The sequence below is a fragment of the Nerophis lumbriciformis genome, linkage group LG35 (assembly GCF_033978685.3).
Source record: "Nerophis lumbriciformis linkage group LG35, RoL_Nlum_v2.1, whole genome shotgun sequence".
NCBI lineage: Eukaryota > Metazoa > Chordata > Actinopteri > Syngnathiformes > Syngnathidae > Nerophis > Nerophis lumbriciformis.
This window is the reverse complement of record NC_084582.2, coordinates 25782002-25907074: the sequence shown is the minus strand read 5'-3', so window position 1 is coordinate 25907074 and position 125073 is coordinate 25782002. Positions and strand designations below refer to the sequence as shown.

Genomic DNA, 125073 nt, shown 5'->3' with positions numbered 1-125073 from the left:
TACCGATACCGATACCGATATCAACCGATATATACAGTCGTGGAATTAACACATTATTATGCCTAATTTGGACAACCAGGTATGGTGAAGATAAGGTACTTTTATGAAAAATAAAATAAAATAAAATAAGATAAATACATTAAAAACATTTTCTTGAATAAAAAAGAAAGTAAAACAATATAAAAACAGTTACATAGAAACTAGTAATTAATGAAAATGAGTAAAATTAACTGTTAAAGGTTAGTACTATTAGTGGACCAGCAGCACGCACAATCATGTGTGCTTACGGACTGTATCCCTTGCAGACTGTATTGATATATATTGATATATAATGTAGGAACCACAATATTAATAACAGAAAGAAACAACCCTTTGTGTGAATGAGTGAATGGGGGAGGAAGGTTTTTTGGGTTAGTGCACTAATTGTAAGTGTATCTTGTGTTTTTTATGTTGATTTAATAAAAAATAAAAAATAAACCAAAAAAAGGATACCGATAATAAAAAAACCGATACCGATAATTTCCGATATTACATTTTAACGCATTTATCGGCCAATAATATCGGCAGGCCGATATTATCGGACATCTGTACTCCTCACTGCTAGTTAGCGTAGCGAATGTCACAATAAACCCCATAAACTCCATTGTTCGCTAGTAGTATATGACTAACTACACTTTACAAAATGTTGTTTTTCTAAACATTGGAATGAAAAAAGTGAGTGTGAAGGACAGTAGCTAATCATGAAGTTAGCATTAGGTGGAATATAAAACATCACTTGATGTGTAAGTTGAAAGGATCAGTGTTGCACCATGACAACCTCCACATACACAAACATTTTCACTCTTCTACACTTTCGGTTTCTCTTCTTCGGTCCTATCGGTGGCTAACGCTGCTAGCTAGATAGCCACGTCATACATTATTGGATGTAGCCAGCTTCTGGTTATGATCATGAAGCAGCACCTATTCACACATTGATTCAAAGCAGTGATTAGCTCCTTTTCGGGCATCTTGAGTATAATATATCTTACGTTGGCCATGACGATATTTGTTAGCAATAATTTGTGTGGCTTTTTGGGTATCCTAGCATGTGTTGTTTCGTCATAAAACTACTATAGTTGTAGTAGCATCTATTATACTGTTTATCATACTGTATACCATGACTTTCTACAGAGAGTGTAATGAATTTTGATGAATAATGAAGCGGGGCGTATGTGAGATAGCAGGTGCTTGTGTCTGCCGCCTTTCTACGGAGAGGAAAAGTGGCCGAGAGATGTTTTAATTGAAACTGTGTCCCTTTTACAATAAAGTAGCTGCAGCTTCAAACTGAAATAACAAAGCACAAAAAAGTTCAGTGCCTCACCAGCTATGAACCTAACCGCACGTCACTGCTCTAAACCTTGCTTCACTACAACGCGTCAACAGAAACCACATCTCTGACCACTTGATACTGATATGTTTCTGGCAAAAAGAGCTGCAGTGAAACCAGACTCTTGTTTGTTTTTTGACTTAGTTTGTCTCTGGCATGACCAGAGGAAAGGTCAAGGTTAGCATAACACATGCTTGTATACACCTACTTTTTTAAACTAGGGGTGTTCAAAGTGTTTTCAAAGAATATACATATCTTGGGGAGTTTTCTGCTCAACGCCAGGCTTTTTTCACTCCATCACTAACAAAACAAAAAATGTATTCATTTTCCTTTTGATTATCGGACTTATCTTAGCACTGTAATAAAAAGTCTTGTGGCGTCACCCAGATTCACCAATGCCAGTCACTAAACCTTGATCATAACAGTACATATTAAAGGGGAACCCATCCATCCAAATGCAAACATTTTTTTATACCAGTGTAGTATAGGTTTCAGATCAATACTAGTGTGATCGGATTAATATTTTTCAGTTTTTCCTGTTTATTTTCACAAATATATATTATACTGTATGTGATTTTTATTAAGAAATATTGTTGATATATTCTTTAAAAACTCAGGGATTAAGTCTTTATGACAGGAGTGCATGGAAGGATTTGAATGAGAGCCTTTCTTGACTTATTTGGCAATATTGACCTTTTTTTTGTTGCTCAAACTATTTTTGTAATAAATGCAATTGATAAATAGGAGTGTGTTTAAGATTGAGATTAGTTTATTTCAAAGGGGACAATGCAAATTCATAAAGCAAATGACTACACATGGTTAAAAAATCCAGAATTAGCCAGAAGGCTCGTTTTTATCTGTAGTCCCTTGGCCATGATGTAAAAAAGGCAGTAAAATGACAATTTCAAAAGGAAAGAACAGAAAAAGAGAGAAAAAGAAAAAAAGCACACAATACATTTAGGATATAATAAAAAATAAAATACAACATCACAACATAACATTTATCATAGCATCAAAACAAGCTCATCTTTTAGTGCTGGCAACTGTAGACGTTGATAACCCACATTTTCAATTTTTGTGTAAACTATTTGTTTTGTTCGGATTGTAATCATGATAAATTAATAAAATGCAAAAATCAAGATATTATTTAAAAGATCTTTAAAAATCTTCAATGAGAAGTGATATTGGTATCAGTAATGGTATTGGCGCCATGGCCCTATTTACTTGGGAGATACAAAAATTGATACTAAAATATTCTCTAAATGTATTTATTGTTTGATACTAATTCTTGGCAAATACTAACCCCATTTAGTCTTAATTTTATTTTAAAGTGTAATAATAATAACGCCACTAAAATTCAAGGTTTCAAGTTGGCCTATAAAAATATAACAGTGGGCGTGATACGACAACAATGTGACACATGCATGCTGCAGGATTCATGAGAGGTTGAGTCAGGAAAAGATTAGATTATGAGGACATGTTTTTCCGTCAGAAACTCGCCATTTAACCCACATTTGCATTTCCTCCAGCCAGGCGACACTTTGGGAAAATCCCAACACTGCGTCATCCTGCAGGGGGATCAGATTAGGATTCAGGCGTCAGAGCAGGTTTTCATGGTGAATGTTGTACACATAGCGACATCTGCTGGACTAAATGGACACATGCAGACCAATTACTCATTCAGGGATTGAGAATTTAGTCGACAGGCCTCTTTTAAAACATATATAAATGAATACAAATAAAACATAGGTAAATAGGAAAATACAAATAAAAAAACAGTTAATAAAACAACTTTTTTGTACTATAAAGATCAGTGTTCTGCCATAGGTCCAGTTGTAGCAGAAAGGCTACAATTGTCGAAACAAGTTTTTAGACTATAGGTCTCAGGAAGTACAATTAAACAACAGGATAGACTAGAACTGATCTAAGTATATGAGGACAAAGTGATGAAGCCTACTCGGATGAGACAAACCGAACAGATGTGATCGATTGAATGCCCTGAGATGACAATGACCTGGATGAATGAGAACATTCATAGACACTAAACAACAGGATCTATATGCTTAAGTTGCTCAAAAAGGTTAAAGTACCAATGATTGTCACACACACACTCGGTGTGGTGAAATTATTCTCTGCATTTGACCCATCACCCTTGATCACCCCCTGGGAGGTGAGGGGAGCAGTGGGCAGCAGCGGTGGCTGCGCCCGGGAATCATTTTTGGTGATTTAACCCCCAATTCCAACCCTTGATGCTGAGTGCCAGGCAGGGAGGTAATGGGTCCCATTTGTATAGGCTTTGGTATGGCTCGGCCGGGGTTTGAACTCACAACCTACCGATCTCAGGGCGGACACTCTAACCATTAGGCCACTGAGTAGGTTCATTATTTCTTCTTATTCATATATTCTTTTAGCCCATATTTGTCGGTATATTAGATGGAATCTTTACCTGACATGTTTCAACTGTCATCTGCAGTCTTCTTCAGAAGGGTCACCTGACCACTGTGACGTGTTGCCTATCAGCTGTTCTTATAGGCGTGGCCAACCAGGTAGACCTGTCAAGTCTACCTGGTTGGCTAACTTCCCGCCGCTTGATGGTTAATAGAGGAGGGAGTCCCAGGTATGCGAAAGCATGAATGCTCCCTCATCCCGATTGATGGTTCCTTAGTTCGATCGCCTCCTTAATCCATCGTTTGAATTTGTTACTTTCAGTCCCGATGATTTTGCCGTTGTCCCAGTCCATGATGTGGTTATTTATTTTGCAATGATCTGATATGGCTGATTTTAAGATTTCCTGTTCGGATTTTTGTTTTAGGCTTCTTATAAACCTTCCTGTTGTCTCTTTTTCGCATTCTTTCTGATGTTCTTTCTTCGTAGATGACAGTGCATTAGTTGTCTTGTTCTATTTTTTCAGCATGGCGAATCTGTGTTGGCCCTGTGATGAGGTGGCGACTTGTCCAGGGTGTACACCGCCTTCCGCCCGATTGTAGCTGAGATAGGCTCCAGCGCCCCCTGTGACCCCGAAGGGAATAAGCGGTAGAAATGGATGGATGGATGGAAGTTGGGAGAGTGGCCGTGCCAGCAATCGGAGGGTTACTGGTTCAATCCCCACCTTCTACCATCCTAGTCACGTCCGTTGTGTCCTTGAGCAAGACACTTCATCCTTGCTCCTGATGGGCCTGGTTAGCGCCGTGCATGGCAGTGTGTGAATGTGTGAATGCGTGTGTGTGAATGGGTGAATGTGGAAATAGTGCCAAAGCGCTTTGAGTTCCTTAAAAAGGTACAAAAGCGCTATACAAGTACAACCCATTTACCATTTACCATATTTTGTCTTTTGGATAGGGATGTCCGATAATGGCTTTTTGCGGATATCCGATATTCCGATACCGATATCAACCGATACTGATATATATAGTCGTAGAATTAACACATTATTATGCCTAATTTGGACAACCAGGTATGGTGAAGATAAGGTCCTTTTTAAAAAAAATAAAATAAAATAAAATAAGATAAATAAATTAAAAACATTTTCTTGAATAAAAAAGAAAGTAAAATAATATAAAAACAGTTACATAGAAACTAGTAATTAATGAAAATGAGTAAAATGAACTGTTAAAGGTTAGTACTATTAGTGGACCAGCAGCACGCACAATCATGTGTGCTTACGGACTGTATCCCTTGCAGACTGTATTGATATATATTGATATATAATGTAGGGACCAGAATATTAATAACAGAAAGAAACAATCCTTTTGTGTGAATGAGTGTGAATGAGTGTAAATGGGGGGAGGGAGGTTTTTTGGGTTGGTGTACTAATTGTAAGTGTATCTTGTGTTTTGTATGTTGATTTAATTAAAAAAACAAAAAAAACAAAAAAACGATACCGATAATAAAAAAAACGATACCGATAATTTCCGATATTACATTTTAAAGCATTTATCGGCCGACATCTCTACTTTTGGATGTACAAGTAACTGTCTTGTTTTTGTGTGAGGTATAACTGTTGTTTATTTTGTGTTTTTTCATCACCCACTATATTGGTTCAGTTACTCTCCTAATGTATGGTAAGGTTATGACCTCTTTGTTCTTTATTTCAGGTTTTTCTTTGAGATTCTTCTTTGTTCTCTTTTCCTTGTTTTTTACTTATTGTTCCCCTTTTTTGATGGCCCAGGTGGGGTATTGGCAGTTTTTGAGTGCATTTTTGATGTGTTTCTCTTCTTTTTTTCTATCTTGTTCTTCTGTTATGATGTTGGCCCGTTCATAGAGTGTTCTCATGGCCGATAGTTTGTCGTGCTGTGGGATGTTTGGTCACAGTGGTCAGGTGACCCTTCTGAAGAAGACTGCAGATGACAGTTGAAACATGTCAGGTACTACACGGTCTAGCTCCAGCCTATCTTGCCGATTGTGTTGTACCATATGTCCCGGCAAGAAATCTGCGTTCAAAGAACTCCGGCTTATTAGAGATTCCCAGAGCCCAAAAAAAGTCTGTGGACTATAGAACGTTTTCTATTCGGGCTCCAGTACTCTGGAATGCCCTCCCGGTAACAGTTAGAGATGCTACCTCAGTAGAAGCATTCAAGTTCCATCTTAAAACTCATTTGTATACTCTAGCCTTTAAATAGACCCCCTTTTTTAGACCAGTTGATCTGCCGTTTCTTTTTCTTTCTCCTCTGCTCCCCCTTCTCCCTTGTGGAGGGGGAGACACACAGGTCCGGTGGCCATGGATGAAGTGCTGGCTGTCCAGAGTCGGGACCCGGGGTGGACTGCTCGCCTGTGCATCGGTTGGGAACATCTCTGCGCTGCTGACCCGTCTCCGCTCGGGATGGTTTCCTGCTGGCCCCACTATGGACTGGACTTTTACTATTATGTTGGATGCACTATGGACTGGACTTTCACAATATTATGTCAGACCCACTCGACATCCATTGCATTCGGTCTCCACTATAGGGTGGGGGGGGTTACCCACATATGCAGTCCTCTCCAAGGTTTCTCATAGTCATTCACATCGACGTCCCACTGGGGTGAGTTTTTCCTTGCCCTTATGTGGGCTCTGTACCGGGGATGTCGTTGTGGCTTGTGCAGCCCTTTGAGACACTTGTGATTTAGAGCTATATAAATAAACATTGATTGATTGATTGATTGATTGAGGTAAAGATTCCATCTAATATACCGAAAACTATGGTCTGATTACAAGAACATTTGAAAGAGTATATGCTTAAGGTTAATTCTGAGCTTGCTCAACAGTGTTACATTCAACATTGTTTACACCTGCACCATTCACATATCCAAAAAGAAGTATGAAGAAGCAGACTTGATTTATTCCTAATCCCTTCTTCATGCCACAGCAGTAACTGATGGTTTGTGTACTTCCTGTTCGGGAAGAATAAGTACTCATGATGAGCTGGGATAATAGGAGATAACAAAAAGCTGCATGGAGTAGAATATCAAATGTAAGGGAAATAAATGAAGTGTTGCTATATGGGGCCCTGGATGGCTAATCTGGGAACTGTGGGTGTAAGAACCCCTTTGTCAACCTGCAAGAAACTGTTACTTGCATGCATGGAAATTCTAAAACAAAAGCTTAGTGCTATTACACCTCTAAAACCATAGTCATAGTTACAATATTGTTTTGGTAACATAATGTGTTTATGATTTCATTAACAGAAGCTCTCATTTTATTGCTGTTAATTGATTCCAGGCCTGACCATGGTAAAATAATTTCCAAGAATCAGAATCAGAAATACTTTATTAATCTCCGAGGGGAAATTAAGATTTTCAGCACAATCCCATTCAAGAGCAGACAAACATTACAGGGAGACAGAACAGGATCGCCGACAGGTCTGCCAACTTCCGGCATCCCTTACAAAAAAGGTGAGAAACAGGTAAACAGGTAAAATAAAATAACATCAAAAATACAAACAAACAAACAAAAACATTTACACTATGGTGGCCTCTGCGGTGTTCCACACCATCATCTGCTGGGGTGGGGTGAGCATGGCCAGAGACAGGAGCAGACCCAACCAAGCAACCAAGTCAGAATTATGAATTATATATGAAATAGTTTCATGTTGCTACAGCATAAAAAACAAACAACCAACAAAAAACATCACCGACATTTCAAATATGTTTTTTGGACACAATGCGAGCCCTCTCGACATAAAATAACACCCACATCATCACCTTTAAACTTGTTTAATCCAATATGTTGCCTGACGCTGGGCCTATCAGTGGAAACAGCGGGTCCTGACTGGTTTGGTGTCATTCAGTGGCCAGCACTACTGTAGTATTAATGTTTGTTGTACATTGCCATCGCTATACTGGACAATTCTTAATTTAGGCCAGAAATGCAATAATATTCTTTAAAAAGTCTGCAACAGAGCTGCAAACTGTATATTTAAAATTATATATTTTTCTATTTGTTGATGATTTTCCTTTTTTTTATATAGTGAGATACATGATAATACTGTTCGAGTCAAAAGACTCATTTTCATTTATTAGAATGAGAATGTGTGTTTAAATCTTCGACTCACATTGTATATTTTGAATCTTTTTATTTCTTTTATTATTATATCTAAATGCAACCAATTTCAAGTAAACAATCGGTAATAATTTCAGATTATCCTGCACGTTACTTTTTAAATTGTTATATTTCCATTTTTCTTATCCTGTGGACGTGGTCGTGCAGTGTGTGTGAGCAGAATGGAGAACAAATCCTACAACCACCTCCTGCTCTCCATTTTTAGTGGCAGTCATGAAGAATCAGTAACATTTTCCACACTCTTGACCCAAATATGCGTAATCGGATGGAAAGAAATCTCAGAACAAAAACCTCCGACTCCGTTTTATTTCTGACATAAATTAAAGACTCAAATGAAATCATATCTTGAGTCATAATAACACAACAAAAACCTGGTAGCTTATTTTGAACATTACTTATCTGTCAGTATTATAGTTTGAACATGGATCTCTCCCTCTGCATTGGCAGAGTTCTGTGTGAGAAATATTTGTGGTTAAACATTCCATAAAGTACCACTTTAGTGGTCCAGATGTTCTAAATGGTTGAAACATCATACAATGGTGTTCAGGTGGTCCTTGTTTTACAACGGTTTCTGGTTACATCACACCTCCATAAATTAGTAACACTGTGCAAAAAGAAATAGAGACATTAAATGGTAACTTGGCTTTTACTACCTGTTTCAAAAGGTCTGACAAAAAAACAACATTTCTCCCCATTAAAGATCATATTAATCTAATGATTTGATCCAGACACACACATATATTAACATGAAACACATTTTGTAGAGTATAATTATAATTCTAAACAAATTAAATGGACAAAACAGAAGATCTATGCTGGGACAATAACACTGCTTCTACAGTCGGAAAGGCCCAACAACGTCTTTTTTTTTTGAGGAAACTAAAATGCGCAAACATTCCGCAGAAATCAATGGTCAACTTTTACAACTGTGCCATCAGCAGTGTCCTCACTTACGGATTTTTAGTGTGGTTTGCTAGCTGCACTAAAGTGAACCAACAGGCCCTCCAGCGAGTGGTTAAAGCGGCGGAGAAAATTACAAGGACGATACTCCCAGAGATGAGTGCCATGTACACAACTCGCTGCCTAAAGTGAGTACACAACATCCTGAAGGACAGATACCACCCAGCACATGGCCTCTTCAACCTGCTACCCTCTGGAAGGAGGTATAGATCGATTCACGCCAGGACCACCAGAATGTCTCACAGTCTGTATCCCCAGGCTGTGAGACTGCTAAATGAACAGCCTGCCCCTTTGCTGCCCCGGACCATCTTATTACCTCACTCTTCACCACCTCAATAATTGTGCTCTGGACATTGCATTGCTGCAACATCAACGTAACACCCATCAGACATCTGACTGTTCCCACCCCCACGTCCCTCTTATCGCGATCTTCCTGACAATGCTAAAATGCTAAAATGTAAACTATTGTCAACCTGCACATCAATGCAGTTTCTATGCCACTGGACAAAGCTCAAACAAAATCTCGTTGTTCATGTATGACTTAAGTGTTATTATGACAATGACAATAAAGGAATTGATTGATTGATTGATTGATTAAAATTAACATTTAATATCACTTTTACCTTTGAAGGGAACCTAGTATTTTGGAAAATGGAGCTTTCTAGCTGTGTCCCACACATTTCCTCGCTTATATGCCGGCAAATAAACATTATTTCTTACATGTAGCAGTATCACTGGATGAAAATAAGACAAGGAACAGCTAAACATGCTACAGTAAACACACCGTAGGAGGATACACAAAAAAGAAGAGCTAACCGCTTAGCTTGAGCTCTTGACATACTTGCCAACCCTCCCGAATCTTCCGGGAGACTCCCGAAATTCAGCGCCTCTCCCGAAATCCTCCCGGGACAAATATTCTCCCGAAAATCTCCCGATTTTCAGCCGGAGCTGGAGGCCACGCCCCCTCCAGCTCCATGCGGACCTGAGTGAGGACCACAGGGTGACAAAAACTAAATCATCCAGACTAGATATAAATTGTATTATTATGTTTATCTTACCTATAAATAATTATATTTATTAATTTAAAAAAATAACTAAATACATTTTTACTATATTTTTCTAAAAAACATAAAAATTAATTGTATTTTTATTTGTATTTTTTCTGACTCCTTATTACATCCAGCCATAGAATTATAAATAAAATAAAAATAAAATAAACATATTGGAAATAATTCATTTTAAATGATCATAATAATTAATTTAAAATGACCATATTTAATTATTGAAATAATTGTTTGTTTATCAACAACTTTAGCATTTTATTCATTACATTTTGAAGCTCTCAGAAGCCAAGTTATGTTATATTCCTTAAGATTTATTTATGCAAGTTTGAAGTATCAATTATCTAAACACAGTTTTGTTTGCATATTTTCAGGATGTAGATATATATATATATATATGTATATGTATATGTATGTATATATATATGTTTGAAATACTTGACTTGGTGAATTCTAGCTGTCAATATACTCCTCCCCTCTTAACCACGCCCCCACCCTCAACCACGCCCCCGTCCCACCCCCGACCACGCCCCTCACCCCCCCACCTCCCGAAATCGGAGGTCTCAAGGTTGGCAAGTATGGCTCTTGAATGTAAACAAGGGTGGGCAGATCAATACAAATATTGTCAGTAATGATACCAAGTACTGTAACGTATTAGTATATGGTTGGTACTACAGTGATTAGATCAGTGGTTCTTAACCTTGTTGGAGGTACCGAACCCCATCAGTTTCATATGCGCATTCACCGAACCCTCTGTTTTTTAAAAATTCAAGACAAAGTTATATGTTTTTGGTAACACTTTAGTATGGGGAACATATTCTAAGTAACAAAGACTTAATTTAGAGGATTTGGACACTAGGGGAACATATTCTAAGTAACAAAGACTTAATTTAGAGTTATTTGGTTAGGGTTAGGGTTCGGGTTAGGGTTAGAGGTTTAGGGCCAGGGTTAGAGGGTTAGGGCCGCAGGGTTAGAGGGATAGGGTTATTATAAGGCCATGCCGAATAAGGCATTAATAAATACTTAATAATGACTAGTTAAGAGCCAATATGTTACTAATTTGCATGTTAATAAGAAACTAATTAATGGTGAATATGTTCCCCATACTAAAGTGTTACCATGTTTTTTTACTGGTGCACAAAATGTGCACATCACCTTGTTCAAAGAACAAAACCAACACAGTGCATAAACTCACAAAAAATGACACACCTGCAAATCAGTGTGACTTCTGCTGTTGCCGTATCCGTAATACGCCGATAGGGAGAAGTTTTTATTTACACGATGAGTCGGGTGTGTTTTGACCTCCGCCGAACCCCTGAGCCCGACTCACCGAACCCCTAGGGTTAAGAACCACTGGATTACATCAATATTTTTGTATGACAACATTGTTTTTGTTATTGTTTACAGCTCAGGAAATAAGTCTCTGGATGCTGGAGTACTTTAAGTGCAAAAAGCAAAGGATTTAAATCCCAGCCAAAAGCAGTTTTTGATTTTGTATAATTATTTTACACTATTGACTTTATCATACATTTTGTGTGTAATAAAATAGAATAGGGAAATGATTTAAGCATTGATTGATATCGATGGATGGATGATATCGTTACACCACCATCCGGTTTTTGTAATATTACAAATGTAATCAGTTAATGATCCTAACATTTTGGCCAAAAAACTATGGCCAATACTACCCCCTGTAAATGTTTACACCCATATGATACTCAGATTTGTAGTACCGCCCAAAACTAATGTAAGGTGTCCAAACAACAGAAGAATAAGTGCTTATTAAATTTGAACAGAGGTGTAGATAAAACCATGTTACAACGGAAAGAAACTAGATATTAACAGTAAACAAACAAGTAGATTAATAACAGTTTTTGAGAAAATAATACAACTGGAAATGTGTTACTGCATATGTCAGCAGCCAAAATAGGAGCCTTTTTAACCTGTTTTGAAATGGTTGTATTATTATTTACTGTATATGCCAAATAGTATATCGTGATAAATATTGTTATAGCAAGAGGCTGCAGTATATATTGCAATATAGATTTTAGGCCATACCACACATTCATAAGTGAAATTAGGCAACGTAAAATGCTCGGTATGCAAAACATTGAAGTATTAAAACTGTACTTTTAAACATGTGAAAGGGTCAGCTCCTTTGAAAAGGAAAAGGTGGAAAGTAAGCCCCATAGTGGTCACATTATTGAAACTTCCTCCTCCCAATGAGCCTGTCTCTCTCTCCCTTGTAACGCCCCTTCCAGGTAATGCTCCTTCCATTATTAATATCCACTGGTATTATTTTTCAAACATCATGATAATATCATTTCTTTGGAAATCTCCACAGCAGGGGTGTCAAACTCATTTTAGATCGCGGGCCTCATGGAGAAAAATCTACTCCCAAGTGGGCCAGACTGCTAAAATCACGGCACGATAACGTAAAAATAAAGACAACTTCAGATTATTTTCTTTGTTTAAAAATAGAACAAGCACATTCTGATATTGTTGTTGTTTTTTTACACTTACATGTTGCGGTTAATAATATTCTAACTTTATTTGTCGTTATTTATATTTTCTGAATAAATTATGTGATAATGTTCATCAGTCAACTCATTGGTGTTAATTTTCAGTCTATCAAGATACATTTTTTTTAATCAAAATCAAATTATAGTATGTTATTCATGTAGTGCTCTTGCTCACTGCTCCCCTCACCTCCCAGGGGGTAATCAAGGGTGATGGATCAAATGCAGAGAATAATTTTGCCACACCTAGTGTGTGTGTGACAATCATTGGTACTTTAACTTTAACTTTAACATCATGTGGTTTATTTTGTACATATGTAGCATCATCTACAAAGATACAAAGAATTGCTATTGCGACATCCAGTGGACACATTTAGAACAGCAGTTTCTTTCATTCAAAAATTTCAGGTACATTTTTATACTTAACAAACTCATCCTAACCTGACTCTCGCCAGATCCTTGTAGTTTGCTGAGCTCCACACAAGGATCTGGGACTTCTCAATAGGAGATTTATTTCAGAAGGCGGGGCCTTGTAAAAACTTCATTGTATGTGATTGGATAAATCACTTGTCCGTTATCTTGAATGACGTGCTACTTTAACCACTCACATGGAAATCAACCCGTGACGCTGGGAAATCCAAACCCGGTCGGAAGAAGAGCCGAAACATCCTTGCCACCAATAAATGCCTTCAAAACCTTCTCTGTTCATATTTTAAATAATTAATATTCGAAATATTCCACAAAACAGTTGCAATAGCAGAATCAGTGTCAGCACACGACATTGATTCTTGTTTGAATACAAATAGTCGCTTCGGCGCTATGTCACATCTACGAAATCCCGCCCAGCGATCCTGATTGGTTCATTATTTGTTGCTATCTGGAAGGAATTTGCAATGCATTCGATCCCAGACCCTTGTGTTGAGCTCAGCGAACTACAAGGTTCTGGCGAGAGTCAGGCTAAACTCATCCCGCGGGCCGGATAAAACCTGTTCGCGGGCCTGATCCGGCCCACGGGCAGTACGTTTGACACCCCTGCTCTACAGTGTTGATTATTATTAATGGTTATTGGATGAGGTGCAGACCAACAATTAGCCAACAAGTAAGGCAGGATGCATGTTTGAGTTTGTTCATCAGCAAGAATTAGGGATGTCCGATAATGGCTTTTTGCCGATATCCAATATTCCGATACTGTCCAACTCTTTCATTACCGATACCGATATCAACCGATACCGATATCAACCGCTATATACAGTCGTGGAATTAACACATTATTATGCCCAATTTGGACAACCAGATATGGTGAAGATAAGGTACTTTAAAAAATATAAAATAAAATAAAATAAGATAAATAAATTAATAACATTTTCTTGAATAAAAAAAGAAAGTAAAACAATATAAAAACAGTTACATTGAAACTAGTAATTAATGAAAAGTAGTAAAATTAACTGTTAAAGGTTAGTACTATTAGTGGACCAGCAGCACGCACAATCATGTGTGCTTACGGACTGTATCCCTTGCAGACTGTATTGATATATAATGACATATAATGTAGGAACCAGAATATTAATAACAGAAAGAAACAACCCTTTTGTGTGAATGAGTGAATGGGGGAGGAAGGTTTTTTGGGTTGGTGCACTAGTTGTAAGTGTATCTTGTGTTTTTTATGTTGATTTAATTAAAAAAAACAAAAAACATACCGATTATAAAAAAACGATACCGATAATTTCCGATATTACATTTTAACGCATTTATCTTGCAAGAATTGTTCCTGCAACATGCGTCATGTCGACCATGTATTCTTGGTTTAGTCAGCCTTTGGCGCTGTGGGACTAATTCAAGCTCATGGCTGAAAACAGTTGCCTTCCATACAGCTGGATCAACACTGGAAAAACAATTGTAGAAAATGTACAAGCTGAAGGCCAAACAGGAGCGCGCGTGTGTTGGCTTCTTCTTCGGAAAGAAAAGCGGCAGTGAGGTATTCCTCCTATTTCCTGCAGCACACTCTCTAGCTCCTTCAAATGTTGCCCTGTCAGGGGTCTGAGTTTGCTGGAAATTGGACGCAATTCACGCACACACAAAAAAAAAGCATCATATTTCGAGTGGATTCATGTCGAATCATTGAAGGAAAATGTTGAATGATACCCTCTCCACCTGTGTGTCAGCATGCATTTTCCAAAACTGACAACTTACCTGTACAATTGAAAATACTACCATAATTCCATATTTTCAACTTGGCATGGGAGTACTGAGTGCGGTGCTGTTGTCATGGCGACGTGTCAGTCTGTTGACCCGGCTGCCCGGCAAACCCATAGCTGGCACGCATGCCTCAAACACACATTGCACATTCTGTCATTATGTTGGCAGGGTTTCCCATGTTTGTCTGTCTGGCAGGCTCTCTCACACACATACCCCCTCACGCCCCCCTCACACACACCCACACACAAGCACATGAAGCCGTATGCACACTGTAAACAGAAAGTCTCAACGCCAAGTGGTCACAGGTGAAAGTGATGGATGCCTCTTGACGACCATCCCCCGTGTATCTGCCTCTGTCCAATAAGGCGATGTCCTGTATGTCATTGTTACCTACTTTTTCATGCCTGTAGATATAATGACCTAGATGAGACACACACACACACACTTGCACACACTAACGCTGACAGGCAGTGTCCTCTTCCATGACAATGACGGCTGATGAGGCAGTCAGTGGAGTCCAACACAAAGCAGCTGAATAATCGTCAGTTCATACTGAATGAAGTCGTGGTGTGAGGCAAAACACGGTCATTGTTATGCTGATGAGCCACACTGCAAAACACTTAAAGGTCATATAATGTAATAAAACTATGTTTAGTGTTATTGTAGTAGTAATAGTAGGCCTACTGTATATAGAAATAACCAGTGTCTTTTATAGAAATTAGTTTATAGTGTGATTTTTTAAAGAACACCTTTCAAACTAGAAACCAAATAAAGGCTTTTATAAATGTTCTCAGTGTTTTGCATTTACATGAACATTGAGACTTACATGTAAAATAAACACCATCAGACATACCGTATTTTTCGGACTATCACATAGTTTGGCCGGGGGTGCGACTTATACTCAGGAGCGACTTATGTGTGAAATTATTAACACATTACCGTAAAATATCAAATAATATTATTTAGTTCATTTACGTAAGAGACTAGACGTATAAGATTTCATGGGATTTAGCGATTAGGAGTGACAGATTGTATAGCATGTTCTATATGTTATAGTTATTTGAATGACTCTTACCATAATATGTTACGTTAACATACCAGTTGGTTATTTATGCCTCATATAACGTACACTTATTCAGCCTGTTGTTCACTATTCTTTATTTATTTTAAATTGCCTTTCAAATGTCTATTCTTGGTGTTGGGTTTTATCAAATAAATTTCCCCCAAAAATGCGACTTATATATGTTTTTTCCTTCTTTATTATGCATTTTCGGCAGGTGTGATTTATACTCCGGTGCGACTTATACTCCGAAAAATACGGTATTTATCTTCGACCCAACTCTCTCGTTTGAGTCACACATTAAGAGTGTTACGAAAACGGCCTTCTTTCATCTCCGTAATATCATTAAAATTTGTTCCGTTTTGTCCACCAGCGACCCTGAGATCATTATTCATGCGTTCGTTACGTCTCGTCTCGCTTACTGTAACGTATTATTTTCGGGTCTCCCTATGTCTAGCATTAAAAGATTACAGTTGGTACAAAATGCTGCTGCTAGACTTTTGACAAGAACAAGAAAGTTTGATCATATTACGCCTATACTGGCTCACCTGCACTGGCTTCCTGTGCACTTAAGATGTGACTTTAAGGTTTTACTACTTACGTATAAAATACTACACGGTCTAGCTCCATCCTATCTTGCTGATTTTATTGTACCATATGTCCCGGCAAGAAATCTGCATTCAAAAAACTCCGGCTTATTCGTGATTCCCAGAGTCCAAAAAAACGTCTGCGGGCTATAGAGCGTTTTCTGTTCGGGCTCCAGTACTCTGGAATGTATCCTGTAACAGTTAGAGATGCTACCTCAGTAGAAGCATTTAAGTCCCATCTTAAAACTCATTTGTATACTCTAGCCTTTAAATAGACCCCTTTTTAGACCAGTTGATCTGCCATCTCTTTTCTGCTCTGCCCCCCTCTCCTGCGTATATTAAAAATACAGTATATAATATATACTGATATAAGAGGGGAGGAGTATATTTACAGCTAGAATTCACCAAGTATTTCATATATATATATACAGTATATATATATATATATATATATATATATATATATATATATATATATATATATATATATATATATATATATATATATATATATATATATACTGTATACATATATATATATATATATATATATATACATATATATACTGTATATATATATATATATATATATATTTTATTATATATATATATATATATATATATATATATATATATATATATATATATATATATATATACACATATATATATATATATATATATATATATATATATATATATATGTGTATATATATATATATATATATATATGTATATATATATATATATATATATATATATATATATATATATATATATATATATATATATATATATATATATATATATATATATATATATATATATATATAATAAAATAAATATATATATATATTTAAGCGGTAGAAAATGGATGGATGGATGGATATATATATATAGCTAGAATTCACTGAAAGTGAAGTATTTTCTTATATATATATATATATATATATATATATATATATATATATATATATATATATATAAATATATATATATATATATATATATCAAGAGGGACAGAGACAGCGCACAGTGCATGTGGATCACATGAAAACATGGAGAGACTGCCAGTTATCTGGTCTCCACCAGTTGCAGAAAATGTGCCATCAGTACAACTGGACAGTGCTGTTTTAGTTCCATCACCAGGACCATCAGTGAGTCAGACACAAACTAGTCTCATCATTGAACCAGATTCAAGGGCTGCTGAGTTGCCATCATCAGAACCCAGATCACCCACAACAAAAACCCCACCAGTGATCCGCAGGTACCCAGAAAGGTTTCGAGTACCACCAACAAAAATGAATCTCTGAAGACAGTATAAAAATCTGTGTTAAAGATGTACAAATACTGTTTGTATAATAAGCATGTTATTATTTACAAATGAGGGTTAAGAGTTCAGTACTAAAAAAAAGAAAAGAATGTGGCTTAAGTACAGTTTTTTAATTGAGCTGCTGCATTTTTTGGTTAGGTTGTTTATTTCTTTTGAGTAACTTCTACAATTCTAAAAGGGGAGGAATGTAATAGAGTGATCTATGCTTGTCTGACGCCATCTCCTGGTGAATGTTGGCTAGAGCGTACTGGGGTTACTTTTTGGTTGGCCAACGATTTACGTGGTGTTGCGCACCTGACGTCAAGTGTGTGAGTCTGTTCTGAAGTCTACAGTAAAGAGACGTACAGTACTTCATCACCTCGCCTGGTTATTGCCTCCAACTCAATATATTACAACAACATTGCTCCATGCAGACCCTCCAGGTCCGCATGGAGCTGGAGGGGGCGTGGCCTCCAGGTCCGCCTGAATTTCGGGAGATTTTCGGGAGAAAATTTGTCCCGGGAGGTTTTCGGGAGAGGCGCTGAATTTTGGGAGTCTCCCGGAAAATCCGGGAGGGTTGGCAAGCATGCATTTGACCCATCACCCTTGATCACCCCCTGGGAGGTGAGGGGAGCAGTGGGCAGCAGCGGTGGCCACGCCCGGGAATCATTTTTGGTGATTTAACCCCCAATTCCAACCCTTGATGCTGAGTGCCAAGCAGGGAGGTAATGATAATGGTAATGGTAATTGTTATGTCCAAGCTAGTAAAAAAGCCAGAAGTGGTGCAACAAAGTACAAGTGGTGTGTTGTCGTGCTTTTTGTTTCTTTGTTTTTCATGATTTCATATTTTTTTCCTCAGAATTGAGTGATTCCATTTTTTTTTTACTCTGTTTGATCTAAAAATGTTATTACCACAATTTAGAGTTTCTTAAAGCCAGAATGTTGAAAAGAACTTTAAACTAATTATAGTTTTATGTCATCTATTTATTTATTTACTTCATCATATATTACCAATTCACTCTTGCTGGAGATAGAATAGACCAGTGTGTTACAAATTGCTATCTGCTCCTTTCTGCTCCTGGAAACATGACACATTATATTGTAATTTTATGCATGTACGAAACAAGCTAAAACCGTAACCATAACCAAATATGTTATCTGTTTTTTTTTTTACAAAATGAAACAACTAAATACACAACCTCCAAGTCTGGTGATTCCATAATTTTTTGCCTCGGGGTTGTACTGTTGCATTTATCTTAATGTAGACTGGAGACGTACTTGGTTTAGCCTAGTGATGTCTGCTGAACATAGGATAAGCTTTCTGGGCTTCTTGTTTACACTCTTTACAGCAAACACCTCTTTCTAACAGAATGGCCAAATTATGAGTTTTATTTACGACATGGAGCTAGCGCTGAGCGCCGAGACGGACAAGCTTCACAGTGTCTTGGCTGAATGAGCAGGTATCGGACACCTCAGTCTCCTTACACCAGGGGTCGGCAACCCAAAATGTTGAAAGAGCCATATTGGACCAAAAATACAAAAACAAATCTGTCTGGAGCCGCAAAAATGAAAAGCCATATTACATACAGATAGTGTGTCATGAGATATACATTGAATTAAGAGGACTTAAAGGAAACTAAATGACCTCAAATATAGCAACAAATGAGGCATAATGATGCAATATGTACAGTGGCCTAGTGGTTAGAGTGTCCGCCCTGAGATCGGTAGGTTGTGAGTTCAAACCCCGGCCGAGTCATACCAAAGACTATAAAAAAATGGGACCCATTACCTCCCTGCTTGGCACTCAGCATCAAGGGTTGGAATTGGGGGTTAAATCACCAAAATGATTCCCGGGCGCGGCCACCGCTGCTGCCCACTGCTCCCCTCACCTCCCAGGGGGTGATCAAGGGTGATGGGTCAAATGCAGAGAATAATCTCGCCACACCTAGTGTGTGTGTGACAATCATTGCTACTTTAACTTTAACTTTAATATAGCTGGCCTAAATAGCATGTTAGCATCGATTAGCTTGCAGTCATGCAGTGACCAAATATGTCTGATTAGCACTCCACACAAGTCAATAACATCAACAAAACTCACCTTTCATGCACAACGTTAAAAGTTTGATGGACAAAATGAGACAGAAAAAGAAATGGCATAAAACACGTCCTAGAAAGTCGGAGAAAGTTATACATGTAAACAAACTACGGTGAGTTCATGGACCGCCAAAATTAGTAGGACAAAACGGCGCTCGCCAAATACTCTAATCAGTGAAGCATGTTTAATATAAACAGTGTGCTTTGTAACAATTAGGGAGGCTTGTGTCATGTTTGTCCTCCTACAGAAACCATATTAAAACAAAAAATAGATTTTTTTCCCCTCATCTTTTTCCATTTTTCATACATTTTTTAAAAAGCTCCAGAGAGCCACTAGGGCGGCGCTAAATGCGGCTCTAGAGCCGCGGGTTGCCGACCCCTGCCTTAGACACATCCTTGCTCATCCATGCAGACTGGACACTGGCCGAAAGTTAGTGGGCGGCCGAGGGTGGAGTCGGCTCTCTTGGTTGTTTTGTTGGGTCTGCTCCTGTCTCTGGGCATGCTATCCCCACCCCAACAGACGATGGCGTGGAACACCGCAGAGGCCACAACAGTGTATATGTTTGTTTTTTGTTGTTTTTACTTTTGTAGCTGTATGTAGAAATGTCTGGTTGCATCAGCTCTGCTCTTTTAATGTCTTTAATGTCATTTGTGTTCTTGGATGTTTGATGTTTCACTCTTACACACATGCTTATGTGTGCTATGGCTATGAGTTGTTTTTCTTCCTTGGCCTCAATCTGGACCCCCTCTCGTGTGGCCTAGGCTTAGGCCAGCGTTTACCTGTTTCTCACCTTTTTTGTAAGGGGCGCTGGAAGTTGGCAGACCCGTCAGCGATCCTGTTCTGTCTCCCTGTAATGTTTGTCTGATCTTGAATGGGATTGTGCTGAAAATTTAAATTTCCCCTCAGGGATTGTAAAAGTATTTCTGATTCTGATTCTGATGTGGCTCATAGAGACACATACACACATACATGCACACACACACACACACACACACACACACAGTAAAAACACATACATTTTTCTTCTTCAAAGTCAGCAGATAAATAACGATTTACACAGAAGCACACTAATCTATATAAAGTCTGTATGTGTAGACATGCATGCGCACTGTGTGAGTTTGTGTGTTTGACATATTACTGTTGCGTGTCTAGTCTGCCTCAAACAACTCCCTGTTGTTTGGCCTGTTGTGGCAGACGGCTTTAGAGCATTAATCATCTTGGACAGGTGCTCATTTGGAGGATTCTCTCCTCTCATTTTCCATCAGTATTCACCCATCTTTGTGAGTGAGCTTCTCCTCAGATATGTGTGTACGTGTGTGTGTGTGTGTGTGTGAGGTATTGTTAAACTGTGTCCACTTGGTAATAATTTTCTGTGGTGTCGAACCAACAACCTTTTAACCTTGGCGTTGTTGGTGTACATAATGTTGTTGTTTGAGCACATAAGCCTATTGATTTGTCATTCCAACAGCCTGCTTCTTTTACTGATATGATGACAAACACACACACACACACACACACACACACACACACACACACACACACATTCTTGTATTTGTTACCTTCCTGAGACCTCCAAAAAATGCCTACCTCTATTGGACCACCCTTTCTAGATATATAAAGATTTGTATTTACAACAATAATAATGTATGGATACTATTCAAATATAAAAACGCTTGTTGTGAAAAATGAGTTGGAATTTCACAAGAAAAACTTTGAATTTTGGCAGTATTATAATAAAAGTCGCATTTTTACTCAAAGCATGTCAACATTTTAGGAGAAAAACTGAACATTAGACTTAGACTTAGACTTCCTTTTTATTGTCATTCAAATTTGAACTTTACAGCACAGATAAGAATGACATTTCGTTACATAAGCCCATAGTAGTGCAGTATAAAAAAGCAATAAGGTGCATATATAAATAAATAAATATATATAAATAATATATACATATATACAGTATATAAAATAAATAAATATATATAAATATACAGTATATAAATAAATAAATAGATTACTGTACAAATAAATATATTGCACTTTTTCACATGCGTCCACGTTTATGGATGTATGTTGTATTGTCTTTTTTTATTCCAGCGAGTTAATCCATTTTGGGGGGAGTTCAGGGTATAATAAACATTTGTGCAATGTTATGATAAAAGTTGGAATTTTACTCAATAACAGTCGCAATTTTACAAGAAAAGCTTAACATTTTGACAATTTTATGAAAAGAGTCGTAATTTTACTCGACAAAAGTCACAATTTTATGAGAAAACTTAACAATGTTGCCAATATTATAATGATAATTTGAATTTGTCTTGGCAAAATTATGACAAAAATCAACATTTTACTCAACAAATGTCACTATTTTACAAGAACAACAAAATAATTGGCAATAATGTGATACAAGTCAGAATTTTATATGACAAATGTCACCATTTTGCATTAAAAAGTCATCATTTTACATAAAAAAGTAATAATTGTACGAGAAAATATTGCAATATTACAGAAACAGAAAGAATATGAGAAATTGTTCCCAATTTTATAAGAAAAAAGTTGACACGTGAGGAAAAAAGACTGCTTTTAGGTCATTTATTTTAATTTTTTATTTTTTTGTTTGTAATTTACTTCAAGTTATTACAGTACGTCTCTATATACATTTTTTTTTAAATTTTTTTAATTAATTTTGGCCTAGGGGCCGCATTTCAATTTCTTACACACGCTTTTTATTTCATATGTTGACCAGAGGGGGAGCACTTTTAAAACCGACACACAGTCAATTTGAAAAATTCCTTCTTTTTGGGACCACCCTAAATTTGATAGATTTCACCACCAGGGGTGCAAATGAGACATTCTCTATTAGACGCAATGGTTTTCCGTATTGGGACCATGATTTCGGTCCTAACTTGTTCACCGGTCCTCATATGGAAGGTACTTTTCCTTGTGGATGTCTCAAGAAGGGTAGGAATACAAGAACCCACACACACACACACACGCGCACACACACACACTTACACATTTTCTTGTATTTGTTCCTTCCTGAGACCCCCCGGAAAATGCCTACCTCTATTGGACCACCCTTTCTAGATATATAAAGATTTGTATTTACAACAATAATAATGTATGGATACTATTCAAATATAAAAACGCTTGTTGTGAAAAATTAGTTGGAATTTCACAAGAAAAACTTTGAATTTTGGCAGTGTTATAATAAAAGTCGCAATTTTACTCAAAGCATGTCAACATTTTAGGAGAAAAACTAAACATTTGTGCAATGTTATGATAAAAGTTGGAATTTTACTCAATAACAGTCGCAATTTTACAAGAAAAGCTTAACATTTTGACAATGTTATGAAAAGAGTCGTAATTTTACTCGACAAAAGTCACAATTTTATGAGAAAACTTAAAAATGTTGCCAATATTATAATGATAATTTGAATTTGAATGACAAAAGTCAACATTTTACTCAACAAATGTCACTATTTTACAAGAACAACAAAAAAATTGGCAATAGTGTGATAAAAGTCTGAATTTTATATGACAAATGTCACCATTTTGCATTAAAAAGTCATCATTTTACATAAAAAAGTAATAATTGTACGAGAAAATATTGCAATATTACAGAAACAGAAAGAATATGAGAAATTGTTCCCAATTTTATAAGAAAAAAGTCGACACGTGGGAAAAAGACTGCATTTAGTTCATTTATTTTTATTTTTTATTTTTTTGTTTGTAATGTACTTCAAGTTATTACAGTATGTCTCTATATACATTTTTTTTTTAAATTAATTTTGGCCTAGAGGCCGCATTTCAATTTCTTACACACGCTTGTTATTTCATATGTTGGCCAGAGGGGGAGCACTTTTAAAACCGACACACAGTCAATTTGAAAAATCCCTCCTTTTTGGGACCTACCCTAATTTTGATAGATTTCACCACCAGGGGTGCAAATGAGACATTCTCTATTAGACGCAATGGTTTTCCGTATTGGGACCATGATTTCGGTCCTAACTTGTTCTCCGGTCCTCATATGGAAGGTACTTTTCCTTGTTGATGTCTCAAGAAATACAAGAACCCACACACACACACACACACACACACACACACACACACACACACACACACACACACACACACAAACAAACACTTCTCAGTGTTTTTTTGCGTGACGGCACATATTCCTGTCATTTCACAACACACACACATACTGTATGATGTGTGCACCATCATAACTCTAATAAAACCAAGCTGTTATCTTTTCTCCTCATTCAGCAATAACTCCTTCCTCCATCCCGTTGTCACATCAGGGATTTCCAGTGTTCCCAAAATGTTTCCGCTGTCATGGTCCAGCAGATGTCACTTAGCAGCAGACGCACCTCTTTATTTCGCCATCCATCCATCCGCCTCTCTAGGGACGAAGATGAGGGAGCTGGGAGTGCATCTGTGTGTGTGTGTGTGTGTGTGTGTGTGTGTGTGTGTGTGTGTGTGTGTGTGTGTGTGTGTGTGTGTGTGTGTGTGTGTGTGTGTGTGTGTGTGTGTGTGTGTTGCTGCAGTCGGGGGATGGGAGACCAGCAGGTTAATGAATTAATAATTAGGATTGACATTGCGTCTGCAGTGGGCTTCCCCCAAACTATTTCTTCAATCTCATCACTCTCTGGTCAGCTGTGCATCCTCTCTTTGTCATCTCCAACCCAACCTCCCATCAATGCTCTCTCCATCTCTTGCACTACTGCATCTTCTCCATCCACCCCCTGCTGTGGCCCTATACCATGTGTCCCATTGCCTCTCTAACCTTCTTCTCCCCTTGTCTTCATACACACACACACACACACACACACACACACACACACACACACACACACACCTCTTTTGTTCTGTCCACATCCCCCTCAGGACTTGATATGCCCTCTTCTGCCCTAATACCTTGCTTTCTCCTCACCACTGCCTTATTCCGTCTCCCTCTCATGTGGTATTGATCATAATATATCCCTCGATCGGCTGAGCTTCTTAATCCATTCAGACTTTACAATAAAGCCTAAGACTCTGGGCTGCGTTCGATATCCCAGGAGGAAACATTATAAAATGTTGGCAGAAGGTCAGAGTGTCTGGTTTGTACAGCACTGCTCTCTCTTCTCCTCAATTCAGCCTTGAGACGTGCCAAATAGAGGTCATACCAAACATATTGTTTATACAATTTGGAATTTAACTCTTTTTTAAAAAATTTTTTTAAATATGCCTCAAGAGTCACACAAAAATCTTCATTTATGATATCAAACCAACTCAGTCAGCGTCATGCTTATTTTTTGCTTCATTGCAACACCCAAGGACTACAAGACAAGAATAAACATAATATACAATAGATCATGGGTCCCCAAACTACGGCCTGCGGGCCGGATCTGACCCCCCAGCATCCAAAATCCGGCCCACGGGAAGTCCCAAGTTAAAAAAAAAGTTTTTATTTTTATTTTTTATTTTTTTTAATTAATTTATTTTTTTAAATTAATCTTTCCTTTCTAATCCATTTTCTACCGCTTGTTGCTCTCGGTGTCTCCTAGCCGCTCAGGCAAATCATATTGTCTAAAAATTAATTTTCCCATCGATAACGTGACAATGTTAAATGTTGATGAGCATCAATGTTAATAGATGTTAAATGACAAAACGGATTATAAAGACAATGTATATACGTATATATATATATATATATATATATATACAGCCTGGCCCCCAACCAATTTTTAACCCAATGCGGCCCTCGAGTCAAAAAGTTTGGGGACCCCTGCAGTAGATATTCTCCTAAAGGAATCAGCATCCTCGGCAGGTGACATTTGTGTTTTGCATAATAGGGCAATTTTGGACAAGCGGTAGAAAATGGATGGATGGATGGATGGATGTGTAACTCTGACAAAAGAAACCAAAAACAAATGTCCACTGCAGAGAACTCTGGTTCTCAGGAGGTTATGGAGGCTCCTATTCAAAGCAACAGGAGGATATGGAGGCTCCTATTCAAAGCAAAAGCAGACACTTTCTGCTGAGAGTGGAGTTTATCCCCAGTAGCCATGGCGATAAGTGAAGATAATAAGGCTGAAGACACAGATCTTAGCTATTAATGATAGCAACTAGTGTAGCTATTCATTAACAGTAGCTGTGAGACGCATCGTCACATTTTGAGGGTTTTCCGGATTTACTGCTAATTACTTTAAATATTTTCTTTTTTTCCACTTGTGTGACATCAGAAAATGATGCCCTCCTCCTTTGTTTGTTTGTCAAACCGCACTTTTTTTTCTTTGTTTTCCGGCAGGCACAGTCCTTATGTGAGACAGGAAAACACCTATTTCCCTTTTCTGTGTTCTAAACAGTGAAAAATGGCTTGTAAGAGACAGCCAACAATGCAGTAATAAGAATAGTATCTTATCTGCCTATAAAGCTCTCCTAATAACCTCCAACACCGTTTTGTATTTGCACTATAGGCATGCATGTTATGTAGTAACAGGCATATTCGTGGTAATGTTGCGTGTACAGGAGGAGGAGACGGCACAGACAACAGGGAAGTCGTATTTAGCCCTATGTTTATTTATATATATATAAATACAATATATATACATAATAAATGACGTCCATCCATCCGTCCATTTTCTACCGCTTTTCCCTTTTGGGGTCGCGGGGGGTGCTGGAGCCTATCTCAGCTGCATTCAGGCGGAAGGCGGGGTACACCCTGGACAAGTCGCCACCTCATCACAGGGCCAACACAGATAGACAGACAACATTCACACTCACATTCACACACTAGGGCCAAATTAGTGTTGCCAATCAACCTATCCCTAGGTGCATGTTTTTGGTGTGAAACTAAATCCAAGAGTGTATGGTGTGCGAGTGTTACCGGGAGTGTTTAGCGAGAGGTGAGGAAGTACAACAGGGGGACAAGACAGGCGTCAAAGGCGGGAGGTCAAGATCAAAATGGGGCAGCCATAGAACCAGAGATGAACACAGGGGAGACGAGACACACAGCTCTTCACGCGGGAACGAAGGGTTGCTGCAAGAAACGACAAGGGGGACACGGGACCAATCAACACGAAGAGGGAGAAACACAGAGAGAGATTATGCATCTAGCATGGAGAATTTTGGCTTACTGTACAGGAACAGATCTCTACGTTCTGGCACGGCATAGCAGGTTGTGCAGGCTTATGAAGGCAGGTGCCCTGATCAGCCACAGGTGCGCTGATTGCTGGCGATTGATTGCAGCTGCTTGCTGCAGCCGGAGTGACGCGCGCCCGGCGCGCTCCCAGATGTGTGCTCAGCGCATGCATGAATGTGCACTGAGGTGCGCTCCAGCTGTGACAGGTAACATGTAATATTTACAGTATTTTGGTCACTTTAAGCTTTACCTTAACAAATGCTACCGCTGCTTTGTGCTCTGTCAACATCAACAGAGAGAACTTTCTGTGTTTGCTACCACTATTACCACAAAGACCTTGTGAGAGCCTTGGAGTATTGGCATAAAGCACTATTGCTATCCGTTTCCAATAAGAACTTAACATAGTGACTTCTAATGTCCGCTCTCACTGGGATGCCGACCTCTGGGATGGTTGTAGCTCGAGCTGCTGAATTCAAAGCAATCCTCAGTCCTCAGATAAAAAAACAAAAAAACAAAAACGCTTACTAGTGATATTGCAGTGGTCTTATACTGCGTTCCATTTGTTGAGAGCTATGTTGAGAGCCAAATACTGTAGTATCAAGTTGGTAGTCTTCCCCTATACAGGTGAACTGATTTGACCCTGATTTATTTAATGACGAATTGCAACCAACATTATTTGCAGCTCAAGCTAGCTAGCAGCTTGGCTACTCACAAGTGGTCGGAGGCACTGTGTCTCTACGCCAGAAAACTAGTTCCTTGTTTTTAGCGCAGACAATGTCAATGTTTGCCCTTTTTGCTTTACAGGCAGAGTAGATGGTTCCCAATACCTGCATTGTTAGCTGCCTTATACTAGCAGTTTTTGACTATTTAGAAGTTACACACATAAAAGGGAAAGACATGTGTGTTCTTGTCGCACAAATGGAATGTGGATGATGCATTTTTTTTCAAGGAATCGGTGAAATGTCCACTAGGGTGGACTTTTGAAAATCAGTATTTTATGTATAATTATAGTCTTAAAAAAGTAAATATAATAGGATTTTGTGGACACTATAAAATATCCCTTTAATGATCCATAACAATGTGTTCACATATTTTAACATATTGAGCGTCGGATATACTAAAGGTTTGCATGTATTAAAATTAGGGATGTCCGATAATATTGGCCTGCCGATATTATCGGCCGATAAATGCGTTAAAATGTAATATCGGAAATTATCGGTATCGTTTTTTTTTATTATCGGTATCGTTTGTTTTTCTTTTTTCTTTTTTTTTCTTTTTTTCTTTTTTATTAAATCAACATAAAAAACACAAGATACACTTACAATTAGTGCACCAACCCAAAAAAAACCTTCCTCCCCATTTGCACTCATTCACACTCATTCACACAAAAGGATTGTTTCTTTCTGTTATTAATATTCTGGTCCCTACATTATATATCAATATATATCAATACAGTCTGCAAGAGATACAGTCCGTAAGCACACATGATTGTGCGTGCTGCTGCTCCACTAAAAATACCAACCTTTAAAAGTTAATTTTACTCATTTTTATTAATTACTAGTTTCTATGTAACTGTTTTTATATTGTTTTACTTTCTTTTTTATTCAAGAAAATGTTTTTAATTTATTTATCTTATTTTAGTTTATGAATTTTTTTAAAAAGTACCTTATCTTCACCATACCTGGTTGTCCAAATTAGGCATAATAATGTGGTAATTCCACGACTGCATATATCGGTTGATATCGGTATTGGTAATTAAAGAGTTGGACAATATTGGAATATCGGATATCGGCAAAAAGCCATTATCGGACATCCCTAATTAGAATACGTGCAAACTTGATAGCACACGCAAAGCTAATCTATTAAATTCGTGGGCAGAGTATTGCGTCTCTTAAATGAAAAATATATGTTGATTATGGTATAATGTCCACAATACCGGGAGGAGGAGATGCAAATATAATCATTTACCACTAGTTCAGTGATTTATCAAGACTGAAACTGTTCTGCGGTGTTGGTACATATTATATTATATTATACATGATGAAACGCCACAGGCTGGACCAAATGATGCCAGTAATGTGGAGAGAATTGAGCGTCTCATGGTGACAGCTGGTATACACACAAACACCTTGTTTAAAATGAGTGGTCTGTACCACTGTTGCACTTGTTATCAATTGCACACGCAGTCTTATAATGGATTACCCGCAACACGCCCACTAATAGTACTTGCAATTTTATAGTTTGCACGCACAATTTAGGTTTTGTTATTTGAATCTTAATAAATCAGGCCATATATGTATTGCTAAAACATTGAACCTCTAAATTTAAATTGTTTTATTTTTTTGCAAATATGATTGGACTAATAACCACAACATTTTGCTGCATTATAATAAAAACAAAACTCAACATCACAAATTAATTAATTTGTAGCCAAAAGTTTCCAGCAAATGAAATATTTTCAAAAAAAACCAAAGTTGCAATACCATACATTGCAGTCCATATATGGCCAGCAATGCATGACGTCCAATTTATTGGACACATGATTACCGTATTTTTCGGACTATAACTCGCAGTTTTTTTCATAGTTTGGCCGGGGGTGCGACTTATACTCAGGAGCGACTTATGTGTGAAATTGTTAACACATTACCGTAAAATATCAAATAATATTATTTAGCTCATTCACGTAAGAGACTAGACGTATAAGATTTCATGGGATTTAGCGATAAGGAGTGACAGATTGTTTGGTAAACGTATAGCATGTTCTATATGTTATAGTTATTTGAATGACTCTTACCATAATATGTTACGTTAACATACCAGTTGCTTATTTATGCCTCATATAACGTACACTTATTCAGCCTGTTGTTCACTATTCTTTATTTATTTTAAATTGCCTTTCAAATGTCTATTCTTGGTGTTGGGTTTTATCAAATAAATGTCCCCAAAAAATGCGACTTATACTCCAGTGCGACTTATAAATGTTTTTTCCTTCTTTAATTGGCATTTTCGGCCTCTGCGACTTATACTCCGGAGCGACTTATACTCTGAAAACTACGGTAATCACAATTTCCTCAAATCACCAAATTGGTACATGGAAATGTTAACAATTTAACATCAAAGCAAGTGTATGGCATTACACACTAGCATGCACTGTTGCGACTGATGCACAACTTGGACATTAGGGTTCTTGCATTCAGAAAGCAGCTTTTGAATTGTTGTCCAATATTTTTTTTAATGATTCACTTAACTTATTTCCACACGTGTGGTTGTTCACATTTTTTGTAATATCACCAAAAGGTTATTTATGAGAGTCGCAACTTGACTGTGGTACAAAATAATGTGAATCATATTTTTTCAGATGGTAAAGAAAATATTTTGAATGGAGTATGTTGAACCAAAGGTTCTATTAAAGCTCATTGAAAACATGCACATTGTATTATAGTGTTATAGTGAGCCTTGTTAAGGGCTGCTAATAGAGAACGCATGGATGATAACATTCCACTATTTGGCAGACACAAGACGGCCACATCATCACAGCTCAGGGCAAATACCAATTGCATGTTGACAGCACAATCTTGGTATTTTTGAACCCATCACCCGCCCGCTGATACGTGGGGAGAAATCAATTCCTCATCTTGTGAGGAAAGACATATGTACACAAGAGAAGAACTCCACACATAATAAATCAGTATTTCTGAAAGGGTGTCAGCTGACACATTGAGTGCTATTCGTCTTTGTTCCCCAGCCTGCAGAATTGATTGTGTGTTGCAGCAGTTTAATGAGTCATATTTCTCATTTGCGTGGGTTTTCGTTCAATTACAAACGTGACAGTGCTCATGACAGTGAAGAGCAAGATAAACGGTTTAAAAGTGAATATATTCTGCAGGACACTGCAGAATAACCATAGTCTTAAGAAATCGCTACTTTAATTGCCACATATCAGGTTAAAGGCTACAGTGCTGCTGTGATAACATACTGACCGACACTGTACCATAGGCGAGCAGTTTTGTCATTTGCCAGGGAATTAGTTTTGATACAACATCAATTAAAGAGCTCTCATTCTTGACATTTGTGTGGGCACACACCACATTTAAATTGGTTGATTTATTTACCCTGCAATTGGCTGAGAATGAATGAACAGTGTTAAAGGACATTCCAAAGGTCTTGTTTTCCCTGGCAGATGTCAATGTCCTATCTAAGCCAAACTTTCAGGATGAATGCTTTCACATGGATATTTGGGGTGGACGTATTGATCAAGGGTAATATCAATATCTGGACGACACTAGCATGATGGTGTTGATATTTTCAAGTTTTTTAAAATATATTTATTGTCACAAATATCTGTGTAAATTGTTGTGCTGTATGAATATGTTGTATAATTTTGTACATTTTCATGCCGTTTACAAATTCAGTGAACACGTTTGCGGAAACAGAAGGACTTTGGGGGCAAACGTGAATTTGAACGTCAGTCAATTATATTTTTTGGTTAAATATTTTTCACTTTTTACTTTAATTTATGGTTATGGTTATGTTATGGCTTAGGTTTATTTCGAACATGCATATAATTACAATATGATACATCACGTCAAACCATCTTTTTAATTTATTCACTTCTACTGTTATTATTTGTATGAGCTACTGTGTGTTCTCTACTGAACAAAATGCTGTTGTGTAGTCTGTAAATAATACTAACATTAAGTTCTTTGTAACTTTACAAAGGTAATTTGTAGAGATTGAACAGCGTTGGTCCCAGTATTGATCCCTGGGGTCCACGGCAAGATTTATTTAGTACTTTAGACGTGTGTTTGCCGAGCCTCACGTATCGCTTCCTGTTAGTTATGTAGCTTCTCATCTAGTTTAGGACCAACCCTCTGATGCCATACACCTATATTATAATAAATTATGTCAAACAAGTACTTCTATTATTTTGTTGATATTGTTACACTGTCTTATATTGTTAAATGTTTTCATATTGTTAAATTTGTAACAAATTTTTTTTTTTTGTTTATTTGACCAACATCTTTGTCTTGTGTTTTATAGTAATTGTATTAGTTTAGTACTAGGTTATCATATTTTGATAAAAGAAAAGGATACAGATGGGGGAATTCTAGCATTCATACATCCATCCATTCATTTTCTACCCCTTGTTTCTTTCGGGGTCGCGGGGGGGTGCTGGAGCCTATCTCAGTTACATTCGAGCGGTAGGCGGGGTACACCCTGGACAAGTCGCCACCTCATCGCAGGCATTCATACAGTTAATAGTCCATATAGTAAACAATAAATAATTAAATAAACCATTGAGAGTTGTCAGGAACATTGTATTCTGATTATCCATTCATCCATCCATTTTCCATCGCTTGGCCCTCTTGGTGTCGCAGAGGGTGCTGGAGCCTATCCCAGATGCATTCGGGCGGAAGGCGGGGTACACCCTGGACAAGTCGCCACCTCATCACAGGGCCAACACAGATAGACAGACAACATTCACACTCAAATTCACACACTCGGGAAAATTTAGTGTTGCCAATCAACCTATCCCCAGGTGCATGTCTTTGGAGGTGGAAGGAAGCTATAATCGTCATTAACAAATTAAAGGCCGGATTACAATATCATTTAACAATCTTGAAAAATTGTGAGTAAAAATTTCCATTACCCAAAACACTGCCACTGGTGGCTGGGAGGGGCAACTGCATTGCACTGTCCAAACACTCCAAAAACAGCAATGATCCAAATCTTGAATACAGACAAACAACATAAGACACATGCAACAGGAAAAATACAAATTTAAATAATACAAATGCAAGATAAAAAAAATCTTGCAAAATCACAAGAGAGAAATGCTGCAACTTCACAGAACAAAACTGCAGTTTGCCAGGGTACCAAGAGTCGAGCCAGACTCGAGGGATGTCCATCAGGTTTACATTAGCGTTAAACAAAAACATAAAATATTGACCTGTTCTTATATTCTGCTCATTTGGTTTTGATGTGGTTTACTTGATTGCAACATGAATGACAGAGCACTTTATCTGAAATGTTACTGCAAATGTATTCCCAGCCCCTTCCTACTACGTCACTGATAAGAATTCAGTGGGACATTTCAATGGGCATATTCATTGTCCCCCGTGGCGCAAAGATTGAGTGCTTGGATGGTACAGGGGTCGGCAACCCAAAATGTTGAAAGAGCCACATTGGACCAAAAATACAAAAAAGTAATCTGTCTGGAGCCACAAAAAATTAAAACACTTATATAAATGTTATAGTGAAGACAACACATGATGTAAGTGGCTAATTAGCTACATGAGCCTACTATCAAAATTACTATGTGTCGTTAACAGAAATGTTGAAATGTAATATTAATTCTACACATTTTTACAACATTTGAAAACATTTGAGGGTGAGATAACTCCTGGAAATGTCTTAGAATTGCCAATGTGTGTGTAGAGTGTGTGTCAAAGTTAAAGGAAACGGCAGGCATGAATTGATTTACGTGGAAAAACGTATTCGGGTGCTACCATTTAGTGGTCAATTGTACGGAATATGTACTGTACTGTGCAATATACTAATAAAAGTTTCAATCAATCAATCAATCAAAGGCTGAAGTCTTCTAATGGATTGATTACAATATTTGCAAGCTGGGTAACGTTTGCTGTGGTCTGGAACAACATGGCACACAAACAACTATCAGAAATGCAGCCAATATTACATACAGATAATATGTCACGAGACATGCACAGATAAATGAACATAAATAAAGGAAATTAAATGAGCTCAAATATACCTACAAACGAGGCATAATGATGCAATATGTACATACAGCTAGCCTAAATAGCATGTTGGCATCGAATGACTTGCAGTCATGCAGTGACCAAATATGCCTGAATAGCACTCCATAAACAAGTCAATAATATCAACGAAGCTCACCTTTGTGCATTCACGCACAGTATAAAACGTTTGGTGGTCAAAATGAGACAAAGAAAGAGTGCAATAAAACACGTCTTTCTGTGGCAGCGTCGGAGAAAGTTGTACATGTGAACAAACTTTTGAGTCACAGTCCACAAAACGATGAGTTCAAGGGCCGCTGAAATTAGTAGGACAAAACGGCGCTCGCCAAACACTCTCATCAGTGAAGCATAAACACAAACATATTAAACTGTAGGCTTTCTAACAATTAGGAAGGTTTCTGTATGTCCTCCTACAGAAACCATATTACAACAAAAAATATATTTTTCACCCCATTTTTTTTTACCATTTACATTTTTGAAAAAGATCCATGGAGACACCAGGGCGCCGCTAAAGAGCCGCATGTGGCTCTAGAGCCGCGGGTTGCTGACCCTCGGTACAAACCATCCATCCATTTTCTACTGTAGTACCACCTCAGAAAAAAACTTGACTCTCCAAGTACCACCACAATGACCAACATTAAAATACGGTAGCATTGTAGGCCTAAGTAGTTATTTAAAACAAGGCAGATGTCTTACCACACTTTTTACCAGTGTGAGAATCACTGATTGTACTAGGACGGAATTCTGGCTGTGGTCTGTTTGGAGGATGTATACATTTATGTTGAAACTATGTTAGATTTGTTATTTCAGAACATTCCAGTGTTCCAGAAAAGAACTGGAGTCACTGGTTTACAGTGTTTGAACTTTGCTGCGCAAATGGGATCGTTACCAAAATATGCAGTCTCACCCATACCTATCAATCAATCAATCAAAGTTTATTTATATAACCCTAAATCATGAGTGTCTCAAAGGGCTGCACACGCCACAACGACATACCACGCTCAGATCCCACATCAGGGCAAGGAAAAACTAAACCCAATGGGCTACAATGAGAAGCCTTGGAGGGGACCGCGGATGTGGGGACGCCCCCAGCCCCCCCAGGCGACCAGTGCAATGGACGACGAGTGGATCTAGTTAATAGTGTGAGTCCAGTCCATAGTGGGGCCAGCAGGGGATCATCTGGAGTGGAGACAAGTCAGCAGCGCAGAGACGTCCCCAACTTTTAGACGGCCACAATCATCCCAGTGCCTAAAAAACCCATTATCTCCTCCTTCAATGATTACCGCCCCGTTGCACTCACCCCCACCATAATGAAGTGCTTCGAGAGGCTGGTAAAGGAATATATTTTCTTCAGACTTCCCCCCACATTTGACCCATACCAGTTTGCTTATCGCCCTAACCGCCCCACAGAGGACGCCATCTCCTCTGCACTCCACCTGAGCTTAGAACATCTGGAAGGAAAGGACACACACGTGTGGATGTTGTTCCTGGACTTCAGCTCAGCATTCAACACCATCATCCCGCAGCACTTGGTGAGCAAACTGGCCCCCCTTGGATTCAGTACCCCCCCTTTGCAAATGGCTGCTTGACTTCCTCACAGACAGACCCCAATCTGTGAGAGTGGGCAACAACACCTTCAGTGCCATCTCCCTGAGCACCGGCTCCCCCCAGGGCTGCGTCCTGAGTCCGCTGCTGTTCACGCTGATGACTCATGACTGCTGTGCCAGGTCCACTACTAACCACATTGTGAAGTATGCGGACGACACGACAGTAGTGGGCCTCATCCGTGACAACAACGACATGGACTACAGGGAGGAGGTGAAACATCTGGTTGACTGGTGCAGAACCAACAACCTGGTCCTGAATGTCAACAAGACCAAGGAGATCTTCGTTGACTTCAGGAAGCACCAGTCCAGCCACGCTCCACTCTACATCAACGGCACAGCGGTGGAGATAGTACGCAGCACCAAGTTCCTGGGGGTGCAGATAACTGACAATATAACCTGGTCCCTACACACCGGAGGTCTTGTAAAAAGATCTCAGCAGCGCATGCACTTTTTGCGTGGGATGAAAAGAGCACAGCTCTCTCCCCCCATTCTCACCACATTCTACAGAGGCACTATAGAGAGCCTGTTGACCAACAGCATCTCTGTCTGGACTGGAGCCTGCAATGCCTCAGACTGGAAGTCTCTCCAGAGAGTGGTGAGGACGGCGGAAAAGATCATCAGGACTCCTCTTCCTCCTATCCAGGAGATCGCAAAAAGCCACTGCCTGACCAGGGCTCAGAAAATCTGCAAAGACTCCTCCCACCCCCACCAAGGACTCTTTTCACTGCTGGACTCTGGAAAGAGGTTCCGCAGCCTCCGAAGCAGAACCTCCAGGTTCTGTAACAGCTTCTTCCCTCAGGCCGTAAGACTCTTGAACGCATCATAATTAAATTATCCCCTCAACTCCCCCCAAGATGGATTAACTCGCTGGAATAAGAAAGACAATATAACATACTGTACATCCATAAACGTGGACGCATGTGAAAAAGTGCAATATATTGATCTGTACAGTAATCTATTTATTTATTTATGTATATTTATATATATGTATTTATTTTATATATATATATTTATATATTATTTATATATATTTTTTTTTATCCTGCACTACCATGAGCTTATGTAACGAAATGTTGTTCTTATCTGTGCTGTAAAGTTCAAATTTGAATGACAATAAAAAGGAAGTCTAAGTCTAAGTCTAACTGATGCACATATGAGTGGTCCACCTCGGGTCCTGACGTTGAACGGCTAGCGCTTCATCTGTGGTCACCTAATCTGTGCCCCCCCTCTCCACGAAGGAGATGGGGGCAGAGCAGAAAAGAGAGACGGCAGATCAACTGGTCTAAAAGGGGGATCTATGTAAAGGTTATTGTGTATAAATGAGTTTTAAGATGGGGCTTAAATGTTTCTACTGAGGTAGCATCTCTAACTGTTTCCGGTAGAACATTTCAGAGCCCGAATAGAAAACTCTCTATAACCCGCAGACTTTTTTCCCCTCCTACTGGATATGACATCTGTGGTACTTTAGACCTTGGACAGAACTATTTGACTGGCAGTAAATCATCTGCATGCTGTGCTTTTCAGGTCACTTCTTTCTAACGTTTTCCCCCCTTTTAATCAAGACTCTTATGTGACACGAAATAAATAAGTCAGTGCGGATCTGAAGAAGAAGAAGACCTCAAACTCAGACTCTCTAATGCATTTCCATCCTTTTTAATGCATTCCAGCTTGAGTGGGTTCCTTCATCAGTAGTGCTATAATCCTCCCACTAGCAGCAGGCTCCTTCATGCCATCAGGGCCCCGCAGACGTGACGCGTCCTGTTCGCACCGAGCTCCGGAGCATCCGTGGAGGCGTCCTTTCCCCGCCGTCCCTCACGACACCTGGACGTCCTCCGAAACACGTGATAGGGGAACGGAGCGATAGAGGGAGAGCGAGAGAGAGAGAGAGCGAGAAGGGGAGAGGCAGAGAGAGGGAGAAACCAAGCCGTCTCTTGGTCTTATTCCTCGGCGTGGATGCACGGAGACAGAGCGGGGAAGAGCAGCCACGTTTCTTTTTACCGGTGAGTTATTCCTTTTCTTGGAGGACACGCGGTTGTGTTCTGCTAGCATATAGCTAGCATCTTGTTTTTCATGTTGTCTTTAGTGTAAAAACATTTCTGCTTTGACGTTTTGTTTTTCTTGCTATTCCGGATTTAAACATTTTTTTTTTATATATATATATATATATATATATATACATGTATATATGTACAGTGTACAGTATATGTCACCCTTATACCGGGTTAGACCTTGCAGTGTTTAGCTCATGCAGTCAGCGGGTCGTGAGATTTTATACTCAATGTGTGTTTGTGTTATTTTATTTGGTTGTTTTTTTTGCCTCCTCCTCCTCCTTCCTCCGCTAAGTCCATATTTGAAACGTTACCAAGAGTCTATTTGGGAGGAAAAGAAAGACACCAGCCTCAATTGAGCTTGAACCATGTCTCCCAGCCTTCTTGTTGTCATGGTTACTAGCTTGAGGAGGCTGGGAGGACATCTCTCTCTCTCTCTCTCTCTCTCTCTCTCTCTATCTCTCTCTCTCTCTCTCTCTCACACACACACACACACACACACACACACACACACACACACACACACACACACACACACTGGGCAAGGAGACAATGAGCCCGGTCTATTTAGTTGGTTTATGTCCTTTAAAGTGTATTGTGGGACACTTTGGCAAACACTGCAAGTACATGCAATGCTAACAGATGAGATCAGATCAACACCATTTGAATCATTAAGGCCAGACCAAAAATAAAAACAAGATATCCGGTAGTCACTTTAGTGCAGTCTGGTTTGTGTTCACTCTTTGTGTTTTTTTGCCAGATGACCAAATATGCATGAAGTCGATTGGATGGCAATGCACCCAAAACGTGACGTCTGACTTTTCTTTCAATGGCATATTTAATACAAGCTGATATTTTACCAAGTGAGGTGTAACAAAGAGGATATAACATTAAGTATAACTCTTTTCAACCATTCGGTTGAAAAGATCCAATATAGATATAACTACTGTAGTTACACACATGGGCTTACATTTAACGCTTATATTCTTTGATTTTCACTTTCTTTTGGGTGTTTCTTACAATCACATTTTTTCGCTTGCATTCGTTGCTGTGGTGCGTTGGTGTTTATACTTGCCTCACTCAGGATGAGACCCATCTCTCAGGTGGCCTTGGTACCTCTGTTTGGTCTTGGACATTGTATACACTTTACCAAAAATGTTAGAGAGAATTAAACAAGTAGATTAACAATAATCTAGAGAGATGATAACATAACAACAACTGTTGGTGTGTTAGTATTGTTACAGTCTGTACACGACCCATAAGAGGAGGAGGTGTCAAAGTGTATGATCAATATTAGATCAATATTTTTATTTTCTCAAAATAATGTTTTTGTGGGGTTAATTCTCTTGATATATGAGGACTTTGAGGCCAAAATTCAAATTTAAATAAGTAGTACAGCAGGGGTGTCAAACTCATTTTAGATCGGGGGCCACATGGAGAAAAATCTACTCCCAAGTGGGCCGGACTGGTAAAATCACGGCACAATAACTTAAAAATAAAGACAACTTCAGATTGTTTTCTTTGTTTAAAAATTTAACAAGCACATTCTGAAAATGTACAAATCATAATGTTGTTGTTTTTTTTTTTTACACTTACATGTTGCGGTTTATAGAATTCTATCTGTATTTGTCGTTATTTATTATTAATTTTTTTTTAAATAAATTATGTGATAATGTTCATCAGTCAACCTTATTAGTGTTGATTTTCAATCTATCAAGATAAAAAAATGATATCAAAATCAAATTACAGTATGTTATTTATGTAGTTTGATAATTTTCCTCAACTGATGTACTGACATCATGTGGTTTATTTTGTACATGTAGCATCATCTACAAAGATACAAATAATTGCTATTGCGACATCTAGTGGACACATTTAGAACAGCTGTTTCTTTCATTCAAAAATTTCAGGTGAATTTTTATACTTAGCAAACTCAGCCCGCGGGCCGGATAAAACCTGTTTGCGGGCCTGATCCGGCCTTCGGGCCGTACTTTTAACACCCCTGTAGTAGAGAGTCGTTTTTGCTTCTGTCTAGTTACTGTGTACAACTGACTTTGTTTTGCTGAACAATTGTATGCATGTCTGCATGCCTGCAATTGTAAGTCATTGACCCGGATGACGTCATGTTGTTTTGAAGGCGTGGGCTTGTTTGGACGATGTACACATGACATATTATATGATGTCCAATCGAGGTGCGACTTGCATGTTCTTAACGTAAGCATTATTTGGTCTGCTAGCAAAAACACTGACGAGAGTATCATGATACAAGTGTGAACGCACCCTAATCATCACCCACATACGCATAGACACGGTTATCTTAATTATAGATATTTTCATGTCGAGTCAAGATTGCTTGTAATTGACTCCCCTGACTCAACAGTGCAGGGTTTCCACAGAGTATTCATCTTGAAGTGAAGGTGTTAGACATGTTAACGCTCCAGCAACTGCATCAAACCGAGCTGTCTCACACTTTGTTGCCACAAGTGACGATCTAACATTAACACTGCAGAGACTCCTTAGTTCCACCTGAATAATAAATATACCTTTTGGTAAACAGTGTGATAGCAGCTTTTGGAAGATCATTCTTCTGTTCCTGTGTAACTATGCCCCAGTGTACGGCGCTCGGGGGACTTAGGTGTCGGAGAACCGTGACTTTAAGTCCGGCAAACACTTTGTGATGAACCAAAAGAGAGATGGTGACCCAGCAGGCTCTCTCTCAGGTCTAACATTACGTATTATGGATAAAATGGTAAAAACGTACAGAGACACACTGCAAAATCCTGTTGAATGTCTTCCTAGAAGAGATGCTGTAGCAGCTGTACGATATTGACATGTCATGCTTTTGTTTGACTAAATGCGAGCAAATGGTTGACCTTGACATCCTCGAAGTGACATATCAGGGTGATTTGGGGGAACTGCTCCGCTTCACTGGAGACTGTACTGTCTTGCCTTTGTATGTAGGCAACCACACACACACACACACACACACACACACACACACACACACACACACACACACACACACACACACACACACACACACACACACACACACACACACACACACACACACACACACACACACACACACACACACACACGCCCATACACCCTGGAGTGGTTCCAACTCTGTATTTTTGTGCTTCCTCTCTCAGGCTGACAACCAGGAAATGATTTCTTCCCCATCTGTTTGCATCTGTGTTTGTGATACACAATGACATTTTTAAAAGGTGACGCAAAAGCTTTGCACTGCGGTTGCAGTGGCAGTGCTGCATGAAGCCAGCACACTGCGATCAGGGTCACTAGGTTTTTTTTTTTTACTGAGAGACTAAGTGTATATATCTGAGCGTAAGTCTCTGAAAGATTAGAGCAGTGTTTTTCAACCTTTTTTGAGCCAAAGCACATTTTTTGAGTTGAAAAAATCCAAAAGCACACCACCAGCAGAAATCATTAAAAAACGAAACTCAGTTGACAGTAAAAAGTCGTTGTCGCAATTGTTGGATATGACTTTGAACCATAACCAACCATGCATCAGAATCAGAATAGTTTTTATTGCCATTGTTTGAGAACGGGTTCACAAACTAGGAATTTTTCTTGGTGTAATCGTGCAACATAAAACACATATAACACAGATTTGGTAATAAAAAGAGCTGTAACTGAGCTACCAGATCTTGTTATTGTTCATGTGCCTGATGGCTCAGGGGAAAAAACTGTTCAGGTGGCGGGAGGTGTGGGTCTGGATGGACCGTAGTCTCCTGCCTGAGGGGAGAGGGGAGAATAGTTTGTGTCCAGGGTGAGAAGAGTCAGCTGTGATCCGACCCACACGCCTCCTGGTCCTGGAGGAGAACAGGTCCTGGAGGGATGGGAGCTTGCAGCCAATCACCTTCTCAGTAGCACGTGCCATGCGCTGCAGTCGATGCTTATCCCGGACTGTGGCGCTGGGGAACCACACGGTGATGGAGGAGGTGAGGATGGACTCACCACCACGTGATGGTGGTGCCCAAGAAACGGAAGGAGTCCACAATGGAGACGGGGGTGGGAGAGTCAATCAGGGTGAGGGGGGATGGTGGGGTTGTTACTTTCCTGAAGTCCATGATCATCTCCACTGTTTTCTGGGCGTTCAGCTCCAGGTTGTTGAGGCTGCACCAGGACGCCAGCCGGTCCACCTATCTCCTGTAGGCGGACTCATCGCCATCCGAGATGAGCCCAATGAGGGGAGTGTCATCCGCAAACTTGAGCAGATTTACGGACTGGTGACTGGAAGTGCAGCAGTTTGTATACAGGGAGAAGAGCCAGGGGGAAAGTACACAGCCCTGAGGAGTACCAGTGTTCGTGGTTCGACTGTCCGAGACAATCTTCCCCAGCCGCACGTGCTGTCTTCGGTCTGTCAGGAAGTCATTGATCCAACTGCAGAGGGAGTCGGGCATGCTGAGCTGGTAGAGTTTGTCTCGTAGCAGTCCAGGGAGGATGGTGTTGAAGGCAGAGCTGAAGTCCACAAACAGGATCCTAGCGTAGGTTCCTGGGGAGTCCAGATGCTCCAGGATGAAGTGAAGGGCCAGGTTCACTGCATCACCCACATACCTGTTGGCTCTGTAGGCGAACTGCAGTGAGTCCAGGAGAGGGGCGGTGATGTCCTTGAGGTGGGGCAGGACCAAGTGCTCAAAGGACTTCATGACCACAGACGTCAGCGCAACCGGCCTGTAGTCATTAAGTCCTGTGATCCGTGCATCAACATAGCTCTTGTCTCAAAGTGTACTGTCACGACCTGTCACATCACGCCGTGACTTATTTTGAGTTTTTTGCTGTTTTTCTGTGTGTAGTGTTTTAGTTCTTGTCTTGCGTTCCTATTTTGGTGGCTTTTTCTCTTTTTTTGGTATTTTCCTGTAGCAGTTTCATGTCTTCCTTTGAGCGATATTTCCCGCATCTACTTTGTTTTAGCAATCAAGAATATTTCAGTTGTTTTTATCCTTCTTTGTGGGGACATTGTTGATTGTCATGTCATGTTCAGATGTACATTGTGGACGCCGTCTTTGCTCCACAGTAAGTCTTTGCTGTCGTCCAGCATTCTGTTTTTGTTTAATTTGTAGCCAGTTTAGTTTTAGTTTCGTTCTGCATAGCCTTCCCTGAGCTTCAATGCCTTTTCTTAGGGGCACTCACCTTTTGTTTATTTTTGGTTTAAGCATTAGACACCGCTCTTTCCGACATATACAAAGCAATTAACTCTCGGCTGCCACCTACTGATATGGTAGAGTATTACACGGTTACTCTGCCGAGCTGTAGACAGCACCAACAGTTTGCAGACTATAATTACTGGTTTGCAAAAATCTTTTTAACCCAAATAGGTGAAATTAGATAATCTCCCACGGCACACCAGACTGTATCTCACGGCACAGTTGTTGAAAAACACTGGATTAGAGGAGGATGGGGGAGAGGGCATACACATCACATCGTATTGTCAGTGTTCATTGCATCAGCTTCAGCTTCATGCATATTGTATTAGCTCTGTTTAAGATAGTGACTGATTGTTTTGAAGCCATGGTTTTTGTTGTGTTTTAGATAGAGTGAGTTATTGATTCAGCCGTCTCATGCTATGCCTGTGAACAAATCACTTCATTTTCTGCCATTGAAATCAATTTGTATCAGAAATGACTACCGGTAAGCATATCTTACTTTTTTTAAATTCGCAGTGCATTTTAAATGACTCTCGGTTATGCGCAGCTATTAACCTCTGGCCATCATGCATCAGCGTGCACTTGGCTGGTGCACTGATGAGATATACAATTATCCTTCAATGGCACAAATGAATCATCTTTGTATGCCTTGGACACATGAAGGTCAGTTTAGAAGTTCTGGTGTATAAACAAGGCTTGTGAGACCAGGGGATAATACAGAGTGTTGTATGTGATTGAGTTTAAAGTCTCTGATTGGATGTTTTTTTTTATTTAGAATAAAATTGTCTTATACAAAGAAATGTAATTTATTTACTCTGTTTCAGCGTCAAACTATAGGATAATACACATATTACACAGTAAACATTACAGACAGTGTTTTTAAATAGCATTGTAACATTAAAGGGGCTGTTTGTAACCTTTATGTGCCTAGAGGCCGTCCTCTTCCGGCTTTTAGTGCGTAATGACATAACTACGCTCATTTTTAATGTACTTTCAATATGGTGGTAGTGTGATGACTTACGTCTGGGATTTGTATGAAAAGGCTAAAACATATATTTATAGACAAATATTTTTGTTTTTATATGTTATGAATTTTTTCTCATTACGTTATGCTTTTTTGCAATTTTTTTGCAATTAATAATAATAATAATAATAACATATATATATATATATATATATATATATGTATATATACAGGCCAAAAGTTTGGACACACCTTCTTCTCATTCAATGTGTTTTCTTTATTTTCACAACTATTGTAGATTGTCACTGAAGGCATCAAAACTATGAATGAACACATGTGGAGTTATGTACTTAACAAAAAAAGGTGAAATAACTGAAAACATGTTTTATATTCTAGTTTCTTCAAAATAGCAACCCTTTGCTCTGATTACTGCTTTGCACACTCTTTGCATTAACTCGATGAGCTTCAAGCACACCTGTGAAGTGTGCGAAAAAGTAATCAGGGCAAAGGGTGGCTATTTTGAAGAATCTAGAATATAAAACATGTTTTAAGTTATTTCACCTTCTTTTGTTAAGTACATAACTCCACATGTGTTCATTCATAGTTTTGATGCCTTCAGTGACAATCTACAATGTAAATAGTCATGAAAATAAAGAAAACGCATTGAATGAGAAGGTGTGTCCAAACTTTTGGCCTGTACTGTATATATATATATTTATTTATAATGTGTGGGTTCCTTCCGGCATATGCGCCAATCTACATTTCTGCCAGTGGGTGCTCGGTGTGTGTGTATTAAAAAAAAAAAATGGACGTTCAGCGAAGTTAATATCCCATATTATTTGTGGCTTTATTGTTTTGTAAAACAGAACAAACTCGCCACAAAATTAAATACAACAAGATTGATTTTTCAAAAATTATTTTAAAGATTGAAAGTTGCCATCAATCCCACGTGGGTGCTCGGCATTGTCCGTGGGTGCTCGGGCCCCGAAGCACCCACAGGATCGGCGCCTATGCCTTTCGGGTACTCCGGCTTCCTCCCACCTCCAAAGACATGCACCTGGGGATAGGTTGATTGGTAACACAAGAAATTGGCCCTAGTGTGTGAATGTGAGTGTCGCTGTCTATCAGTGTTGGCCCTGCGATGAGATGATGACTTGTCCAGGGTGTACACTACCTTCCGCGCCCGAGTGCAGCTGGGATAGGCTTCAGCTCTACTCAGCTTTATCTAACATACACAAATAATCGATGTTTTGTCATTTGTCCATCGATTCAATCTTGATGTATCGGAGAACGACTATCATTCCTACCTTTATTTGGAAATGACAATACGGAAAAAAGCAGATATTGATGTGCTTTTTGCAAATTAGTATTACTTTTTAAAGGACTTCAAAGGACCTTAAAGATTCTTTATTGTCAATTTTTTTCCATACATACAAGAAACATAAAATAATCAATATATTGATATTGAAGTATTAATACTTTTGAGAACCATAATTTAAAGGATATACAAACAATGAATGACATATAAACCTGATAATTAATTACAATGTTAAAAATGGCCAAGTCTTACTTTCTGTTCTTTTTTTTCTGAAGCAATTTATTTGTAGTAGAAGATAGAACCAAACAATGTGTATTAATATGGACTGATTAAGGTCTTTAAGTTGATTGTGTTCAATGTGATTGCCAGCAAGGGAGTGAGTGAGTGTTTAATTCCTGACTGATTGCATCAGAAGCCTCTTTGGGATCTCTGACAGATCCCAATCATGCTTATCTGAAGGGCCTCCTAGAAGACTGTGACTCTGTGTCAAAGGGATCAATAAATCTCACCATGCTGTGTGCCCATTGTGCGCATTAGACTGAATGTGTGTGTGTGTATCCTCCTAGGGACCAGCATCCTCTTCTTGGAGGGTATGCATGAGTGGGGGAAGAAATACAGAAAGTAAAAATGTATAGGAAAAGCACAAGAAACAGTCTTTTGTCAGCAGCGTTGCTCACTGGTGGTTTATTTGTGTGTGTGCTGCGTGTGTGTGTTATTGTGTTGTTCACATGATTGTCAGGTGGTCAGATTGCAATTCAAGTGAATTGATGAGGCATGAGAGTTTCAGTGTTCTGCTGACAAAGGTAAACTTATGATAGTCTCTTGTTGTTATATAAAGAGAGACGCATACTGTACATATGCGTGTTCTTACACACGCACAAACGCCTTGTGATGTGTTTATGAGCACATCTGCTCTCCTCAGTAGTGGAAATAACAGTCTGGCTCAGTTCCACTCTTCTCCTTTTCTTAAAAAGACCCATTTGCCTCAATTAGTGCAAAATGAGAGTTTGACAGTGGATTGGGACTGTGAGATATTAAAAAGCATAATGTGGAGCAGATGAAGACGAGTGCAGGGAAGAGAAACGGAACACTGGCGACAGACAAGAGAGAATTCCCACTTTCCATGTCTGGTTTCGTAACTGTTCACTGTTTCCATTTATGGAGCTGTGTGACTGTTTTGCTTGGGTACGTGCTCACATTTGACTGCGTGTTGATATGTGCAAATGCATACTTATGTACTTGCATAAACTGATGTTAATAGAGCATGTTTGCATAATTGCGATTATCGCAAAAGCTCTATCTGGACTCATTATTGTCAGTCATGAGGGCTAATGCTTGTTTGTTTTTTAAGAGTAAACATTTCTTAGCGTGTTACAATTTATTCAGCACATTGAAATGCAATGTAAGCCTACAATGTGCTATCATGTGACTGATTTGTCTGCAGCTGGAATTTATTGACGGCGTTTGGTAAATAGAACATTTTTGCAATTACTAATGCACCCCTGAAGGAAATGTGTCAGCCGATCACGGCTCACATATTCAAAACGAATCTGTGGAGGGATCAGTCAGAGCGCCCATTGAGATCATCACACAACAGTGAGAGGGATTAAAAGACACCAGCAGACACACACACACACACCCACACACACACACACACACACACACACAGTGCTTGCCTGTGGAAACACAAAAGAGTTGAATATCGCATTGTACTTTAATAACATTTCTTTTCATTGCATGACATTTTCAACAAAATACTTCTTCATTAAAAGCCAAATATATGGCTTCTTTGTGGGTATGTATGTCCCTTTGTGATAGTAGTTTTACATTTTTGTGTCAGTCCAAGAGAAGAAGGTCTGAAATGGGAGACATGCCTGGAGGGAATTTGCATCACTTTTTGGCTTCTGCATAATTTGCATCATCTTATTTCAGTGCAGATGAAGTGAACCAGTGGCGTTCTCATGCTGAGCAACCAAGTCTTATCAAATCTGCCTCAATCGAGTCATCATTTTTCTTCTACCAAGTTAGATATTAATCCAGTGAGAACACATTCATCTTTATGAACATCATATGCCATCAAGTAATCTTTACAGCATATTCATTTATTTGTGGTGCCAGAAATACATTTGGACTGTCACAAATAGGCCTGTTCACCCTCACTCATCAACACATTATAATGGGACTGTCTGCGAACGTAGCTTGGTGGTATGCATCTGTGACAGTCTCAAGGAAGGACATTGTTGCGCAGGTTAGACTTTATTTTATTTTTTCAATAAGTCAAAAGTCTCTACGGGTTGCTTTTCAGCCTTGCCGTGTCCTGCTTCCTCTGCCGCTCCAACTTTTCAGTCGCGGGCGTCTTCGTCTTCGTCTTCCTGTGGCTCTCTCTCGCTCTCATTCAGCATCCGCTTCTCTATGGCTTCTTCTGTGACCTCCGCCTCTCTTCCCGACGTTTCCGGCTGCCGCCCTTTTACACAGTGTGAGGTGATTATTAAAGTGTGCCCAACTGGGAGCTCCACGTACCTGGTAACAATGGCGGCGTCGATCTCGGCGTACACCGCCTCGCCGCTTGCTCGCCATCCACGCCTCCTCGCCGCCATCTTGGGCCAGGCTCCGGTGTGCCCTGCCTCGCTGTCGGCTTGCCAGCTCCGCCTCTCCACAGCATCGTAACTCCGTCTCTTAAAGGGGTATTTGAACTTGCTCAAAGTTTTCAAACCAAAACATATAACAAGAACACCATTGGCTAGCTTCTGTTACCATTAGTAGTTTGATAGCCTCCTGCCCTCTGACCACAGCTACACGAGCCTAAGGGCCAGGACCAGCAGACTAGAGAGTTTCTTTCACAGAGCATTAACACTCTTGAACACTCACCCTGTTAAAACATGTTAAACGCACTTTAGTCAATGAAATATATGTAATTAATGTAAATATTACCAATAGCAGAGTTCCTACCATCTCATATACCGTAGTTGCATCTATATTTATCGGTGTTGTAAATATGATCTAATAGTTGCTCTATTGCACTCTGGTTCGATGCTAAACTGCATTTCGTTGCATTGTTCTGTACAATTGTAATGAAACGTACGTTAGTTTGCTAAGTATAAAAATGAGCCATTATTTTTGAAAGAAACTGCTGTTCTAAATGTGTTCACGCGATGTCGCAATAGCAATTCTTTGTGTCTTTGTAGATTATGCTACATATGTAAAAAAATTAAATAAACCAAATTATGTTAGTGCACCAGTTGAGGAAAATGAGCAAACTAATAAAACATACTCTAATTTGTTTTTGATATTTTGTTATCTTGATAGATTGAAAATTAACACCAATGAGTTGATAATTTATTCAGAAAGTATAAATAATGACAAATAAAGATAGAATACTTTTAACCGTAACATGCAAGTGTAAAAAAACCCCAACAACATGATGATTTGTACATTTTCAGAATGTGCTTGCTCTATTTTTAAACAAAGAAAACAATCTGAAGTTGTCTTTATTTTTAAGTTATCGTGCCCGGACAAGCGGTACAAAATGGATGGATGGATGCTCATCAGCCTAAAGAAAAAGTCTGTCTCTCACGGCTATGTCGTTCACGTCTACATACCCGGAGCACGTGCAAACACAAAAGCGGTTCTCGAGAAGCAACTCAAATTTGTAGTCATGTTGTTACGATAGGCTATACGTTCAATGATAGCTAACATTAGTAGCTCAACTTTGCCAAATCGTTATCATTAGCTGACCACACATGCGGGTGCATGTGTTACAAGGGGCTATACGGCTTAAGGTTGCAAACAGCCCCTTCAACACACTTTATACACACCTGGGGCCTCATGTATTAAGACTTGCGTGGATTTACTAAAATGGAGTATGCTGAAATCAAGAAAACGTCGTACACACAAATAAAATCAGATGTATTAAAGTGTGCGCACGCATTAATCCAAGCACATCTCCTTTGTACTCCCCCATCAACATGGAACTGAGCGCACATGTTGTAGTGGCTGGACCACTCCCTGTCCACGCCCTCATTTAAATATGCATATCATATTTGAATTAGTCATGTGCCTAAGATCCCACCCTCCGCACAATCAGACAACACAAAGATAATGAGCAAGGCGACATGAAATAAGAATTTCACCAACAATGAGTTGGAGGTGCTTCTTGCTGGAGTGTAAAAAGGTAGTCTATTCCAGTATTGTTGCATGTTAGTGCAGCAGTACATGCACCGGGGAAAAGGTGTGGTTTAGCATTTCACACTTTACACAATGTTTTTTAACTTTGCAAACAGGCTTGTTTGAAAGAGTTTAAGATGCAGTTTAACCAGAAAAAAACAGTAAGTCACTGACGCTGATGATGCTGTTAAGACATGTGTAATATAATATAGAAAAAAACTAACATTTAAGTTTAGTTTAGTCTTTATTTGAAGGGACAATGCATAGAAACATTAAGCTCAAAGACAGATATGTTCTGTACCAGATTATAGCTAAAAATCTCATTTTCATCTGCAGTCCCTGGTCTAAATTAAAGGGATACAAAAATCATGCAATACAATTATAACAATAAAATCATACTATAGCATGTAATCAAATTAAGAAAAGTCATAAAATGCCCTTTCATTGACACATACTTATTATTCAATACAACCACACCTCATTTACATCACAACACAAAGACAATACATGCTCTGGTTTACATCTGTCATCATTTGTAAAACACAACCATGATTTTAACAGACACACCTCACATCTTACAACAAAATGCTCTAACGGATGAATATAATACACATTAAGTTGATGTGTCAAGCATAGTGCCCACCTCAGTGACCGTGTGAGCAGCTTTGATCGCTCCCAATTGTGAATGAAGAGTAATCTGTTAGACTTTTCAAGTTTATTGTGAGGTCGTTCCATTCCTTTATCGCTTTATATGAAAGCGGTACCTTTGCTTACTGTGCATTACAGGGATTAATATTAGGACACATAAATAAATGTACTCACCAAGAAGTCACTAAACACGCACAATGTCAGCCAATAGTTTGTTCCCTGCTGTTACGTAGAATGTAAGAATCATACGTCGGACCAGACCACATCGCTACAATGTTGCTTCATTGCATTTGCGCATCACACATAATCTGACCAAATTAAAATGTTTCCTGTTGACATATACATATTCATCATATGATGGCGAGCAATGTGTGTGCAGCCGATAGCTCTAATTACATTAGGAAAACCAGCTGTTTCTTCAAAATGCTCTTTAATTACAGCATGTTCAGCTGCATTGTATGGGAAATGAATATACCTGGCAAACGTGCAACACTTTGCCTATGTTTTTTATATCCGTTCTTGTAACTTTTTCATATGTCTCTAAAGTGCACCTCAATCATTGGGAGGAGTGCTTGTTTGACATTTCTTTAATTAAACTGTTACCCAGCCTGACCTGAGTGTCTGCAAAATATCCACATCATGTAGAAATGTGCGTATACGCCAGCCATGGAGATCATCATCATCATTTCTTTTTATTTCTTTCATGAAAATGCATATATACAAACCCCGTTTCCATATGAGTTGGGAAATTGTGTTAGATGTAAATATAAACGGAATACAATGATTTGCAAATCCTTTTCAACCAATATTCAATTGAATGCACTCCAAAGACAAGATATTTGATGTTGAAACTCATAAACTTTATTTTTTTTGTGCAAATAATAATTAACTTAGAATTTCATGGCTGCAACATGTGCCAAAGTAGTTGGGAAAAGTCATGTTCACCACTGTGTTAAATGGCCTTTCCTTTTAACAACGCTCAGTAAACGTTTGGGAACTGAGGAGACACATTTTTTAAGCTTCTCAGGTGGAATTCTTTCCCATTCTTGCTTGATGTACAGCTTAAGTTGTTCAACAGTCCGGGGGTCTCCGTTGCGGTATTTTAGGCTTCATAATGCGCCACACATTTTCAATGGGAGACAGGTCTGGACTACAGGCAGGCCAGTCTATGAAGCCACGTTGATGTAACACGTGGCTTGGCATTGTCTTGCTGAAATAAGCAGGGGCGTCCATGGTAACGTTGCTTGGATGGCAACATATGATGCTCCAAAACCTGTATGTACCTTTCAGCATTAATGGCGCCTTCACCGATGTGTAAGTTACCCATGTCTTGGGCACTAATACACCCCCATACCATCACAGATGCTGGCTTTTCAACTTTGCGCCTATAACAATCCGGATAGTTCTTTTCCTCTTTGGTCCGGAGGACACGACGTCCACAGTTTCCAAAAACAATTTGAAATGTGGACTCATCAGACCACAGAACACTTTTCCACTTTGTATCAGTCCATCTTAGATGAGCTCAGGCCCAGCGAAGCCGACGGCGTTTCTGGGTGTTGTTGATAAACGGTTTTTGCCTTGCATAGGAGAGTTTTAACTTGCACTTACAGATGTACCGACCAACTGTAGTTACTGACAGTGGGTTTCTGAAGTGTTCCTGAGCCTATGTGGTGATATCCTTTACACACTGATGTCGCTTGTTTATGCAGTACAGCCTGAGGGATCGAAGATCACGGGCTTAGCTGCTTACGTGCAGTGATTTCTCCAGAAACCTTTTGATGATATTACGGACCGTAGATGGTGAAATCCCTAAATTCCTTGCAATAGCTGGTTGAGAAAGTTTTTTTTTTAAACTGTTCAACAATTTGCTCACGCATTTGTTGACAAAGTGGTGACCCTCGCCCCATCCTTGTTTGTGAATGACTGAGCATTTCATGGAATCTACTTTTATACCCAATCATGGCACCCACCTTTTCCCAATTTGCCTGTTCACCTGTAGGATGTTCCAAATAAGTGTTTGATGAGCATTCCTCAACTTTAACGGTATTTATTGCCACCTTTCCCAACTTCTTTGTCATGTGTTGCTGGCATCAAATTCTAAAGTTAATGATTATTTGCAAAAAAAAAATGTTTATCAGTTTGAACATCAAATATTTTGTCTTTGTAGCATATTCAACTGAATATGGGTTGACAAGGATTTGCAAATCATTGTATTCCGTTTATATTTACATCTAACACAATTTCCCAACTCATATGGAAACGGGGTTTGTACAAGCCACAAACAGTTCACACTTTCATATTTTTTTTTTTTCTTATACATTTCCATGATCAGAAAGGAGCAAATGGAGGAATAATATTCTTATATTTACAGTGTATGCCCCCTTTTTTAACACAAATTATTTTAGATGACTTTATCACTGTTCCCTCTACCAACACCCGAACTCCAACATACTTTTAAATTTTCGTTTAAGCATTTTCACAATGACACGTCCAATCAAAATCAAAAATAAGTTTGATATAATGGCAGTTGTCTCTTTTTGTAACTCTTTTTAAATAAAAAAAATATTCTTGCAACTTTTTAAGTCTTTCTTTAGAGGATTTAGAGATGACATGAGGCACCGCACATTTCCACAAGCAGTTCACTATCGAAACAACTCTTCTCAACTTTGCTGTGAAAAAGGGCGTACGACTGGTTTTTGGGCATACAAACGCTTAATAAATAAGGGCGCTGGTCTGCCAGAGAATAAGAAGACATAGCAGGAGGAATTAGTGTTCCCATCTTAATTTGGTGTCGCTATGTTTAGCAATTTTTTTATGGTCTTATTAGACACTTATGGGGATTTAAAGCCCTGACAAGTGGCTCAGCCTTGTGACATAAAAACAACAACAATAAGAAACAGAAAAAAAGTTAAGTTTTTGTTTCTAAACACGATGGGGGCAGTGTGGCGCAGATGGTAGAACAGCCATCTCAGCAACTTGAGGGTTCCAGGTTCTATTGCAGCTTCCGCCATCCTAGTCCGTTGTGTCCTTGGGCAAGACGCTTCACCCTTGCTCCTGACGGGTTGTGGTTAGCGTCTTGCATGACAGCCATCTGTGTGTGAATGTGATGTATAATGTAAGGTGCTTTGGGTATCATTCCAGCTATAGTAAAGCGTTATATAAATACACACCATTTAAGCATATTTGTTTTGCTTTTCAGGATTAAAAAAAAAAAAAACTTTAATATTCATCCACAATGCTACTATTCCTCTCTCCTACTGCGCCCACTACATTCACATTGGCATGCATCATGGCCAATCAAGCAAATTAGACAATGATGTTATCTAGCACGCCCCCTCAACCCCCAGCCTACCACCACAAATAGACTGCATTCCTGTGGGAAACACTGAATATGTAATAGTTTCTACTTAAAAGAACAGCTTTAAAATGATTTTGATACAGTGGGTGGTCTTCTTTTGTGGTCTATATTACTGGTACGCCACCCGGGTCACTGCTCATGTTGTGTTAGGGTCTTTTTTAGAATTGTATGCCATTTTTACTCAAGCTCAGCTGCACACTAAAATCCCCAGAAAATGTTTAGTTTTCGACATGATTTAACTCATAAAATCACACAATTCTATTAGTGTTTTTGTTTATAAACAAATGCATTTGCCCATCTGTGTTCTGTATGTAAACAGTATATACAGTATATTTCTCCGAGTGGCTTAATACATTAATATACAACTGTAAGCTAAGTATCCAACTGATCCCAATGGTTACTTAAACTGTCAGTAAATATTTTATTGTTGTTTTCCTTGCTATTAATTCAGCAAAGCGGAGACCAGCGAGTCTGGGAACATTTTTCTTGCTGCCTGCAAGGAAGTCACTGCATACTAATATCGCTGTGCAAGAATATCTCCACATTTTCTTTCTTTCTTTTTTTAGTTTATTTCGAACATGAACACACTTACAGAGTAATATATCACACCATTTCATATCATTTCGCTTTACATCATGTCCGAAAAGGAGTAGGAAGAAGCAAAGCTTATTTAATCCTACCCTTTTCCCACTTTAGAGCGTTTACAAATACATACGTTCATTTACTGTCTTCTTTTTGTAACACAATGGGCCCCATTCAGCAATAAGTTCCTAACTTTTCCTCTTATCTTTCTTCCTAAGTGATTTCCTATGAGGAGTCCATTCAAATTCATGACGTGTTCTTAAATGGCCAAATTGCTCCCACCTGCTGTTCTTAAGTTGCTGAATGCTAAATGGTTAGCGCGTGCGTGTCTATCATAATTTGCACATAAACACGCCCTTATTTCCCCAGTATGCATATGTAAACACCCTTAATTCCGTAATTTGCAAAGGTAAACATTCTTAATTCCCCATATAAGGGCACAATTACGGCGGAAAAGCCGAGCATAAAACACACGGAGAAAACACAAACAGATTACAGAAGAGAAATTTGTATTATCCTGCGGGGGAAATACATAATGTCAAAAGGTAAGTTTAAGAAAGGGGGGACCGCTGAGGTAGCCTAAAGCGTTCAAATAAATATTCGTCACTTCGGGCTCATAGGTCTACATGGTCGTGAAATATGTACTCCCTCCCCAGAGCACGATCTGCGGCATATTGCATTAGCAGCAAGTGTGTGTGTGTGTGTGTGTGTGTGTGTGTGTGTGTGCGTACGTATGTGTGTGTGCGTGCGTGTGTGCGTACACGGTATTTTGAAATGTCTATATATTGCTCATTTTGCTGTATGTCTGTCTGTCTGTCTTGTCTATATCTATACATCTATCTATCTATCTATCTATCTATCTATCTATCTATCTATCTATCTATCTATCTATGATATTAATTTAACATTAGACAATAGAAGTAAGGGAACTTGTCACACTTAAGAACAATTAGGCCACCCTAAGAGTGCTCTGGAGCACTCGTAGATTTTGTTCTTACCTACGAACAAATCCCAGCTAAGAAAACATTGGTGAATACAAAAATCTCCTTAAAAACTTCATAAGTGGGCCTAAGAACAAAATTTGTTCTTAAGAAGGGTTGCTGAATGGGGCCCAATGACATCAGTGAATGATTAATACAGCAGTTCTTGTAATAGATCATTAAGTCAGTCATGGTAAACTTACTGAGATGAAGAATATCCCGTTTTCAATAAGGTTGAAGGTGTTTGTCATAATTCTTCTTCTTTGTACTTTGTACATAGTTTAATTCCAAATACTGATATGCTAAAGGTTTTTAGTGTTGTACGAGCATACAAATGTTTTAAGTTAGTTTTTCCTCTAAGGTTATATTTCTCCTCTTTAGTTTAGAAGAATTGTTGTACATTCTTGGGTAGCCGGTTGTAGTTTGCATTGCACATAGTTTTAGCTGGGTGCGATGTTACCAAATCGTGGAATTTCAATATTTATGATTCAATAAATAAAGGGTTTGTATGTTCTCTATATCCAACATTATGTATCAGTCTAACTGATTTTTTTGTAACACGATTAATGAATGAAGCGCACATTTGTATTTGTTTCTCCATATTTCTACACAATAACTCAGATATGGTAACACTAGCGAGCAGTAGAGAATATGAAGTGATTTTTGATTCAGGACATATTTTCCTTTGTTCATTATTGAACAAATATACTGTATTTTCTTAACTGATGTTGGAGTTGATGCATTGAATAAAACATTTATCTCTCACACAATTCTTATGCCTAACAATTAAATGTACAGTATGATCTGAGTCGTTTTTGGAGATGTTGAGTTGTAAACATGTTGTAAATATTACTTGAATAGTTTTGATGACCATAGCTTACAACTAATAAACGTTCTTATCAGCAAATGAACTGCAAAAATACTTTCTGAGCCTTCCATTGCTCTCTTAAGTCCTGGTTATGCTACAGCGTCACAGCGTAAACTGGTTCACTCCCCCTCTTTGAACCCCCCTCGCGTCAACAGCGACATGGACCGCCGAACTCTGATTGGTCAGCTTTTTATAACACAGCGGTACCTCGGTTAACGTCAATAATAAATTCTATAAGTTAATTATTGAACAGTTACAGCTTAACAAGCAGAAATAACTATAAAAGTCTAATGAAAAGAACAAATGAACACTTTACATAATTTTTTGCGTCATTGAACACGCTAACAACACAGTGAAGAAACAGGAGGGGAGAAGTGGAGAGTGGAAACACCACGTCGAAGAGAAACTTCTCAACATCTTTCATCGTTTTTGGGCTCTGTTTTTTGAATACCTTCAATCTCTTTACAACATTATCGTTCTCGTTCTTTATTTGACAGAATGCTACTTATTGTTGACACAGACTTTCTGTACTTCCACTACAATTACAATCATTTCCTCGTGGAATTTTGACAGTAGTTCTCATCCTTTTTTTCTACAATTCTGGCACTTTTGGTCCCAGAGTTTGTTACTATCCATCCATCCATTTTCTACCGCTTATTCCCTTTTGGGGTCGCGGGGGGCGCTGGAGCCTATCTCAGCTACAATCGGGCGGAAGGCGGGGTAGAGTTTGTTACTAGGCATTTGTTATTAGTAGCACTCCACAACAAATCTAAGTGCCGACCAGATCTGACCAGCATGAACTGATTAACCCTTTTCAGATGAGAGGTGAAATGTCTTCTAAGACAAACTTAACAGTCCAGTTACAATCGATTGAGTGCGCAGAGAAAAAAATAACTGGGATACTAATGAATCATAAACGGTACTATACCACTTCTAAAAAGTACCAGTCCCCTTTTTTAATTCATTTTTTTTATTAACGGGCATGACAGCGAGCCGTCGTCACGTTGTGACATTGCTGGTTTTACGAGCAGAGGAGCATGTTCGGCAGCACACAATCACGGAGTACTTACAAGCAGACACAGTGTGTAGACAGAAAAGGGAGAATGGACCCATGTTGGCTTAAAAACTATCGATAAAGGTGAAGCTATAACACTGAAACGCCGCTCTACAAAAGGTGCTTTAAAACATGGCTAGCTAGCTAGCGTGTAACGTCCATCCGCAGTCGACAGTTTTTTAGCTACTTCTAAATCACTAATCCTCGCCTCTATGGCGACAAATAAAGTACGTTTCTTACAAGTATCATTCATCCCTGCAGGACGAGGAATAGCTAAACATGTTTCACTACACACCACAGGAGGATACGATAGCTAACCGCTAGCATGCTATCTCTCCTCAATGTAAACAAATGCCATGGGTGGATCTGCACCTGACATCCACTGTAATGATACCAAGTACAATAGCGCATCTAGTCGATACTACAATGATTACATCGATATTTTTTATCATCACAAAATCTTTTTTCCTTTTTAAAAAAATAATACTACGTTTATAAACTCATGGAATTCGTCCCTGGATACATGGGGACTTTAAATATGACCAATGTATGATCCTGTAACTACTTGGTATCGGATCGATACCCAAATTTGTGGTATCGTCCAAAACTAATGTAAAGCATCCAAACAACAAAAGAATAATTGCTTCTTTCATTTGAACAAAAGTATAGATAAAACACGTTAAAACAGAAAGTAAAAATATATTAACAGTAAATGAACAAGTAGATTAATAATGCATTTTCTACCGCTTGTCCCTCATAATTTTGACAAAATAAATGAATTAAAAATGACACAGTATAGTACTGCATACATCAGGAGTCTTTGTTTGCTTACTTACTACTAAAAGACAAGTTGACTAGTATGTTCGCTATTTTATTAAAGGACACAATTGTTCTTCGATTGGAATAAGAAACATATTTTAGTTGTGTTAAAAATAACGCCAATAATGACTTTTTTTGTGATCCCCTTTATTTAGAAAGTATCGAAATACATTTTGGTACGGGTACCGGTACAAAAGTACGGGTATTGGGACAACCCTACTTACAGGTGTGTCGCGACTCGCAACATTTGATGTCGTCAACAAACAAATGTGAATTCCAGTAGTCTATTACGCGCAGTATTGGAAATTAACCGAACAAAAATAACTCTAACTTCGGCAACATTTTGGCAAAATAATGTCATCTAGGGCATTTGTCAACTAAGTTTCCAGAATTAGCCTTACCCGTTTCTCCCTCCTGTGAAAGCTCTATTCCTATATACAACTCTTTCTTCTATGGTTTCGGGCAACATTTACAATAAAAGTGACTTGATTAGTTCCAGCTGCAATAACAATCTGAGTGTGGCTTTTAATGCCACTGTATTATGCACAAGGAGTCAAATATCTAGTCAACTGGAGTGGTGGTATCTCATTCTCAAGAAAACACTGCCCTTTAGCTTTTCTGCAGAAAATTGAACATCACGCTGTCAACGCAGATGTTGAGCTATAAAAAGATCAAGACCGCGTTGGCGAGGACAGCGTTGGCAAGGACAGCGTAACGACTACGCAGGAGCATTATCCAGGCTTTAGTCTGAATTGAAATCAAATAACTTTTAAGCGACCTAATAGTACAGCACAGTGGTGCGCCGTGGCAAAGTTTGTAGAGCGGCCGTACCAGCAACTTGAGAGTTCCAGGTTCGATTCCCTCTTCCGTCATCCTAGTCACTGCCATTGTGTCCTTGGGCAAGACACTTTGTGCATACCGCCTTATTTAAAAGAGGATTTTGCGGAGACACTCTTATTTACTGCACATTAATGTTATCATCATACCTATGGCGTTTTGCTACAGTATGTTTTCAAACATGCAGGAGCCATGTACCGTATTTTCCGCACTATAAGGCGCACCTAAAAACCTCCAATTTCCTCAAAAGCTGACAGTGCGCCTTATAATCCAGTGCGCCTTATATATGGACCAATATTGAGCCACAACAGGTCTCGCAACTACGGTAACTACGCCGACTTCATTTTCCCCCTTCTACGGCTGCTTTCCATCTTCTTCTACGGGGGAAAATGAAGTCCCGTAGTTGCGAGACCTAAACTTTATGTAAAGACCCAAAAATGGCTCCTATTAAGAGACACGCTTACGACGCAGTTTAAACTCAAGGCGATCAGTCACGCAGTAGAACACGGGAATTGAGCAGCAGCGAGAGAATTTAACATTAACGAATCGATGGTGCGGAAGTGGATGAAGCAACATGATGACCTGCGCCAAGTAAAGAAGACTAAACAGAGTTTCCGAGGGAACAAAGCGAGATGGCTACAGTTGAAGGATAAAATCGAACAGTGGGTTGTTGAACAGAGAGCAGCAAGTAGAAGTGTCAGTACAATCACTATTTGTTTTGTTGACATTCCCTTTAGCATAGCTCCATCTAATGGATGCATAAAGTAACCCCAGCCTCTACTGCAGCGTCTATTCTATGCGCCTTATTTATTTATTAGCCTTTATTTAACCAGGTAAAATCCCATTGAGATCAAAGATCTCTTTTCCAAGGGAGACCTGGCCAAGAGGGCAGCAGCAAGGTTACATTAAAAACAGTAAACAAATACACAAAACATCACATTTACAACATTAAAACTTGCTCACATGACACATGTGCATACAGACAAGGTAGACTGCAGTCCTTTCACAGAAGCTTTAAACTCATTCAACGTAACTAGGGTTTGAAGTTTAATGTTCGATTGTAGGTTATTCCAAGCCTTCGGTGCTGAAAACCTAAATGCTTTCTTGCCCAGTTCAGTTCTTACTTTGGGGACGACAAATTGCAGAACATCCATTGAACGAAGATTGTGACTTCCTTGTTTCTTTGTTAAAAGACAAGACAGATAAGATGGAGTGATACCCAGAATGGTTTTGTAGATGAAAACATACCAATGATTGAGGCGTCCAGCACATAAAGATGTCCAGTTAACCATTGAGTATAACAAACAATGGTGAGTAAGGGGAGCGCAGTTGGTGATGAATCTCAGTGCCCCGTGGTACACACTATCCAGCTTGTGGATAGTGTGTACCACTAATACGGTGCGCCTTATATATGAACAAAGTTTTAAAATAGGCCATTCATTGAAGGTGCACCTTATAATCCGGTGCGCCTTATAGTGCGGAAAATACGGTACTAGTTTTTATGAGCATTTAGAAGCAGTCCTGCATTGTATCTATAATGAAACCACTTTTTTGGGTTATTTTTTTTTATAGTTAAAGAAAAGGCTCATTTGCGAGAGGCTGCACTTACTCCTTTCATGATACAAACAAATGCATAGTTAAAGAAGTATAAGAAAAATGTTATTAATATATATTCTATGTGAAAAAAATTAAAAAATACTAAAAGACACCAAAATGCATCAATTTAATTTGTATTCATCTCCTATTGTAACTTCTTCACAGCAACCATTTTTAAAGCAAACAATTATAACAAGAACACCACCTGCTAGCTTATGTTACCATTAGTGGTTTAACAGAATACATTAGTTTAAATATTGTATCTTTATTTTTCACAATCACAAAGTTTATGTAAAAACATTTTTTACTTGAATAAAATGATTGGTGTTTACGGCGGTCACTCACCCGGTCACGTGAACACGTGCGCTTAGGGAGCACATGCACGCATAACAAAGCAGTCCAAGAGTAGCAAAGGACAATTTACAGTCATGTTGTTGTTATGATAATGTGCACATTCAATGACAGCTAACGCTAGCTATCCAAATTGCTATTATTAGCTAACAAAACCTAAAGCTAATGCGCGTACTTGTGTTACGTACGTTTGTCATTACGTCATTACGTACGAGAAGCCGTAAGAGGTCAGGATATACTGTGCAAAATACATTGGAAAGTTGGTACCCTCTAGGCGTCTGTGTAAATGTTGCAAACAGCCCCTTTAAGTCCTCTAGCAACTATAAAATTGTAAAATGATGTTGCTGAATAGATGATGTGTCTAAAATGTGAATTAAAAAACAAATTTGTATTATATTTTATTTTTACCGTCCATAATGTTGACACACACGTAGGACGGAGGATTCTCCTTTGTCCATCATCTGTCTGGACAGCGGAAATACTGAACCTTCAGCCGTGTGTAGAACTGTGTCATTTTGCACGTCCTTCTCACAAGTGCTACATAAAATGCAACATCGTGCTCGGAAAATGGGTGATGAGTGTTGATAAATCACATTGCGCATGCTGAATAATTATATTTGCATCTTCTCCTCCCAGTATTGTGGGTATTTTGATGATCAGCATATATTTTGCATATTAATGATGACAGAGATGCAAAATGGATTGCACGCCTTATTCTGCTCCATTAACAGACGCAATCCCCTTTGCACACATTTAGTAGATCATGTTAGCGTGTGCTATCAAGTTTGCATGTGTTTTAGGCAGGGCCAGCCTTTGACGATTTGACGCCCCAGGCGAGAGTGTACTACCCACTCCCTGGCCCCTCCAGAAAAGTTTTCCCCGCAACCCCAGAGAAAAGATTATATGCATTACTAGAGAGTTAGCAATGATTTTTATTTGACATGTCAAAACAAAAAAATGCAATTAGAAAAAAAATATAAGCCATTTAAATAATTTCCCTGAGAATAAAACAAAGAAAAAAATGTAAATGTGGTACAAATGGCATGAGGGTAAAATTGGGGAATGCATCAGCTTTGTTCTCTTCATTTTTTCTCTATTTACTAAATGTCTGTAAAAGTAGTGTTGATGGAAACGTTTTCCATCATATCTTTTTGGGAATGTGATGTCTGAGTTTACCTCATAAGGTCCTCGACTAAGTCATTCAGTTCTTAGTGTGTCAGTCAAATGGTGTGGCCATTTAGCAGGATTAATAGGGGCAGCTTTGATAGATTCACAAGCATTTGTTGAAGCTGAGGTGTCTTCAGGTTGTTGGATTGTGACATTGAGTCTGATGCTTCATTATCCTGGAAGAAAATTAAACACACACAGAACAACTTTGAAATGCATCTGTAAATGTATTAATAATGATGATTTTAGTTCAATTACAAGACCAACATTTTCAATTTGGACTTTTTTTAAACATTTGCTATGCCCTGTTAACATAATGAGTATATATAATGATATACTGTAATTATATATCAAAGCATATAAGCAAAGTATATACAATATATATGAGCATAATATAACGATATGGTGCAATCCATAATATGTGTACAGTATAACCTCGTACTTCCTATTCCAGTAATAAAGTTATACTGACTATACTTTTCTATTACTAAAAAGTCTGTATAACAGCACTGAAAGCTACATGAGTATGAGCATGCAAGCTAATATCCATTATTAATATCCATTATTTTCTCTTTTAGAATTATTTGATCAGTATTAGAATACATTCAAGCACGTGTTGGAATGCAGCCAAAAAAACAACTGTTTCAGATGAATAGACGAGGATGTCTTGAGAGTATTTAAAAATGATTGTGGCAAAAATGAGTCTGATATTGAATAAGATGTACAGTGTATTATCGTTGAACATATATGTTGTATACTTTTTAAGTGAAAAATTATTTTTACGACACTTTGTTACAATTTACAAACACTCACCCGGATCTACATGTTGAGTCTGTCTCTCAGCAGCAAATGTGCTGCTTCTTTCTGTCAGAATAGATGCTGTAGTGTAAAACACAAAATGGCATGCATTGTAACTCTAAAGTACTGTTTCTAATATGATACACATATTACACTCATATTATATTTATTGTTTAATAAAACACCGAAAATGGGAAGACTTTGGCCTGCAATCATATTCCAAAACTGAAAAAACCTACATTATTCTTCATGGTGAGGCTCAGGTGAACACGTCCCCTCCTCCTTTATACCAGCCTCCATGTGCTTGTCGTGGCTGTAAATATTTTCTAATAGCTTCTATATAATCGCAAATAGCATCCATTATTTCCAGTAAATATTAGCTTACATTTCAGCCAAATGTACCAATAGCTGAGCTTACATTAAATACAGTTTTAGTTTGGGTTACTGACTTTTTCACCATCCGTGCATTTCTGGATTTTCTGCTTTACAGATGTTGCTTATTTACTTTCTGTTCACTTCAGAAGTTCACCCAATTGAGCTTATAGTTACTGTATGCGAAATACTCTCGCTGTTCCTGTTGAAAAAAGTCATGATGTTAACGCTAAAAATGAATTAGCTGAATTTACATACATAACTTTGATGTCCCCCTTTTCATCGTTAAAGATTATCAATCAGATAAAATTGCTCCACTAGCCTTCTTTGATTGTGACGCCACATGATGTCACCCTCCACCAGCAGTAGCAGCGCGTCATGTCACGTCATAAGTCATAGGTCATAGGTTTGATCGTAATTTTTTTAAAGAAAACGTTCCAATTAAGTGTGCAGAGTGTGCATTATACAAACACTTTTATTTACGTATCTTTGTTGTTATCAAAAATGTTTTTTGTTTTTTTACATTCTGCAATTTGGCACCCCCTCTAAAGAATGGCGCCCCAGGCGGCCGCCTTGTTCGCCGGTCATGTGTGTGTGTGTGTGTGTGTATGTCAACCACCAGCCTCTGTGACTATTTCACATGTTGAATTTAATATTAATTTGGGCTGTCATGACTTAACATTTTTCTAGTCAAATCTGATTTGTTAGATTTTTCCCATTGTCTACTACCATCAGTTGAATCTGTCTATTTATTTTGGTCCAATTTCTGACAGCACAGCATCAACTCTACTATGTCCCACATGTAGAAACATCCTCCCAACACTATTAGTAAAATAATTTTGTGTACAGACAAATACATTTTAGAGACACACCAGGAAGCAGCAACTGCTTTGAGCGGAAACTTAAGTAGGTAAGAATTATACTCTCTAAAAACTATTCGTCTGCACACAACAATATATTACTAATATTTAAAGAAACATGATGAACACAATATTTTTTCCTCCCACCGCACCTGCTGGTATTAACTTACCTCCCTTCCCCGGAAACATTGCGATGCAATTGCGAGGTTGATCAGATTCCTCCAAATCGAATTGTTGAATCTTTGACTATTATTCAATGGAGAATTAATTATCACAATCTTTGAACATTTACATTTGAGATATTATTCATTGGCTCACTTCACTTAGCACATTTCTCATACAATTCATCAACGTATCTAATTCGTAATTGTGAATCACTCAAAGAGAAACAATAAGAAGACCGATCTAATTCACACAAATCTGTCTGTAATTAGACAGCGCTCATTAGAATTGCCCTTGAGAAATGATGAAAGATGAGCTCCAGAGGTTTCGGCTGTCAAGAGTGCACCGATATGAACGGACTCTTGTTCAAATCACATTATGCAATTTTCACACAGAGCAGAGTGCAAGCAGGAACAGGAACATATAGTTATTCAGCTGTAAAATCTCTGCATAGGCAGAGAGCTTACTGGATCATTTTGACAGGATTCAGTTGGGCTTTATTAAACACATCTCTGTGTGCCTGCACGTGTTTCATTGCTGGTTTGGGACTATCAGTCAAAGTGCTTTGGACATACAACACCTAGAAGATAACATTGTTGGGCTTTTTTAACAAGACTTTGTGCAAGAGTGAAAATCACAGTGTGAGGTACTTTCAACTGTTCTCTCAGTTGCTGTTTTCTCCTTCTCAATTGTATTTCTCTTTTCTCTCTTTTCAGAGCATCGTATACCGAGTTGCTGATCTAAAGCTCTGGTCCTCATCTCTGACCAGAGTGGACAACCACACTCTAAAGTCTAGAGCAACATGACCCAGGAGGGGCAGGCTTTGCCGTCTCCCACCCCACCAGAGAACCCAGCAGAGCCCATTAACACCACCAGCGACCTGCCCACAGAGGCTCAGGACCAGGCAGAGCAAGACAAGCCTGGTTGTGAAGACATAAACGAAGGAAAACAAGAAGAAGACATCTGCAAGGAAGAAGAGGAAACACAGGGGGAGGCACACTGTAATGTTGAAGGGAGGGAAGAAACAAAAGCAGAGGGAGGAGAGGGTGTTCACCAACACCAGGCGGACGAGGAGGAGGAGGAGGAGAGGGATGCGACAAACGGGAATGGATGCGGAAATGATGAGGTGAGCTCAACAGGGGAGGAGGAAACACATGCCGCAGATGAGATGAAAGAAGAAGAGGAGGGGAAAGAGAATGAAGAGATGCAACCACAAACAGAGGAGGAAGCAACTCGGCCCAGACAAGCTGGACGGTTAGTTCAACAACTCATTTCAGAAGAGAAGATGTTAGCAATAATGTTAAAATATATGACATGCATGACAAAAAATCAAAACAAAAAAAAAACATTCATGACTTACACTTCCTCTTACTTTCACTGCTTAGCCCAACTCAGGCTTAGTGCACTGAAATCACTGCAACTGAATCTGTTTTTGGCAAAGCATTCACATGCACAGAGCATCACATAAGCTTCACAGGAGCATTTTATCAGCCTGAGTAGCCTTAAACGGGACGACATGCTCAAACATGCACACACTAACACACTTTTTGTGAGTGGTAGAACAATGGGGAATGTCCTAATAAATTGGCCACCAATCAGTATGGGAAGATTTTCGTGAAAAAGTATGTGATTGCCATTGCCGATTAATGCCTTTTTTTTTTTTTTTTTTTTGTGTCCTGTCCAGCTTCTCAGGCAAATCATATAGTTGATGTAGATGCCCATGTCGGCTGTTCAGATTTACTTTACAAAAGAGAAGTGTAGGATACTTCTCTTGTTGCCTTATTTGTATTTGACTTTATTAAATGTATTTATATTATCATTTAGTGCAGCCGGGCCGGAGCAGGAGGGGATAGAAAGAGAAAAAAAAAGAAGACAGAGGGGGAAATTGTGGGGACAAGAGGGGGATTAGACAGAGAGACAAAAACAACAACAGCAAACAACAACAACAACATCAGCAAATATGACATGTACAAATATGATGGTAAAAGTAATAGCAAATAAGCAGTTAGCGAAAAATAAAAAATAATACAGAAATGACAATGAGCATTATTACACTACAAATGGATCAATACAAATACCAATAGAAATAACGCTATTGATAATGAACAATACCAATAATTTACCTTTATTATCAACAATACAGTTGTTTAAATGCAACAATACATATACGTAATGATAACTTCAGATACGAAAGAATGCAGAAAAATGGAGGGGGAGAAAGAGAAGCAACCTACATTAACCTTGTAGATTGTTATAGTCACAATAGGTTAAGCTTTGTCAGTGTGCCATGTGTTACACCCAGTTTACCCTAGGGCAACAACGTTAATATATGTTTGATGAAACGTGATTATGTGCATGAGTGTAAGTATGCATATGTACTTGTATATGTACAGAATGTGTATATGTGTTTGTACAATGAATGTATATGTACAGAATGTGTATATGTGTTTGTACAGTGAATGTATATGTACAGTATGTGTATGTGTATGTTTGTATATTGAATGTGCGTGTGGATGTACGAACATTAGGTAGGTAAATATGTACTGTATTTGTGTATGTATGTGGGAGCGTAGGTACCTATGTACGTATGTGAGCATATGTGAATTTGCATGTACAATACATTCGACTCCCAGAGTGCGTGGGAGCCAGAGCACGGCCCCATCACCCCCGAGAGCCCAACCCACAAACAGGAGGCGTGGTGCCCAGGGAACCAGGGACCACCGCCCCCACGCAGCCAAGCCGGCCAGCGACAGGAACCCCAGAGCCCGACCCACCGTACCGCCCACAAGGGCCAGCAGCAGGCTGCAGACAGACGCACCCGGCAGAGGACAGGGCACGAGAAAAGCAGGGGACAGCCAGACCCCAAGCCAGCGAGAGACCACCCCCCACACGGGCAGAAAGGCGAGACGCCCCGCCCGAGGGACCCAGAGACTCCCCGCAACCGGACGGGAAGACCGCCCCCGCCTCACCGACAACCAGGCCCCCACGAGCCCACCCCCCACCCCCGGAGAGCGCGGCGAGGCCAGCCCCCGGCCACCCCACCCAAATCGGCCGCCGCAGGACCACCCAGGCACAGGGCCACGGGAACCACCCACCCCACCCGCAGGGACCCCAACGATGGAGATGGAACAACCAGCAACCGCCCCGCCGAGCGCCCCCCCCCCCCCCCGAGGAAGGAGAAGAATTAAAAGAAGATCACAGACATGCTGACAAACAAGGTCACTACCCCAGCAACTGGCCGACTCGCAGCACCTCGGAATACCTTGCAGCACCAAGCTACCACAATAGACGCAGGGACTAGGCCCAACAGGCCCCGACCAAGACGGGCACCCGGAAGGGATGGACAGCGGGACCCAGGAGCTCCAGACACGCAGTTCGGATGCAGTAGCCTGAGGCGTCGACCCCCGTCTGACAGGCAGGCCCAGAGCGTACCCCCAGAAATATACATACATACATACATATATACATACACATACACACATACATGTATACATACCCACAAATACACATATATACATATACATACACATATGTACACATACACATATATATATACATACATACATACACACACATATACATACATATACACAGTTCGTCAGCCCCGACAGCCATCACGTGCGCGCGCTGCCACCAGTCACAACATCAGCCACACCCCTGCACCAGACCCAGCAGCCACGGGCGCCCACACCACAAACAAACGGCAGCAGAAACAGCAGCCGCAATAACCCCAGACAGCCAGCACCAGCCAATCAAATCAAAGCGATCAAAAAAAAAACTGCGACCAGCAACCACACGCCACCAGGACCACGGAGACCAGCCGGCGCCAGCCCGCCAGTCAGCCCGAACGCCAACACGCAAACAAGAGACACCAACACCCCCCCCAACCAAAAGGCCCCCCACCCCAACCCAAACCCGCACAAACACACCACCGCCCAAACAACCGAGACACAGCATCCAGACCAGACATGGGGGCTGCGCCGCCACCACATCAAGTCACCAACAGAGACCCCAAAGCGCAAGGTCGGGCCACACGGGGACGGACCCCACCCAACAGGAAGTGAGACCCGCGCGACGCCACACACAAATAAATAATAAGATTTAAAAAAATAAAAATAAAAATAAAAATAAAAATAAAAATTAAAAAATAAAATAAAATAAAAATAAGTAAATAATAAATATAAAAATAATAAATACATTAAAAATAAAAAAAAAATATAACAATAATAAATGAATAAAAGCCTGGCAGGCCACCAGACCGCAGTCCCCGCCAGCCGACGAGGCAATGAGGGGTGCGCCGAACCCCAAACCCCCCATGCATGTGTACAAGGCCCCCAGAGTGTCTACTGTGTAGTTAAAATTAGGAGGTCAGCCGTTACAGCCGACCTCCAGTCCCTATTGATGTGTGTACTGTAGCGTGAGTGAGATATGTATGCTTGTGGGAACTAATAATGCGATTAAAATTGGGGGACATCAAGGTCATGGTGGGTCCCAACCAAGCCAAGCCCCCCAAATCCTAAGTGTCTAATATGCAGCTAAGATTGAGGGATGGACGAGCAGGGGACAAGACAGGAGGACTGGAGCCCCATTGGAGGCATCCTCAACCCCCCGCCATGCCTCCCCGCAGGACAATCCCCAAAGTCCTATATATGTGTGACTGTGTGCGCTATAAGTAGGAGGAGTAGAGGGCCCGGACATCCCCCCAGTCCACGCGGCCGACAACCAGGAACTACGGCCAGGAGGCCGCCACCCCCCGCCACAGCCCGTGACCCACACCAGACCACTTTAACGTGACGCCACGCGAGCCCTCCCCCCACCAAACAAAGCCATCCCCCGCCCGCCCCAACCCAACCCTGCAGAGCCCATACCGGCAACCAAACGCAGAAAAACCGCACAGCCCCCACGCCCAATGCAAACACCGCATCCCGGCCATCCACACAGCAACGTGCCCATACGAGTCCCGGCCAGGGGAAGGAGCCCCCCAACGGGGGAAGAAGCCAATGCATCCCGCCTGCCCGCCAGCCCCCAAACCAGCCGGCAAGCCAACGCCAGCCAGCCCCACAACCCCACAAGCGCACAGACACCAGCCACAGTCCCCCAACCACTCCAACCCAACACAGCGATGCCAACCGCTGGTATCACCGCAGCAACCATCACCACCACCGCCCGTCCGCAGCGTAAACACCCGCGGCCGCCGAAACCAAAACAAAAAAGCGACCGACCCCGTAAACCACAACAACGCACACCCCCGGCTACCACCGAGGCCACCAACCCACCTACCCTAACTCATCCACAGCCAGGCCAATTGAGCCACCGGACATCCACACCCATGCACACACCTACACATTCATATACACATACATACACACATACATATATGCATATACATATACATACACATATACACACGCATGCATATACATATAAACATACACATCCACACATATATACACATTAATACACCCACACACATATACATAAGCCCACATATACACAAACACATACATACACAACACACACACACAAAAAATAAAAAATAAAAAAAAAATAAAAAAATAAAAAAAATAGAAAGAAAAGAAAAAAATAAAATAAAAATAAAATAAAAGAAAAATAAACCCTTTAAATAAAATAAAATAAATAAAAATAAACAAGAGGCCTGGTCGCCAACAGTGCCCAACGCCACCAAACCCCGCAGCCCTTCCCGCACGTCCAGGCCCCCCCCGCCCACCACCCACCAGGCATCCCATCCGGCAAAAAGCCATAAGGGCCCAGCCCTGCGCCCACAGCCGGCATGCCACGGCACCTCAGCAGACCCGGCGCCGCGATCAGCAATGCACACCGGGGCAGCGACACATACATATGTACCTACATACATACACACAGATTCCACCATACATATATACAAACGTACACACACCCACATACACGCGTACCCATATATAATTTAACAGAATAAGTTAAATATATTAAATAGATAAAAAAAAAAAATAATAATAATATATATATATATATATATATATATATATATATATATATATATATATATATATATATACACATATATATATATATATATATATATATATATATATATTTACATACATACATACATACATACATACATACACATACATACATACATCAATCAATCAATCAATCTTTATTTATATAGCCCTAAATCACAAGTGTCTCAAAGGGCTGCACAAGCCACAACGACATCCTCGGTACAAAGCCCACATACGGGCAAGGAAAAACTCACCCCAGTGGGACGTCGATGTGAATGACTATGAGAAACCTTGGAGAGGACCGCATATGTGGGTAACCCCCCCCCTCTAGGGGAGACCGAAAGCAATGGATGTCGAGTGGGTCTGACATAATATTGTGAGAGTCCAGTCCATAGTGGATCCAACATAATAGTAAGAGTCCAGTCCATAGTGGGGCCAGCAGGACACCATCCCGAGCGGAGACGGGTCAGCAGCGTAGAGATGTTCCCAGCCGATGCACAGGCGAGCGGTCCACCCCGGGTCCCGACTCTGGACAGCCAGCACTTCATCCATGGCCACCGGACCTGTGCCCCCCCCCCCTCAAGGAAAAGGGGAGCAGAGGAGAAAAGAAAAGAAACGGCAGATCAACTGGTCCAACAGGGGGGCTATTTAAAGGCTAGAGTATACAAATGAGTTTTAAGATGGGACTTAAATGCTTCTACTGAGGTAGCATCTCTAATTGTTACCGGGAGGGCATTCCATAGTACTGGAGCCCGAATAGAAAACGCTCTATAGCCCGCAGACTTTTTTTGGGCTCTGGGAATCACTAATAAGCCGGAGTTCTTTGAACGCAGATTTCTTGCCGGGACATATGGTACAATACAATCGACAAGATAGGCTGGAGCTAGACCGTGTAGTATTTTATACGTAAGTAGTAAAACCTTAAAGTCACTTCTTAAGTGCACAGGAAGCCAGTGCAGGTGAGCCAGTATAGGCGTAATATGATCAAACTTTCTTGTTCTTGTCAAAAGTCTAGCAGCCGCATTTTGTACCAACTGTAATTTTTTAATGCTAGACATAGGGAGACCCGAAAATAATACGTTACATACATACATACATACATACATACATACATATATACATACATACATATACACATATACACATACACGTACATACATATATACATATATATACATATAAAATAAATTAGAATAAATAAATAAAATTAATAAAAAAAATAAGGGCAGAGTAAAACACAGGAGGGGGACTCCCGCAGGGCAGTCGGGCAGCACCGCCGGGGCCCCAACAAGGGAGGCAAGCAGTCCCCCCAACCCGGCACCAGGCAGGCCCGCACAGCCGCAGCGCAGGGCGACCCCGGGCAGACCCCGCCCCGCGCCCCAGGGGAAGGAGGAAGCCCACGGACACCCAGAGCCAGAGGGGCATGAGCCGACCCCCGCCCGACAGCGGCAAGACCCCAGCCCCACGTGCGCAACCCCTCGCCCAACCACCCACGGGGGCGATTAATGCCTTTTAATGCCGATCACAATCGCTGATGCCTTTTGGCTGACACTATCTATTTTTAGTTCCTCGGCTAACAAAGTTAAAAAATTAAAGTACCACTGATATTCACAGACACACTAAATGTGGTGAAATTACTCTCTGCATTTGACCCATCCCCTTGTTTCACGCCCTGGGAGGTGAGGGGAGCAGTGAGCAGCAGCGGTGGCTGCGCTCGGGAATCATTTTAGTGATTTAACCCCCAATTCCAACCATTGATGCTGAGTGCCAAGCAGGGAGGTAATGGGTCCCATTTTTATAGTCTTTGGTATGACTCGGCCGGGGTTTGAACTCACAACCTACCGATCTCAGGGCGCACACTCTAACCACAAGGCCACTGAGCAGGCTAACAAGTGGCCAACAGCTGATTTTGTGTCTCCACACACAACGTGCATGTAGGTTAATATTAATCACCTCCATTATGGCAAATAAACTATACTTCCAAATATCATTATCATGATTCATTATCACTGGAAGATGAGGCTAAATATTATTAGCAAGACAGGAGCAGACATGGTAATAGCTATGCTAACCACTAAGGGAGCTTGAAACAACACCAATAAATAAGTGTTTGGTTCAGTTGAAGAAGTGTCAATGAAAGCAGGTTGCAGCAGAAAGTAAGTAGTTGTAAACAGGAAATTAAGAAATAGATCATTAAGAGTCTAGACTGAGAGAGGATGATATAACAACAACTGTTGGTGTGTCAGCATTGTCAAAATAGGTACACAACACTTAAGAGAAGGGCGGATCGATCCACAAATTGGTGGTGTTCTTTCCAAGGGCATTGCATCAATCAGTATATGATTGATACTAAAGTGATTAGGTCGATATTTTTATTTTCTTGAAATGTTTTAATGTTTAAAAACTCAGTAATAATTCCCTGGACTCAGGAGGACTTTGAGGGGGGAAAAGCAAAGGTTTTAAAGGAATAGTGGATAGTAGTATTTGATATTGTGTAGTTGCTGTGTAGTATTGACTTTGTTTTGATCCAACAATTGTATGTAATGAAAGAGAATAAGGAAGTAGTTTAAATATTGTGTTTATAATGTTTAAAGGCCAATAGCACACATTATAAATACATTGAAAAATGTATACTTGGGGCGGTATAGCTCGGTTGGTAGAGCGGCCGTGCCAGCAACTTCAGGGTTGCAGGTTCGATCCCCGCTTCCGCCATCCTAGTTACTGCCGTTGTGTCCTTGGGCAAGACACTTTACCCATCTGCTCCCTGTGCCACCCACACTGGTTTAAAAATGTAACTTAGATATTGGGTTTCACAATGTAAAGCGCTTTGAGTCACTTGAGAAAAGCGCTATATAAATATAATTCACTAATTCACTATACTTAATATGTGTGCTCGGTATTGGTATTGGCCAATCTCACTCATGGATGATCGGACTCAGCAGCATAAAACCCCGGCCTAGAACATCCCTATTTTTCACACATATAACAATATGTTTTACTTTTCCACCACCCGCCATAATATTAGGTACACCTGCACAATCAAATGAGATAATCATACAGTCAAACCTAAGATCACTATAGTACTATACTTTGATGCTGTATAGTATTTATTGTCTATTGTGAGCGAACTGTGGGTGCTGAATTTCCCCCAGGGATCAATAAAGTACTTTATATTCTATCCTATTCTATTCTACCAGTGATCTGTGACAAACATGCAAATCATATCAAAACCAAAGCAGTTTTTTTTCTATAAGAAATAACGTAAATTCAATTTATCCATTGCAGGAAAACAAATATATGTATGTTTTAAAAAAACGTTTTTAGAGACTAATTGTAGTTTTACTGGCAGAAAAAACAATGCAAAATACATATAGACAGTACTGTAAATATTGAATGAGATGGATTAATGAACATTTAACATTGATTTCACTTCTGTTTTTTCTTCATTTAGTAGTCAGCCCAATCAAAAAAAGCACAGAGACTGAGTCACCAATGCGTAGGATGCTTTGTTTGGGCACTTGATTCTGTGTAATGATACTCGGGTAAACAGACTAAATTGTTGAGTCCAATGTGTGAGGGTACTATTACAGAGGCGGTGTACGAAAACTGGGACAAAATATTGCCGTATATTTTTGTTAACCATTCGGAATGTGGGGCTTACGAAAATCAGAGTTGTGCTTTAACAAAATGTTTGCTTTTTCAAAGATAATAAACTCAGCTATAGATAAAGAGATATAACAGTATGTTTATTGTTGAGGTGGTAGTGGTAGTTGTAGCACTTGTGTTAAACTTTGGAATGTTGCTAATATTTTGTCACCGCTATACAAACTGCACGGCATAACAGCCTCCCTAAGGCTTAGGGAGACTGTTATGCCGTGCAGTTTGTTTTATAGATATGATAAATATTGACAAGCAATATATATATACGTTGTTAAAATGAATACGATCACAAGAATATGAGCATTGTTGTCATAGTACGCATTGTATCCTCCCGAGAACCTTTGGTCTTCTGCAGTGGACATTTGTTGTTGGTTTTATTTATTTTATTAGAGTTGCACATTTTTAGGGGAAAAAATAGAACTTTTTTGCAAAACATAAACATCCACTGTATAGGACCTTGGTTCTCAGGAGGTTATGTGATAAAAAGATTGAGTACAACACAGGCATACCTAAGATTGTAGCTGATGAATGTTTTTAATGTTCAATTGTTATGTTGTTAATTAGCCTAATGTATTCACACAAAGAATAGTACCACTCAAATTAAAGATACTGTGTCATGAGTAAATCATATGCTATTCTTCCTCCTAATACAGATTAACCAATGGCATAAATGGGGATCAAGAAGATGACGACGGTGGTGAAGAGAACCATGAAGAAGGCGAGGGCGGGGCACACTTAGACACTTTTAGCTCTGACTTTGAAACCACTGTGGAACAGGCTGACACTGAAGTGGAGGAGGAGGCGGAGGAGGAGGAGGACCATGTGCCAAAAGAAGGTGATGGGAGAGGAAACCAGGACAGTTTCAGCTCAACGTTTGAGCACATTGTTGAGCAGGTGCAAGAGGAGGAAGAAGACGAGGAGGAGTTGAAAGAAGGTAGAAGCAAAGGTCAGGTGGACAACAAAGACGGCTTCAGCTCCACCTTTGAGCGTATCATAGAGTCTGCCCTGCTAAGGGGCGGGACCTGTTACAGCAGCCTGGACTCTCTGGATGTGCTGTCGCTTACAGATGAGACTGACAGCTGTGTGAGCTTTGAAGCACCACTGACACCACTCATCCAACAGAGGGCTCTCTTACAGGGCCCTGAGCCTCTGGAGCTGGAGCTAGAAACTGTTCAGGAGCAGGAAGGGGCTGAGGCTGGACCAGATGCCCCAGCTAGTGATCTCAGGGCGAGCTGTGTGGATGGAGTAGGAGGAAGCCCTCTGAGAACCACCATACCAGGGAGCCGCTCAGAGTTTGTTCTGAGTCAGCCAGGACGCTGGGCCATCCCCAATGGATACCATACTGACTCCCAGGGAACCATGCACAATTCTGACAGGTAAGGAGAAGGTCCGGTTTTGTGCTCCATACTCTTATGTTTTGATTCTCAAGAATCTGAAGAACATGTGCATTTGGAAATCCACCTAATGTAACCTCCAAAGAGCCAACGTCTACTGCAGTGGACATTTGTGTTTTGCACGACAGGGCTATTTTCCCAAAATATGTAACTCTGACCAAAAAATTTTGAAAAATCAAATGTCCACTGCAGATATTGTGTTTCTCAGGATGTACACCAGCTCAAACTAAAATAAGACATGGCATTTGATAGACAATGAGATGTTAATATTTCATATAAAAGTCATATTCCCTTATGATACGACTTTGACGATCAGAGCTATACGAAAAAAATAGGTCATGTAATTTGGAACGTCAGTAATCAGTTATTCTTCACATTTGATCATTTTCAGCAAAACAGTGTGTAAGGACTGCAATAACACTCAAAATAATGCAAGTGATATGATATGTTGGTAGTCTTTGTGCAGACATGATATGACAAAGAGATGGTGGTGTGATATTGTGATAATTGCATTTAGCTGGTACTTCTGTGTCATGACTTGTGTGCTACATACATATAACTGGCTAGTCACGGGTTAATTGTACTGTGTCCTGAAGTTGCAACCGCAGAATAGAAGCTTTTTATGTTGACCCTGATATGAAATTGGCAATGACCTTGACTGAACCAGCAGGTGGCGTGAGGGCTCTGACAGGAAGTGGGATGATGGGTTGAGGGATGTGAGTCTGCTGTGTATTGTGTTGTTACTTAAATGTGTACAAATTCTCACCAGTGAAAAGAAAAGCTGTGTTTAAACATGGATAGGCTACAAAAGCATCCTGGAATGTACCATTAAAATATTCATAGTTGTAGTCTTGCACTTTTTATACAGTAAGTAGGACTGATGAGATGGAATGAAACTAACCTTCTTCCCTCTTTTAAAAGTTGTCAGTTGGTTAGACTGTTTAAAAAATACTTAAAGCAAGTATTGTTCATTACTGAACTTTTGTTAAATAGTTATATCACCAAGTATAGAGTTTATTCATAGATGTATTATCTTGCACATCGGTACAAGACGAACATGGAATTAAACTACTACTGATCTTGCCAATAAAACAATAATTTTGTTATCTGGCCAATGAATAATAAGCAGAGCTACGTACCTATTTGAAATATGCTATTCTTCAGTGGAACCTCTAAAGTGTAAGCCAACATATTCTGGAAAAGCAGGTCTCCATACAGTTGCACTTTGAACTAGTAACTTGCATGACACCACACAAGATATAAAGAATACAAGCAATGCAAGCCAAGGTGGGTTTTGCTTCTTAGACATTTAAAAAAAAAGAAGAAGATGGACAGCAATTATGGTTATGGTGTTAGTTTATTCCAAACATGCATACAATTACAATATGATACATCACATATTTACACTTTCTCATTACACATTATGCATAAGTTAAATGAAAAACAACATGAAAAGAGAAGAATATACACTGCACGTCATTTCTAGCAAACTCCAAATCACAGCCGTTGATCGTACATTGCGTTTGATCAATGTGAAACATGACCGCAGCAATTAATACATGCTTTCTTGCTGGTTTCCACTTTGCACATTTTATGAAATACAACAAATATTGTCTTAGGGGCATTCCAGCAAACTGGTGCTTGTAAAAAACAATAACAAATAAACTTAAGTGTCTGTCTTTTCCAACTCTAACTCTGATCATAGACATAGTGAACTACTCAAAATGTGCATTGGTCTATCGCACGCAACGTTTTATTTAAACAATGACTCATTCGTGTAACAGGACTGAAAGTAACAGGAATGAGTTTCAGCATAGAAATATATCCACATTGTAGCATTTTGACACCAAGCATGTTACAATGATTAGGGCGAGAGGCGGGGTACTCCTTAGACTGGTCGCCAGTCAATTGCTTGCACACATATAAACAACAATTCATACATTCATACCAACATGTTGAAAATAGTGTCTCCAATTACCCTACGGTAGCATGCATATTTTTGGAATGTGGGAGAAAGCCGCTAGAAATGTACCCGTGTAAACCTACCCACGCATGGGCAGAACATGCAAACTCCAGACAGAGATTTGAACCAAAAGCTGCTACATGCTAAATACTAGGTCACCTTGTGGCCCAAGAAAAAAAAAAAAAATAATAATAAATAAAAAAAATAAAATAAAAAATAAAAAATAAATATATATATAGATAAACAAAAAACAAACAACATCAAACAATTATCGTCATTACTGAATTATCATTAGATATATAGAAACATAAATGAGTTAACATTTTGCCTTCCCATGGCCTGTAGAGGATCTGAATGATGCAACTTCCCATGGACCATTGAAAATATTCTACAGACAGGTTTAATGTGTTAGAGTAACAGGACTAAGTGAAAACACAGGGAAATGCAAATTAAATTTTTATTATTCTTCTTTTTTGTATTTTTTTATGTTCAGGGTGTTAGGTTCTGTTGGTCTTGAACCCTAAGATGCAGAGATGACAGACTTTAATGTCAAAAGGAAAGTAGTGCAACTGGGAAGTGCACATGCAGGAAAAATTCATTTCAAACAAGAAACAATGATCGAGCTCTGTGTGCAGGGCAGGTTGGTTTTTAAAAAAGCCTAATTGGCAACCTGGAACAGGTGTGCTCAGATTGGCAATCAGGGACAGGTGTGGGAGACAGCGCTGGGGCTAATGGGGCAAACAGGGAGTACCACTGAAAATAACAGCACAGGAAAGGAAACAATACCACACACAGGAAATAAAATATACAAAGTCGAAACCTGTCATGACATAGGGTAGTTATACACTATAAATCTCTATTAAAAATGCAATCAAACGAATGCGCAGGACACATTTGATATTAAAATATATATTTTATAGTTGATTTATCATGCATTTACTGTATATATTTTTATTTTTGGGGATTTAAATGGCACCTATTTTGTGAAATGGCTCTGCAGCTGAGTAGCTCAACAAAGCGTTAAATAATATTTGTTTAAACTCTCAGTATTTGTACAAGTGTTAATTTCAGACAACATGCTTCTATTTAATTAACAATTACCACAAAATAGCACAAAGACAATGGCAGCAAAGGTTGAATGTCTACTTCCTAATTAATGTACAATTTAAATGTTGCCAGTTATATAAATAAAACACAAAGGGCCTGATTTACTAAGATCCAAATACCACGCGCTGAACAACGTGTGCTTAAAATTTAAATAGCGTATGCATGTGCAATTGAAAAGTGGTGTAGACCTCCTTATTTGAATGAGGATTTTGCATGCATTAACATGGAGACGATCATTTTCTCCACATTCATGTTATCATGCTCCTACCTGTGTGTGATGTGCTGAACCAGCAGCACACGTCTACAACCTGTAATACCTGTTCTGAATCGTGGCGCGGTTGGGAGAGTGGCCGTGCCAGCAACCTGAGGGTTCCTGGTTCAATCTCCACCTTCTACCAACATAGTCACGTCCGTTGTGTCCTTGAGCAAGACACTTCACCCTTGCTCCTGATGGGTCGTAGTTAGCACCTTGCATGGCAGCTCCCGCCATCAGTGTGTGAATGTGTGTGTGAATAGGTGAATGTGGAAATACTGTCAAAGCGCTTTGAGTACCTTGAAGGTAGAAAAGCGCTATACAAGTATAACCCATTTACCATAATATAGACAACAGAAATATATGCACACTGACACTTAATTCTGCGCACAAGGCTGTGGATCTCATCACCAGTGCATTTGTGCGTCTGGAATCACTCAAAAGCAAGAAAATGCATAATGAAAGATATCTTTAAATGTAGGAGATATGTTGTACTAATTTAGTTCCTAAATAAAACGGACAACATTAACACAAAATGCATCAATAAAATTCATTTTAATCATGAGTCATCCAGCAGCTATCAAATTATAAAAGAAAATTGCTGAATAGACTTACCAACTAGCTGTCCATCGTCTGTCTGTGCAGTGCATGCACTGATCTTGTAGCCGTGTGTGTGCAACTGTTAGTTGGCACGTCCTTCTGACACGTGGTAAATGAAACGCTGGATAGTGCTTGCAAAACGGTGATGAGTGATGATGAATCCCATGGCGCGTGCTAAATAATTATATTTGTTTCTCTTTATCTCGTTTCGATGATCAGCATATATTTTGCAAATTAAAGAAGACAGAGACGCTGACAGAATTGCACGCCTTAGACTGCTCACTTAACAGACACAATCCACTTTGCACATGTTTAGTAGATCAGCTTTGCGTGTGCTATCAAATTTACACGTGTTTTAGGACACAAACACTTTTGGTCTATAAAGCCCAAAATTCTTTCATTTTGTCAAAGTATTTTTAATAGTGATATAAAACACTGAACTAGAAGGAAAAGCATACTAAAATACAAGATGCAGAAAAAATATTTTTTGTTAGTGATTTTTTAATACCTGCGATGAGGCGGCGACTTGTCCAGGGTGCACCCCGCCTTCCGCCCGATTGTAGCTGAGATAGGCTCCAGCGCCCCCCGCGACCCCAAAAGGGAATAAGCGGTAGAAAATGGATGGATGGATGGATTTTTTAATACAAAATGTTATTTGTGGATACCAACTTTGTGTTAATGTTCTGGAAAAAGCAAGTTTATTCCCTTTATTGGGTTGGAACAAGCAATGTAAATAAACGTTAAAAAAATGAGTAATCCCCTGCAATTTTCATTTTGTAAATGTAGCTCTCAGAAGAAAAAGGATGGAGATTCTTGCTCAACACAGATCGCTTATTAAGTAGAAGCAAGTACGCTTTCTTGGTGCAGTTTTTGCATCATATAAATATGCAACAACACAATTGTACTTTCCAATATAACTGCAACCAATTTGCTTTCAATCTATCATTGCTCATGGGTTTTTTCACACTCACACTCTTGCACATTTTCAAGGCCACAATGTTATTCTTTTATAAACCATGCACTTCTTGTTGGTTGGCCTATCAAACTGAACTAACATATCTGACTAGGTGCACGTAATGTATCTGTTGATCAGTTACAATGTCCATGCATTGTCAAGGCCCCACGGACATGAGGGTACTGTGACCTAATGCCCACTTGTGTGTAATTACCTTAATACTACCAAAGAGTGCCGAAGAAGACAGATGGGTGCCACTGAAGGGGGAGGTGTTAACACGAACCACATGGGAAGAGCCATGTAACCTGAACTATGGCGGTATGGTGGTTTGGTTTGCCTGCTTGCACTCGTTCTCACCCGCACGGTTTCTACAGTTACAAACTGATTGGAATGCCAAATAGATGCACAGGCCTTTGACATGATCCTCCTTACTAACTTCTGGGATTTGTTCTCAGGCTCTCGTGGTGCTTCCACAATTCAGTAATCTTTAAAAAAGATAAAGAGACCGTTTTTTTTTAGATACGGGTCCTATGTTCTTGTTTCTACAGATGTTGTCCTTTAGCACGACTTGTTTCCTGACCACTAGTGCCAAACTGAAAGAGCTATTGTTTATGCAATGACATCATCGTCTTCAGCTTTTCTCTACCCGGTGGGCTTTTAGAATATGAATACGTGTGTGTGTGTGTGTGTGTGTGTGTGTGTGTGTGTGTGTGTGTGTGTGTGTGTGTGTGTGTGTGTGTGTGTGTGTGTGTGTGTGTGTGAAAGAGAGATTATTGCCCCTCTGTGCTGGCTGCCTTGCCACACATTTGACCAATTAAATCTAGAGTGGATACATCTGGTGGGGTAGTTTTCTTTTAAACCCAATCTATTTATAATACACAGGACGTTACTTATGTCCATCCAACAAAGCTTTTGAGACATTTAAGGCAGATGCAAGCCTTACCAGCTAGCTCTAGCAACTATTCCAACATTATTTATGGTGGGCAATTACAACATTTTAAAACTATTTGTCTATCAGTCTGTTTGTCTGCACGTTCTTCTTAAAGTGTTTGTGTGAGTCACAACATCTGTAAGGCAGATGTGAATACAGGCAAACATTTCCCCTGCAATGGTCTTGCTTGTTGTCCTCTTCCACAATAAATAGACAGGCACAATTGCACAGATATTTTCCATAGGCGTATTTTCTTATACTCCCAAATAACAGTACTGTATGTGTTTTTGTGGAATTGGATGTTATGACTCAGTCATTAGATTATCTTTATACAGCCACTTCCTGCCACAAATAATTATTCTTACAGGCTACATGGGCACGAATACAACATTGGTTAGCGTGGGGGTCAGCAACCCGTGGCTCTCGAGCTGCATATGGCTCTTTAGCACCGCACTGGTGGCTCCCTAGAGCATTTTTAAAAAAGGATTAGAAATGGAAAAAATGGGGGAAAAATAATTTTTTTGTTTTAGTATGTTTTTTTTTAGGACAGACATGACACAAACCTTCCCAATTGTTAGAAAGCCCACTGTTGAGAGTATTTGGTGAACATCGTTTTGTCCTACTAATTTCGGCGGTCCCTGAACTCACCGTAGTGTGGACTGTGACGCTACAGTTTGTTTACATGTAAAACCTACCACTTCTTCTTTGTCTCATTTTGTCCACCAAAAGTTTTATGCTGTGGGTGAATGCACAAAGGTGCACTTTGTTGATGTTATTGATTTGTGTGGAGTGCTAATCAGGCCTATTTGGTCACTGCATGACTGCAAGCTTATCAATGCTAACATGCTATTTAGGCTAGCTGTATGTACATATTGCATCATTATGCCTCATTTGTAGGTATATTTGAGCTCATTTAATTTCCTTTACTTTTATCCTCTGTATATAATTTATATTTGCATGTCTCACGACACATTAACCCCCGATTGTAGCTGAGATAGGCTCCAGCGCCCCCCCGCAACCCCAAAGGGAATAAGCGGTAGAAAATGGATGGATGGATGGACGACACATTAACTGTATGTAATATTGGCTGCATTTCTGATAGTTGTTTGTGTGCCATGTTGTTCCAGACCACAGCGAAAGTTACCTAGCTTGCCAAAGATTGTCCATCCATCCATCCATTTTCTACTGCTTGTCCCGTTCGGGGTCGCGGGGGTGCTGGAGCCTATCTCAGCTGCATTCGGGCGGAAGGCGGTGTACACCCTGGGCAAGTCACCACCTCATCACAGGGCCAACACAGATAGACAGACAACATTCACACTCACACTCACACACTAGGGCCCATTTAGTGTTGCCAATCAACCTATCCCCAGGTGCATGTCTTTGGAGGTGGGAGGAAACCGGAGTACCCGGAGGGAACCCACGCATTCACGGGGAGAACATGCAAACTCCACACAGAAAGATCCCGAGCGCAGGATCGAACCCAAGACCTTCGTATTGTGAGGCAGACGCACTAACCCCTGTCCCACCGTACTGCCCTCTGCCAAAGATTATAATAAATATATTAAAAGAAGACCGCCTTAACTTGGACACACACATCTATACTTTTGGCCATTAAAAGCCAGTCATTTCCAAGAGTTATCTCACCTTCTGAGTAGCCTCTGATTTACTAATGGTTTCTAATGTTGTAAAAATGTGTAGAATGAGAATTACATTTCAACATTTCTGTCAACGGCAGCACGGTGGGAGAGGGGTTAGTGCGTCTGCCTCACAATACGAAGGTCCTGAGTAGTCGTGAGTTCAATCACGGCCTCGGGATCTTCCTGTGTGGAGTTTGCATGTTCTCCCCGTGACTGCGTGGGTTCCTTCCGGGTACTCCGGTTTCCTCCCACCTCCAAAGACATGCACCTGGGGATAGGTTGATTGGCAACACTAAATTGGCCCTAGTGTGTGAATGTGAGTGTGAATGTTGTCTGTCTGTCTGTGTTGGCCCTGCGATGAGGTGGCGACTTGTCCAGGGTGTACCCCGCCTTCCGCCCGATTGTAGCTGAGATAGGCTCCAGCGCCCCCCGCGACTCCGAAGGGAATAAGCGGTAGAAAATGGATGGATGGCATTTCTGTCAACGAAGTTTTGCTTCAGCCTGCGACACATAGTCAATTTGATAGTAGGCTTTTATAGCTAATATAGACACTTGTCTTCATTATAAGACTTATACACGGCTTTTAATTTTTTGCGGCTCCAGACTGATTTGTTTTTTGTATTTTTGGTCCAATATGGCTCTTTCAACGTTTTGTGTTGCCGACCCCTGGGTTAGCATATGTTTTGGACTGAGCTTTGATTTTGTTGTCACAGAAAGAAAACCTTAAAAAACAGCACTAGAGTAGTGTAACACAGATCTTTCACACTACCTCACTATGTGTGTGCCGCAGCTGTGGCTGCACATTTGCATGTGTGCACGCCTCTTCTCAGCGCCTCCATGCTGGAAGCATGCTGCGAGTGTGTTCCTCCCCCTTGTGCTCACGTCCACCAGATCTAAGCCCAAGCAGAGCAGATAAAAGCCAGGCACAGTTGATTCCATATCACAGGCAGCTCTGCCTTGAGAACTAATCTCTTTCACATTTACTGTCATGTGCAGAAACATGCACACATAAGGCACAGCGTACAGTGCACATACAAACATCATGTACATAATGCTCACTCACAACAAATAATGCACCCTCTCTGAGTCTCTCAGTTTCTCATGTGCAAATTTCAGGATTTCACTGAAGGAATAAAACCTTGAGCAGGATTCTATAGCGTGGCAAAACCATCCAGCAGATTATCCCCCTGGCTCTTAGTAAGGTATAGTGACACATACATTTGCACACCCGAGAGACAGGAATAGATATGCACACTCAAAGCAGTAAGAGTGTAAGACATACACATTCTGCTGCGTCCTCGTTCCCACAGGCACACACACAAATGCACACATTTACACACGCACACAAACACACACACTGTCGCTGAATCACTTTAGCACTGACAGATTTATTCTTGTCTATTTATAGCTGCACTGTGTGTTTGACACACATCTCAAAGTCTGACTATAACGATAATAGGTTTGGTTGATTTAGGTTCTTCTACACAAGCTTCTTTCTCTCTGACTGTCAGCACTTCCGCTTTTTAGCATTCAGTATTATTTTTGAGGAATTATGTTTAAACTGAATTTTCTGCCATCTTTATGAAAAATATTATTTCTTTGACATTTGCTCATTCGTCTGTAGCAACATAGATCATAAGACACATTCACCTTTTTGTCCTACCTCCTGTACAATATGTAAAACACAGACAGATGTGTTTGATGAAGACTGTTCATGGCTTGTCACCATGATTTCATCATTTAACCAGTCAGCAAACACAATTCCCTGGGTAATTTCTACCATTTGACATGGCTGTAAACTATAGGTAATTGTCCCTGCAGCATTTGTATTGGGCAGCTCGTGTGCTCTAGAAACGAAAAGCAATTATTTCATTAATTGGTCGTTAATTATCTCCATTGCTGGAATTTAGTTAAATACCCATTACTAGTTGGGAGAACCTCTCTCGGAATGTTCTGATCTCCTTTTTTCATGTAAGTGCTGCATTAAGCAGAGGTGTTTGTCCATAGCACATTATTGTGTGGATGTAGCTTCTAAACAGAGACTGACTAGACCTGCGGCCTCATGCATTGACTTGCGTGGATGTTCTACTAAAAAATGGTGTACGCTCAAATCCAGAAAATGTGGGACGCACAAACAAATTCAGATATGTTCAAGTGCGCGCACACATTAATCCAAGCACATTTATTCTGTACATCACTATCAACGTTGAATTAAGTGCACATATTCTAGTGGCTGGGCCACTCCTTGTCCACGCCACCATTTAAATATGCAAATCATATTCAAATTAGCTATGTGCCTGAGGTGTCCCACTCGCACAGGGAAAAAACACAAAGAAAATGAGAAAGACGTCAAAACAAAAATAATTTCAGTGAGCTGGAGTGTAAAAATGTAGTCCATTCCAGTATTGTTGCCGCTTAGTGCAGCAGGAGGAAAAGGTGTGGTTTAGTATTTCACACTTTTTGCACAGGTTTTTAACATGAGTATACTTTGCACACAGAGACACTCAGGGGCTTGTTTAAAAGACCTTAAGATGTAGTTTACCCACCAAGTCACTAACTTTAACCGCTGGTTCGTATGCTGTAAAGATGGTAAATACAGTTTGGGGGATACATTATGCTCAATGTGCATCGCAGGGGTTCATTTTATATATCCACAGCATAGAAATGTGCGCACGCCAGCCATGAGGTTGGCATGAAGCACCGCACATTACCACATTCAGTTCACTCTTGATAACATCCCAACTTTGTCGTGAAAAAGGCCCCCGATGTCTATCAAAAAAGGCCATTTTGCCCATTCTTTCACTATAGAAAAATAGTCATTAGCCGAAAAACACAACACAGTTCATAAACTTTAAAAGAGAGTTCGTAAAGTTTATATCCTTTTTACTAGTTTTACAGGCAAATGATTATTTCAGATTAATGTATTCATGGTTATCTCTTGCAGAGGTCTCTCTCAAAGCACACACATAAAATACACTGGCTAATTGTGCACATCCAATCACCAGTCAGGACACATTCATGGCTTCGCAGACGGTTGGAAACTATACAGCTTTTTTCAAAAATGCACATGTACCCTCATTCTGGTGTTATAAAGAATCCTCTCTTTTTCTATCGTTCACACTCATTATGAAAGACATGGCGACAGATGGATTTTTAATAATGCATTCTAAATATTAAATAAATACGATCAAAAGTCCACTTACAATGGAGCCTGTGGGACCCATTGAATTCTGCCTTTAGATACCCTAAACAAACTTCCAAATACCTCCATTAGGGTTTTATATACATAATGTAAGTATATATGTAATGTAGTAATGAGCACATTTATAATAACATTTAATATTTACATATATTGATCATTTTAAGTAGAGATGTCCGATAATATCGGACTGCCGATATTATCGGCCAATAAATGGTTTTAAAGGTCATATCGGAAATTATCGGTATCGGTTTCAATATTATCGGTATCGTTTTTAAAAAGTAAAATGTATTACTTTTTAAACGCCGCTGTGTACACGGACGTAGGGAGAAGTACAGAGCGCCAATAAACCTTAAAGGCACTGCCTTTGCGTGCCGGTCCAGTTACATAATTTCTACGGCTTTTCACACACACGTGAATGCCATGCATACTTGATCAACAGCCATACAGGTCACCCTGTGGGTGGCCGTATAAACAACTTTAGCACTGTTACAAATATGCGCCACACTGTGAACCCAGACCAAACAAGAACAAACACATTTCGGGAGAACATCCGCACCGTAACACAACATAAACACAACAGAACAAATACCCAGAACCCCTTGCAGCACTAACTCTTCTGGGACGCTACAATATACACCCCCGCTACCCCCTATCCTCCCCCCCCCCCCCCCAACCCCGCCCACCTCAACCTCCTCATGCTCTCTCAGGGAAAGCATGTCCCAAATTCAAAGCTGCTGTTTTGAGGCATGTTAAAAAAAATTATGCACTTTGTGACTTCAATAATAAATATGGCAGTGCCATGTTGGCATTTTTTTCCATAACTTGAGTTGATTTATTTTGGAAAACCTTGTTACATTGTTTAATGTATCCAGCGGGGCATCACAACAAAATTAGGCATAATAATGTGTTAATCGGTATCGGTTGATATTGGTATCGGTAATTAAGAGTTGGACAATATCGGAATATCGGATATCGGCAAAAAAGCCATTGTCAGACATCTCTAATTTTAAGCATACGCAGCGCATTAATTTAAAAAACGCATCACAACGTTTGCTTTTTTTTTTCTTCTTCACTGATTTCTGCTCACTGCAGACTTTAGGAGGGACAACAAACCTAATAAAACATCACTTACTGTGGAAGGTCTGCTGTCATTAGGATGCTGACGGCTAGGATGTTCATATATTCCCATTTAGATGAAAAATGTCTCGTAATCCCCGCAAAGAAACAGGGTGGGGGGCGGAAGGGTGCCCGGTGGGAACAAGTGCTTTTCGTGTCCTCCTCGCCAATTCCAGGTCCTATATGGCTGTCAACATGTTCCAACTTGTCAGATTATATCAACAGCCACCGTCTGTGCAGGTGAGAGGCAGTGATGTGCAGTCACTAGAGGCAGGTGAGGCGGGGCCTCACCTGCCATCATGGAAAGAAAAAAAGTGTAAAAAGAAAACCTTTTTATTAAATTGTTATATGTATCCAGTGATTATACTATAAAGTTATTTTCCATTTAACTTCACCAGTTTTAGATTATTTTTATTCAAAATCGCTGAATTTTCACATTTGCCGTTCAAATACTGAGAAGAGACGGTGCGGTGAACAGCAGCCACGTCACTGCGTTGTGCCTCAACATGGATTGCGGACTCGGCTAACTGCTGGCCTGCTGTGCAGTGAGACCGTATTGCTATATGAACTATATTATACATTTCCATAGTTTAGTTAGCTGAGGTATATAATGTACAGTGTATTTTGTCAACAACTGTATGTGTGTAACGTATTTCTTGTGCTGAGCGATCATAAAACGGCTGCAAATGACGCACTGGCTGAGGCTCCAGTAATCCCGCCTCCTGCACCCCCGCCGTAGAATGCAACCCTTGACGGAAGTGTTATATCAACTAAAGCCCACACTTAAACTTTCCACGTGCAAGATTGAATCTATTTAAAAAAGTTATTTCATAAGAAGCCAAAAAGTGCAAAAACAATAATGTTCGTGTTGGAGGAGTTGTGAATGACTGCAGGGCCACAACATTAGGTACACCTGCAGACTGCAGGTGTACCTAATTCACAACTCCTCCAACATGAACATTATTGTTTTTGCACTTTTTGGCTTCTTATTAAATAACTTTTGTAACCTATTTTTATGGGCTTTCCTCTTTGTGATGTTAAGTTCCTGTTATGCGCTGTTATACAGTATATGCCTTGAGCTCTTATTTTGAAGGCGCTAAGAGCGGAAGTGATGACACGTTGGAGTGGAGCGGCGGTTTTTGAAAGAATGTAAATAAAGTGGTTCTCGTGTAAACTGGAGCCTCCGTGTTTGTTATTTTGTAGTTTCATACAGTATAGGCGGCATTTATAAACCCTCGGTTACACTTTTTTAAATAGATTCAATCTTGCACGTGGAAAGTTTAAGTGAGGGCTTTAGTTGATATAACACTCCCGTCAGGGGGTGCATTAATCCAGCACAACAGCGGCGAATGGACTTCATTTATAAGTAAAGGTAAGACCATAATAACGTTTTTTTTATTAAATGTGCTTTTTTGTGTGCTACAGTTTGTATGTGTAAAGTTAAAGTTAAGTTAAAGTACCAATGATTGTTACACACACACTAGGTGTGGTGAAATTTGTCCTCTGCATTTGACCCATCCCTTGATCACCCCCTGGGAGGTGAGGGGAGCAGTGGGCAGCAGCGGCGCCGCGCCCGGGAATAATTTTTGGTGATTTAACCCCCAATTCCAAGCCTTGATGCTGAGTGCCAAGCAGGGAAGAATGCTGGTATGAGCTTTTAAACATAACCCGTTAACTGCTGCCAATCAAATGGTGACTAAGATACACTTTAGGGTTCATATGTTTGTAAATCTGACTGTGATGAAGTCAGTGCCTCACCAGCCATCAACCTCACCGCACGTCACTGGTGAGAGGCATGATTTATGATCTAGTATAAACCTACAGGGAGCAGGGAAACGAGGAAGCAGCTGATCAGTCGATGATGTAAACAGGAAGTGATCACAGCGCCGCTTTAAATACTTTGTCTGCATTAGCGCTTATAATATTATTATCACTAATACTTGGTTAATATTCAAGTCACGAAATGCAAATTGAGTATTTTATGGGCGGAATACTGGGGCTGCCATTGAAAACGCTGTAAGCGGACTTTTATTTATCCATCCATCCATCCATTTGCTATCGCTTGTCCCTTTAATATTTAGAATGCATTAAAAAAAATCCATGCGTCGTCATGTCTTTCATAATTAGTGTGAACGATGGGCAAAATTCCCCAAAAAGTGCAGTTCCCCTTTCAAGCCCCAACAAGGAGGTTCAAGAGCCACAGGTTGCCGACCTGTGGACTGAATCAACAGCCAAAAACTGCACTCCTTACATTTGTAAAATTCTCAGCAATCAATTCATTGGTTACCGTTAGGGATGTCCGATAATGGCTTTTTGCCGATATCCGATATTCCGATATTGTCCAACTCTTTAATTACCGATAACGATATCAACCGATATATACAATCGTGGAATTAACACATTATTATGCCTAATTTGGACAACCAGGTATGGTGAAGATAAGGTCCTTTTTAAAAAAAATTATAAAATAAAATAATAAACATTTTTTTGAATAAAAAAGAAAGTAAAACGATATAAAAACAGTTACATAGAAACTAGTAATTAATGAAAATGAGTCAAATTAACTGTTAAAGGTTAGTACTATTTGTGGACCAGCAGCACGCACAATCATGTGTGCTTACGGACTGTATCCCTTGCAGACTGTATTGATATATATTGATATATAATGTAGGAACCACAATATTAATAACAGAAAGAAACAACTCTTTTGTGTGAATGAGTGTGAATGAGTGTAAATGGGGGAGGAAGGTTTTTTTGGGGTTGGTGCACTAATTGTAAGTGTATCTTGTGTTTTTAATGTTGATTTAATGAAAAAAACGATACCGATAAAAAAAAACCCGATACCGATAATTTCCGATATTACATTTTAACGCATTTATTGGCCGATAATATCGGCAGGCTGGCAGGCCGATATTATCGGACATCTCTAGTTACTGTGCACTTTCCTCATTTGGAATGCTCCTAAATGTTTAGGTTTTAATCGTTTGCAGGGTTTTATACATGATACTGTACAAGATTTCACTTTATACACTAGGTGTGACTACTTCAGCTTTTTTAGGTGTCGCCATACATTAGGCAGCAGATAATCTGTCCAAACGACAATGAGGATTTTTTTTTTATTGGTAGAACAAAAGCTTAACAGGTTGCTACTCTGTAAAAAAAACACCATCCATCAGTGGTGCATCTCTATTCTTATCATCTAAAAGTACTTTTGACCTTCCAGCTGCTTCTCTGTCATCTGCTTCTTCTTTCTGTCTTTCCACTTCATCAAAAAAGGAAGGGGGGCATGCAAGGATGTGTCAGTGTGTTTTCCTGTGTTCTTGTGGCCTTCAACACATGCATGTCGTTTGACAATTATGTACTAGCCATGTACTGCATATGTAAACTGTCCTTCTGTCAGAGGTAATTCCAGTTTCTCTTCTTTTAACAGCCATATTATAAATAGCCTTAACCGAAATTAGATACTGAAACAGAATTGCTGAGATCACATGCTCACTTGTTTCCGGGCAAAGTTCTCAGGGCGGAAGTCTAGCTGTCCCTTTGACCAACACAAATGGACATTATGATATTTAAACTAATGAGATGCAGCTGACAGGATATTAATTTCACTAGTTCTCTGTCCCACTATGTCCCAAACTTTGGCAGTAAACAAAATAACATGGAACCCACTAGGGCTTCATGTTTTAAAACATTTTTTAATTGACGTTTTATGGGAAGATACATACAATGTTCATGGAGACCGGCAGGAGCTAACGCATGGTAATGTCCAAACCTAAAGTTGATCCAAAACCAGGACACACAAACACCATAAAACACATACAATGTGAACATAAAGGCCAAAAATACACACACATTCCAAAACAACTGCATGAAAAAAAAAAATCTACATGTTTATGGAACAAAGTAAAAGTTAGGCTATTTGGGAAGCCAGACCTGAGGGATGTACGTCCCAGAAGAGAAGGTGTGTTTTTTTTATGTCTTTGTTAAAGACTTGGTCGTAAGATTTTACAATACTGGATTATGGAGCAACTCATTTTTACAGCCAGGTGTTTTATCAAAGACATAAAATAGAATTTACCTTCTCATTTCACCAACCAGTTCAGGTCTTTGAAGTTTTGGAGCCCTATAGGCAGCATAGCGAACCTCTGTTTCGTTCTGTAAACATTTTTCTCATATAGTTTTAGGCTTGTGTGCCCACACACAGTAAAGGTCTTTGTGTCTGAAAGGATTAAAACAAACAGATGCAATGGCCGCCGTGCAGAGTTTATAAACAGGTGAGCGAGACCATGAATCACTCCAAACACCGGCCTTGTGCCCTGACGTTCTTTTTCTCCATGTTTGTGCTAAAGGTTTAAACTAGAAAGAGGGCGGGTCACAATGATTGAAGGCGAGCGCCCTCTAAGCATCTACCTAACCGTGACATACAGCAGCTTTATGTAAACCTCTGATATTAAAATCCGTCCAGCTGATGTGATCTGGCAGGAACAAACAAATAGCCAACATCCTAATAACTTACATTGGCAGACTAACTAGGACCCTTGGCCAACTAGCAAAACGTGCTGTTTACAACCAGATGGATTGACAGCGAACACGACCAATCACAGTTTAGTAAGAAATGACAGAGCTCGATGAGATTGTGGGCAGTCTGAAAGAAAACAGACTTCCATCTCAACGCTTGGTTCTAGTGCTTGCTTGACCTGTCTCCAAATATTACAACACAGTGTCACAATATTCAGGTCACAATATGTATATAGAGCAGACCTGGGCAAATTAAGGCCCGGGGGCCACATGCGGCCCGTTGAGCTTTTCAATCTGGCCCGCCGGACATTCCCAAATAAGTTTTTTAGATCTTTAAGATGGAAACTGTAGCTGCCATTATGATGTGTAGTGATGTTTTCTAATGACCGTAAGTATTCAACTATACAAAATATTTCAATGGTTAGAATCTGCGCTTTGGGATGCTTTACCAGTTACTATGGTAATCTAATTAGTTACAATAGTCATCTAATTAGTTATTATGGTCATCTAATTAGTTACTATGGTAATCTACGTCACAGCAGCTCAGACGAGGCACCAAGCAGTGTGGGCGGGAAGCGTTTCCACATTCGCGGAAGGAGATTTTCACAACAATGTTCTAAAGCTTAGGGATGTATCAGATGTATCAAGATTGTCGGTGGGTTTATTTTTTACTCTTCGCGTTCATATTTCACTGCTTGTTTAATTTTTGTTGCTTTTCACTTGGATGTAAAATATGTCGATCGAAAGGGGGTGTGACGTTCATATTTTGTCAATATTCAGTGTTTTATCATTCATAGAAAATATAAAAAATTCCATTACGTTTTTTAAGGCGGTCTGTCATAACGTTTTTAGCATTCAATCAGACATTATTGTGAGGTTTTGTAATAGTGTTCCTAAAAATAGATATACCGGCCCCCAGACACATTTTTTTCTCTAAATGTGGCCCCCGAGTCAAAATAATTGCCCAGGTCTGATATAGAGTATTGTTGGCGGGTTTTGGATGGTTATTTAGAGAGTTTTCTGGGCGAATTAGAGAGCCTCCATTGACTACATTGTTAGCTGACTTTTAATACATTTATTTATTTACAACTTACAATGCATAAAAAAAGAAAAACGTGTTCATGTCTTATATCTATATGTGGGCTTTGTACCGAGGATGTCGTTGTGGCTTGTGCAGCCCTTTGAGACACTTGTGATTTAGGGCTATATAAATAAAGATTGATTGATTGATTGATTGATTATATAGGGATTGTGAATGATAGGCAGCACATCTCTCTCTCTCTCTCTAATTTTTGCTTATTACCAGTATAACTGATCTGATTCTATGGTCAGAGTGCAGAAGCGTTACTACAGTGACGTCAATGTACGGAAATTACTGAAGACGTCCGGAATGGAATATTCAAAGCGGCTGACTGAATTTGTGGCATTTTGTGATGTTTAGATGGTATTTTCAGATACTTTGCGTATTGTAAATATAATTGGATATGGTTTAATGGATACAATGAAACACAATTAAGCTTATGAAGTCAACTTGTTTTTCCACTCTACTTGTACTGTAAATGGATTCTTAAAAACAGGTTGAAGTCAAACCAGTAATGCTCCCATAGATTAACTTTTCCTTGGACTCTGTCTTTTAAAACCCTGATTATTTCCGTGGTGCTATTGTTTGTCTATTGTGTCCATATTATCCATGTGCCTAACTGTGTGTTTGTGTTATTGAACCCACATAATGTGGCACAAAAGACAAGCGCATATCGACCATTACACCACCATGATGTATGTGCAAATTTAGCTCATATTGATTTGTTTCAAGTTTATGTTATTCATACTGCTCACGGAGCGGGAAACGGCTTGGATTAACTTTGCTGTCAAATTTAATATCATCTGTCATTCGGGAAGAGCTCAGGGTAAAGCTGCTGCTCCTCCACATGTAGGTCAGAATGCCCCCTGTCTGACCGGTAGGTGGCCACGGAAAAGACCCAGGACACGTTGGAGAGACTATGTTTCCCAGCTGGCCTGGGAACGAACTATACGAAGTAGCTGGGAAGAGTGAAGTCTAGGATTCTCTGCTTAGGCTGCTGCTTTGAAGATGAATGAATGGATGAATGCGCTGTTATTCTTGTATTCTATTGGCATTTAGAAAAAAAAAGTGTACTCTCTATCCAGATTCTAAACCAGTGGTTCTTAACCTTGTTGGAGGTACGGAACCCCGCCAGCTTCATATGCGCATTCACCGAACCCCTTCTTTAGTAAAAAATTAAATGTTTTTTTTTTTCAAATTCAAGACAATGTTATATGTTTTTTACTGGTGCACAAAATGAACTGTGCATGAACCACAACAAATTACACAGATGGAAAAAATAGAGGGAACATTGTTTGGGGGTATCCATAATTAAGTTAAAAGTCAAAGTACCAATGACTGTCACACACACACTAGGTGTGGCGAAATTATTCTCTGCATTTGACCCATCACCCTTGATCACCCCCTGGGAGGTGAGGGGAGCAGTGAGCAGCAGCATTGGCCACGCCCGGGAATAATTTTTGGTGATTCAATCCCCAATTCCAACCCTTGATGCTGAGTGCCAAGCAGGGAGGTATTGTGGCCAAACAGCTCAATTTTTGTTTCATCTGACACCACATGGACAAAGAAAAGACCTTCTGGAGGAAAGTTCTATGGTCAGATGAAACAAAAAGTGAGCCGTAGTTTGGGGACCCCTGTTCTAAATGTCGGTTTCGATTAATCGCCCAGCTCAAGTCAATACTAGCATTTTTTTTTTGCAAATTGAGATGACTCAGTGCAACAACATAGAAACGCAACAGGAATGTATCATTCGAAAAGGTTAAGAGAGAAACACAAGATTTAATTTTTAAATACATTTTGGCACAAGAAGAAAAACAGCGTCCTTTACTGGATATGACGGGACACTACACAGTACTACTAATCTACAAACCCCGTTTCCATATGAGTTGGGAAATTGTGTTAGATGTAAATATAAACGGAATACAATGATTTGCAAATAATTTTCAACCCATATTCAGTTGAATGCACTACAAAGACAAGATATTTGATGTTCAAACTCATAAACTTTATTTTTTTTTTGCAAATAATAATTAACTTAGAATTTCATGGCTGCAACACGTGCCAAAGTAGTTGGGAAAGGGCATGCTCACCACTGTGTTACATGGCCTTTCCTTTTAACAACACTCAATAAACGATTGGGACCTGATGAAACTAATCGTTGAAGCTTTGAAAGTGGAATTATTTCCCATTCTTGGTTTATGTAGAGCTTCAGTCGTTCAACAGTCTGGGGTCTCCGCTGTCATATTTTACGCTTCATAATGCGCCACACATTTTCGATGGGAGACAAGTCTGGACTGCAGGAAGGACCAGGAAAGTACCCGCACTCTTTTTTTACGAAGCCACGCTGTTGTAACACGTGCTGAATGTGGCTTGGCATTGTCTTGCTGAAATAAGCAGGGGCGTCCATGAAAAAGATGGCGCTTAGATGGCAGCATATGTTGTTCCAAAACCTGTATGTAACTTTCAGCATTAATGGTGCCTTCACAAATGTGTAAGTTACCCATGCCTTGGGCACAAATGCACCCCCTACCAACACAGATGCTGGCTTTTGAACTTTGCGTCGATAACAGTCTGGATGGTTCGGTTCCCCTTTGGTCCGGATGACACGATGTCGAATATTTCCCAAAACAATTTGAAATGTGGACTCGTCAGACCACAGAACACTTTTCCACTTTGTATCAGTCCATCTTAGATGATCTCGGGCCCAGAGGTGTTGTTGATAAATGGCTTTCGCTTTGCATAGTAGAGCTTTAACTTGCACTTACAGATGTAGCGACAAACTGTATTTAGTGACAGTGGTTTTCTGAAGTGTTCCTGAGCCCATGTGGTGATATCCTTTAGAGATTGATGTTTTTTTATACAGTGCCGTCTGAGGGATCGAAGGGCACGGTCATTCAATGTTGGTTTCCGGCCATGCCGCTTACGTGGAGTGATTTCTCCACATTCTCTGAACCTTTTGATGATATTATGGACCATAGATGTTGAAATCCCTAAATTTCTTGCAATTGCACTTTGAAAAATGTTGTTCTTAAACTGTTTGACTATTTGCTCACACAGTTGCGGACAAAGGGGTGTACCTCGCCCAGGGGCGCTGCTAGGGATTTTGGGCCCCATGAAAAAAATCTTTACAGGGCCCCTAACAGTGTCATTATTTTTTCTGTATTATAATTTCATCATCATTAGGGGCCTCTCTGGCCCCCCTCCATCATGGGCCCCTAGAATCTGTCTCCTTTACCCCCTCTTTTCGGCGCCCCTGACCTCGCCCCATCCTTTCTTGTGAAAGACTGAGCATTTTTTGGGAAGCTGTTTTTATACCAAATCATGGCACCCACCTGTTCCCAATTTGTCTGTTCACCTGTGGTATGTTCCAAATAAGTGTTTGATGAGCATTCCTCAACTTTATCAGTATTTATTGCCACCTTTCCCAACTTCTTTGTCACGTGTTGCTGGCATCAAATTCTAAAGTTAATGATTATTTGCAAAAAAAAAAAAGTTTATCAGTTTGAACATCAAATATGTTGTCTTTGTAGCATATTCAACTGAATATGGGTTGAAAAGGATTTGCAAATCATTGTATTCCGTTTATATTGACATCTAACACAATTTCCCAACTCATATGGAAACAGGGTTTGTATTTCTAACGACGCGCTGCTTGGACTGACCAATTATTAGAAAAATGTCTAGTTTGTACATTACAGCAGTGTGGATTACACAGAAAGACTTAACTTTTAAGAGCACATAAACCAGGAAGTTCCCGGTCCAGAGGAAGCCGGCGAGGCAACAGAACTATTGAGTGCACAAACAAAAAGGAACTATTGAGTGCACAAAAAGCAGCAACATCAGGAAAAGTCTCCGTTAGCTCCGCCCCTACATCCTCACTAATGTTAGCTCCGCCCCTACATCCTCACTAATGTTAGCTCCGCCCCTACATCCTCACTAATGTTAGCTCCGCCCCTACATCCTCACTAATGTTAGCTCCGCCCCTACATCCTCACTAACTTCTAGGGAAAAAAAGTCCAAATGTATTCCCCGCCTGCTGACTGTATGGCGGAATAACCGAGCTACGTACTATTCGGAGGCTGTACTTCCATTCCAGCGGACTTCCGCTTCACTCCACTAACATTGGGAGCCGAAAGTGGAATAAGAATATAAGCAGAGAGTCGGAGGATGTGTCGCGGGCGCATCGAGCCTCTAAGCAGCGACTCGCCCAAGCTGACAACATGTGGAAGGAAGAATATGATGCTCACTTCGACTTTTTGCTGCAGCTACTGTAAGTCCAATCATTTTACTCCGCTAACCTTTTACTCTCCTACGCGATTTGCTGCGTGGCAAAGTGCAAGCAGTGAGGCGTTGTTGCAAAAATAAATACTAGGTGACTAATAATGACTTTAGCTGACGAAATGTAACAGTTTCCACTGCAAGTTGGCATGTCATTTTCATTTCTTCATTTATTTCAAACCTGCACAATACAACAACACACTTTTTTTTTTTTACATTTTGGCAGACATTTATGCAAGGCTTGAAAAGGCGTTGGATGAAGCAGATGCTTCTAATATCCCAACCCCTCTCACTCATTCCACATTTAACATAATCAATATAATACAAGAACAATACTATACAAACAAAAACAAGAACAGCTCCTGTACACTAATAATACAATAGTGCCACTGTTAGTATGAGACAAGACAAGATGAGACAAAACACACACACACACACACACACACACACGCACACACACACACACACACGCACACACACACACACACACACACACACAGGCCCAAACACTCTCTGACCATACACCTCTCTCCCATGGCTCTGTGCTGAGGGCATCACTCTCTTTCCTCCTCGTACTTCTTCAGTACTTCTTTTTTAAACAGTCTTTTAAATTGAATCATGGTTTTTAACTCGTCCCCTAAGTTGTTCCACAGAGTGACTCCACGCACTGAAATGCACATTGATTTCAAAGTTGTTCTAAATTCAGGCAAATATAATTTGTTGTTTCCTCTTAGACTATAACTATAGTGAGCATCTCTATCCTGGAATAGGTTCTGTATATTGGATGGTAGAGAGTTTTGGGATGCCCTAAACATAATTTGAGCAGTTTTAAAGTTGATCACATCGTGCAGTTTAAGTTGCTTTAACTCCTAGAATAGTGGATTTGAATGATGTCTGTAGTGAACATTGGACACAATCCTAATGGCCTTTTTTCTCATAGAGTGACTAAAGGCTGTAGATGGGAATGATAACAATTTCCCCAGACTTCAACACAATAGTTTAAATATGACATAATAAATGAATGATACAATAACAGCAGAGCATTTGTGTTCAATAAATAACATGATCTCCTCATCATTCCAACACATTTAGCAACTTTTGTCCTCAGGTAATTTATATGAGGCTTCCATGAGATATTTTCATCTATTACCACTCCTAAGAATGCATTTTGTTCAACATATTTTATTGGTGTATCATCAATAACAATCCTGATGGGTATATTACTTTTGCGATTGCTAAAGAGCATGATTTTGGTCTTCTTTAAATTCAGAGACAATTTGTTGGTATTAAACCAAGTTTTTGTAATAGGTTTATGAACAATGCACACTTTAATTATCATAATTATCTTACAACATAGTGTAAGTTATCTCTTTAGTTTAACCTGGTTATATTATTCACTGTGCTTTGACCACCACTTTGCAAAATAATGTATGAGGCAACTCTTTACACACCAAAACAAGCTTTAGTTCAAGTCAGGCAATATACACTGCAGCAGTTGTTTAATGTGGTATGTCAATAAGCCTTATCAGCTTTGCTTTTGTCTGCCGGTGTCCCCTGGCAAAGCACCAATTGGACAATGAAATGCCATAATTTCATAATCCTGTTACTACTGATGTATATCCCTCATTCACTGTCCTTGTCATGCACACAAACTTGCAAACACACCTTGGAGGCAGACACAACCTGGGTGAGATCAGGTGAGTCACTGGCATGCACCATCATGCTGTATACAGTAGGTATGTTTATTCTAGGGCTGTCTAATTGTCAATTTTTTAAAATCAGATTTATCACATTTTGGAATTCGGACGAATCAAAGGCGATTCCTCGTTTGCAAAATTAAAATTTGCTCAATAAAAGACCCCGATATTTGTACACAAATGCAACTTTATTGTCAGCATGTCACCCAGGAAAATGTTTAACCTTTTACTTGAACGCATGTAATTTATTTGCACAATAATTGGTAACGGTTTTATGTGAAGTCATTTCAGGCTGTATTTTGGAGTGAAATTTGCCAGCGAGCACACCATTCGGAGCCCCCTCACTAATTTGTGTACTGACTTATGAATCGATCTGATCACTGACCGTATAACGATTAGGGTAAAAGAGCTCGTACCCTCAAAATAAATTGCATAATTAATCAAAGTGGGCTCATGATTAATGCGGTAATTTTTTGTGATTAATCACATGACTTAACACGTTAATTTTGAGGGACCTGATTTATTTATGTTGAGCTGGTGTGTGTTGAATTGCTTTTGCACACATCATCCATTGCATAAGAACAGCCTTCAGAGCACCATTTTTATCTTATGAATAAATTATGAGCGTTATACTGAATTAATTTGGTCGGACAAGTCCACACAATTTCACGACTTATTCTATACGAACACATATATCCCAGTTAGTTATATAGTTTGGGAACGTATCTCCGCAAACACAAGTGCCCAGTCTGCCTTACAGGAAGCATCTTAATCAGATCTCCCGACAAACTCTACTGGCTACCCCTCTATACACAACTCTTCTTATGGTTTCACTCCTTCCGGATATAACAGCTGCCCACCCTGTCCCCAAGGATGAGTCCAGACTCCCTACACATGAAAGGAATTTTAGCTGATACAATCTCGTACTTTAATTACGTGCAGTCCATGTCAACTAATGTTTGATGGAATTGTGTGAACCTGGGAGTCGTGTTGTTGAGGGCAGAGACTCCAAGCATGGTGTTACAGGGGTGATAGTGGTACTAGGTCACAGGCATCATGGGGACTAATTAAGATCTTATTGAAGCAGCCGAGACAAGAAAATATAACCTTGCTTGCAGCAGCTTTGTCAGGAAGCAAGGAAAGAGGTTAGTGGAGATCTTGTAAGGCTTAAAGACAGCTTCTGCAGTTTGGCTGTCAGGGATGGCCGATTTGGCCTAAAATCTATATTGCAATATATATTGCAGCCTCCTGCTATAACAATTCATATCATAATATATTTGCCATATGAGTGATACTCCTAATTTGGTTGCTAACGTGTGCGGTAACCAATTTGCGTTATATCCAGTGGTATTACTTCTCAAAATTATGAATAATTTACTTGATAATTTACTGTTATTAGATGGTTCCTTACAATGTTACAATGGTAACATCGTTTCATTGTACACTTATGTTAAAGTGTAATAATCACTTATTATTCTATTGTTTAGAGACTTTATATAAGTTTTGAGTGATGCTACAAATGTGGGTATCGATCCAATACTAAGTAGTTACAAGGACAGTATCGTTCATACCATCAGCGTTGGTACTGATCATTGAATAATTACATTTGTGGTCAAAATTATAATAAAGTAAATTGTGCAAAAAAAAAAAAATACAAATAGGCAGAAGCTACTATTGGCTCTGTGTGAAATCCTTTTTTGCACCTTAAGTCCTCCTGTGTTTAGGGACTTACTGTATTTCCTGAGTTTGTGAACAACAACAAACATGTAAAATATCAATCTAATCACTGTAACATTAACCATACTGATACTATACTTGGTATCGTTACTGTCGATATTTATTGAGCTACCCACCCCGTTTACGTTCAAGAGCTCTTATTACGATACGTCATGCGTGTGTAGTGGAGAATGTTTACTGTTTTCGTCCAAGCTCTATCAACGACTAAGTTTATATCATTTATATGATATATATCGTCTACATCGCGCAATCCTAATGGTTCTGCAAAATATTTGTTTGCATATTGATCTGTCGCTTGATCTTTAGCAACAGCCTGAATTCACACGGCAGATTTTGACAAGCTGCACTATAGAAACAGTCCTCAGAATGTCTTATAGTACACACCGCACATAGCTTCCGCTGTATCTATGGTAACTGCCAAATCCCTAACGATAATGGCTAGTAATGTATTGAATTTGTGAGGATAATGCAATCAGGCTGATCTGATTATGCAAAAATCTTCGGAATCATCTGGCCGGAATGCTGACATGCCACATTGCACATGCACACCCCAAGGAAATGAACAAATGCCATCTCGACTGACAGAGGTGAAAGGAAATTTATATTGAGAAACAGTTTAATGTGCTGCTGTGTATCTTTCCTCATACATTTATATAAAAAGAACGTTTGTTTTATGTACTTCATGTACAATTGTTATCAGCTCTTAATATAGCTATCAAAGTAGACAGCTTGTCTCTTTATGAAGACAATTACGGGAGGATAGTGGATTACCTACATACACATTATGTATTACTCTTAAAATACGAAACAATTCCCACTTTGTAGAGGGTTGGCACATGGACTAAAGAAGAAGACATTACATTTTAGTGAGGAGCTACATCATGGCACCCCTTTTCTGTCATCTTCCATGAGCAAGGATGTAGTCAAAAAAAATTACTAGCACACATTCACCACAATTGCAGTGTGTATATATATATATATATGATAACAATTCTGCATTTGTGGAGGTCTGTGTGACATTCTAGTTATATGTGGTTGGCTAAACAAACTATATGGTGACCTAAGACCTTTGCAAAGTACTTTCTGTGTATTACTGTGAATAATGTGTATTCAACAAATGATGTTCTACTAGATTGGCCTTTGTTGTGAAATGTCACTTGTCACTTTTGTTGAAAAAAAAAAGGCGAGGAAGAAGAACTTATGTCACTTAAGTGTCATTGAGCCATCATTTTTATTTTAAATCCATCCCGTCTCCGCTCGGGATGGTGTCCTGCTGGCCCCACTATGGACTGGACTCTTACTATTATGTTGGATCCACTATGGACTGGACTCTCACAATATTATGTCAGACCCACTCGACATCCATTGCTTTCGGTCTCCCCTAGAGGGGGGGGGGGTTACCCACATATGCGGTCCTCTCCAAGGTTTCTCATAGTCATTCACATCGACGTCCCACTGGGGTGAGTTTTTCCTTGCCCTTATGTGGGCTTTGTACCGAGGATGTCGTTGTGGCTTGTGCAGCCCTTTGAGACACTTGTGATTTAGGGCTATATAAATAAACATTGATTGATTGATTGATTGAAATAAGCATAAACTGAGCCAACATCATAAAAAGTGTTTTAGTATTTTATTCTTTGTCAATGACAATTATTTTTGTCTTAAGCAATCTACATGCACTGGCTATCTGAAGTCCAGTTGAAAAGCAGATTATCTTCTCTCCAAGTGAGAAATACAATTGAACAAATTTAACAAAAAACAGTGCCTGTAACAAGACATAAAGTAGCCTACCAGAGCGCGGTCTTCGTCCTCCTCTTCCTGAAGTCGTCTTCTTTCATGTGCAGCGGTGTTAGTGGTGGTGGATTTTAATTCTGTGCGGCGATTTTTTTCTTTTTCCGATCTTCTTTGGCTTTAGGGCTACGTTGTGAGCATTTCGTCGTGTATGCTCCGTAATAAGGGTGAATCAAAACGTGCTAAATAACTGACTGAATGATTGTGTGAGTGAGTTTGATTGAATGTGTACAATTTTATTGGACACATTAATTGATCTGTGGTAACCCATTCAGCCAAAATGATGTTACTCGGCTATATTTATTGGTGGCATGTGGAGCTTGTGAACCCGTACAAATTCATAAACTAGCCGCAGCATTGTATAAAGTGCAGGGTTCAAAGTAGTGGGTAAATGTAGTGACTTATGGACTGCAAATTACGGTAATGAGGTTAAGAAAATGTTGACTGTTGAAATCTTTTTAATTTCTACAGTTGCCACCTGGACTGAGACCTACATAAATTGTGGCCATGTTTACTTCCATAAACACACTGCACCATGTGTGGCGTCATTCCTATTACATTATACACAAATCAAAGTTGTATTTTTTGTATTGTAATGCAATAATCAATCAGACAGAGAATTTATAACCTTTTCCAGCATTGATCATAATAGTATGGATTTGGACAGTGCTATAGATCCAGACACACATTTTTTTTCTCACATTGACAGTAATTGTTTATATTATACAGAAGTACAGTACAACACCAACATTAATTCCAATAACAAACTGTCAATTATTCATATTAACTGCAGAAGCTTGTATGCCAATTTTAACGATATGAAATCATTTTTGGAACAATTTAAAGAACCCTTCAAAATGATCGCTATATCAGAGACATGGATGGCTACAAAAAAGGAATGGACTTCGGACTAGAAGGATATGAACTCAATTATATTAATAGAATAAATAAGAATGGAGGCGGAGTTGCTGTGTATGTGACGAAGGACTTCCATTACAAGGTGGTAAAAAACATGTCACTGGCTATTGACAATGTTTTAGAGTGTATAACCATTGAGATATGTCATGAAAAAAGCAGAAATGTATTGATCAGTTGTATATATAGGGCACCCAACTCAAGTATTGAAGGATTTGAAGACTGGATTAAGAGAACTTTCAATGGAATCAGTCAAAAAGTACTTTTTTTATGTGGAGACTTCAATATTGATCTCTTGAACCCCAATAAGCAAAAGTCCATTAATGATTTCACAGATACAATGTATAGTATGAGTTTGTATCTCCAAATCACAAGGCCAACCAGAATTGCAAGTCACAGTGCAACACTTATAGACAATATCTTCACTAATGTCTTTGATAATAATACAACAAGTGCACTGTTAACAACCGAAAATCAGCGACCATCTGCCAGTTTTTACTATTTATGATGGGAACTACAGGAAGAAGAACATTGACAAAAATACATTTCAAAGACTATGCTCAGAGGAAGGAATGATTTCCTTCAAGAAGGACCTGAGGAAACAAATTTGGGACAATGTCTACAATGAAGATGATGTAGATGATGCATATGGGAATTTTTTCAACACTTTTCTAACACTCTATGATACACATTGTCCATGGAAAGAACTTACTAAGAAGCAAAATAAAAACAACCAACCATGGATGACAAAAGGACTGAAAAATGCTTGTCACAAAAAAAATATATCGAATATTTATAACACAGAGATCTATAGAGGCAGAAAATAAGTATAAGAAATATAAAAACAAGTTAATTGGTATATTACGAACATGTAAGAAGGAATACTACAGTCAATTATTAAACAAGAACAGAAACAACATGAGAGCAACATGGGGCATCCAAAATAGCATCATTAAAAATGGTGCTAAGAAAGATTACCCCCAGTAATTTCTAGATGGAAATACAAAAAATGACAATATGAACCAAATAGTTATATAGTAATAATGACTGACTTAATTATGTATTACAAAACTGTTGTATTACTCATTCACGGATGTCATTTTACTATAAAAAAAGTCAGTAAATGAATGTATATATTTGTAAACGCTCTGAAGTGGGAAAGGGTTAGGATTAAATAAGCTTTGCTTCTTCCTACTCCTTGTCGGACATGATGTAAAGTGAAATGATATGAAATTGTGTAATGTATTATGCTGTAAGTGTGTTCATGTTAGAAATAAACTAAAGAAAGACAGAAATGTGAGCGACTACATAAAAAATGTGGATTTGAAAAAAAAAATCGGACTTGGGTTTTTCTGGTCTCAAACTGAGCTCATCCTCCAACCTCAACTTCACATATTTTTACATACTTAAAGCATTTAATTTCAACAGGATACATTTCTCACGTATTTATTGGAAACAGAAAGCCCTTTTTACTTTTTACTTTTACAAGCCTTACAAATCCTAACAGGGGTGACTAAGTAGTGTACATCCTGTCCTCAGAGAGATCAGAGGGCATGCATGTCACACTCATACATCCATTCACTGCTCAGATAGGCAGCGAGCGAGCATGAGATGGACAATTTAGTAGGACAGCGGAAGGTTGCGGGTTTGGCTCAGGGGCATCTTGAAGGGTTGTTGAGTCCAGACAGAACATTCAATGCTTCTTTGAGGATCCTTAAAATAATAAAGGCTTATTTTTGTTTTGTTGAGTTCACATTTTCCTCTTATAATGGAGTATTATATTAACTGAATGAGCTTTTAGGGAGAGCCTGAGACTGGGGAGATTTATCTCAGCTTTTTATTGTCAGTCACTATAATGAAAAGGGATATCATGGGAGTTGGGAATTAGGTCAGTGTTGTCCGTAATTTAAACTGAATGTCGCCTGTTTTTTTTGGTTTGTCAAATGTTTGATTGGAATTGGCTTGTAAGTCTAACAGTTTTGTGAAATGTGTTCCATTCATTAACCTGGGCACCTGCTTGTGTGTCTTTGTGTGTTTGTTTTTGTCCATCCATGTGTACGTTCTCCTCCCTACAGCGATGCCAACCTCACAGACGTGCTGTCTGACTCAGACGAGTGCGATTTGGGCAGTCTGGAGCATTTGGAGCGCGGTAGTACCGACACTTTGGCCAATGGCTGCCGAGCTGACTACGAAGCTGCCAAAAGGCTCGCCAAGCGCCTTTATCACCTTGAGGGCTTCAAGCGCTGTGATGTGGCCAGACACCTGGGCAAGAAGTAAGCATGCGTGCACATCCTCCGGCATGCGTGACATTAAGATGCATTCATTTGTGACTTTATGCCTTCTGCTTCGCTCTAGTAATGACTTCAGTCAGTTGGTGGCGTCAGAGTACCTGAGCTTCTTTGACTTCTCCGGCTTATCTCTGGATCGGGCCCTAAGGTAATGCTGATTAAGCACACAAAAACTGTATAGTACAGTAAGAGTGGCAGTGTAGCTGCCCGTACACATGCTTGCAGTTGTTACATTCCTCCTTCACAAGGCATTAGAATCTTTATTAATAGCCATGCAAAGAAATGGTGGAATTCACAATCGGTAACATTTTGTTAGCTCACGTCTACTATGCAGTTACAAACAAATAATTAAGCATACAGTACAACACACAACAACAACAACAAAAAGGCATTCCTGTTCGTAGCGTAATTACTTTGAAGTTCTAATGAGTGTCCGTATGGCAGAGGGGATGAAACAGTGATCCGTAGTGTTTCCCTGAGGGCATACGAGTGAACATGTTAGGGTTAGGAGTCAGAGGTGATCTTATAGGCTCTTTAAGTGATGCTGTTGATAGCACAAAGTGTCCATGGAAGAGAGGGTTTGATCTGTGATACGGCTGGATTTATCCACAATGCGCTGTTGTTGTCTGCGTGAATGTGAGTCCAAATTACCAAACCAAACAGTTATTGAGAAGGTGAGTATGCTTTGGACGATTTAGGTGTAGAGCTGTCAAAGGAGGCTGGGTCTGACTCAGAATTTTCTAAGCTGGCAAGGGAAAAATAGCCAAGACTCTGGCTATGTGGGGTAACCATCAGTCTTGACTGGTTGGGTTGAGATACAGAGACAGAGTAGTGGACAAATGGTATATAGTGAGGGAGAACAGCATTGAGGGGTTGAGTGGCCAGAGGAGGGCTGAGAACAATACATTAGGCACAACAACAGTTGTATCAATAACAGTAATACTCCCATGACAAAGCAACAACAATAATGGTCCGGTCCAAGCCCCACCATCACAGGTCTCACCACTTCCAATCACAAGCGGAAATTGTAAAGGTCCACTGGTGCCCCTGCCGGCCGTATATCCGGAAACGAAACACTAAACACCGTGGAGAGACAGAAAAAGGGGTTACAGCACACCTAACGATAGTTTTATCCATAGCTGTAGTAATATTATTATTATAGGCAGAGTAAGATACAAAGACAGGACTAATAGAGAAACAGAGAAGAGGCAAAGGAGTATCTAAAAAGATCCAGCAGTGTAGGCCTATGGCAGCATAAGTAGTGTAGGCTTATGGCAGCATAACTAAGAGATGACCAAGATACACCTGAGTCTGCACTGACTATAATCATTATCAAACATGTACGTTTTAAGTTTAGTTTTGAGTAAGAAGGTGGTGAATATGGTTTCATAAGAGCCTTGTACCATTTAACTTTTAAAAGTTCTTGGAAGTAAGTAAGTATAAGCTCTGGGAACAGAGCGCACTATTACGGTAGTTTGATAAGGCACCACTTAAAGGTACTCTACGATAAAACCTGGCCATGTAGTGCCATATATATGTGAGAAGCAGGATTTTGAATTCAATTTCATACTTTTTTTTAGTTAGGCAGTGCAGTGACACGAGCAGAGGAAACATTTTATCTCCTCTCCTGGTTGTGGTTAGAACTCTTGCAGCAGCATTTTGGACCGGCTGGAGGGTCTTTACATACTTGCTTGGGCAGCCGATTAGCACGGAGTTGCAATAATCCAACCCGAAGGTCATAGACTACTTTGTTAGCATCAGCAACTGTCAGGAAATTATTTTTTTTAAATATTTTGCAGTTACAAAAAATGTTGTTCTTGTCATTTGTTGCATTTGGAATTAAATGATAAACCCTGATCAATAATGAGTGTTCTGCTTTGAGCAAGTGTGAAGACATCTAAATCAGTTATATCATTCGCAGCCTTTTCTCTGTGGTTATGGGGGCCAAGGATTACAATTTCAGTTTTATTTAAGTAGGAGGAAGGTGAAACTAATCCACTTTAGACCCATCTGGAATTGACCTAGCCAATTAGCTTCATTGGGTTTCATTGATAAATAAAGTTGTATGTCGTCTGCATAACAGTGACATTTAAGAGAGTGCTTTCTAATAACATTGTGCTTAAATGTGTTTGAATAATGCTATAGCAGCTGTTTAGTCTCAAAATGCTGAGAAGAAATTAAACCAACTAATTGTAACCTATACAATGTACTGTTGTGAAGATAATTAACTAAATACATAAAAAATGATCCATGCCAGTGCCCTTCACAAGCACATATAAAGTATATATTCAGTTTCAACAGTCGTAATAGTATTTCCATTTTCAGTGGATCGGACCTTTTTCTAAGAAAGATCCTTTTATAACAAATTAACCGTTAATTCAGGGTGAGTTCTTGTGAGAAAAGCAAATTATGTATTTGCATGACACGTGAGGATTGCTAAGAACTGCTGTGATGTCAGACTGATTTATTTGTCTGTCTTTGGCATTTCGCCCCCGGCAACCCTTTGTCTCGTCATTCATACGCAATATCTGACAGTATTTTACATGACCTCATTTTGCCTTGTTTCTAAAGGGACGCCTGTCCATATCTGTGACCTCCACACATTCTATTGACTAGCAGGCATGATTAATGTGCATATTTTGCAGCGTAACTGGGAGACATCTGACCTCCAGTTGGCCTCTTGATGTCATTTATGTGTGACAGGAACTTTTTAAAAGCCTTTCCGCTGATGGGGGAGACGCAGGAAAGAGAGCGAGTCCTGGTGCATTTCTCCAAACGCTTCTGCCACTGCAATCAACAAACAATCACATCTGAAGGTTAGAGCAAATTAATGAGCTTTGTGATCAATGCTAACACATGTACTGTATTTGTATATACACTCTAGTCACATTAGGTATAGCCTTAAACCCAATCCAAGAGCTTTTACTTTTAACCAAAAAAGTGTCAGAGCTAAATTGTGATGTAATATACAAGTTTTCCCTCCTTTATGTTGTTTATTTTAATAAGGCCAACACACTATTGTGCAGTTCTACATGACAGTAAATTAATGCATGCCCACCACATAGCTCTTGTATTGACTTCACAGGACTGGGAGGTGGGCGTGTGGGGTTATTACATAATTACTCATTTATTAATAATAATACTACCGTATTTTCCGCACTATAAGGCGCACCGGATTATTAGCCGCACCTTCTATGAATTACATATTTCATAATTTTGTCCACCAATAAGCCGCCCGGACTATAAGCCGCGCCTACGCTGCGCTAAAGTGAATGTCAAAAAAACGCTGCGCTAAAGTGAATGTCAAAAAAACAGTCAGATAGTTCAGTCAAACTTTAATAATATATTGAAAACCAGCGTTCTAACAACTCTGTCCCAAAATGTACGCAAATGTGCAATCACAAACATAGTAAAATTCAAAATGGTGTAGAGCAATAGTAACATAATGTTGCGCGAACGTTAATGTCACAACACACAAAATAAACATAGCGCTCACCTTCTGAAGTTATTCTTCATTCGTAAATCCTTCGAATTCTTCGTCTTCGGTGTCCGAATTGAAAAGTTGCGCAAGCGTGGTATCCAAAATGGCCGGTTCCGTCTCGTCGAAGTCATCGGGAGTCAGTGTCGCTGTTGTTCTGTGAATCCTGCCTTCCGGAAAGCTCGGACCACAGTTGTGACCGAAATATCTGCCCAGGCATTTACGATCCACTGGCAAATGTTGTCGTATGTCGTCCGGCGCTGTCTGCCCGTCTTAGTGAAGGTGTGTTCGCCTTCGGAGCTGTGTGAAAAAAGCCACCCGGCCTCTTCGCGTAAACTTCCCTTAACCACTCGCTCATCTTTTCTTCATCCATCCATCCCTTCGAGTTAGCTTTTATGATGACGCCGGCTGGAAAGGTCTCTTTTGGCAAGGTCTTCCTTTTGAATATCACCATGGGTGGAAGTTTCTGGCCATTAGCATGGCAAGCTAGAACCACAGTGAAGGATGACTTCTCATTCCCTGTGGTGCGAATATTCACCGTACGTGCTCCCGTTCCACAGTGCGGTTCACAGGAATATCAGTTGCTGTGAAATACGGTAGTAATCCGTGTGCGGATGGAGAGATTGCGTCTTTTTATGAACCGGATCCTTTTCGCTTGGTAGGAGCCATTTTGTGGTCTTTACAGATGTAAACAGGAAATGAAACGTACGGTGATATCCGTGCGTTTTTTCTTCTTCTTCCGGGGGCGGGCGGTAGCTTACAGTAGAAGAAGAAGCGCTTCCTGTTCTATGGGGGCGGGTGCTTACCTTGGCGGTTGCTTGCGTAGAAGAAGAAGCGCTTCCTGTTCTACCGGGAAAAAAGATGGCGGCTGTTTACCGAAGTTGCGAGATCGAAACTTTATGAAAATGAATCGTAATAAAGCGCACCGGGTTATAAGGCGCACTGTTAGCTTTTGAGAAAATTTGTGGTTTTTAGGTGCGCCTTATAGTGCGGAAAATACGGTAAATTAATAATAAAAATGGATGTGTACAGTGCTTTTTATTTAGTAATTCAAACCACATGACATTGACAAACCAAACTTACTCAAGCCATGATTAATTCACTCCACATTCACCATAATGGTGGTAAGCTACATTTGTGGCCACAGCTGCCCTGGGATAGAATGACGAAACCATGGCTGCCATTAATTCACATTCACATACTAGTGTGGGCTGCACTGGAGGTAAAGTGAGTGAAGTGTCTTGCACAAGGACACAATGATTGTATTCATTTGTGCAGGTGTACCTAATGTTGTGGCTGATGAATATATGAGGCACTGCTCTTATAATAACCTTACAGGATTACATTTTTCACGGCACAACATAGAAATAGACAACGTAGACCTATGTAAAATGTGACTTTGTGTCCCTTTACTGGATTTTGACATCAGGTTGGCCTCGTGTGTGTTGTGTTGCAGATGGAGCCCACACACTAACCTGTGCCCTCATGCTGCTCAACACAGATCTACATGGACACGTATGTGTTTACCTTGTTTTGCACTCTGTTTATAGATTCCTGCTCGTCTAATCTCCCTACATATTTGGAAAAAGGCCATGGCATGTCTAGATTATCATCTCATTTTGGATCTGCATTTTTTTGCTGTCTTAAAACTCACTCAAGCCTCTCTCTCGCTCTCTCCCTTCTCTATTTGCACTCTCTTGCTTCCCAGCCTACTTTTTGACCTGTTTCTGTCTCTCCTGTCCTCAGATAGTCTCTTGTGATCATTTTTAAACTAGAGCATTGTGGTATGAGCCACACAGAACCATCAGAAGTCATCAAATGTTCAATGCTTGTCGTTAAACACTGTTGTTTACATGTACCATGTAGACCCTGCACAACTCTTGAGTTGTAGAATAACCCTCCTTTAACTAACATCCTTTCTCTCTTTTCCTCTTCTTCCCTTTCAAATCCTTCCCCTGCTCACCACATCTGGTTTCCTGGTCTCTCTCTGTCCCTGCAGGTGGTAAGTATTCCTCCTGCGCCAGAAATAGACTCGTTCCTCTTTTGGCGTGTGCTCCTTTTTCTTTTAGCAGTATTTAGCCATAATTGTAGTCCAGCTTTCTCTTTAGATGAAATTGGCAGTGTAATCTTTTAGATGGGCCCAAATAAAGAGAAAAATAGGATGGATTTATTGAGGATCATTAAGAATTATTTCACTTTTTAATAAAAAAAAAAAAAGTGCACTACATTGCTACTACCAGCAGTGGTGACATGGACTCTTTCTTACAATAACCAGTTTGTGGTTTAATTGTATTAAATAAATGAACAAACAAGTGGATACACAGGTTAATGGTGTACCTTCTGCCATCTGGTGGAAAAGCATTTAATTTTTCTCTCTGTCACTATATACATCAGGTGTCCCCAACCTTTTTTGCCACACACACCGGTTTAATGTAGGCATTATTGTGTGTGGCAGATAAATACAGCAAAAATAAGTACATAAAAAATACAACTAACCATAACGCTGATTTAGTGGGAGCCCTGGTCTTGTTTTTTTGCGATGAGATGGTCGCCAGCAGGTTGTTGGTACAATATACCATCAGCCTGCTGGGGACTGCAGATGGAAATCAGCCTTTGGCTACAATCTGTCACATTTACATTTTATATGTTCATTAATGTGCATTGTATTATGTCACAACGTTATAACAAATATAACAAATGATGACTTCCTATCAGGAATTGTATTATACATCTATAAACAAGCTTATTGGTGTGTCTATCAAGTGGGACAGGCGAAAGTTAACTCAGAGAAAATGCGTTTGTTTATAAACGATTTAATGTTTCTGTGCAGCCCGGTAGCAAATGCGTCATTGGCGTGTTTGGGGACCACTGCTATACATCACTGGTGTAAATCAAAGAACAAATATACATTCTTTGCAGTAAATACATCATATTTTTTGGACCAATTAGGTGAAATTGAATTATTTATATGGCACACCTGATGATCTCTTAAGGTACACTAATATGCTGCGGCTAATTGGTTGGGGATCACTGGTCTAAATAATAACAACATGACGTCAGCTATGGTGAAATGAACTATGTCATTGCAAACTATACAGTATGACACTCCTCAGGGCAGCATGGTTCTGCACAATAGACACACAGATTGAAACAGGAGTTGAGAACATTCAGATTTTTTAAAATGACATATAAAAATAAACTAATGATGCAAATTGGTTGTTAATATTCCCCACAGTCAATCACGTAGTATATTCCCTAATCTGCACGATTGGAGTTTTGTAGAAATGTGGAAAAAAAATGTATATGAAAAATAATGCACAATAGTGTGTGTGTGTGTGTGTGTGTGTGTGTGTGTGTGTGTGTGTGTGTGTGTGTGTGTGTGTGTGTGTGTGTGTGTGTGTGTGTGTGTGTGTGTGTGTGTGTGTGTATATATGTATATATATATAAACATTTTAATTTTTGTAAAAGATGATAATGATGGTAAAACAAAGCATTATTTTGGACTGTCTGTGAAAAGATATGCACTGCCATCCGGTGGCTGGTTGTGTTATTGCATCTTGTTTGGGCCTGGGGATTGCCAACTATTTTACAGGGGGAGTATTTGTCACATTTTATAGAAAAAATAAAACTGTTGAATTAATTAACCACACAATTTGTTCTCTCATTGATGTTTTTCCCTCCTCAGAACATTGGGAAGAAAATGTCCTGCCAACAGTTTATTGGTAATCTAGATGGCCTCAACAATGGCAAAGACTTTCCCAAAGACTTACTGAAGGTACACATCTTTTCCTAAAGCTAGTGTTATGTGTGACGATAATTTCAGCTTCTTGCCCTGCACAGGTCTTATACAACTCCATCAAGAACGAGAAGCTTGAGTGGGCTGTGTGAGTATGCTTTTTTCTCTGCTCAAATAGTTCAATACGTGTGTCTCATGTTCATCTGAGTGTTTTTTGCTGTGTGCAGTGAAGAAGAAGAGCTAAGGAAAAGCCTGTCGGAGCTGGTGGAGGAACAGTGTGAGGGCGGGAGTAAACGTGTTGCCAGGGTAACGGACAGCAATAACCCTTTCATCGCCATCCCCATCCTCCTCAATGCCGTAACCTACAAACACGGAGTGCTAACTCGGAAAAGCCATGCTGATATGGATGGCAAAAGGAGTGAGTTCATAAACTCACTGACATCTTACAGTGTTTTATAATATCATGTTGTTTTGATGTAAAACGTGAATCTCGCTCAAATTTGCCCTTTCCAGCCCCAAGGGGTCGCCGTGGTTGGAAGAAGTTTTATGCCGTTCTCAAGGGGATGATCTTATATCTCCAGAAGGTACTGTGTCCTTGATGTTGTTGCTATAGAAACACACATGCACCATGGGCTGGTACTGATGCTGCTCCAGTAGTTGCACTGCACCGTGAGTGATGTTGGCAAGTGTAGTTTGTGTTGTCTCCCTCTGCTGGGAGTAAGGCTGTATTGTAGCACATGAGAGGTAAAAATGTTACCTTTTTTTAACCATAATGCAGTGTTACTATTACTGCTACATTGGGTCTAATTGTCACATGGTGCTTCAATATTTGTACAGGACATTCATTTATACACATTTCATATAATAATCATATTTTTCCATTATTAAATGTTAGCTTTGGCATTCACAGCACAAAACGAAATATGACACAATTTCCTCATTCAGGATGAATATAAGCCGGATGCTGACATTTCAGAGGTGGATCTGAAGAACGCTGTGCGGATCAACCACGCTTTAGCCACCCGTGCCACCGACTACAGCAAGCGAGCCAACGTACTCAAGCTCAAAACCTCTGACTGGAGAGTTTTTCTGCTGCAAGCGCCGTGCGTCGACTTCTTTGCCTCTCTGCAATTTGGAATCAGGCATCCTCATGCTGTTTCTTCTCTTCAGGGACGAGGAGGAGATGATGTCGTGGATCTTCCGGATAAATCTGGTGGCAGCACTCTTCTCCGCTCCAGCCTTCCCTGCTGCTATTGGCTCCATGAAGAAATTTTGTCGTCCCATTTTGCCATCTTCATCTACAAGACTAAATCAGGTATTGTAAAGCAAATTGACATTAAATACTTTCACAATACAGTTAAAGCCACCAATAGCCTCCATCCAGACCCTTGTTCACATTATATCTATACGTATTCTATTTGTGTGCACACCCGTCTGATTGGCTATTTCGCCGGTCTTCTGTTTTTTTGCCTGGGCTGTGATTGGTGCAGCAGGAGCAGCTGCTGAGTCACGAGAACAAGCTAAAGCAGATGAGCCTGGAGCTGGAAGAGCACCGGAAAAACCCGCCCTCAGCTGACCCCAAAAACCGCGAGTGGGAGGAGTATCGGCTCAAAGAGCACTACCTCACATACGAGGTATACTCATTACTACGTCCACCAGTTATTGTGTCATGTAATATCAATTTATGGACAGCTTAATGTATATCAGATTTTTATATACCACAATATTAGGTACACTTGCACAATCGAATAAGATCCAATATAATAAAATCATCAAATCTAATGTGTTTATTTTAGAGTTGTACTGAGAAATGTTTTACTTTTATGGTACATTAAATACTTGTAATCAAAAACAAACTACAACCACAATAAGATACATAAGACCTCATCTACTAAGATCCAAATACCATGCGCTAAACAGCATGTACAACTACAATAATATGCAAAAGACCTAATATACTAAGATCCAAATACCACGCGCTAAACAGTGTGTACAAACAATAAAGTTGTGTATACTATCAGTGGGCGAGTTGCGTGTGATCTACTCAGACAGCGTCTACAACTAGTGCAGATCGTTTAAATGAGGTTTTTGTGTTTACTACATGGCCAATACTCATGTACTGCACATCATGTTATCACCTGTGGCATTTTGCTACTGTGTGTTTTGAAAATTGCGGCACATCATCATGTACCACTTTTTATGGGCATTTTAGAAGCAGTCCTGCAGTGCATCTAGAATGCAGCCCACTTTTTTCCGGGGGTCCATTGAAATGTTCCTGACACAAGAAAATTCATATTGCTGGAATATTTTTCATATATATATATATATATATATATATATATATATAAGACTAACGTCATTAAAAAAAACAGCAACAGACACCAAAACGCATCAATTTAATCAGCCCCTTAAGTCATCCAGCAGCTCTAAAATTATGAAATTATATTGGTTGATATTGAATGAACGATATGTCTAATATTTTTATTTTAGACAGTCCATATATGTTGACAAGCATATGTAGGATGGTGCTGCAGGGCGATCGCCTCCTTTCTCACAGTTATCGCTGCACAACTGCCAGCTTGCGCGTCCTTTTGTCTTTTTGCACGATTTGAGTGAAGATGGAAGTGCTCTTATACCCAGTAAAAACAAATGTTTATCTCGTCCGTCCATTGACTAACAAATCAAAAAAAAGAAAAAGCACTATTTGAATTACATACTTTTTTCGGAAGGAAATAATTCAATGTTTCCCGTACAACTCTATTACGGATATGGTTGCAGGGGAGGGTTAGATGACGCCAAGATCTAATTTGCTAAATTGGCCATGATGCATGTGTATTTAATTTTTTGGGGATACTGTGGTAGACAAAAAGTAAACTAAAAACATGAAGAGCAAAACACGTTTTAAAATAGAAATACACTTTTTGTTTATTTTTACGTCAGAAGTGCCTTTGAGAAGATGTGGAGGGGCCACAGCAGCACTTACTGATTGTTGAAAAGAGTGTGTTTTAATTTGAGAGTCCCCAGTAAGACTAGATAAAGTTGCTACATATGTCCCTAGTTGCTTTTTTGCTAAACAGACTCTAGAGGGGTTTGAATACTGGCTAAATATATATTAGTAAGTTGGAAACATTGATCCCTCCTGCTATATCTCCTTATTCTCTGGCATTCAAAGAGTGTTAAGAAGCAGAGCGACAATGTCGTCTACTGTACGCAGTTGGAACAAGTTACATTCATACACAGTCACATTAGTGCAGTGCTTCTCATATTGCGGGGCTGCGGGAGGAATTGTGAAGTGTTAGAGAGGCAGGGGGACTTCCATTAGTAACGTCTTTTTTCTTGCTTGAACAATACGCCTACCTACAGCTAGGGCACAGCAGTGCTTGAATTACATCCATGAACAGGAAATGTGACAAATTATACTCGTAAGTTTACCATGAATAATATATATATTGTTCATAAGTAGAATAAGGTTTTTAATTCAAGTAAATGCTAGTCAACAACTAGCTCATGGGTGTAATTTCACTTGGCCCTTGAGGCGATATCAAATTAACACTAGAGCTGGCCCGCCGACTATATTCAGCGGCGGTGCTGCAGTAACACCGCATTCACTGCTAATTCTCATACTTGCCAACCCTCCCGGGAGTCTCCCAAATTTCAGTGCCCCTCCCAAAAATCGTCACGTCCGCTTTTCACCCAGTCCAACGAATGCTGGCCCAGTCACATGATATGTGCGGCTTCAGCACGCACACACGTGAATGCAATGCATACTTGGCCAACAGCGATGCAGGTTACACTGACGGCGCTTGTATAAATAACTTTAACACTGTTAGAAATATGCGCCACACTGTGAATCCACACCAAACAAGAATGACAAACATATTTCGGGAGAACATCCACACCGTAACACAACATAAACACAACAAAACAAATACCCAGAATCCCATGCAGCCCTAACTCTTCCGGGCTGCAATATACACCCCCGCTACCACCTAATCCCGCCTTGCCCACCTCAACCGACGCACGGACGCATTTACGTGTGTGTGCGTACAGAAGTCGCACATATTTTGTGATCGGGCCGGCACGTTGTTAGAATGGATGAAAAGCAGATGTGACGACAGCTCGTAGAGGACCTTAAAGGCAGTGCCTATAAAGCACGCCCCCAAGACTGTGGTCCGGGTGGACTACGAGGTATAATGACTGATGAACACCTTCGTTCGATAATGAAAGTTGCCTCAGCTCAAAGCCTGAGCCCCGACATTAATGAACTAGCATCCAAGAAAAGATGTCAGGTATCTGGCTTGGGCACATCAGCTTAGATCAGTGTGTTGCAAACTGAGCAGTTTGAAGTCCTGAATGGTTGGTTTATTCATTGTTATTTTATTTTCTAATTTACTAGCCTGTGGAAAAAGTTCATGTTGATATTTACCTCAGAAGGCTGCAAATATAAAAGAGGCATTACATTTTTATTAAAATTGTATTTGATATGCCATTGATATTTTTTAATTATTATTAAAATTTGAAACTCGATTTTGCATGTCACTATAAAGTTATACAAGCCTTGCTTGTTCAATATTCAATGCAAAACTTGTGTGGGTCCCTATTAAAAGGTTAATTTGTTCAACCTTGGCCCGCGGCTTTGTTCAGTTTTACATTTTGGCCCACTCTGTATTTGAGTTTGACACACCTGAACTAGCTTGACACGTACAGAAAATGAATATGTATGATCAGGTTCTCAATAGTAGTACAATTTGGAGAGAAAGTAACAGTGACAGAAAGTAACGGAGAACCAGTGCTTCCGTGTGTTTATGAACCAGGGCAACACACAGCACCAAATCTATTTGTGGCGGTCCAAGTTTAGTTGTGGCAGACAAATGCATGTGTATCGCATTAGGTTGTGCATGAAAAATGTATTTTGTATTCTACTAATGTGCGATTTGCTATTAGTCCGGACACTTTGTGGTCAAAACCAAGGTTAATTCATTGTGTTCAAACAACGCAGTCCAGCATCTCACCTTGTACCTTGTACCAACCCCCCTTCCCACCTCTCTTTTCATGACGAGCAGAAGACTCGCTATGAGACGTACATCAGCCTCCTTCAGGCCAAAATCCGCACTGAAACAGACGATCTAGAGAAGATCGAGGCCAGCGTGGTGGGTGGCCTGTTGATGGAGGGCACTCTGGCCGGCCACCTCCGCAAGACGCAGTCCTCGCCGTCCATCAGTCATGAGGCTCACAGCGGCTTAAATGGGAGGGGCGCCGGATGCACTGCCCCGGGACAGATGAGCTGAGGGGACGGGGAGGAGGGGGTCACATGGACCACACCCTTCCGAGCAACATCCCTTGAAGCCAAAACCAGTGTCATGGTTTTCGGTCCGTCCTTTAATGGTTCGAATCAGAATCCTTCCTAGAATTTATCCCCCTGGTGATAAGTTTCCGAAAGCAATAGATGATGAAGACCTGCCATGACTGCCCCCCCTCACTACTATTGCACATTTTAAAATGATCGGAACTGTGATCACTATTTATAACGTCATCAGTATTACTTTCTCGGACGCTGTTGTCTTTAGCTGTGTTTACTTTGGGCGAGAGAAAAAGTATATATATATGTGTTAGTCAGACAAATGTGTGCGATGGAGGAAATGGTACTACTGTAGCATTTTGTTTACACACTCACTTTTGGACCTATCATTGTGGTGCAGTGTGATTAGCCGCCATCTTTGTTACAGAAACTCACAAAGAACCTCTCAGAAGGGACCCTGCCATGTAGAGCATATTTATTTATTTATTTAATTCCTTACAAATAACCTGTATTGGCTCTCGCTGTTTTTACAACCATCTCTTTGCACACACAGAGGAACAGTTCGCTGGAGGAACTCGGGGTTGAGTGCCTTACTTACGGCACCTTGAGACCAGCTAGTGAGCAAAAAAGAACTTGAATCGAAACGGTCCTGGATCAGAGCTCATCTCTGTCATTTGTAAGTTACCCCAAACACGGACGGACACGTGTTGAAATAGTCTGTTTGTTTCCACCGTCTCAAAGACAAAACCATCAAGCACTGTGCCGTGTTCGGCTGGAACTACCGCCATGCTCTTTTTGAAGGGTTGGATTTCATTACGGAGGAAGCATATCCATACCATTTTTTTTTAAATTGATAATAGTCTTTTTACACCCCCACAATTGATTTAAAATAAAACAATCAAGATGTGATTCAAGTGCAGATTCAAAGTTGTAATTGAAGAGGTCTTACAACAATTTGACTCCTTGACTTTTAGGCATACTTGCCAACCCTCCCGAAAAACCTGAGTGAGGACAGCCTTTTTTCATGACGGGAGGACAACAGGGTGACAAGAACTAAATCATCCAGACTAGAGATAAATTGTATTATTATGTTTATCTTACCTAAAAATAAATATATTTATTAATTTAAAAAAAAAAAAAACTAAATACATTTTTACTATATTTTGCTAAAAACATCAAAATTAATTGTTTTTTTATTTGTATTTTTTCGTGACTCCTTATTACATCCAGCCATAGAATTATACATTAAAATAAACATATTTGAAATAATTGATTTTAAATTATCATAATAATTCATTTAAAATGACCATATTTAATTATTAAAATAATTGCTTGTTTATCAACAACTTTAGCATTTTATTCATTACATTTTGAAACTCTCAGAAGCCAAGTTATGTTATATTCCTTAATATTTATTTATGCAAGTTTGAAGTATCAATTATCTAAACACAGTTTTGTTTGCATATTTTCAGGATGTAGATATCTATATTTATATATATATATATGTATGAAATACTTGACTTGGTGAATTCCAGCTGTCAATATACTCCTCCCCTCTTAACCACGCCCCCAACCACGCCCGCCCCACCCTCGACCACGCCCCCAACCAGGCCCCGCCCCACCCCCGACCACGCCCCCACCCCCCACCTCCCGAAATCGGAGGTCTCAAGGTTGGCAAGTATGCTTTTAGGGCTCAAAAGTATTTGGACAATTGAAGTAATTGTCATATTTTTGTCTGCCTGAAGTCTGACTAGGCTCCATGACCATATTAGGAGGTTCCTCCTTAGAGATGCCTTGCTAGTCCTTGACTGCAGTTTCCACTGCAGTTGTATCTCGTATGTGACCATGATCAGAGCCTATAGACCAGGGGTTGAAAAGTTGTGGCTCATGTTTTGTGGCCCTCTTCTTGACTTCTTAGCAGCTAATAGGTAAACATATTTTGGCAATCTCACACTAACTACAATACCACACATTGGGCAACACAAAGAGCAAAGCGTAAGTTTCTCTGACTATCTCCCGGGGAACTCATCAGTGTCAAAATATACCATTTTTACAGTCAATTTTACATTTACCGTATTTTTCGGAGTATAAGTCGCACCTGCCGAAAATGCATAATAAAGAAGGAAAAAAACATATCTAAATCGCACTGGAGCCCGGCCAAACTTTGAAAAAATTTAGTCCGAAAAATACGGCATATTGAATTACAGCCTACCGCAGCTAAGGGGTACTATAGCTACTGTTAGAAGTAGTTAAGTGCAGTTTAGTTCAATCTGGTCACATGGTTAAAACATGATTCTGAAGTTAGTACGTAGTGCGGCCTAGCCTCACACATACTCTCCCAGCTAAATTGAGTTTGATGTGCAGTAGACCTTTACGTCATCAACAAACATTAGTGACAGCATTGCATTAGAAGCCATGCATGCTGGTACCAAACCACCAACATGTTACGGATCATCAGCTCTTCCTTTTCATTTCCACACGTTTCTAGTCCCATAATTACTGATACAAGTGATCAATACTTGCAAGTAAGACCTGATGTTTTGGGAGATTTCAGGGTTCACTGTGATATTTGCTGAGCCAACTAATGGTGAGGATGCTTGTAACTCAAAATTTTTGCTTGCACCTAAAGCAAAACAATTACCGTATTTTTCGGACTATAAGTCGCTGCGGAGTATAAGTCGCACCGGCCGAAAATGCACAATAAAGCAGGAAAAAAACATATATAAGTCGCACTGGAGTATAAGTCGCATTTTTGGAGGAAATTTATTTGATAAAACCCAACACCAAGAATAGACATTTGAAAGGCAATTTAAAATAAATAAAGAATAGTGGACAGCAGGCTGAATAAGTGTACGTTATATGAGGCATAAATAACCAACTGGTATGTTAACGTAACATATTATGGGAAGAGTCATTCAAATAACTATAACATATAGAACATGCTATACGTTTACCAAACAATCTGTCACTCCTAATCGCTAAATCCCATGAAATCTTATACGTCTAGTCTCTTACGTGAATGAGATCAATAATATTATTTGATATTTTACGGTAATGTGTTAATAATTTCTAGGGATGTCTGATAATGGCTTTTTGCCGATATCCGATATTCCGATATTGTCCAACTCTTTAATTACGGATACCGGTACATTATTATGCCTAATTTGAACAACCAGGTATGGTGAAGATAAGGTACTTTTTAAAAAAATTTATAAAATAAGATAAATAAATTAAAAACATTTTCTTGAATAAAAAAGAAAGTAAAACAATATAAAAACAGTTACATAGAAACTAGTAATTAATGAAAATGAGTAAAATTAACTGTTAAAGGTTAGTAATATTAGTAGACCAGCAGCACACACAATCATGTGTGCTTACGGACTGTATCCCTTGCAGACTGTATTGATATATATTGATATATCATGTAGGAACCAGAATATTAATAACAGAAAGAAACAACCCTTTTGTGTGAATGAGTGTGAATGGGGGAGGGAGTTGGGTTGGTGTACTAATTGTAAGTGTATTTTGTGTTTTTTATGTTAATTTAATAAAAATAAAAAAAATTAAAAACCGATACCGATAATAAAAAAAACGATACCGATAATTTCCGATATTACATTTTAACGCTTTTATCGGCTGATATTATTGGACATCTCTAATAATTTCACCCATAAGTCGCTCCTGAGTATAAGTCGCACCCCCGGCCAAACTATGAAAAAAACTGCGACTTATAGTCCGAAAAATACGGTAGCCAATAGACTTATCTTAAAAGACTCTTAAGTTGAAGTATTTGCATGTTAACAATAGTTTGCAACATTCAAATAACTTCTTCAATGAAAGTTAAAAATACTAATGATTGTCACACACACTCTAGGTGTTGTGAAACTTGTCCTCTGCATTTGACCCATCCCCTTGTTCACCCCCTGGGAGGTGAGGGGAGCAGTGAGCAGCAGCGGGATTTCAGCCAGAATATTATTTTATTGTTATGATGCCAGGAAGTGTTTTTTTTTTAGTTACTAAAGAAAGTAATATCCACTACCAAGTACCTTTTTGTGAAACCTCTTAAATTAAAGCCGAAAGTCGACTTTTTGTTCACCTCATGGTTGTATCCCAGATGGTGTTAATGGTACACGCATGCGTTCCATTCCTGGCCAGTGTCAAACCAGGAAGAACATCGGGTGTAAAAACTAAGATGAAAACAATTATGCGATTGACTTACGTATTATATAAATACATTTAAAAACATGTTTAGGATTTAGAAAGTATTTCCCAGCTGACTTTGTTCACCAGGCTATCACAGGGCCCGGTTTAATGGACCCATTGTGGTGCATCGAGCCTACATCCCTAAAACCGCATATGTGCGTCGGCATGCTATCTTCTTGTGACACGTTGATCCTGTAGGTTGCAAAGAAGACGTGGATGTAGCAGAACATGCTGTTTATGAGGTAGAAACAATCCAAACTTCAGCACAAATGCAGCACCCATCCTCTCCACAAGAATATTCTGCCACATCTCTGATGCCGTCTTTGGGCAGGCATACAACAGCAGGACTCGCTGCACCAACACAAATAAAACTGGGATGCAGCAGAAAAACAACATTCTCCATGTGGGTCAGCGCGAGCGTTACGAAAGGCGTTCTCGGAAGACAATGGTTTGCTTTTCTCAGTAAGGCCCGGAAGGCAAACATTTAGCGGATATTTAACAAAGTATCGCTTTAAGGCTTGTTCTCTGGGAGCTCGCATAACGTCAGGACATTGGAGTTCGGGTACCGTTGTTTATCAGCACCTTATTGATCCCACCTAAATCCACACCTTTTTGCTGGTTCTTCGTCTTTTGCGACACAACTGTAGAGCTTTGGGGGGAAAATCCTGTTTAAAATCATTTGGAAATCCTAAAACGACAAAAAGTTGTATCATATCAGGATTAATAACTGCTTCTTTTTTTACAGACTTCCCCTTGTAGTCACTTTGGCTGTTGTTGTACTGACCAATGTTCCCAATATTCTAGGGTAGGCCTGTGCTGTAAAATAGGACTGTGACAAAAATATTTGTTATGTTTTATTGGGGGGAAAAAAGACAACTTCTGCACTTTGATGTCAGCATTACACCTGTTATTTTGTTTGTATATTTGAACCCTCTTTTTTTTTTGGTTCATACAGTGTAAAGGACATATTTACTGAATATTTAGTCTGTGCTTCATGAAATAATAAGCTTTTATAGAGAGAATTGTAGTTGTGATTTATTAACATGTTGGAAACAGCACCTAAACCATGTGCAGTGCCAATGACATCACTGATGCACATATTTCTTTGTACTCTATATTAAAGGCTTTTTAGAAGAATACAACTGGAAGTGTCATTACTATCATTATTATTATTAAACTAAATATTTAATAGGTTTAATGGTATACCACCAATACCACATTTCATATATACACACGTTGTTCTTGTATTTGTACTGCACATGCATCAGGTACATTTGTAAACAAAAAAAAAACCCCAAAAAAATCATGCGTATTATTTATGCATCAGCAAATATTTTGTATAAGCAAGCATATATTTGGCTATGGATTATAATATAAAGGCAAATATTCTGACTTGACCCTTGACCACTAATGCATGTCATGTTACCAATTGTCATTGTCGAGGAAATCATACATTTTCATTTATCAATTAAAAGAGAAGCAATATAACTACAAGTAATTTAAACAAATATAATACTTTTGGTCAATTGCGTTATTTTAATTTAATGTATAATTTACTCTTTGAAAATAGTAAATAAATAAACCTATAACACATTGAAAAGTACATCGGGTCACGCAGCAGCCTATATATATATGTATATATATATATATATATTCATGTGTTGATATATTGTTATGCATTATTTTTTATTTATTTGAATTATTTTATTTTTTTTTAATAGTAAAAACAAAAAAATAGTTGCTGCTGTGGCAATCATGATAATGTTTTTTTTTTATTATTCAAAATGCAGCTTGATGTTTTCCTGCACTGTGTATAGACAGCTAGGTTTCACGACAAAGCAAAAAATTAATAAGAATAATTAAAAAAACAAATAGGAAAAAATAATTTAGTATGTGTGTGGAGAGGTAACAGTTAACACCACACCGCAATGCTGGAACTGAGCCACAGAGGACGAGAAGGGTGAGCGGAGCCAAAGCAGAGGAGACGTACACGACTGGAAGGGTGAATCATCGGGAATTAGTATCATGTGTGCTCGCAGGTGGCTACGTCCCGTTACTGTGAAACCACACAATGTAACAAAAACAAAGATAGGCGGCAGCAGAGTTGCCAGATCATGACAGTACCCCACTGGCAACCCCTGGTGGCATTCATGGTTTCTCAAGATGGAGAGAGTGGAAGTCACGCAGAAATGATGCATCAGGGATACAGGAGCCGGAGACCCATGAACGTTCTTCATGGCCGTAGCCCTACCAGTCGACCAGATACTGAACACCCCAGCCCTGCCTTCTGGAGTCTAAGATGGCCTTCACAGTGTATGCTGCATGGGTGACCACCAATCATGTGCGGAGGCGGAGGAGGCTTTGAAGGAGGGCGCAGCGGACTGGTGGAGACCGGCTTGAAATTGGAAATGTGGACCACCGGATGTCGCTGAATGGATGGAGGCAGCTGGACTTCCACCGCCGCAGAGCTGATGATTCTGGTGATCTTGAAGGGCCCCACAAAGCTGGGAGAAAGTTTCCTGGAGGACGGGTGGGCACGCAGGTGGCTATGCCCCGTGACCCAGAAACCAGAAAAAGAAGATAGGGGGCAGCAGAGCTACCAGATCATGACACTGCGACTGATGATGAAGTTTCCTGACATGACCTTTAACCTAAATCGACTCTTGTATGATACAAATACATTAAATTAAAATAAGAATGTGATTTAATTCAATCAAAACATTGATATGGTGACAAACAAAGATTAGGATTAATAGTACAATTAACAGTATAAATCAATACAACAACAGTCGTCAGTCACCACATTCCGCCTCAAACTTTGTGGCTTCGCTCTATCACTGATTTTTTTTGACACATATTTTAGTATTGTCAAGCATACAAATGGCAAAATAAACTAAAATATCAATCCTACAGTAGTATTAGCCATGAGATGAGACTAAAACAATCAAAGCACACTGTTCAGTATCATGGCCACTCCAATCCTCAGGCACATGACTGTACTGGATTAACAGAGTGTAAAAATGACTCTGTGGGTGTTATTTGATGTATAAATGGCTATCATAATGTCAAAAAAAATATTAAAAGGTTTTCTTGTGCTGTAGCTAGGACAATTCGATTTATAATCAATACTTGATACTTTGCGGAAATTATTTTTACAACACTCAGGAACCAATTAACAGCGAAAAACAAGCATATATTATACATCAGTATCTTTGGATTACATATGCAGTATTTGTTGGCAATTTGTAAGATGCACATCACATCTTTCTTTTTTTATAAGCGTACTAGATATTTAGATATTAATTTTATAGTTGTATAATACAGACGAGCAAGCATGTGGGACTATGTTTGCAATTCATGATGGTGCCTTTACTCACCGTAGGAGTTCATTTGTTCACAATCACAAACGCAAAAATGATTGGTGTTAAAACCTTGCACATTTCATTTTCTGTTATTAAAATGTAAGTTAATAAAGATAAACTTATTTTTGAATGTTTGAAATGAAACTACTGATACTTATTTGTTACTTTGTTGGTACTTTTACATATATTTTTGTTTCGCTTCTCACAATGTCTTAAATGCCTAACTAGTTAGCTTTAATTTTTGTAAAAAATATTTTCACCGCCTATTAGGTCTTAAAGGAGCCATTTGTAATCATTTCATGTCAAGTCATCATTCAATGGCCCTGATACGTCAAAAGGCATTATTAAATTGTATTATTTTCGAATACCTTTATAACTGATAATGCTAGTTCAGCCGGTATATGCTCATTTAAAAATTAGATTTACAGCCCCGAAATTATGTTATTGTTTTCATTTCGATGCCCCGCCCTCCACCATTTAACCAATTAAAAAGTCTGTGATTGTGTCACATCCAGGTTGCCAGTTACGCACCGCCCTCTTAGTCGAG

At 39.5% G+C, this 125073-nt stretch overlaps 1 protein-coding gene across 1 annotated transcript; it reads left to right on the top strand.

The window, feature by feature from the left end:
- Nucleotides 1-36855: 36855 nt before the first annotated feature.
- On the top strand, nt 36856-117870 carry psd2 (pleckstrin and Sec7 domain containing 2). The gene is made up of 15 exons (XM_061927786.2): nt 36856-37206; nt 64040-64577; nt 73642-74364; nt 104236-104433; nt 104516-104596; nt 107152-107264; nt 109383-109441; nt 111612-111701; nt 111767-111810; nt 111890-112080; nt 112176-112246; nt 112608-112765; nt 112833-112977; nt 113153-113296; nt 116726-117870. Exons 2-15 carry the CDS (start codon nt 64126-64128, stop codon nt 116948-116950), a joined length of 2694 nt encoding a protein of 897 aa, XP_061783770.2. The 5' UTR covers nt 36856-37206; nt 64040-64125; the 3' UTR covers nt 116951-117870.
- Nucleotides 117871-125073: the final 7203 nt, after the last annotated feature.

What these genes read in the sequence shown, in the direction of transcription:
- psd2 (XM_061927786.2), top strand. Translation starts at nt 64,126, where the DNA reads ATGACCCAGGAGGGGCAGGCTTTGCCGTCTCCCACCCCACCAGAGAAC. An exon ending in GCCAGACACCTGGGCAAGAA is followed by an intron (nt 104,434 to 104,515) that starts GTAAGCATGCGT and finishes GCTTCGCTCTAG; the next exon opens with TAATGACTTCAGTCAGTTGG. An exon ending in TGATCTTATATCTCCAGAAG is followed by an intron (nt 112,247 to 112,607) that starts GTACTGTGTCCT and finishes TTCCTCATTCAG; the next exon opens with GATGAATATAAGCCGGATGC.